Source organism: Hyposmocoma kahamanoa, unplaced genomic scaffold, assembly GCF_003589595.1.
Source record: "Hyposmocoma kahamanoa isolate Upper Pololo Valley unplaced genomic scaffold, ASM358959v1 78, whole genome shotgun sequence".
Taxonomy (NCBI): domain Eukaryota; kingdom Metazoa; phylum Arthropoda; class Insecta; order Lepidoptera; family Cosmopterigidae; genus Hyposmocoma; species Hyposmocoma kahamanoa.
In genome coordinates, this window is record NW_020653945.1 from 23,251,192 (window position 1) to 23,395,370 (window position 144,179).

At 36.1% G+C, this 144,179-nt stretch overlaps 6 protein-coding genes across 7 annotated transcripts in view; 3 read left to right on the forward strand and 3 right to left on the reverse strand.

Moving 5' to 3' along the window:
* The first annotated feature begins 19,018 nt into the window (after window positions 1-19,018).
* On the forward strand, window positions 19,019-83,472 carry LOC113232753 (diacylglycerol kinase eta). The gene is made up of 19 exons (XM_026467530.1): window positions 19,019-19,128; window positions 24,527-24,725; window positions 45,574-45,665; window positions 64,013-64,218; window positions 73,864-74,060; window positions 76,266-76,411; window positions 76,536-76,647; window positions 76,742-76,917; window positions 77,023-77,110; window positions 77,227-77,334; window positions 77,543-77,724; window positions 77,965-79,410; window positions 79,769-80,182; window positions 80,321-80,495; window positions 80,572-80,801; window positions 81,064-81,208; window positions 81,537-81,692; window positions 81,955-82,086; window positions 82,766-83,472. Exons 1-19 carry the CDS (start codon window positions 19,034-19,036, stop codon window positions 83,048-83,050), a joined length of 4,584 nt encoding a protein of 1,527 aa, XP_026323315.1. The 5' UTR covers window positions 19,019-19,033; the 3' UTR covers window positions 83,051-83,472.
* Window positions 83,473-99,084: 15,612 nt separating this feature from the next.
* Window positions 99,085-101,064, forward strand: LOC113232931 (tubulin beta chain). The gene is made up of 2 exons (XM_026467838.1): window positions 99,085-99,222; window positions 99,658-101,064. Exons 1-2 carry the CDS (start codon window positions 99,166-99,168, stop codon window positions 100,954-100,956), a joined length of 1,356 nt encoding a protein of 451 aa, XP_026323623.1. The 5' UTR covers window positions 99,085-99,165; the 3' UTR covers window positions 100,957-101,064.
* Window positions 101,065-102,880: 1,816 nt separating this feature from the next.
* On the reverse strand, window positions 102,881-105,210 carry LOC113232932 (tubulin beta chain-like). The gene is made up of 2 exons (XM_026467839.1): window positions 105,000-105,210; window positions 102,881-104,275 (listed from the first exon to the last, which is right to left on the reverse strand). The coding sequence occupies exons 1-2, from the start codon at window positions 105,054-105,056 to the stop codon at window positions 102,980-102,982; spliced, it is 1,353 nt and encodes a 450-aa protein (XP_026323624.1). The 5' UTR covers window positions 105,057-105,210; the 3' UTR covers window positions 102,881-102,979.
* Window positions 105,211-118,384: 13,174 nt separating this feature from the next.
* LOC113233112 (alpha-1,2-mannosyltransferase ALG9) lies at window positions 118,385-131,974 on the reverse strand. The gene is made up of 9 exons (XM_026468099.1): window positions 131,877-131,974; window positions 130,288-130,454; window positions 129,545-129,731; window positions 127,985-128,184; window positions 127,035-127,312; window positions 125,986-126,143; window positions 123,947-124,131; window positions 121,541-121,756; window positions 118,385-118,799 (listed from the first exon to the last, which is right to left on the reverse strand). Exons 1-9 carry the CDS (start codon window positions 131,972-131,974, stop codon window positions 118,510-118,512), a joined length of 1,779 nt encoding a protein of 592 aa, XP_026323884.1. The 3' UTR covers window positions 118,385-118,509.
* A 2,269-nt stretch (window positions 131,975-134,243) lies between these two features.
* On the forward strand, window positions 134,244-139,495 carry LOC113232974 (WASH complex subunit 3-like). 2 transcript variants are annotated; one of them, XM_026467899.1, is made up of 4 exons: window positions 134,244-134,264; window positions 134,417-134,510; window positions 136,269-137,411; window positions 137,490-139,495. In XM_026467899.1, the coding sequence occupies exons 2-4, from the start codon at window positions 134,439-134,441 to the stop codon at window positions 137,703-137,705; spliced, it is 1,431 nt and encodes a 476-aa protein (XP_026323684.1). In that variant the 5' UTR covers window positions 134,244-134,264; window positions 134,417-134,438; the 3' UTR covers window positions 137,706-139,495. The 2 variants fall into 2 exon arrangements, with proteins under 2 accessions (XP_026323684.1, XP_026323683.1); XM_026467898.1 differs by having other exon boundaries at window positions 136,269-139,495.
* Window positions 139,496-140,516: 1,021 nt separating this feature from the next.
* The window catches only part of LOC113232920, a 7,167-nt gene continuing 3,504 nt past the window's right edge, over window positions 140,517-144,179 (reverse strand). Inside the window, exons 2-4 of the mRNA XM_026467821.1 lie at window positions 142,275-142,410; window positions 141,554-141,690; window positions 140,517-141,317 (exon numbers count right to left, since the gene is read on the reverse strand). Coding sequence (XP_026323606.1) covers window positions 141,096-141,317; window positions 141,554-141,690; window positions 142,275-142,410 — 495 coding nt within the window. The 3' untranslated portion in view covers window positions 140,517-141,095. The remainder of the gene's footprint in view (window positions 141,318-141,553; window positions 141,691-142,274; window positions 142,411-144,179) is intronic.

The window sequence follows — 144,179 nt, forward strand, 5'->3', positions numbered from 1 at the left end:
TCTACTATCCAAATGTTTGTATATTACGTCTGTAAAAGAAGAGAGTAGCTGTGTAGTGCTTTTACCTCTTTGAAAACCGTATTGCTTGTTCGAAAGTATTTGATTATCATTATAAAATTTATGAATCTGGTTACTAATGAATTTTTCTATTATTTTATCAAGTGTAGGTAAGATCGTTATAGGTCTATAATTGTCGTAATCTTTTTTAGCACCTGTTTTATGTATTGGTCGTACAATTCCTGTTTTGAGCTCTGCCGGGTATTGTCCCCTTTCTATAGAAGCGTTTATTAATTTTGAGATCGCCAAAGTCATTTTTTTTTTCCATTATTTTCCATTACTTGGAAACACTTCTCCTCTGACGTCACAGGCGTCAAGAATTTTGAGAGGCAGAGCTGTTGGCCTTGAAGCGGGAACGTCGCAAACATGACTGGGGAAATTCAAAGGGGTGTTTATATTAAAATCTTGTTAATTGTCTCATATTACTAGGGCTGTACCGTGGGTTCCATGAGCCAGGATTACCCTGGACACCGCTCGTACGCTTCTCTCTTATTTCTTGCAGTCTTCTATAACTTCTATAATTTTCATTGTAATCTTCTATAATCTTTCTTCCATAATTTTTCTTTTACACTTTTTCTTCTTCAATTATCTTCTGTGCTATTCTCTTCTTTAATTTAGTTTGTCTTCTTTTTTCTTTCTTGGTATTAAATTTTCCTGTCGCATTCTTCATTTTTATAGTTGTCCAAGTTTCAATTTCTTCAGCTATCAAATTGCTTCACAAAAGATAAGCTCGACATCTCATATTATTAGGGTGATAGATTGAAATACGTTGATTTAAAAAAATATGTTTATTGTTCGATCTCCAGAATATAAATGAGAAAATAATACAATTTAAAATAAACATAAGTTTAATTGCTAACCAAGCAATTCGCACCACATGTTGCAGTTAGACTACAAATATAGTCTAACTATACTACAATTGCTATAGTCAACATTTTGTGAGTAGGTTAAAGGACATAATAGGACAAATTAATAATTGTTATCTTATGTCAGTTAGAATGATGGAAGAATGGTTGCTTTTCAATGGAGAGGTCGACGGTTCTATTCCCTTGTGGCGGCACGTACCAATGGCTTTATTTTTCTTATTTTTTTATTTGTACTCAGGTCACATTGACCCATAAATACATACCATTGATAACATGCGTAATAATATAATAGAAATAGAAACCATTTATTGTAACGCCGCATTATAAAAACAACACAAAAACAAAGACCAATATGACTAGAACAGAAATAACACAAAAAACGGCGTAAAAACATTTAAACATCAAGTTACATAATACTATACTGACATGTGTGCGGCTGTGGCGTGTACAAAAGGAGTGAGAATGACGGACGTATGTGTCCTGAAACAGAAAATAAAATAAACTACGTAAATACTTATGTCATAAAAGTGTGTCGTGTTATTGCAGTATGTACTCTTATATCGAATAAATACTTACATAATCTTTGCAATGTATACATACAGTTTTGTAAGTGTGTGTAGAGTGAAAACAAATTAATAAAATATTTAATACATATTTAAAATACATTACTCCAAATATATTAAACGAGATTATATATTTTTAGTATTTTAATAGTTGTTTAATGTTGAAGTCAAAGAACTTTCTTTGACTTCAACATTAAACAACTATTGTTCTGACGCAGTTACTATTTCGAATGTGAATTTACATGTAAATGTTTATGATTATTAAGTTAAATAAAAATATGCAATTAAAATAACGTATCACTGTTATAAATATAATTTCATTATCATATTTTATTAGAAGTAATTCAATTTACTATAAAAAAAAAATATAGGAGCGCACTCGCAAGATCCGCCATATTCGATCCTAGTAATAAGATGTTGTGAACTTGTGATCAAGAGGGAAATATTAAATGTTTTTATTGTGCTTTGAAGTGTAATTTCCTAATTTATTAACAAAACAACGAGTCATACAAGATTGTTTATTTATTTACACGTATGGACCGCGACATGTGACGCAACGTGGGTGTCCGGTAACCGGCTTCGGAAACGTCGGTACACGACACCCTTCGGCCAAACCTACTCTTTCATGAAGGTCGACAGATGTTGTGTTGGTACTCTAACCACAGGTGAATTAAAATTCACATTTTTGGCCTCTCCAACCGCTCGTCCCCCAGGTTAGCACCGGCTTTCACCCGCATATACTCCACAACCTCCACAATATCCGCAGACTTTGTGGAGTCATTTTTGACATAAACAACTTTTTTATTATGAGGGTTGTTTATAAAATACTAACCACTTTACTGGACTGTATTGCTGACATAGACATATATTACCGTATTCTAAGACTTTAGCAAGCAACAGTGGAAAGATGTTCCTTGAAATTAAGGTACTACTTATAAGGAATTAATCCTTATAATTGACCTTTTCGATCGGACATTGTAAAAGTACTACAGTATGTTTTTTTTAACGGACTTGAAAAAAGGAGGAGGTTTTCAACTGTATGTTTTTTTTATATGTATGTTACGCGATAATTTCGGAATTTGTGAACCAATTTTGATGATTCTTTTTTTGTTAGAAAAAGGGTACCTCAGTAGTTGTCTCATTTAAATTTGATGAAAATATTCCACCTCAATGTATTCCGATAACCGGTTTCAATAAAACTTGACAAATAGATGATATTCCACGCACTTTTGAGGTCGGTTTTTTTAGTACTCTGTACTGAGATTATTTGATATTTTGTTTGGTTCGATTCCCAGGTGAAACAAGCAACTTTTTAATAGCTTTAAATGCAGTATTACTTACATTTACAAATAATATGTCCATTGAGGGGAGGCGCGTCAAAGACAAAATTTATAGAGCTTGAGACAGCACAACGAGCTTTGATTAAAGTCATGTATTTTAAAAAAAATGGACTATTCAACAGAAAATATTTATATCTTAAGTAATATACTATCCGTTACAAAACTATATATATTGCAGATTGTTCTTAAAATGCATAAGACATTACCATATGACAGTAAAATAGAAAATAAAAGAAGGAGGGATTATGTAGTACAGGTTCCTACAACTAAGACAACGTTTGCCGCTATGCAGTTCAATAGACGCTCACCATATCTATATAATAAAATTAACAAAGAATTAAATATATTTAATAAAAACTATTATGAATGCAAAAACCGATTATATAAGTGGTTGAAATTACTTAATTACGAGGAAACAGAGAATCTTTTGAGATCCATACAATAGTTATTTCCTAAAATACATCTATATACATTAACACACATACATGTCCTATACACATACATACATACACATTTGATCACTTTTACTTTTAACTATATTTTATATATTATTCACACATCAAACATTAATTACACCCATACAACTCAAAATATCTATACTAATTAAATTGGCACTGTATCCCTTGACACATAATAAATATTAAACTACATAAATATTAAATTTTTGTTTACTTTAGCTTAGCTTAGTTAAAAATCAATAGTCAAATTAATTTGAGTTTTTGTAATATTTAAATATTTTACGTACATTTTAGATTAATTTATACATTAGAAAGCTATGGTTATAGAAGAGCGGAGTCTCCTATCACAGGCATTGCTTTGCTTAAAAGGAGACTCCTGATACTGTGATTGTAAAATGTAAACTTTTAATGAAATAAATTATTATTATTATTATTATTATTATTGAGCAAAATATCTTATCTGCAATATTTAAAGTTTTTTCTCTCTATGTCCTACAACTGTAAGACACCCTGTAATATGTTTGTTGTCTTTACCATGTCCCAATATAAACTTGTAAAGGGAAGTCATCGGAAGACAACGTCTTGAGAAGCTCCGAGGCCCTTTATCAGCGATGACAACTGAAGGAAATTTCCTGTGACACTGTACTTTGATAAGAATCGTTTGTTCTCGTTGATGAGGCGACATATGTGTGTCAGGATCATAACAAGTGGTAGAATGTGGTTTCTGCTTAATAATAAATTAGTAATAAATAATTATAAAGTTTGTGGAATTTTATCATCATTGGTAAAGTTTTATTGTAGTCGGTTACAGGAAAGTGCACGACACCCGATTCATTCCCTAGTTTACCATCCTTAGAGATGGAATATTTTCTTTAAATTTAAATGGGACCAATAACCCTCTTTGCAATAAAAAAGAATCATCAAAATCGGTTCACTGGAGTAATCGCGTAAAATATACACAAAAAAAAATTATTTCCAATTTCTCTGAGTTTTGAAGTCGGTTAAAAAGATAAGTATTTATCGATAAAACACATACTAATTCAATATTAGACAATCTCCTTGCGAAAAAGGTCGTCCAGGAAAGTACTGCCACCTAATCTATTTCTGTCGCCAAGTAGGAATGTGAGCGCTACTGCGTTTCGGTTTTGAAGGGTGCTTTTCAACTTATGTTTCAGGGTGACAAGTGCAGTGCAATGTCCCTCAGAACTTTGCAATTTAAAGCTCTGATCGGCACTACAACGGTATCACTCACCACCAGGCTCACAACAAGTCGTGCTTGTTCGTCCCGCCTCTTGGTATAATAAAACTAAACCATAATATAAACGAACCATTAAACAATAAAACATTAATGTGAACAAAGAGGATAAAGACAGCATTGCTGATTTTCTATCTTCATCAAATATGCAATGCTAATAAGATATTCGCACAAGATAGATAGAGATATACTAAACACCGAGTAATTATACAGGCTGTCTATTACACTTTATGTAATACTTGTATAAATTCTAAAATTCTGTTTCAAAATTTCTAATATAAAATAAAATATTTAGTGTTGCTAAGAGTTTTAATCAAGGTTCAATTGCTTTTCAATTTCTGCTCAGACTGGAGCTATTGTTTACACATTTTTTTAGAAAGAATGTGGCATTTTGTCATTTTTTACTGAGGCGAGAATTAGAATAGTAACTAGGTTGAGAGATAAGAGCCTGCGCACATGGCGTCGTGTGGATCGCCTGTAATGGTTACTATTCTAGATTCTAGCCTCTCCAAGAGAAATATTTATGTTTTAATAGGGCAGTATTCCCCGGTAACGACACAATCGGCCGGGGTCAGAGACTCATGTTAATGAACCGACATGCGATTAGAACGGCACCATTCTCTACATTTATGCTGCAAGGTACACGTCACAGAAATCCCACCGCCTCGAGTTGCTAGCGAGTCTGATTGAAATTAACCCATTTACATATTAAACAGTTGGGACTATGTTTCAGCTGGATTGAGATACTTCCGTTCCTCGGTTTCTGCATTAACGTAACAAGGAATACCCCCGACTTCGACCGGTCCAATTATACTCGATGCCACGCTGGAACGACAAGTATGACCAGTTTTATCATGAAAAAGGCTAAAATTGCCATCAATTACTCTCATTCCATTCGAGATGCTCTCACAAAGGTTACTACGTTTATTTGTTTCCTATTTATTTAGCTAGTTGTGAAATTGCTGCGTTTAGAAGCTTTGTGGCGCCAACGACTGGTTCCCCTCGACCTAGTTCAGAGACTCTCATTGACTGCTGACAATAAAAATCAGATAATACTCTATTAGGGCTAGAGTTGAACCCAAATTATCAGTAGGTACCAAAATTCATCAAAATTGGTTCAGCGGTTTAGGCTTAAAAACGTAACAGACAAGCAGAGTCACTTTCGCATTTATAGTATTAGTTTAATTTATATCTTATGAGATTGATAGACCGAGTTCCGAACGTTGAGATCCGACGACAGACGAAAGTACAGGATGCTGGAACTCGGATCATAGAACTCAAATGGGGTTGAGCGGGACACATAGCAACGTGATGTCAGGTGGAGAAAGACGTCGACTGACGAGTGGCCGGGGGTGGGCAAAAGAAGTATCGAACGCTCTGTTGCAAGGTGGATCGACGACATAGTACGCGTCGCGTGACGTCGTCGATGGATGCGGCTAGCACTGGACACCGTGGTGGATGACACAAACTTCGGCAGGCCTACGTCCAGCAGTGGATGAAATCAGGCCACGGCTAGATCCACAATTGTCGATGATTATTATATCTACATGTTTTGTTGTCTTTACAACAAAACTTTGCTACAATCTTTTGGATGGTTTCATTCTAAAGTTCACCTGTTAAGTGCCTCAAGAATATTAAATTGGACCAGTCCCGTTTTGATTAACCGCGAACGACTTAATTTTCCGAATGTCCAACTGACCAAACATAAATGGTATTCGAAGAAAACGCAAATTGGAATGGCTTTTAATAAATTAGAAAATAAGGTATTTAAATTAATAACTTTGTAACTTCAAAATGGGGTGAATTGCATTAATATTAAATATAAATGGTTGATAATTTTACCATCTCAGTCAGCCGTGATCATGGAACCTGTAAAGGGCCCGAAACCTTGATTTGTTCGAAACAAAAATCAAATATATAAGAAATACTCACATTACAGGTCAGCAAGAAGGCTTAAAGATATGCAATACAATCTCAACAATGCTGCTACCGTTAAATAAAACGCTAAGAGACTTTGAAACAATATTTTGAATTAAATTGATAAAATGGTCGTTACACAAATATTAATTTTGGAAGAGAGACTGAAATTTCCACCGGTGTTGGCCACAACAAAAAATTACCGGTGTTACTTAATAAACATTTAAAATTTTTTGTATTTATGCAAAACATTATTAATACATAACTATTGTTATGAAATTTTATGTTCCGTATTGAACATACGTTGGGGCGGACAAATATACAAAGAGTGATTCGTTATTTTCTACGCGGGCAGGCCTTTACTAACACTGGATTTTTTAAATTTGAAATTAAGTTTTATTATTTTATAACACCTCACCCTACCTTTTCTACACGAACACACGCATTTTTTAACTTTCCATTTGGGCTTAGTTAATTATATTTCATATTTCGCTACTTTTTTATTTAACGAAGCGACATCGTTTTTGTCCTTTATCCGGCTTTAGCGGAAATCAACGTAACAAAAACTTAAGTGGAGCCCATTTGGGTAGAATTTTAAATGTCAACATCAACCCATACATACGTCCCGCTGCTGGAAACGTGGCGAGGGTTAAGACCATAGTCTGCCCAATGTGGATTGGGGACATTTTATATTTAGACGTTTTCCAAGGGTTTTGAACATCCTTCGACTTGCAGGTTTCTTCACGATGTTTTTGTTCACCTTTTCGGAATGGCTCATGGAAAACTTTAAAACAAACAAATTCCGAAACTCAGAGGTACGAACCCGGATTCGAACCCACGGTCTCTGCTTGAGAAGCTGTAGTTCAAACCATTAGGTTACCACGGCATATTAAATGTGATTTTTTTTTTTTTGTTTTCACAATCAACATATCCCCGCACTAGGGAAACTCTGTGTCGCGGGTGCCATGGACACACACATAGACAACCACAAATTACACCCAAACTCACGAGAGAAATAAATGTAGGCCATACAAGTATTTCTCCCGGCCCGGGAATCGAACCTGGGACCTCTGCGTGGCAGTCCGGCATGGTAACCGTTCGGCCACGGAGGTAGTTTATTTTTAGATTTTTTTTATTTTGTGTTTTATTTAACCGTCTTCAAAAAAAGAGGAAGTTGTCCCATTAGGTTACCACAGCATATTAAATGTGATTGTTTTTATTTTGTGTTTTATTTAACCGTCTTCAAAAAAAAGAGGTAGTTGTCAATTCGACTATATTTTTTTATGTATATACGTTACTCGGTTACTCCGATATTTGTGACCCGATTTCCACGATTATTTTTTTGTTGAATTGGAGGTAAAAAAATATTCCGACTTTAAGGTTGCCTTTAAGATGAATCCGGTTTATTTTTATAATATCAATTGACGGGTTGGAAAAGTGCGCCTGATGGTAAGCTACACGTCTGTACATGACTGTCGCGGTGCCACTCAGAGCTTTAAAATGCAAAGATCTGAGGGTCACCCTGCCTGTTACCCTGAGACATAAGTTGACAAGTCCCATGTGCCTGTAATTTCACCAGCACCCTTACCCTTCAAATCCGGAACACACTAATGCTGACATTACTGCTTGGCGGCAGAAATAGTTAAGGTGACAGTACTTGCCTGGACAAACTCGTTCTAATATATACATATATATGCATATACGTAAATCCAATGAAAATAAAATGCTACGGTGATTTACAACTGATATGATGTTAAAAATGGCAGACAAATGAACGGAATTGCTCAAAAGTGTACCTTATGTTTAGGTCAACAAAATTCGTTTTTCCAAGCTTATTATGCTTTTGTTATCACATTGTTTTAACAGTCTCGGCACAAGCGTCTGTATAGCCCCAGGATTACAAGTATTATGAAATGATTAATGAGTATCAAGATATAAACAAATAAATAGCGATTATTAAAAGACGCACATAAGAAAAACATTTATTTATAATACGAGTAGAGACATGATAATAAATATATATGTTATAATAGATAATAAAATGAAATTACATGCGCATGGGACTTGTCAACTTATGCCTCAGGGTGACGGGCGTAGTGGCAGTGCCCCTGAGGTCTTTGCGTTTTAAAACTCTGAGTCGCACTACAATTGTTATGTGCAGGTGTGTTACCTAGCACCGCGTGCATGATTTCCTATTCCTGTCACTTGATATTATAAAAAAAAATTGTATACATTTATCATTCGCAATATTTATTTTAAATATTGTGCATTATAAACTCATCAACATTATGTACAGCGTCCCAAAAATGAAACAGTCCGTATGTTCCAATGGCACGTTTTTTTTTTGACAATGATATTTTGCAGTTGGCCGCTAATGACCTTGATTGCGCCACCGAATGGGCGAGCTGAAGGCGCATAACCCGTAAAGTAAACCTTGTTAATCACTCCACAGTTATACAACATAGCGCGTTTTAGAAAATTGCATTAAAGTTTCAACGCCATCTAGCGGCGTCTTACGTAAACTAAATATATATATATAATGTTAATAGAAGTCTTAACAACCTGCAAGAGATAAACGGGTCACTACTATGGATGTTTGTCATCCTAATAAGCAGAAGCTATATAATAAACAAGCTTTAATGTAAAGCTTTTGTTTCATTATATTTTTAAACCTCTTAAATGGCAAATTTCGAATATCAAACGGAATCTTATTACAGAAAACGTATTAATGACTGCCCCTTAAATGAATTTATGACATTGTGAAGATAACAACAAATTTATTTTTATTTCAAAACTAACATACTCCCGGCCACATAATTCGAGACACGTCGCATTTTTGTCGTAAAGGGCTAGAATACAAAAATTGTGTTATCAACGAAGAAAAAGGTTTCCCCCGGTTTTGCAAATCCAAATTCCCAACAAGGACTTATGGAGAAGACGTTTAGTATACTAGTTTACAAAAAATTGCATAATAGTTTTTGATCATTCAAACATTGTTTAAGTTTAGGGCACTTAATACTGCAATTGCGTGGTGGCTTTTATAAGTGTATTATGTCACTTTTTCATAAAAATTACTATATTCTTCTTATCATAAATTACATTTTCATAAATGTGCTGTGATGCTAGTGTAAGAAAGTTTCTTAAACTTTTGACGGCTCTGGAGCCTAGATTGTAAATTGCCCTAACCACACATAAAGATTTTATCCTGGCGACATTACCCCAAAAGAAAATGCCGTATGTCATTAAACTGTGAAAGTAACTAAAGTAAACACATCTAGCGATTCTGCATCTGAAAGTTTTCGTATTTTTTTGATCGCATATATTGCAGAGCTGTGCCGTTTTGATAACTTAGTTATTTGTGGACCCCATTGTAATTTAGCATCTAAAGTCATACCTGAATTCCTGAATATACAACTGTATCTACGGTACATGTTTTCGTTTGTAACCGTGACATTTGTGCCCGTCTGTCTACAACTGGACACTGTAAAGGTATAATTAAAATTCCAGTATATTATTGTACTCATGAATCAAAACAACTGAAATTAAAGGCATAAGAGTCTAGGTCTAGGCTAGTCTAGATTAGTCTAATGAAGTTGTTGACACCGAGTTACATTATCTTAACCAACAACAGAGACCAACCACACGTCTGTCACTCCGCGTACTCTGTCACTCGCGCCATAAACATCGAGCAGTCGTTAAAAAAAGTCGCAAAACATTCCATTTGTGAAATCGTCCAATTTTTTTCGGCGTCTAGTTATTTGTCAAGCTCATGCTTGATGTAACGTATGTTTGGTTGCCGGCTATTATAAACAGAGGAGAAAAATTGCTTAATTTGAAACTTTTTAAACAGTTTTTAAGAGTTCGTCCAGGGAAGTACTGCCACCTTACCTATTTCTGCCGCCAAGCAGTAATGTCAGCATTACTATGCTCCGGTTTTGAAGGATAAGGGTGCTGGTGAAATTACAGGCACATTGGACTTGTCAACTTATCATCATCACCAACTTATTTATAAATCACATTCTTGCGATCGGGTCTACTTTTAGGCGAAGGTTTTTACATAAAACAAGAGCAAGTAGGGCAACTTTCGCTTGTTTGGCGCATCCGTATCTACACTCACTGGAAGCTTAGGGTTGTCACATTATTATTTTAGTTGTATCTACAAGTTGTAAACATAATTTTAAAAAACATAAAGTGTTTATCGAGAATGTTTTCGTGCTATACTGAAGTAACCTTTGTCAAATGCAATACTTTTTTTATCATCTTAAGTGACAGGACGAGCAAGTCGTGCGCCTGATGGTAAGCTACACGCCTGTCCATAACAGTTGCAGTGCTACACAGAGCTTTTAATCGCAAAGATAGGAGAATTACTGCCACTGATTTAAAACTCTGAGTTACACTGCAACTGTTATGGATAGGCATGTAGCTTTGCCATCAGGCGCACGACTTGTTCATCCCGTCACTGGATAATATAAAAAAAACTGGTTACGGACTATCGTTACAATGAAGGGAAAGATGTTTGAATTTACAAAAGTCGTAAAACAAAAAGCTGTTTGTATTTCTGAATACAGTCAGCCCCGCATTGCATCATACAAATCCAGAGTTGTTAACAAAATTTAGTTACTTATTTTTTTCTTTTGTTCTGACCCAACTTCCTCTTTATTTTTATTATGCCAGTTCATAGTTTTATATGTTGTATCATTACATTAGATCAAAGAAGTCTATGCGTGTCCCAAATGTAATTGTTTTGTTTGATTCACAAATAAAATTATGACTCCGCATTCAATTTTTGTTTATAAAAATCTGTTTTATTAGGTCGAGTATTTGTATTGTTTGCTTTATTATTGTTTAAAAAACTTTGAAGCGTTTCTCCACTACTGCGACTTCACATTCTAATATTACTGATACGATATAGCACCCATCAAAATCTATATCTCTAGTTTTAGTTTCTTTATTTTATACCTTTGTAACAATTAGGTCCTTCGTATTTGTCTTCAGTATGTTAATAATCTTGTATAGGTGCTACTTGGTAATTCTAATAACAGTTAAATGTGTGATAAATTTTCCATGTCAGTCAAAATAGAAGCAGTTATGCGATGCAAATTTTCTTAGAAAGCCACGACATAATGTTCCCAAGTCTTTCTATTGAAGTATTCTATTTGAAAGCAGATATTACATCAATCTAGAATTAAAAGGAGAATTAAGAAAACAATCAGTGCTATTAATCACGATTTTATATCGACCGATACATACGTGTTAATGTTAGGTTTCTTCGAATAATGGTGGTATGTACGTCATTCGTTTGCATGTACAATTCATATAAAGCAAACGAATCAATAATTCATACTTAGTTAATGGCGTGCCTATTAGTTCATACGTTTCAAATATAACGCTTCCATTAAATGAATTGGTTTTCAACTGGCACTATGAACGCGGTTTCACCTATTCAAATTTTTTTACCAACGAATTCAATACCAGAATCAAAAATAAAATTTTATTTTGGCTTTTATTTGTTTCATAGCTAAGTACTAAACCTGTGCTAATCAACTTTTCAATTTAATTAAAATAACCCATTTTTTCGTCGGATATAATTACTGTAAAAAAATTTGAATTAAAAAGTGCTTTTGACAGTGTATAACAATAACAAATATCCTAGCAACAATGTTCCTTCAAAGAGAAAAATCATCGGAATAAGTCACAACAATTTCACAATTTATATGTGCATTAGAAAAAATTATAATTCAAGTAACGTTTTATTGTAATAAATATAATAGATTGTAGGCGTACCCCAGTGAAGCACGCTTAGGCCTCTTTTCTTTATGCCGGTCATTAGACGTTATTGGAGATTGAGCAAAGACAGAGTGTGCTAATCTGCATATAAATGTGTTGTAAGAAAGCCAAATGTATGTTATATTAATGCTTAAGACTGTATATCTACTGTTCTCATTTTAGGGTTGAAAATATTACTTTTTGTATTACTCTTTTATTGTAATTTTGTAGTACGAGCGAAAACAGATTCCGCTCGACTATTGAAAAAATCTTCATAACTAAAAACCTACTACTAGTTTTACTAAAAATAATTAAGACAATAGATACTACAAATATAAAAACCATTATCACAAAATAATAATATTTTCTCACATTATTTTCGTTTATTGGGGTATGGTTGTTTAAACAAGTTTTGTTCCCGTCGTCGTTTAAATTGAGTAAATTCTCATTGAGTTACAACACGTTCTGATTCAAGTCAATATCCGCCTGTCAAAGAGGATCTTCTAAATTACGAATCGACTCATGCTTATCATGAACGATCGGTTTTTAGGAAATGAATTCCCTCTTACATCATTTACGACAAAGATATTGTAATTATTAGGATATAAGGGATTAGTAATCCACTAGGTACTGTTACTTTTTTGTTTATATTATTTGGAAAGAGTGTGCTGAATTATGCCCAAGATGGAACGTGTAATGGGCCATTGATGATGATGGAAGTTGTATGTATTGTTTCGACTACTAATCAAACCACGACTAAACATGTAAGTTTTTACATTGTGAAAATACGAATAAATTCAAATTCAAATTCAAATACTTTAATTCAGATTTCATCCATATTGGTTAGTATAACAAACAAAAACTTACATACTAGTGTTAGAAGATACAAATTCATAAATACGTGCTGGGTTTAGGACATACATGTAATTTAGTCCAGTGTTCAAAAAATGAACCCTGGACCCTGCCAGCAACAATACCCATAATGCTATTACCGCTGCCACGAACTCTGCGCATCAAGGATGCCGCTCTTTTTCTCATTATGGCGGCAAATCCGTCTACATGAGCATCGGCGAACATTCCTGACGCGCTACAGAATCGCGGCAGCCGCAACAACATCCGGAATATATTGTTATATATAACTCTTAGAGAGTTGATAGCTTTCTGAGTGTAGTTGACCCATAGGCTGCAGGTATAAAAGTTCTGGCAGTAAGCTTTAAAAAGAGATACCTTTATAATAATGCAACAAATAATTAAATGAAAGGTTTTTTTTACATAAACGACACTCAACTTATAGACATCAGCAGACCTGTTTTTTAACTATTGCCTCATATAGCAACAAGAGTGAGGTCATTTTTCAATTTGATTTGTTTACATCTATTTCTAGAATTCTTTCCTCAATATAAAAATGTATTTCAGTTTGCAATTTGCTATATTGGTTTGTTACTAATGCACGGGACAGGTATGTTTGTTGAAGGACAAATGTTTCGGAGAAATTGCAGAATTTCACGATTTGTCTCTCCAAATCTTTCGATGTTATTGTGTCAGTGTTAACAAAACTGTTTCCAGTTGTTTATTTGGACGAATTGTGCATACTTTTCAGAAAAAAGTTTTGCAAAATAACGTTAACTCAAATTGGATCAATATAAATACTTTTTCATATGTTTAAAGAAATTAACGTTCTCACACTACGTCACAGTACATTTATGAGAATAACGCATACACTCAACATAGAGAAACCCTGTGTCGCGGCTGCCATGGACACACAAATAGTTAACTACAAATTACACCCAAACTCACGAGAGAAATAAATGTAGGCCATACCAATATTTCTCCCGGCCCGGGAATCGAACCTGGGACATCTGCATGGCAGTCCGGCATGGTAACCGTTCGGCCACAGAGGCAGTTACGAAGAATAGTGATTATTTTTTATGAAAAATAGTGATTAAAAATAAATTACCTGTTCTTGACTGTCGTCTTCACAAAGGTACAAATTCTTCAATAACAAAATTCAGTGGATATTCAAAATATGCTATTCAAAAGTTGTAAAATTATAGTGAAACAAAAACTTTATATTAGAGGTGATTATTGTACAGCTTCTGCATACTTGAATAGCAAAAATCTATGTATGATGTTTAAAATACATATTGTAAATGATAAATGTGTACAATTGATTATTTACACAAATGAACACCTAGAGCTTTTTTATTTTGATTTTATTTTTTTTATAATACCAAGTGACGAGACGGACAAGTCATGCGCCTGATGATAAGCGACACGCCTGTCCATAGCAGTTGCATTGCCACTCAGAGCTTTAAATCGTAAAGATCTTAGGGGCACTGCCTCTGCGCCCGTCACCCTGAAACATAAGTTAACAAGTCCCATGTGCCTGTAATTTCACCAGCACCCTTTCACTTCGAAACCGGCTTGCCGGCAGAAATAGGTAAGGTGACTGTACTTCCCTGGACGAACTCTTTCACAAGGAGCTCTAAAAAGTTTCTTACTTGTTATTCTTAAGAATCTTAATCAATATGACGATTTCAAATGTAATGTGCTCACCAATGAAATAATAGTAGTTTATGTGACCGTCACATAATGAAAGGCATTAAAATACGAATGTGGGTTTATGAAACGAGCCGACTCAACAGGCGAGTTTCATAAAAACATCTCACGAGTGTTTTAATGCCTAATTATGTACAGTTACATACACGGCTTTATCTACACACATATTATAAGCTCTCTGTGAAGTGTTCAGGAACCGCATGTTACGACTGGCGAAATGGCGGCATATAAAAACTTTTTTCACGCATGTCACACAACCATGGTTTTTATTTTTAAATCATAGACATACTAGAATCGGCTCCAACTATCATATCGTTCGATATCAAGTAACGTTTGAAATTGTCAAAATTGTTTGCTATTCACATCGAGTATATAACCAGAAATAGAGACGAAATGTAATTTAATTTGTTTGAAAACTATTCTGCCATATCATTACTGTGACAACTGCGCTCGGCAGGCTTATTACCGAACTTTAGCAACTGGTTGTTAATTGTACAATAGCAACGCGATTGCTACCAGTTGCGATTGCTAAGTTGGTATTACGGATGTAAATCGCAAACTGATCGCTCGCTTGGTGCATTTGCGACTAAATTGTATGGAAACCAGCGCCACTCGCAACTGAACGGCAATCAATTTCAAACACAAACGTCAAAAAACAACAAGAAAGAATTATATTTACGTTTTCGTAATCTTAAATTGATCTGTAACAACAAAAATATATTTTTAGATTGTAGACAGACAATGTATTTTAAGTGTTTCAAACAAGAAATGTGTTGTTTCGTGTTTTTTATTTACCCAAGAAAGTTTGAATTGCAGTGACGATTCACTAACACTTGAAAGTTAAATGTTCAACGAAAAAGTATAAATCACTATAATAAAAATGCCAACTATGTCTACGTTATTGAGTTCTGCTTCTATGGATTCATTTCGTTCAGATTACCACTGTTTTGGTGTCGTGATATTCAGACTGTGTGAAGATGGAAAGTCGCGTCTCAAATGATCAGTTAGAAATGTTATTTGACCATCTTCTAAGGCACCCAGCATTTGATAAAGGCTTTAGTCTATGTGGAAGGTCACAAGAGACATCTGAAAGGCTGTGGAACGAATTAGCCACCAAATAAATGCTCTTGGCAGTGGAACAAATAAAAGTGATGCACAATGGACACTTAAGAGTGAAGAAAATTTAAGTAGAGCAATGAAAATAATTTCAAATGTATCTAAAACCAATGCCAAAGCTGCTATGTTTCAAGCTGAGGCCGCTCATATACAGTCCAAGCCCTAGTGGATATTGTACAATTACTCAAAAAATAATTAAGACAAACTAGTGGTTAATTGTTATTATTCTTAGTATAATTTTGTTGTGTTATTGTAGTAAAATTTTAATTAGGTATGAATAAAAAGTGGCAATTAATAAACACCTTTTAATTTTCAACTGGCATTGTAAAATTACATAAATTAACATTTTGTACAATTGCTTTCAGTCATCTCCTACCATCCCATCTGTCAACATTTTGCACTGGTCTTATTATGAGTGAAGGACCAATTGGAAGTTTTATGAAAGTAAACAATTCAATTTAAGGCTTTTATTTCATACATTCATTCATAAGGGTTAGTAACAGAACACTTTAAAATAGAGTTAGTATTAGAAACAATTATTTTTCCTCACAGTGATATGCATTCAAGTCCAGTGCTCATGAACCTAGCCCTGTACCCTAAATGCAATAACACTTGGGAGGCCATTACTGCTGCCACAAATTCAGCACATCAAGGAAGCCAATGTTTTTTGCAATAGTAATAATAGCTGCAAAGCCGTCTACATGAGAGTTAGCAAACATTCCTGATGCACTGTAGAAACATGGCAGTTGCAACAGCATCCTTAATATATTATTATACAAAACTCAGTTATAGATGTAGTTGGACCATAGACTGCATGAATCTTTAGCTCTTAATAATACAAGAAAATACTTTACTAACTACTTACTGTCTAGTACTTTTAACAAACAAGTCAAATATTGATATTATATGGAACAAGAAGAACACTGTCTAACTATCTAGTAATACAATATAAAATTGTGTGCATAGTGCTGTGTACATATACGTACATCATTTTTCTGAGGACCAATGGCTTAACATTCTTATCTGCTTCTCCATAACCTCAGTATTATAATTGCCTTTTGACTGTGGCCTCTTTCTAACTCGAACTGGGATGAATTCAGAGCTGTTATTGCAGGAATTTGTCTCGTAGAATGTTTGGTAGACTCTTCTTGGTGTAAGTCCATTGCCAATGTTATGCGATACCGAGCAGGCTTTCATAATTTCTGTAACAGTGTTATCATGATAATGCAAAAATCTTCACATCGCTTTCAATTCCCCAATGCCCCGTTCAATGGTGTTTCTGGCTCTACAGTGAAAATCAATATAATATTCTTCTGCACTGTCAGGAACAGCATTTGAGACTGGTGTTAATAGCCACAAACATAATGGATATTGCGAGTCCCCTGCAACATAAAGTAAAAATTTCATCATGTACACACTGCCACACAGTAATTGTAATTGTTAAGGTTGTTAATTGTTGTAATTTTTATGTCACATAACTTTTTCAAATGTTTAATATTTTGTGTGGTGAATAAATTGTTTGAATGTATTTTTGTAAATCTTTTATCAGGAACACTGTTACTTTTAGAGCATTTAAAGTGAAGTTTAACTTGGTTTCGTCAAAAATAAGTTAACTAACATAACTTTACTTCTATTTTTCGTCATTTGGTCACATTCTCCTGAGATTACTTACCTTACATTGCACGGAAATTTTATTTGTCCTTTGTCGACGAGCCAAAAGAGGAGTCAATTCATGGCCTTTTGAAGAATGCCTTGGATAACCTATGAGACCTGAACGCGGAAGTCCGAAATCTCAAAGGCCCTGCTGATGGCATTATTTCGGATTCTCCACCGAAGAATGGCAGCGTTCCTCCATGTAACACTCTTTTGTCCATTTAAATAGTCCAATAAAATGAGAACTCGCACCATCGCAGTTATACACACGCTACAAGCAGAAGATGACTGAATATTAACAACATTTCACTAAACAATCAATAAATAACTATTTTTAAGTAAAATCAGTTGTTACTTACGATTAAGGAGATGAAATAACAATGTAATTTGAAAAAGCGATCAATCAACAATCACCAAAAAACCACTGTGGCACTAGTTGTCAAAAGTCCGTCGCTAATTGCTCTTGCGTCGCTGTAAATGTCGTTCGGTAATACGAAAAAGCAACCGGTCGCTTTCTGTCAAATCATTTTCATGCAGTTTTAGTTTATTAGTTGCTCGCTAGAGGCGCTGTAGTCGACTGGTCGCAATTGTTCGTTCCGTAATACGAATTTATGTTTTGACAGCGATAATCGTGCAACTATTGCTAAAACGACTGGTCGCTAAAGATCGGTAATAAGCCTGCCGATTGGCTAGCCCGAGTTCCACTTCAAATCGACCAATTAACTTGAGCTTTACTATAAAAGACGAAAATTGCAAAATTTAATATTTAATTATCGGTGAAATGTGATTCCGTTTGTTTTGTAATTAGATGTTTTGTTGTTTTTCCCACACCACCGAAAAGAACGGCACGGCATTGTTACAGATATTATCTGTATTACAATAAATACAGAATATTTTTTGGAATATACGGAGACGTACACACAGGTCAGTAGTTGGCCTGTCTATATTTCAGTGCAAACGAGAGTTAATATTTATAAGAGCTGTATCGCTAATGTGTTACCAGTAATATATGGCTCTTCACACTCACTTCACTCGATGGCTATTCACATTTCATTTCGAATAAAACTTCATCTCGACTGATATTAGAATTGAGGTCCAATCAAATTGTTTTGTTTTTCAGAGATGTTCGAAATTTGAATGTAATAATAACATCGAATCGATGTTATTATGAAGCAATAATAACATTTTCACAGATAAGAAATTTATTGTAACAAAACAGTTTACCTTTATGCTGTTCGTAATTTGCGGTTTTTGAACACATCATAGAGGGTTTATGATATGTGTGTAGATAAAGATTATTTAAGTTTAATGGATTAGTGTTTCATTGAAGATCTGCCTTGCAAACACTACAACAATGTAAATGAATGAAAATGTCTTGGAAATCAGAAATAGAGGCCACACAGCTGAGACTAAATTGAATGTGTCTTTCCAGGTGATAACAGCAAGTCGTTGCCTAGTTCTGTGCGCGGATAGTCGTGCCGAAATGGAGGGCTGGGCTGGAGCGTTACGTGGCGCCTTACATCGCGGCGCTGACGTTGCTGACTTGGTTGCGCGACTGTCTTCTGGTGACCATCAATGGTGAGTCGTATTTGTATGCCAGTTTAGTTACCGCGACCCACATTTACAACAGTTACAACCACTTGTAATATTAGTATGTATGTATGTAAACACACACAAAAACTCGAAAATGAATTACTTACGAACAAAATAATACACCGCTGTTTTTCTATTTCTTCAAGTTTAAAAATTAAAATAACGTGGATACACGTACAAGGACATCTTGTTTTTTTTTGTAAAAATTCTTTATACTTTGCCCGTTTATTCTGGTGTTATATTTTTTCTTACTTTTTAGTGTTGGTTCGTGCAGTAAGCACGCAATAGTATTTATTTTTTCTAATCGCCTATATACTTTACTATTAGAAACTTGTTCCTTTTGTATTTCCCTGGACGAATTCTTTCACAAGGAACTCCACTGCTGCTAAAAATAATACATAATAAATGCATTGTAACTTGATTAAAAAGTTGTGTAAAGCTTTTGTGCTTTTATACCATCAGCCCATTGTACGTCTCACTACTGGACTTGGCTCTCCTCTAAGAAGAGGGTTTAGGCGGTTTACAATATTACTTATTGTATCTTATCATAACCCTTACACGCGATCTAACTGCCACAAACACTTAGAGGTAAACGCAACATGCTCTAAAATGTAACAAAGCTTAGCTAAAATATTAAAAAAAGCTAACAATTACAATTTTGACAAATAACTATACGATTGGAAATTGATGCGTGCACTACTTTTACGACATGAATTTTTTAGAAAATTTTGACTGAATATAATAACTTATTACCCGTAGCGCCATCTATGAGAAATCTTAAGTATTTCGACACCCAGTTAGATACCTTTACAGCTACCAGCCCTGGCTAGAGATGTCGCTATTCATTGTATTACATTTTTATTGAATTGATATTCAATTATTTTTTATGTAAAATTTTACTGAATAATATTTTTTTGCGTGTCAATAGTCAAGGTGATTATCAATAAAGTCACTGTAATTTACTGTCCTACACAACCTTGCAATTAGGCGAATTCGAGCCAGATAAGGTTTTGCAATATGGAACAGTAAATGGAGTAATTTTGTTACGACGACACCTTACGGGTACGGTTTGGAGACTTCACATGTTTATCCAAGGATTGTGTACTTTATTCGATGAGCACATTTCATCGCGTTTCATTAGTGAGATGTATTGTTACTAAACAATCACAAATATACATACGTAACTTGAAAATTAAAATCACAATTACATCCACGAAAGAAAAAAATCAATAGAAGTCAGACATTCATAATTCGAAACACTATGATACCTTGATAACGATTGTTATAGTTTCTAACTTAAAAATAAGTTACAAAGTACACTTTGCCATGTTAGCATATCATTGAAACTCGATACCTATTATTTCAAGTTACGTTTTGATTTTATATTGAAATTTCAATCAATGTGCTGCCATCTAGTGGTCACTAGATGAACGACAACGAATTCGAGATGTTTACTTAGTTCTCCAAAACAATAGCGACCATATTGCAGCAGTGTATATATTTATTTATTTATTTATTTATTTATTTATTTAATAGTGTAATATATTATTATTAATACAAAGATCGAACACTCAGAAAAAAATCCTTCGATCCAGCCGGATTCGAACCGACGTCTTCTAGCTTACCGTGCCAAATATATTTAAATATTTACTAGTGTCATGCCATTGCTCAATATATGTATGTGTTTTCGCAATGTTCAGCCTAAGTCACTGAAATGTTACAATTGTTGAAGACGACGATCACGTAGTATTTAAATCGGGTGGAGCCGCAAGCCGTGCGGAAGTAATCCCTTGTTCCACATTCAAATACCCTACGTGACCCGACCTGAAGGAAAAAAATTAAAATGAGAAAATGCGTCGGTCAAATAAACGAAATCAGTGATGTAGAATACCCGGCGTTGTATTTAACGTTGGAAATTCTATTTGAGCGAGGGACGACTCGACAGGATGGTGTTGGAACACTCATAAATGTTTATTACAATGAATTGAGTGTATCTCTTTTACTCAAAACATCCGTTAATATTCAAAGACCTGAGGTGTATGAAACTTGCCTAGGTGGGATAGTGTGTCCAATCAAAGTACTTTCAACCGTAACGCATAAATTTCCGTAGCTAGATTCTACGATCACAATACCTTGGGACTTACAAAGGGTCTGGACCGTTACTATGTTTTGAAAAACAAACATATGCGATTTAGATCTAAAAAAAACCAATGATGGCTACATTATTACACGAAATATTTTGAGCTATGTTGACCTTCTAGAACTTAAAATCTAATGACGTACACAAGTCAAATAGTCAAGCACATATTGAAATCTTTTAGCATGACTACATTTCCAGTACAGTATAAACTTAAAATTTGTCAATGACGTAACATTGGGTACCTATATTCAAAAGCTACAATCGAACAATAGTGAAACAATAATTGATAACAGTCGTTCTGTGACCAATCCGCTAAATAGTCTTAATTGTATCCTGAGATACGCAATCGATTCGTAACTTATATGTTGTCTTGACCGGGATATATAAACTAATGTTAGTCTTTTTTACTACAAACAACCCGTTCAGTCGTAAAGTACAAAGTGTCACCTTTATCTCCATATTTCGTCGACAAATCAATCAATCAATCAATCAATCAATCAATCAATTTATTTATTTGTCAGAATAAGGTACATTGTGTTCTTAATTCTAGGTAAGTCCAGCTTATTCTACCATAGTTGGCATGCAAATAATTATATAGGTACAATTAAATTCAAATTCTAATAAATGTCAAATACAATACTAAATTAATTATAACTACAATAACAAATTAATAAAAAAATATATCAAATCACATTACAATAATAAAAATAAAATGTTTATATGTTACTCACATGTCTAATTAAATAATTTAGGTAAAATATGTCAGTAAATTATATGTCAAAAAATTCGGCCACGGAGTAAAAGGTATTATTTAATAAGAAATATAAAAGTTTCTTTTTAAATTCATTAAAATTACTGATTAATCGAATATCCTTAGGTAGATTATTATAAATTTTAGGCGCCATGACAAATGCACTTTTACTAAATAAAGTAGTTCTATGCGATGCTATACATAATTTGTCACAATTACGTGCTCGTGCAACTTTCTTAAACATTTCTGGGTGCTTTCTGATGAAAATAGAACATTCATAAATAAATAATCCTGGTAATGTTAATAAATTAAGTTCTTTAAAGTAAGGCTTGCAGCTGTCTGTTCGCCTTAATTTGCAAATAGCTCTCACACACTTCTTTTGAGCACGGAGTACGGAATCAATTCCTGAAGCATTTCCCCAAAACATTATCCCATATCTTAAACTAGAAGCTACGTACGCATGGTAAGCTTGTAGAACTACTTCTCTCTCAACAACTTTGTTCAGCTTAAACAGAAAATACGACTGTTTGCTCAGTGTTGAACAAACCTTTTCAATTTGAGAACTCCACTTTAATTTGTTATCAACATGTAATCCCAGAAACTTCGTAACATTCGTTTCATCGATATTTTTACCGAGGAAATCAATGTTCTTTATTTTATATTGATTTCTTTGTCTAAAACTCATTAACTTGGTTTTATCAAAATTGATTTTAAGATTATTTAATTTTAGCCAATTTAATATACACGTCAAACTGTCTTTAACTTCATTCTCACTATTACAAATTACTGTGCAGTCATCTGCAAATAATACCATAGGATGCATAATTGACCTTGGAAAGTCATTGATATATATTAAAAATAATAGTGGTCCCAGAATACTGCCTTGGGGCACTCCACATTTGACATTATTAGTGTTAGAGTAATATTCAGTTTCGGTCTTGGTGTTAAAGCAAAATTTAGTTATCACAGTGGACTGTAATCTGTCAGTTAGGTATGACTTTAAAAGATTATGAACATTACCCCTTACCCCATATGCATTTAGTTTATTTAATAGTATCTTATGGTCAACATGATCGAAAGCTTTTGTTAGATCAATGTACAAGGCTAGTACAGGCAATTTGGTGTCAACTCGTTTGTAAATTTGCTGCAAAAAGTCATAGATAGCCAAGTTAATAGATTTGTTTTTTCGAAATCCTTTTTGTTCTGAACAGAATATATTATTGCCTTCAAAGTAATTGCTTAAACTATTATATATGACTTTTTCGAATATTTTGGAAAACACCGGTATCAATGCAATAGGTCTATACGAGCTGAGACAAAATTTGTCACCTTTTTTGAAAAGTGGTTTTATGATTGATAACTTCAGCTTGTCAGGAAATATCCCATCTTCTATACATTTATTAAAAATATGACTCAGCAAATCCTTGGGGAAGTACGATCAAATACCTTGGAATTTACACTTGACAAGAAGCTATCTTGAAATCGTGTTCAGACCGTCCACGACCACGCCCACTTTGGCATGAGCCCATTGACCTCATGAGCCGCTTTCTTTTCCACAATAAGCAGTGTGTTCTCTCCCTTAGGAATAAGTAGACTACGCAACTTACATTCATCAATCGCGACTTTGGTTATTGTCGTTTTTGCTCAGGGCAACCCTGTTTATATTCACCGTCCTGAGTTTATTATGAATGACCTCATTCATAATAAACTCGTGATGCCTGCACATCAACTATCCATATAGGTTTACAGCTCCCCACAATCGTCCAATTCATGAAAACTTACATTGACTCCGCCCCTCACGACCCGAACCACTCGATTGATGTTGCTACCAATTACATGTCCCTCAAGGACCATTATCTGAGCACATGTAAGAGCTATCGACCCAGGGCAGTTCTTACGACCTTGTCGATCCTTGTCAAATAGTTCATCCAGGAAAATGCTGCTACGTTACCTTTTTCTGCCGCCAAGCAGTAATGTGAGCATTACTGTGTGCCGATTTTGAAGGTAAGGGTGCTGGTGAAATTACAGGCACGTGGGACTGTCAACTCATATCGCAGTGGCAATGTCTCTCAAATCTTACTACTACTCGGCACTAACTGTTATGGACAGGCTTGTCACTTACCACCAGGTGCACGACTTGTTCGTCCCGCCACTTGATATCATAAAAAAATACCCCGTCACTTTCGACATGCAGGCCAACCAGATCGCTATACACAGATACTCTGCACCGAATAACCATCGCCGCCAGGAAGGTTGAAGAGTCCCCAGAATGTTCGAGTACTTGATCATCAGCACATTCTTGGATTGAATACCCACCAAGATATACGAAAAAGGGAACAAGTGCATTCGTCAGCTTCGCTCAAATAAGACTTGAAACTTATATTTTCTGTATTTATACACCAATCTCTTCACTTAGAATTGTTTGGTGGAGTTCGTTATATTTTATTGTTACTTGTGTTGTACAACATTTAATAGCTTTTTGTTTTGCTCAGGTACGCAGCAACACACGCGCGACCAACATTCTGCAACGTGTGCCGCGAACCGCTGGGCGCATTAGGTACTGCGCACGCGCTAGCCTGTGAGTTGTGCAAATTCAAGGCCCACAAACGCTGCGCCTCGCGCGCCCCGCCCTCTTGCAAATGGACCACGCTCGCCTCGCTTGGACCACATCTTGTCGAGGATGCTGAAGGGGTGAGTATAGTTGAAGTCAATGCTTATACGCATTTTATGCGTTTAACTTGATGACGTTTTCAGCATTGCTGGTAGCCCTGCGTAAATTCGCACGTCATTATCCTATTTACGAGTAAGATTCTTGTTGGTGTATCCTCCTCCTTGGTCTATTTATAGCTGCACAAGAACCAATACTCTTATTTGTTTCTTCCGTTTTACTATATTATATTCGCATGTAATCATCTCACAAATTCCAAAAATATTTAACCAATGATCTTTTCGCTTACCATGTTTAACCCTTAATCGGTGCGTTACCTCCTCGGACCTCGAGAACTAATAAGAGCGACTCACACACTTTTCAAAGTCTGAAGTGTTAAAGGGTTCAGTATATGGGATGAGAAGGGATAAAACATGCAGTCACCAGGACCCTTGATGCTAATTCGACAGCCGAACAAAGTGCCCACTCTCATCGCCTTAGCACCCTTCAGACACTCTCAAGAGGAAACGGGCCTTACACAATCATTATTGCCTGAATATCGTCTGTGTAAATTGAATTATATACATCACAACAAAGAACGTGAAATTCTGAATCGAATAATTGAATTAACTTTTTTCCATCTAAATTGTAAATTACGTTCATTCATGGCGGAAGGTGGCTGAATTTAGCTTGCTATGCCATTACGAAGTCAAAGTCAATTAATCATTTATTCCGAGTAGGTAAAATTTTTACACTCAAAAACGTCAATTTTTAAGCTACTGCACGTTCACTGTGCCGACTTCCTTGAGAAGATCAGGCAAGAAACTTTAGAGATTGCTCTTTTCAAATAAACTTAAATGCTATAGAGGACACTTTGAATCATATTTGTCTGGAATCTAGACTCCACACCCGGTCTACAATTTTGTAATATGAATTTTCAATTAAAATACTTTTAATGTAAGTTTTAAACTTAGGAAATTGTAATCTTAATATATGCTCCGAAATCTTATTGTAAGAACGTATACAGTTCCCCATAAAAGAATCGTTTACCACAGTTAAACGAAACCGTGGTACCATGAGTTTGAACTTAGCTCTAAGGTTAATATTATGGATATCTTCTTTCTTTTTAGGAGTTGGGATGTAGGTCGTTAGGCTATTAATTTTTTTTGTTCGAGAGCCTTATGATACACAACTATCGTCACCAGGACATTTTTTTATTTCTATGATATCCATTGAGGGGACGAACAAGCCGTGTACCTGGTAGTAAATGACACATCTACCCATAACAGTTGTAGTGTCACTCAGAGCTAGTTTTAATCTGAGAGGCACTCAGAGATGGGCAAGCGCCCGGGTTTTAACCCGGCGCTTTGTTAACACCGGGTTTAAATCGGGTTAAAACCATTAACATTTAACTTTTAATTACCATTTGTTAACATTCAAGACAATGAAATAAGGAATGAAAGTTTCTATGGAGAACCAATAATTTCTCAAATTTTTATAAAAATTTTTATTTTATTTTATTCGTTCGTTGTACAGTACAGTAGATTACTCGAAGTACTTATTCTACGCAAACGAAGTCGCAGACACCAGCTAGTCCTTTATAAGTTGAGGCTGTATAGTCTAGAGTAATTTTCAAGTTCCTTTTTTGTACCTAATTTCGGTGGTGGCAAAGTCTATTGTAGGATATAATCATGAAGTATTATTTAATATTCGTCTATTGTAACCTGGAATATTATTTAATATTGGGATAATATAATTTGATTCTCAAAGACAATTTATCTGTTGTAAATGTGCACTTTTTTAAGTAAACGATATTTTTTTATGATTGACATATACATATATTAACTGTTCAGTCTGTATTAGTTGATCTACGGGTACATTATAAATGAACTGTATTCAAGGTAACACTATCATTATGTTTAAGCATACTAAATTAATATTTGATACTCAAAAATAATATTGTATTATCTTTTTTCATGTAGGTAAAATCTTGGTTGCGCCCTTCATTCAGTAGTTAGGTTAGTATATGAAAAAGGAGCACGAGCTGAGCGAACGAAGCGAGCGTGTCGCGGCAGCGGCCGGCAAGTGCCTGAAGCAAGTTTGCTTGCGTTTCCGGAAATGGTTTCAGGTTTTTTTAATGCTCTTATGTTTTAGTTTTGAGACTCAACATAAAACTATCAAAGTTCATTTATACAAGTCAAATATTAGCTCAGAATATAATAAAATATGCATTGATTTAATTTATTTTAAGTTACAGAAAAAAATAATAAAAATTAGTAGAGACAACTAACCTAAAAAATTATCTTATCAATAGCTACCTCAATCTAGGGATTTCTACAGATTCAGAATAATGAAATTAAATAAAACATCAAAATGACTTTATTTTACATGCAATACAATAAATTTCATAACAATTAAAAACCCCGGTCAATGAGGCCATCATCCGTAAATTAATGGCTCGTCGAGACACCCACTGGTGTTGAAATTTTTTTATCTTGCGTAAGTGGGCGGTGAGCAAAAAAGTTTTGAACCTATGATCTAAGGGATATGATGAAAAGTCTACCTTGCTACATACTCCAACGAAATTTTGGTTAAAACTACATAAAAATTGTATGAAAATTGTTGGACACGTGACGGGTACATGATATAATAGACAGGCGTTGTGGTATAGTTTCTATAATATGTATATGTATAATATATTTTTACAGCTACTGAACCGTGTTTCCTCAATATTTGTAACACATTTTTACTTTTATTCTCCGAGAAGGAAAGAGGGCACTAAATAAACACAAATGTGTACCAACTGCTAAGGTTCTAACAATATTTGGGCTCCATTAACGAGTCAGATAGTGATGTGTATTACGTTATATAGATACTACAATACGGTACTTTCGACAATAGTAGTCTCGTAGTCATTTATTATACATGTCGGAATATAACCGTAAGGGAAACATTATTTTCCACTCTCATTATTGATTTAGTCAGAAATTAATATAAAACGTTCGTTATTGATTGATCTATTCACTCTTCGTTAACAATTCGTTCAGTCGACAGTGGACTAATAATGTCAGTTGATTGCAATTAAGAATATAAATAATTTTCACAGTAGTAGTTCAAAAGATGGATGAGGTTAAAACTAGTTTTCAATATCACGCGACGAGTTCACAGGGAGTGGCCGCGCCTAATTGTTTACTTTCTTATACTCACACAAATAGCCCATTTTGTCAACGCGCACTTATTTATAAAGCCTAGACCACCAACTTCACTCCTTATTTTTATATGGCAACCCTGCCAACAATCTTAATATTTTGGTATAGAGATAGATGGGACCTAGGAGAAGGACATAGGGTACTTTTTGACACAAAAATAAGTATTAGAAGAGGTGACATAGGGGATGAAAGTTTGCATGGAATACCAATAAAACTACGAAAATTAGTAGTACATTAGGTTATGGAGTTCTTAGGTTTTCGCGATTATTACATATAGGAAATGAAACTATTTTTCCGGAATTAAATTGCGTATTACAGGTCCTATGGTCACGGTTGACTGAGGTGGTACAGTCATCAACCAGTTATGTCTAATATTAATGAAAATCACCCTATTTTTTCACTATTGTTACAAAAGTTGGCAATGAAATACCTTATTTTTAATTTTACAAAGATACATTCCAATTTACGCTACATTATGTTTTACATATTATTTTATATGAATTTTTATGAAGAGAAATTTATTATTAATAAATAATGAAAATTAGAATAAATTAAAACATATTAGTAGTGATATACGCTATTTAAATCCGGAAAAAATAGTTTAATTTCCTACATTAGGTTACTTGAAGTACTTATTCTACGCAGACGAAGTTGCTGGCACCAACTAGTTATTTATAAATGTTTGGCTTCGTATATAACTTTAAATTGTATCAAATTATGAATATAATACATATAGATGAACCCATTTTTCGATAAATCGAGTATATTTGTTATTCAAACATTTGTTTTTATAAAATGTATTTTTTTTTAATGAAATGTATAATAAGCACTTAGCCCTTGACCTCCTACTCACCTGGTGGAAAGTGACGTTGAGGTCGACGATGGAGCATGTACACCTGCGAGTAAATAATGCCTATTCACTCTCGCCTGAAAGGCCCAAGTTATAGCATTCAGGGTATAAGTCTGCAGGCAAGATATTCCACCTCGTGGCCGTTAGCTATACACATGTGGAATCGTAACGCTTCACGCGAATCTTTGGAATATCCACAACTTACGGACGGAAACCAAGCCTACGTCTAATCGCTCGGTGATGGAAAGGTGAAGGCGGAATTAAATCGTGTAATTCCATCGCACACTCTCCGTGATATTTCCTGTATTATACCGATAAGCAAGCAACTTTACGGCGGTGTTCAAGACTTTGCAGCTTCGCCTCTACTAATTCCGAGTCACCTATAAGCCTCTTGGCACGCTTGTCGATTGAATCCAAGGAGGCCAGTACAGGTCCCATGGTCAACCACGGCTGACTAAGATGGTAGAGTCATCAACCAGTATATATCTACATTAATGCGAACCATCCTATTTTTCTTTATAGTCACATAAGTTATTAATTTAAAACCTTATTTTAATTTACCAACATTCCAATTTACTCTACATACGTTTTACGAAATACTTTATATTAACAATATGATTTTTTTCTAAATTAAAAGAGAAATTGGAAATAAATTAATCGATATACTTATTTATATTTGTTATGTTTATGGTAATGTATATTATTTTCATTTACCCTTAATACTCACTGCCTTCATCTTTTCATCTTAATCATTTTTTCTTCCTTCCTTCCCCTAAATATCCTAAAATATATAATTTTGCCAATTTGCATTGGCACAAACGCCAGGAACAAAAAAAACAATGAATTTTAAACCATCAATCATATTACCTTTGTCTCGTTGTCAGTCATTATTTCCCGTCCACATTAAGAACATAGGCAATAACATAAAAATAAAATATCAAGTTCAAATATTTTTATGACGTAACAAGAAACATTAACTCAAACTCCCATTATTTATTTAGATTTGACATGAACACAGTCTTTATTTCTTTTGCGCTACAATGTAAAAACATTACATATCCAAAGCTCGATAATAAAAAACCTAATATCATTTATAAAAAGAATGAACGTAAGTGATAAAAATTGTAACGTCGCTATGTATAAATATAACATCTATCCTTTATAGAACGTAGTGTCGACACTATTTTAAGGACTAACATTTCATCTAGTGTATGTCTAATATTGAATGATGTCGATAATTTTATCGAAAGGACCTAAATGCCAAACTACAGTTTATTCGTATTACGATTACATAATAAAGTTTTATAGAATAAAAAAACCGCAAACAGTAATGTCAGCATTAGTGTATTCCGGTTTTGAAGGGTATGGGTGCTGATGAAATTACAGGCACCTGGGACTTGTCAACTTATGTATCAGGGTGACAGGCGCAGTGGCAGTGCCCCTCAGATCTTTGCGATTTAAAGCTCTGAGTGGCACTGCAACTGTTATGGACAGCCATGTAGCTTACCATCAGGGACACGACTTGCTCGTTCCGTCACTTGATAATATAAGAAAAAACTGGATTTTCTACTATCTAATTAGTAGCAGTAGAGGTTCTTGTGAAAGAGTTTGTCCAGAGAAGTACTGCCATCTTAACTATTTCTGCCGCCAAGCAAGTAATGTGGTTAGGTACTGCATTCCGGTTTTGAAGGGTGGCGGCATGAATAGGTAAGGTGGCAGTACTTTCCTGGACGAACTCATTCACAAGGAGCTCAACTGCTGCTAAAACAATCATGAGCGACTTGTGCTGCTCAGTGAAAATGATCTTTATATTCTTGTATTACGCATTTAATGTGTGTGGAAATAAATGATTTTAATATCTTCGTTTCTTAAACTTAGAGTTCTCAAACATGCTCGGAAATATTTGTATTACTTTCAAAAAGCGAACACGGAAAGTTCGACATTTATGGACCGTGCAACTCCCGGCCAAGGCCTGCAAAGTAATTATGAAAATTCATTACTGTCCACTTTTGTAAAATTTGAAATCTATTTAGTACTACTAACAATTAAACTACGTAAACAGGCAAAAGAAAAATTCTTACAGCCGAGTGTTCGTGATGGCGAGAATTAAAAATACCTATCTGCACTGCTCACTTTAAAAAAAATAAAAGGCGTAATAAATTGAAGTACTTTGGTATTATTTTTTGCTTTTTCGTCTTTTTTTATAATTTCGTGGAAAAAATAGTTATAGTGTAGTGTAGTAATTAAAAACAAGAGGTAATATTAGCCATGGAAAACTTGTTGCTGGCTATGAGCAAAGTAAAATACATGAAAACTTATGAAACTTTCATGCACTGTAAAATCACGTGAATGACGTCATCAGACGTTCAGCAAACTACTACAGACTACTAATATATGCGCCTGGAAAATTGACAATATATGCTTTTAGCAAATTGTCCTAACTTGATTGATTTATTCAATAACAAAAAAATGTAACATAACAGTATTTACCATGGCATTACATCAATTTAAAAACAGCAACAAAATAAAAACAAAATCAGCCATAATTAAAAATAAAAATTTAAAACGTGACATATTGTTACTAATGTAAATTTAAATTATTAATATCACTAGAATCCATCCTGTTTTTTCTCTAGCATTCTCTTCCATTCAATCATTAGTCTCGCTATCCCAGTCACAAACAGATCACACTGCGGTGATGCTGCGAGTACGGAGATGAGGAGTGTAGTCGCACGGGGAAGGGGCGAGTGACGGTACTGGTCAGTGCGTGTAAGCACAGTTGCTAACAAGGGCACATCACGCCGCCTGGTACAGTAGTCATTTGGTACTTTGAATTTAGGGATAATTTCCACGAGGTACAAACTGTCCATATTATTCCTTGTAACATTTAAGACAAAAAAGAGTAAAGACAAATTTCTACGTAATTCTAATAACGAAACGTGTTGAAACTAAAGAAGCGTGTTGGGTACATGTACGGGTAATAACCTTGATTCTTTTTGTATAGGCATCTTAAAAAGTTTTTCTTTACTTGCTCCAACATAAGAATATATTTATTCTCGTGAGGAGACCAGACCACTGCATTCGTCTCGAGGATGTTGCGAAACAGTGCCGTGCATAACGTGCGCGTTGCTGCGGCAATAAGTGGCCCAGCGTTAAACATCATAAACCCTAGCCTCTGGTACGCACATTTTGTCACATTCCTAATATGAGTCCGAAAAGTTAGAATGGTGTGAAAAGTAACTCCGAGATCATGGACCTCGTTAACGCGAACCATCATCTGACCGTCAATTAGATAGTTATATTGAAGGGGCAACGGGGAGCGCAAAAAGGACATAATCTCGCATTTACGAGTACCACTATTAAAAAACAATTTATTATCCCTACTCCATGTATGAGCGCCGTACCGGGCGTGCCGGCGGCGGTACAACTGAATTGCTTAAATCCGTATCATGACCTACACAAAGTTGAACGGGAATGGCATAGCTGGATGATGAGTTTTACTTTTTAAACGTTAATTATTGTCTCTGGCTGGCTAGTTGACATCTAACAAGAGCGAGATGGAACTACATACTAAATCATATGAAAGAAATAGACAGATGTACAATCCTGGGAGCGTTCAAGCACTATTAACCGATTGTGTTCAAAATGAGAATATATTTTTTTAATTAATTTTATTATTGATTATACTTATTACGTTGTTTTGCAATATCGGCAACTTTTCAATCATACTTTACAAGCCGTACGACAAAATTAAATATCATGTCTAGTCATTATCACTGAAATTAATTAGGTGACTTTGTAATTTGATAACATAATTCGAACGTAACGTGTATTCGCACATTTTCATTGATTTCATTGAAGTCAAATTTAGCACAATTTAAAAGTTATTTTGCGATTTTCGGTCAATAAAATTATTAAAATAATTAAAATTCCATTTAAAAATTGCAACAACATTCATGCCAATATTTATCAACAATACTTTAAAGATTGGGAACTCGAACTAAAATTTTCAAAAATCGCTCAATGGTAATTTGACAGGCAATCCAACTTACAGGCTTAAATAGGATTGCTCTAAAAGCTCATAGTAGGCCTGCAGTTCGATCAGGCGCTCCGATCGTACGCACGCGCACGCTTCCGTATTGTGTATGTGAAAATGGCGACGACGCCAGAAAATGACTTTTCTAAGATAAAATTTTTTGTTTTATAAAATGTAAGTTCACATTTGACCTCCATCTCACCTGATGGAAAGTGACTATGAGGTCGACGATGGACGAATGCTTATTCACTTTTGCCATAAAAAGGCCCAAGTTATAATTTTCAGAGAACAAGTCTGCAGGCAGGGAATTCCACTCCATAGCCGTTCGCCATATAAATGTGGAAGCTTAACGCTTCGTGCGAATCTTTGGACTATCCACAACATAGGGGTGGAAGCCAAGCCTACGCCTAGTCCCCCGGTGATGTAAAGGGGAAAGCGGAATTAAATCGTGTAATTCCATCGCACACTCTCTATGATATATCCTGTAAAATACCGATAAGCTGGCAACTTTACGGCGGTGTTCAAGGTTCTGCAGATTTGCCTCCACTAATTCCGAGCCACCTACAAGCTTCTTAGCACGGTTGTCAATTGAATCAAAGGTGGCCAGTTGGAATGTAACAGAGCCACCCTAAGGGTGGCAACAGTACTCCATGCACGACCGGACTTGTGCTTAGTACAGCTGAAGCAACTGTCCCTATCTACCGACCCGAGATGCCCCTATATACCGACTCAAAAGAGATAAAGTTTTCCGGAGAGACTAAGGGGGTCGACGGCAAGACCAGGGTACAACGGGCGTCCGGGCCAAGCCCTCCGCCAGTGATATGCCATTGCAGGCATTTCTGGCGGACCCGGACTTGGGTATGGACTCGCTGGGGTTTGTGGTTAGCTGCAGAGACATGTTTGTCTGTCCCGGTTTTGCATGTGTCCGGGGCGTCTGTCTCGAGAGCAGCTAGCGCGTCTTAGTAGCGGTCTAGTTGAAGGCCTGTATGAGAGGAAACGCGCGGGACACGTGAGTTGCCCTTTAAATTGGAAGCTATATCCGAATATTTTGTAGGACACTGCGACTGGCATCTCCGGCACTAGGCCGGAGAGCTAGTAGAGGATAAGCTAGATATTCTCCGGTCCCTCTAGCCGCTTAGGTTATTGGGAACTGGAGAGAAGTCGTTTTTCGGCGTCGGGAAGTGAGCGTGCCTTACAGCTCCGCCACCTCCGCGGACTCAGAGTCGATAGAGGTGGCAACTGCTAGTTGTGCAATGCGCAACGGGAAGTGAGCGTGTCTACAGCTCCGGTGCCTATCTGAAAAATAGGGAGGGTACTGTACGTGCTCCCGGGGCGGCTCACCCGAGGCACTAGTTTCTCGAAGAACCGGATGAAATCAAGTAACAGAGGTCTGTGAGAACCTTGTACACTGACTGATCTGGGGTCAGAACCTGAACTTGTAAGGTTCCTGTGCGCGCACGGGTTATAGTGTCCTTCTCGTGTGCCCTAAGGGTATTTTTTTTCTATTTGCATAGATCTCCTCTAAGAAGAAGGTTTCTGCTATGACCTCCATTAATTTCACATGTTGTGCAAGAATTGTGAACCTTCTTGGAAGAACAGGTTTCATGATATTGTTATCTTTCACCTTTGGTGATAGTTTTTTTTATAACATCAAGTGACTGAACAATTAAGTCATGTGTCTGGTGGTAAGCTACACGCCTGTTCATAACAGTTGCGGTGCCACTCAGAGCTTTAAACCGGAAAGATCTGAAGGGCACTGCCACTGCGCTGCCAGGGTAGATATGAGCGCCGGATCGGCGCGCCGCGCCAAATGCAATCGGCGCGCCATTGAATTCAGTTCGGTCAGGCGCTCCGATATTACCCAGTCGCCATTTTCACTACGCATACACAATATGGAAGCGTGCGCGTGCGTACTATCGGAGCGCCCGATCGAACTGATAAAAATTTGATTACTATAGAAATACATTACTTTATTTTTTCCTTTGAAAATACATTTGTATCTAAATTCGTTTCATGGTCGTGCTCGATCCGCTAAAAAGCTGCCGCCGCAGACACTTTTTCGTCGGCGCGCCGCCGCCAGTTGGTCTACTAACGGCGCTCATATCTATGCCAAGTTGACAACCTGGCACAAGACCCTTGTGCCTGTAATTTCACCAGCGCCCTTACCCTTCAAAACCGGAACGCAGTAACACTCAGAGTACTTTTTGGTATTGCTACTGAACAGTCACAGATATACTTGACTTCGAACTTAAAGTCATAGGTACTACAGTCGTTACAGGGAGTCGAACTCTAGTTCGATCTCTCCAATTTGTTAATTGGAGCAACTGTTCTCCCACTCGCTGGACTACGAAATTGTATAATCAAACGTCTTAAGATTTTTAATAATGAAAATGTCAATCTCTCTTGGAATACGTGCGAAATCCCCAACCGCTACTGGGCTATAGTGGCGGACTATGACCTAATATAACCTTATTTAGAAACTTTTAAGATAAAATTTTAATTGCAATAGCCCAATGATAACCGAGAAAATTACAATGTCAAATAATACATTAGTATAAAATATGAATGTAGCTTACCCACGACCTTAGACTATGGAAACGTCAACTTTGATAGCTTCGAAACTTTGTATTTCATGAAATAACGCACAGAATACATATTGCTGTACGTAATAAGTTTCTTGCTTTTTAATCTTTGTCTTAATATGTCAAATAAATGTTATATAAACATGACAAATGTCAGTGTGAAAAAATTAAATTTGTGTTACATATCCATGGGACTTATTTTCACAGTGTGAAATATTGTGTACGATTTTTGTGGTACAATATATAAATAAAGTCGTGAAAGTATCATGCAATCGTGAGTTCAAAGAGACGGTCATCTAGTATGCAGTTGGCACGCTCCATGACCTATGCAACGTTATTGACGACGCAATTCGCGCGTCCCAATTCCGAGCTGATAATAGAGAGAAGAGAAGCATTATTATTAGACTAAATATGGAACGAGAGGCTCTCTGCGGTTTAATGTCAGGTGCATTAGTTGCCCCATTAGTTTCCATCGTAGACAAGGCAATATTCTCTAACGCAAGTGGCCGAGCCTCAATAACAGAATCCTTTAAACAATCGTTTGGTTTTGCCTTCAAATCACCTATCAGCTTCATTCGAAGCCCTTCCGTGCTCTGGATCTTTGCTGTCTACGGTGCAACTTATGTGTCATCGAATTGCACAGACAGATATGCAAGAACCCACAATATGGACGTCTCCTCAACAGTTCTAATAGTAACAAGCTCTACCAATATAACAATGAGTGTTTTGAAAGACAGAGCATTCTCGAGAATGTACGGCGTTGTTGCTCCAAAACCCATACCTTTGATATCGTTAGCTTGTTACGCAATTAGAGACTTTATAACTTGTGCCGCATCGTTTACTTTAGTGAAGCCCTTGGCGTTGAATTTGGAGGACAAATTAAAAGTCAAGCCTGATACTGCTGTTACAATGAGTCAATTGTTTTGTCCTATATTTGCACAACTGTTTAATACGCCGATATTTCTATATGGGATGGATAAGTATAATAGACCTACGGCCTCTACGCCGCAAAGGGTTCAATTTATGAGCCAGCAATATGTGAAGACGTATTTGTCTCGCGTGGCCAGGATTGGACCAGCTTTTTCGTTTGGCGGTGTAGCCAATCGATGGTTAAGACACAATTTAACACCACCTATTAATATGTAAAGTAATAAATAGTTATCATATTCTTAGGTTTTCGCGATTGTTACACAATCAAGGAACACCTTAGACCCGAAAAATAATGTACTTTAATTTCCTATGATAAAAAGTATTTTGAAGTGATACATAATGATCATGTAATGAAGTGTGTATATTTTAATAGTTAGCAATTTCAGCTTCAGAAATCCGAGGACTGAATTAGGCGTGTCAGCGCATGAGAATGTGAACACAAAATACATAACTATAAGTTAGAATTTACAATATATCGATAAATGTTGATTCTGGGAAACCAAAAACCACCACTTGGTTTTTGTAAATTCTATCGTATTGCGCATGCATTTTCGGTTGAGTTTGGCATGAGCTGAAATTACCATATTGACTGTCTATTTCGGTCAGCGTGTCGTATTTTGTCTTATAGTAGTCGCCTTTGATTGTTCCGTAGTTGTTAAGCTTTTTATTGTGTGAATTATTTTGATTTAGTTTAATTATATGACTTATTATTAAAATTATTGTTGTTATTTCGGAACCTACAAAGGGTTATAGTCAACATCACATGAGGTTTTTACGGTTCATCGTTTTGACTTTATTGTAAGTGACATTGAGTTTATTTAAATTTTAAGTACAACTGGCAGACAAGTCGTTAACAATTAAGCCATTCGCTAATTAGTTATGACAGATCTAATTATAGAGTGCAAAAGATAGCAGTGGCAAGAAATGTGGTCAATGATTGAAAAAGATAAGCCTGTGTAGAAGACGTTACATTAATACCGCTTGTTATTTTCGAGGTCAAGAACAAACAGAATTAAAGTACTTAATGATTTTCTTAGCTTTGATTTGATTCTGTTAGTAACAGAAGCGCTCCTTGTAAAAAAAGAGTTCGTCCAGGGAAAAATTCCTTCGATCGGGCTGGATTCAAAAGCTCCTTGTGATAGAGTTTGTCCAGGGAAGTACTGCCACCTTACCTATTTCTGCCGCCAAGCAGTAACGTAAGCGTTACTGCGTTCCGGCTCGGAAGGGTAAACGTCCAGTTACACGACGCGAAAGTATTCGACGGACAGCGGTGCGGCGCGTGGCGTGAGCGCGATGATATTCGTGTCAAATAAACGCACCCTAAAGGTGCTGGTGAAATTATGGGCACGTGGTACTTGTCAACTCATGTCTCAGGGTGTCTGCCGCAGTGTCAGGGCCCCTAAGATCTTTGCGATTTAATGTTCTGAGTGGCACTGCAACTGTTAGGCACAGGCGTGTCGCCTACCGTCAGACGCACGACTTGTTCGTCCCGTCACTTAGTATTACAAAAAAAAGAACCTCCTTTTTAAATACAAAAATATTGCATCCTTCATTTTTCCATAGAGGGCTCAATCCTTATTCAAATCGTATACACCTATAAAACACTCTTCTTATATTACTGAGCTTATTTGAAGAGCTCTGAAAAATAATAAACAAAACTTTTAACTCCTTTTTGTAAATTTAAAGTTAAAATTAAAAAATTTCGGAATTCCGAAGAGATCGCTATGTCGGCCATTCTCGGACTAGTGTTCACTACCTAATTTTCGTGGCAATTTTTATTATTTAAGTATTCGTTTTTTTATCGTGCATATTATTTAATGTTCGAGTATTGTATTGTATTATTGTATTTAATAACTACACGATAATATACTTGATATATAAATAGTACAAATTGCCACGGACATTAGGTAGTGAACATTAATCCGAGAATGGCCGATGTATGAAACAATTTTTCGCATCTAAATCGCATATATTTAATTTTGTTTGTTACAAACAGACCAACGTTTTCGTTCTCTTTTTACACGTCTCGTGGTCACGGTCACGACTTGCTGAGATGGTACAGTCATTAACCAGTTTTGTCTAATATTAGTGCAAGTCACCCTATTCTAAGCTATAATTTAAAAAAATATTAAATTAAAACGCCTTACTATTATATTATTATATAATCAGTAATGTAACAGCGTAAATTCGAGGCAACAACCATAATGTCGTAAATGTTTATAATCTACGAATATAATCACATACCGCTCTCTTAGGAAAGCACGGGCATTGTAGCAGGTTCACCCCTTGGGCACAGATTACTAAATAGTTACTACGTCACAGATACATCACTCTCATACAAAATCGAAAGTACCTACGCATTAATATCTGACTAATGACACCTGGCACTCACTACGAGGAAAAGGTGACCTTAGCACGCGCTCAGAGAGGTGAAAATAACGTAGCCCGGCTTGTGCAGTCGTGCGGAGCCGAATGCTCATAAATGAAAGACTTGTATAAGCGCTTGTACCGACGTCAGTACACTCAACGGTAGGCACTTATCGCATAACCTTGAGCGGGTGATGGAGTTCTGCTTTGAGGTAGTGCAAACACAGCGAATGTTTTTTTTTTTTCTGAAGGACATTTGATCACTGATGGCCTTGATTGTGTCACACTTGATTGAGAGGGTTAACCAGTATAAAAAATTAAGATGGCAGTTAAGCATGCACCTTGGTCAGGATTATTAGATACTTCCGCCAGAAGGGCGTTCTATGATAGAAAGTTTTCGCAAAAACACGCTGAATTATAGGAGAACTTACGCCGACGCATGTGCTATTATTTATGAATGAGGCATAAGAATAAGGTAGGTAGTTCATGTTTTTAATATTACAAAATTTTAAGGTTACATATTTATCGCTCTTTGTAATCAGGTACTTAGGTAGATTATTGTATTTACGATGAATCACTGACACCTAAGACGCAAGTTTTCTTAGAATCGCTTAATTGTTACGAAAAACTATAACTACGCAGTAATTATTATTATTATTATTATCATTAATATTATTATTATCAGTTTCCGTTGCCGTTATCATTATTATTATTATTATTAGAGTCACCACACTTACAACGAAAAATAATGCAAATCGCACGTCTCCGTCGCTCTTATTACATAAACATAAAGCTGTCAGCTAGTTAACCGGCTGAATGCGATAACATGTCGAGAAGTGTGTTGACTTCCTTAGCTACACTTTCTATGTATGAACATTAATAGATCTGCAATAGTAACAGCTGTTATAACCAGTGTACTTTGGTTTAGATCCCAACACTATTTGCTGGAGAAATGTTGAAAAGGTACAACGGGATGTTCACGAATATTTGAGCCGACGCTCAAAAAGGAGTGGGTTAAATATTTAAGTAAATGCTCGAAAGAGCTGCCAAGTTCAGCCACTGGGCGTAATTCGACACAAACGTGATGCTTCTTCCTGGAGCTATGAATAATTTTGACTGGTAATATATACGTCCCCGAGTAATGCTTGAAAAGCAATTATTTAAGACTCTATACTACCTCAAATGGCTTTGGTTGATTACGCATAACAGTGAAACCATTGAATCATTCACTTTGGAAGAAATATATAGTAAAATTGTGAATATACACTGATTACTATATGGTGTGAAAACACGGTTCCTAAAAATGTTCATGATACAAAAATCGAAATTTTACAAGAACACCGAGGTATTCAATAGGTACTTTAGATATACCAATTACTTTTTTTATATCAACTGAACTAAATAGAACACGTATACATGTTTCGATCACTATGTATATTGTATCACTATACGATATACATTTATGAAATGGCCTTAATTTCGTTTGTAAAAAATAAATTATGAAATAAAACGAATGGCCCCGCCGCTCGACCTAAGGAGATGACCTAATGAGAGAAGTATGGTAACTCCGTACAAAGTAACAGCGCAGCTTGTATGTGTGCGCGACCGCTGCGCGCCGTTTACAGACGCACACATTCGCATACATAATGAAAGGCGTGTTGGGACGACCAGTGTTATGCAACCACAGAAAAATAAATACAGTACATTGTTTGCATGACACGTGAGCCAACAGTTGGCGAAGTTCCGCAAATTTGAACTCAGTTCGCCATTTTCGCTTTGTACGTTAAGATTGTGTCAATTATCTCGCGCAAAACCACGAAAATCGTAGAAAAATGCCTTGTTTCACTACTTTGGAGTGCAAAAAAAGTCGCACTTGTTATATTATCAATGACAGTGTTGCGTATCATCATTAAGTCTTATTTTATTTAATTAAAATAAATTTTCAATTTTCTGTTTATCGTAATCATTTTTTTGTTACAAGAAACGAAATTAAACCGTGTACCGCTGCAATATGTTCGCTTCTTTTCTGGAGAGCTAGTAAGCATCTTGAATTCGTCGTCGTTCAGCTATTAAGCGCTAGATGGCAACACTTTGATACAAACAAATAAAAACGTCGTAACTTGCAATAATAAGTATTGATGGTATTGAACTTTCAACGATATGCCAACAAGGTAAAATTTTAAATAATATTAACAGTACCCAGTAACCAGAATTTGTTATATTTTTAAATTAGAAACTACGACCAATCGTTATCAAGATTTCATAGTGTTTCAAATTACGAATGTGTGAGTTTTGACGATAGTAATTTTCTTCTGATAGTAATTTAAATCGCAAGGATCTTAGGGGCACTGCCACTACGCCCCTCATCTTGAGACACATGTTGACAAATTCCACGTGCCTTCACCAGCACCTTTGTCCTTCAAAACTTACGTACTTCCCTGAACGAATTTTCAGAAGGAGCTCTACTGCTACTAAATACACATACTACTACATCTACCATTGTATATACATCTAGTTTTTCGTGAAATTATTCCACTAGTTTGTTGAAAAATATTATTGAAAAATTCCATCGACCCGACTGGACTCGAAGCAGTCTCAATTGCCTGAGAGCTGTATCCACGTTAAGGCTCTGAACCTTTATTTAATTTATTATACGGGTTAAGACCTTTCATCGCGCCCTTTTCATCCGATGGCCGAGGCCATAAGCGGCCGGTTGCTAAATGTCCTTCGGCCAATTGATAAAAATGTGACAGCAATTCGTAACGTAATAAAATCGATCTTGTGGCCCACAGTTTGTTCTATGGGTATTGGAAGGGCGAGGTCCCGGCTTCGATCAGTTCCGGGAATAGACTTTTTAAATTCTGATCTGAGTGTTTTGGGTGTTGTCCCAGAGTAAATTTCGTACTTCTGTCACTGATAGTATAGAAATTACAGGCACGTGGAACTTGTCAACTTATGTCTCAGGGCGACGGATGCAGTCACAGTGCCCCTTTATCCTTGCGATTTCTAGCTCTGCAACTGCTATGGACAGGCGTGTCGCTTATCACCAGGCGCACGACTTTTTTTCCCGTCACCTGGTAACGTAAAAATATATACATTATCAATAATAATTACATGTATATATTATATACATGTAATTATTATTGATACAATAATCGAACAAATACAAAAAACCCCTTCGATCCAACTGGATTTTGTTTTACAATATCAAGTGACGGGACGAACAAGTTATGCGCCTGATGGTAAGCTACACGCCTATCCATAACAGGTGCAGCGCCACTCAGAGCTTTAAATCGTAAAGAAGTTTTTAGGCACTGCCACTGCGCCCGTCACCCTGAGAGAATAAATATTGTATATTCGCAAATAATAAAACGGAAAGGTGACTTCTCTTCGACGCTTTTTGAGCACTCCGGTATTTATCACGAGAGAATAATGACATTCTTAACATTGCTTAACAAATAATGAAACGGAAAGGTGCCTTCTCTTCGATGCTTTCGGCTTTCTGGTATATATCACGAAAGAACTGTGGCATTCTTAGAGTTACTTAAACTATAGATATATTAACAAGGCTTTGAACTCAAGTTGAGACAAGAATGTAAATAAAGGCACGTTTCCATCGAGAATATTCGTTGGCGAGCGCTCAATGAGCGAGCGAGTTGTTTCTGAGCAAGTTTGACAATGATGGATGGGGAAAGGCTACACATTTAAGTGGAAAGTGACAAGTCTTGTATATCGGAGAACCGACAACTGACGGAGAAGTAAACGATGTGGACAACTACCGAAGCACATCGTCGACCTTATGAAATTTTTAAGATAAGGACTGTAATGGGAGAAACCAACAGTTTCCATTCTCATGCTTTTTAACCGACTTCAAAAAACGAGGAGGTTCTCAATTCGACTGTATGTCTTTTGTTTTTTTTTTTGTTTGTATGTTACGCTATAACTCCGATATTTGTGAACCGATTTCCATGATTCTTTTTTTTTTTGGAAAGGGGGTACTTCCATAGTGGTTCCATTTCATTTGAAAATCATCCACGTCTAAGGGTGGCTGTTCACACTCGAAGATTCATATTTATAAATAGCGCCATAAGTCAATGAATAGCGCCTAAATTTTCTTAAGGAGCAATTATTTTAATGGTTTATTTTGCTATTTCTCCAATTCAAGGCGTTTTTCTCTCGATGTTCTTTGAGTAGTGAGAACCAATTTTGATTATCTCCAGTGTCAACTCCTGTGTAGTGGCGACTTTAAGGATATGTCAATAAAACTTAGCAAATAGATGTAATTCCACGTACTTTTGAGGTCGGTTTTTTTAGTACTCTATACTGAGATTATGTGTTATTGGAGACTAAATGGACGAAGGATCAATTTACATTCCCACGGAATGGAATGGAACGAAAGTAACAAAATTATACATAGCAAAATGAACTTTATGTTCTTTGTTTATGTAATTGTGTAACAAATAAACTAGATACGATATACGGGAATTCTCGATAACTCTCCGGAAGATGCGCGACCAATTTTTTGGCTAAAAACCGGCTTCCATAGCGTTCCGCGGCTATGCAAATAAAGCCTAAGAGCGGTTACACAAGCCGCTTTTATCAACGTTGCAAACGCGATGCAATCGCTAATCGTTACCTTTACAAACACGCGCGATTTTAAGCATGCAAACGCGATGCAAGCGCACGACTGCATCGATACAAACACACGATTGCATCGCTACACCTAGGGTCGTATTTTAGAACTCTACTCAAAGCTCAAGTCAGGATTGCACTGGAAACACAAGCACTGGAAATACGACCCTAATGGCAGTGACTTGAGTATGATTTCGAGTGCTTTAAACCATACTCAAATCCTGACTTGAGCATTGAATAGAGTTCTAGAATACGACCCTTAGGATTCATGAGATTTCATCGATGCAATCTCGCGTTTATATTGATGCAGTCGCGCGTTTGCAATCGCCTGTAAACCGCAAGTGCAACGATGCAACGCGCGTTTTACGAACGCCACTTATGCCTTGATATGTAACACAAAATTTAAAAAATACATTGGGAACAAATTTTAGATTAATGAATGATTTAAGATTTACTACATAATTATTTATTAGTTCAATACTAAGAATGTCGCAAGTATTATCGCCTATCACCAAATAAGAAACAGAATGAGGTATTTAAAATCTTTCTTTAATTTCAAAGTATAAATGAAAAACATGAAATTGAAACAAAAAAATTGAACTTTAATAAATTATGTGTCGGCCATATTAATCTACGATCTTTTGCCATTTTTCGGGTAATTTTAGAATTTCCCTTTCATAAAACATCCTATCTCTTCGTTGTCAGTGTGTCCGTTCAACGAGGTTTGTAAAGACCGAAATAAGTGAAAATCTCAAGGGGCTACGCTACTTCGCCCGGAATATACGATGAATGAGATAACACACCCCAACAATGGCTTTTGACGGCTCTGTAAAGATGTGTGTGGTTTGGCATTATCGTGATGCAATACATCTTTACTATTCACGAGTTCTGAAATTACAAATTACACGCCTATTCCTAAAATGTGCGGGAAAATGATTATTATTTTTAAAATAACCATAGACAAAACAGCATTTTAAAAGAAAAATGTTATTTTACTATTTTTTAAGTTTTTATTGACTGTCACGATATTTGACCACCATGATATTGAATTATTTTTGTGAAATTACTCCACTAGTTTGTTGTAAATATTAATACAAAGAGCAACGCACCTCAAAGCGGGCTGAATGTTCCGCTCCGAAATTTGTCAAAATATTGCCTCTGTAAAAAAACTATTGAGATATTTGTAGAAATGACTATAATATTACAAAAAGCGATAAACATTTATTCAATATTTCCACATGTTGAAAATCAAACCCTTCATTTTTAGTATGAAACTTCAAGTTATTTCAAAATCGGAACGTTCAGCCCCGCTCTCCCCTACATCTTTATCTAAGACTCTTCAATTTTGTAATATGACTTTTCAATTAAAATACTTTTAATGTAAGTTTTAAACTTAGGAAATGATAATCTTAATATAATATGCTCCGAAATGTTATTGTAAAAACGTATACAGTTCCCCATAAAAGAGTCGTTTACCTTAAACTAAATCGTGGGACCATGAGTTTGGACTTAGTTCTAAGGTTAATACTATGGATATCTTCTCAGCTGTTTAAGGGTCTACAGCTCTTTTCCTAGTTAGTGCAATGATCTCAGTCATAAATAAATATTTATTTTACTTCCATTTGTCCGATCAATTTGAAATTTGGTGTACCTACTAGATAAATCCGATGTCATTACAATAACACGGTTGATACTGCAACCAAGACAGTTTGCAGGCTACCCAACTCTTCAATTACCTACAGTAGAAATGTCGTGTTTCAAATCCTTAAATTAGTCTCGCTAGTTGTAGTATTAGTTAGATGGTGACATTGTTGAGTTTTTGGAATACACTTCATCTAGGATTTCCTTAATTTTTAAGTGTTATTAAGAATTTCTTTAATTGGTTGAGTCGAGCCAAGGTCGAACTTTTCTGACATCCACCACCAGGCAGGGCTCCGACACCCGTTCAAGGTTACGCCGTAAGTGCCTACCGCTGAATGTACCGACGTCGTCACAAGCGCTCATACAAGTCTTTCATTTATGAGCATTGGAGCCCAATGCTGCACGACTGCATTCGGCGCCCCACGACTTCACACGGCGGGCAACGTTATTTTCACCTCTCTGAGCGCTTGCTTAGGTTCCTTTTTTCTCGTAGTGAGCGCCTGGTGTCATTAGTCAAATTTAGTAGGCTATTATACCGTAGGTATTTTCGATTTTGTAGTACATAGTACATAGTAAATATAAAGTAATCTGTGCTCCAAGTTTAATTTAATGTTCTAATAATAATGAATGACATTTTTGTTGCAGAATATCACAATGCCTCACCAGTGGCTAGAGGGAAACCTGCCTGTTGCAGCCAAGTGCGACGTTTGCGACAAAACTTGCGGCTCTGTTCTCAGGTAATTAGATTTATTTTAAATTTCGCTTGCTTAATCAATTTCGTTTAACACTGTTGATTATTGGGAAACAGTTGCAATCCCTTTTGTCCTTCTGCTAAGAATCCCATCACTTTTAGCCGAGTGTGCACACTCCTTGTTCACCGTCATTGTACACATTGTCACTTTTTGTCAGGTATGATTGTGAGCGGACGTATAAGCCCCCATATACAGACGATTTCTCGTTTCGATCGTTACGATGATCGAAACTATCTGTCGCTACTCCCTTGGCGCTCCAATTAATCGTTAACAACACAAACGTACACTATCGATTCGTCGTTTCGATCAGTCTGAAACGACAGATTGTGAAGACAAATCGTCCCATCCTGTGTTTATATTCATTGTTTTTTACACACTCTGCACCGCACTAGGGAAACCCTGTATTGCTGGTGCCGTAGATACACACATAGGTAGACTGCGACAAATTACACCCAAACTCACGAGAGAAATAAATGTAGGCTCACAAATATTTCTTAAGGCCCGGGAATCGAACCAGAGACCTCGTGCGTGGCAGTCCAGCATGGTAACCGTTCGGCCACGGAGGCAATCAAATTTTTTTATCTTAGTGACGAACTTATTATTGTCCCTTTATATTTGTAACATTTGACACTAAAAAGTACTACCTTTCTACCTTTGTTCCGCCTTCTGATAGTTATCCTCCTGGACACGAATTCCCATAGATGATCTGGAAGTCTTTAGATTTCGGACTCAGGTTGGTCGGAATAAGGACAAATTGTTCAGGTGAGGATTTTCGGATGGTTCTAACCTTACATAGTACTTTGTACGCCTTAACACCTGCACGCTTGAAGATTGCGGCTACTGTTGACGAGGTCAGCGTGGCAGAGTTTTGGGTCAAAATAGACAGTGTATCGATAGAATAAAAAGGGATTTTGAGGTGATGAATAGTAACATACCTTAAGATTGCAATTTCAATTATAATGATCGTAGCTGCAAAATAAAGCACCAATGTGCTTAGTGATGCCGAGCCGGCAGCCTCCGGGATGCCTAGGTAGTCTTGGGGATGCCCGGCAGCCTTTGAGATGTTTCGGCAGCCTTTGGGATGCTTCGGCAGGCATAGTGTGACTATGCGGGGCGAGGGGAGGCACGCACGGCAAGACAAGAACACGAAATGCTTCGGCATGACTAAGGACGCTTAGACATGCTTACAGATGCCGCGTCGTAATTGCCATCAGTATGCGCTTGCATGTACGGATGGTTAAGGATCCCCTGCCGAGTCATCCCGTCTGTGGGCGCCGGATCTTATATTTAACTGTATAGTTTACATATTATACATAGGTATATTTCGCGAATCTCTTCCCGTCAGCCTTCCACTTGCTGCGATCCTGACACACATTTTTCACCTCATCAACAGGCATCAGTGCTTTCAGACATGCAAGTCGGCGAAGGGTACAAAAACGTAACATCTATTGTGTGTTTTGTTTTAATAAATATTAGGGCGCCTTCTAATTAGAGGCGCTGCAGTTACACAACTCTAGCGTTGTAGCCGCGACGTTACTAATTTTCATACAATATTTAGAAGCGCAGGTGCAGCGCCATGGTCGTAATGGACTTCAAAACGGAAGAGGTTCTTAATTCGACTGTTTTTTTTTTTTTTGCGCGCTTACTCCGGTATTTATGAAACGATTTTGATGATTCTTTTTTGTTGGAAGAAGGGTGGATACCTCAGTTTTGGTCCCATTTAAATTTGAAGAAAATATTCCACCTCTAATCGTGGCAAACTAGGGGATGAATCTGGTTTCGTGAACTTTTTAGTTTATTATGTTTTGTGAAAGTCATGGAACAAAAGTTATTTATCCACTCACGCGATACATGCAGCCGTAGACGCATACCACACCTAGAGGTGCCGGTGATGATTTTATACCGATTTATCGGATATCGAAGTTATAACAGGTAAAATAACTTATATTAATTGCTATTTCGGTAACTACTCTAGCAAACCATAAAGTCTTTAATGCCTGGGTCTGTCATTTAAAAAATAAACAACTTCAAAAATACGTCACGACAATAGTGTGTGTTATTGTTTGGGCTGGTGATTTCGGTGATTATTTATTGAAAACATACCGTAAGTAGCGTTTTTCAAGTTTACCCTGAGTATAAATGTTTATAAACTATACTTTAAGGAGTAATTTCATGGTAAACGTTAGAACCACTCAAATGGAATATTATCATATTTATCCAAGTACACCAAAAATTTCATTAGTGCTTTTTAAGTGCAGGATTGGCGGTGTATTACTGCATTTTATTTGAGATCTTTTTTGTTGGTAGTACGGAGGGTATTCATTTAGCAATGCAGAATAATAATTTTTATTTATAAAAACTTGTATTTAAACTGAATCTTTTTCTATTTTGCGAAACCAAATAGCCGACATTTTGCGGTAGGAGAAGCGCATCGCGTGAGCGGTTATGATGTTAGTCCTGTGAGGTTGTTACTATTTTAAAAATAACCCTGTAAAGTACCAGATTAGGTAACAAAAAGGTCGCCAATTAGCATTTGTATTAAACGCAATGCGGTCCCATCACTAATTTCCAGTCAATTCGAATTCCACTACAAACATTTACACAATCTTATGGAAAAGTGCAAACGTAAAGGGACAAATCGTTTTGGGAATGCCTTCGTCTTAACGTTTACGAGGCTGTTACTCCCTTCGTAATACGTTCGTGGAGTGTTATAGGCACATTTACACATCCACTGACTGAACTTGAGAATTCTGGTAGATTCTCAACGAAAAGGAATTTTTTTATGACACGACGAACAGGACAGGAAAAAGTGACAGGACGAACGAGTCGTGCGTCTGGTGTTAAGGCGAGTTACCGGAGAAGAAGCGGCAAAAATCTTTTACTAGATGAAATGGTTGAGGTATTTACTATTGAATACAGTCTTACAAAAATATACGATACACCGAAGGATGTTTTCTAAATTGTGTGTTAATTTGTTACATGATTTTTTATATTTTTTATAATAGGATTTTATATAATCAGACAAAGTACATCCTGTACTTTGTCTGATTATATAAAATCCTGAAAACAAGCTAAAATATAAGCCTAAAACGAATTATTTAAGAATAACATATCTTACTTTGTACATCATTTTTGTATTGAGATATTTCTCTGTAACTACTACAGAGAACCTACAAAATTTTGTTTTTCAACTAAAGCTCTACAGAAAATGAAACTATTTTTCTAGTATATAGTATAGTTGTATATAGTTTATAACATTTGTAACTATAGTGAAAAGATAGGGTGATTTGCATTAATATTAGACGTAACTGGTGGTGATGACTATACCACCTCAGTTAACCGTGACCATGAGACCTGTAAAGGGCCCGAAACGTTGGTTTGTTTGAAAAAACAAATATACGCGGATAAAATCCGGAAAAATAGTTGCATTAGATGTTCTTATTAGTTGTATTAATAATTATGATATTAAGCTGTTACAATTTTTCTATTTTCAATTGTTTCTGCTTTATCATAAATCTTTACAGCTATCAGCCCCGGCTAGAGATGTCGCTGTTCACTGTATTTAATTTTTATTGAATTGATATTCAATTATTTTTTATGTGAAATTACGCAACTAGTTTGTTATAATTGTTAATATAAAGATCGAACACTTAAAAAAAATCCTTCGATCTGTCTGGATTCAAACCAGCGTCTTCTAGCAAACCGTGCTATGCCAACTAAGCCACGGAACGTTACCGAATCTTTAAAAAAATAATAATAACAATGTGGCGAAACAGTCTGACATTCAATAAACTTATCTTCTTATCTACTCGACCAAAATGTCACAGCTTTTGTTTTCGCAATTTGAAAGGGGTTCCCTTTGCAAAGGTTGTTTGTTTTTGTGATTAAAATCAGGTAGGCATTGGGTTGAAAATCAATGAATTGAAATCACACTGTATTATATAAAGAAAGTATACTATATATATATATATATAGCAGTAGAGCTCCTTGTGAAAGAGTTCGTCCAGGGAAGTACCTTACCTATTTCTGCCGCCAAGCAGTAATATCAGCAATACTACGTTTTGGTTTTGAAGGATAAGGGTGCTGGTGAAATTACAGTCACGTGGGACTTCTCAACTTATGCCTCAGGGTGACAGGCGCAGTGGCAGTGCCCCTCAGATCTTTGCGATTTAAAGCTCTGAGTGGCATTGCAACTGTTATGGACAGACGTGTCGCTTACCACCAGGCGCATGATTTATACGTCCCGCCACTTGGTATCATAAAAGAAAACATCGGGCTAACGGAATTCACTCCCGGATACTACGCAGAACACCTACACCAGAACCAATTTAGAAAAGATCATCTCCCAAATTGTTTCTCCTGGGAATCGGACCCGGAATTTCCTCATCCTGCGCCCACAGAACCAATCGTTAGGCCACCGAGGTCGTCGCACAATGTGCCTTCAACATGTATGTATACTTAATGTGTGGCCGGAAACAGTGAAACTGCTTTTTTTGCTAATGCCAACTTATGTACAATTGGATTAATTATGAATATCCTTCAGCATAGCATTACTGCGTTCCAGTTAAGGAGGGTAATGGTGCGCGTGAAATTACAGGCACAAGAGACTTGTCGACTTATGCCTCAGGGCGCTGTTGCAATGCCTCACAGATCTTTGCGTTTCAAAGCTCTGAGTGGAACTGCAACTGCTATGGACAGTCGTGTCGCTTACCACCAGGCGCATGATTTATTCGTCCCTCCACTTGGTATCATAAAAAAATAAGAAAAGTGTTATCTAAATCATAGTTTCCGAAAGTGGCCCCTACCGCACCGCAGTGGATGCTGAATAGTCGTAGGGGATAGAGGCTTCGGAAGCTATGGGGGGCATTGATCCTGTCCAGGGGGTGCTACAGCATTTAAAAAAACAAGCATGAATTATCTATATAAACTATACTACATATATATATGTATTTATGTGGATATCGTCTCTGGAAAGGCGAAATTACTAAAGCACCATTTTGGACCTTTTGGATGTTAGTAATTTTGCCTTTCCAGTGACGATATGTATATATGTAGTGTAGTTTATATAGATAATTCAGGTTTGTTTTTTCAAATGCTGTAGTGCCCCCTGAACAGGATCAAGCCCCCCCTTTAAATTTTTTTTATCTGGCCTAAGCGGGCGATGAGTCAACAGTTAGGGAACCTATAATCTAAATCATTCTTTATTTATTAGAAATCACTCGAGTTATTATAACTTCCACTTCTCATACATACGAATATGTACTGGAGTGTACACTTTGAACTTTAAAGTAACTTATCGTAATAAAGATAGAATTTAATTTAAACGGTAAAGGAAAACGTGCCATTGTACGTATAAAGAGTGCTTTCTTTGCAGAATCACGAGCACAATTTCACAAAGCTTCAAAGTTGAGAAAAGCGATTATAGTTGGTGTATACTGGAAAACACCTCAATTTACATCTTACAATACAACACAATACAATACAACACAATACAATACAAATATTCTTTATTGCACGCGGACAAATACATAATAACAATACACCAAAAAGTAAAAATTACAGGTACAACAGGCGGTCTTATTGCTAAATAGCAATCTCTTCCAGGCAACCTTCGGGTTATAGGAAAAACAGTAAGATAAAATTATTTGAGGGCGCAACAGAATACACATATTGCACATATACAAATGAAGAAGAAAATGGTAATAATAAAAATACTAAATAAATAACGAAATAATAATATTAATAATAAATTAATATATATATATATATATATATATATAATTATATACCTACATACAAGATAATGAGCTTTGAGTAAAGTTTTGAAAGAATCAACAGACTTAGCGCGTCCGATCGATTCAGGCAGGGAATTCCACAGTTTGATGCTTCTAACCTTGAAGGAGTTAGAACAAAAGTAAGAAGAGTGGATAGGACAGTTTAAAGAAAGAAATTCCCCAGACGTCGAAGTGACATGTAAGCACCAAACATCCTCTTACTAACCTCAGTGATTTGAGGTTTCTAAGTTAAGCTCTTATCAAAAGTAAGGGATTTGAATACCATCGAATAAGATGGTAGGCAATGAGCCATGATCGATGCGCGATTTGAACCGGGGGCTGCCAATAATTATACTCTGGGTCTTGATAGGATTCCTGTTAGTATTACTAATGGCATTGGGTAATTCAATTAGCCTGTGAATAAATTTGAAGATCATCTTCATAGAGATGGTATGAAGAAGTGAGTGAAGAGGTGATGGTATTGATGAACATAGCAAACAGAAGAGGGAATAAAACGCTACCCTGCGACACACTGGCAGTAACATTATACCACGAAGAAAGTGAATCATCATAGCGAATGCGCTGCCGACGCCCATACAGGTAACTTCGAAACCAGTCAATTACTGTCAATGAAATGCCAAGAGACCCGAGTAGCGAAGTAATAATAGCGGTTAAAGTATGAAATTGCCGATTTGTACTGAAAATCTAAATTGTTTATTTTTTAAATTTTTAACAAATTTATTTAATCAAAATAGTTGCCATTATTGTCTATACATTGCTGCCATCTAATGGGAAGGTTATTAATGCCTTTGCGATAGAACTCCGACGATCTAGACTGCACAAACTGTGTGAAAGCATTTTGTACTGCCTCCTGGGAAGAAAACTTCTTGTCACGTAGATAATTGTCCAAATCACGAAAAAAATGGTAGTCCGTTGGAGCAAGGTCTGGTGAATACGGAGGATGACGAATGGTTTCTAACTGCAGTTCCTGAAGGGTCAAAATGGTTTCTCGTGCTGTGTGAGGTCTCGCGTTGTCGTGGAGCAATAATGGTGAAGATCGATTCATGAGTCGGGGCTGTTTTACTGCTAGTTTTGTCAACATGGTTCGGAGTTCGGCACAATAGACATCTGCCGTTATTGCTTGACCAGATCGGAGAAAACTATAGTGAATAACACCATGCTGAGACCACCAAACAGTTACCATTACACTTTTCATCACATGTTACAATTCGATCCAATATTCCTTCATTTCTGTACCGGTTCAACAAGGCAACACAAGTTTCAACACGCGTTTCTTTCTGCAGATCAGTCAAATCATGAGGCACCCATTTTTCGTATTTTTTTATTTTATTGATTTGACGCAAGTGAGTCAATATTGTGGGTAAGGTAACGTTAAACCATGCCGCTAATTCCTGGGTAGTTTGACTAGGATCGGCTTCCACTATCTCTCTTAATTCATCGTTATTCACCTGTGTGGGCGGTCTTCCTCGTGGCTCGTTCTTTAAGTCGAAATTTCCATCACGAAAGCGTTTAAACCAAAATCGCACGGTGCGTTCATTAGTAGACCCCTCTCCAAACGCAGCATTGATATTGCGGGCTGTTTCTGCCGCGTTAGTTCCGCGTCGGAACTCGTATTCAAAAATCACTCGAATTTTCGCAGTATCCATCTTTCTTGTCTAAATTGAATAACAAAAACAATTGAAAGTCGATATTCAAATGTTTCAAATTTAAAAAAAAAAATTACAGAAACCATTTGAAAAAAGTTTCATACGAAAACCTCAAACCATGAAGATTCTATGAAAATTCAAAGAACCCATTGCAATAAAACGGCAATTTCATACTTTAACCCCTAATATTTCAAAATGGACAGTATTGAAAGCATTACTGAAGTCCAACAATGTGAGGACAGTAAGCTGCTGATTGTCCATCCCTAATCGAATGTCGTTCTGACGACATTCGACGACTACTGTCGTACTATGACTTGGGCGGAAACCGGATTGAAATGTGTTCAAAAGGTTGTTACGGGCAAGGAAAAGAGTGAGTTGGTGATGAACTAACTTTTCAAGGACCTTGGAGAGAAAAAGAAGAATAGATATCAGGCGATACTCGGAAAAGGAAGAAGGATCTGGTTTTTTTCGAAGAGGAATCATTTGGGCATCTTTTCACGCCGTAGGAAAAGTACCAGATGAGATAGAGGTGTTGAGGATTTTAGTTATGACTGGAGTAAGGATATCAATGAGAGGGATGATCATGTTACGACTTATGCTGTCACATCCAACGGCAATCGACGAGATGGCAAGGATGTTCTTCTTAACTTCACAATTAGTTTCTTTACTAAAATGAAACGGGGGAATATTAGGTGTTGGCAATGAAGAGAAAAGTCGCAAAGTAGTTGATTTTACCTTATCATCAAGGATAGAGGAAGAAGAGAAGTGACTGTTTAGCAGATTTAGGTCCAAGTTATTAGGGATTTTGTTTTCTTGAGCTTTACCAACACCTAAACATTTTAAAAACTTCCAGACTTTAGCAGGGTCTCCATTTTCGACGGACTTATGGATATGACGACGTTGAGCATCCCTAACCAAAGTGTAGCAGCGGTTATGGTGGTATTTATTCCGATTCATATCAGATGGATCGGCTGCAAACACTGACTTTGCTCGATTTCTAATACCCATATGTTTTCGGATAACATCATCAAGCGAAGGAGCAGGAAGATGTTTGATGCGTACAGGACGAACAGGGGCGTGAATATCTAATAATTGCACAAGCAGAGAGTTAGAAAGCTGCACCTGTTCATCAACGGAACTGGCCTGATCAATGACTGACCAGTTTATACAAATTAATATTAGCAAAATGTCTTTGCATTAGAATTCTAGGCTTTGGTTTAGATGGACGGATTTTATACGAAAGGTATACTAAATCATGGTAGGAAAAAGCCTCTGCAGTTAGCTGACCATGTTTATTGACGTGATCAAGGAAGAGACAATTATGAAGTCTAAAAGAGAGGGCAAACACTTACTTGGCACTCATCACATTTTACGTTAAAAATTAATTTCAAAAACGCCTGCGGGCTTCTCTGGGGAGCTTTTTGAACTGGTGTATAGAATATTTATGTTAGAGAAAGTTACTAAAAGCCTTCAAAATCGCTCTTTAAAATGTGTGACAAAAATTTCCGAACAAATTTCCAGGACAAAGAATATTTAATTATAAATTCTTAAAAACTTGTTGATTTCTCCATTGTAATCATACGTAGTCAATAATTTATAATAATAATGTTTATTGTTGCAGCACAGTAATGAAGCCCCGAGTCCTGAACCTGTATCTTGTGTCGGATACAAGCAACTGGCAACTAGAAGCGATTATATTCTATTTTCATTTAATTCATATGAAATGGACACAGTCACCGATTGCGGCAACCGCAAATGTATGAAATTAAAATATTCGCTTCTAGTTGCATGTTGCTTGTATCCGATACAAGACACGTTTGCGCAGCGGTTTACAAGAGCCAGTATCCATTCTTAATATTTGTCAATTTGTATTTGTCAAGTTGTCTATTTCTTAACAAACAAAAAAAATGCCTAGGCCATACAAAGGTCGGCGCGTGAATTTTTGTAATGTACAAGTTTATAAGCGCATTTCAGCGTGTCAGGGTTCATATAAACTCGTACATTGCAACCTCCTTAGAGCCTCTGTGTGATCAGGGCATGATTATATTATTCGTTTTATGCGGGCGTGCGTGTGTGGGAGAGAATAAGGGCAAGCGCATATTAAATTTATCAATACATATTTTATGCTTTTCCTCTTGAATGGAGTTGTAAATTGCAATGCTCTAAGTCTGACCTCGGAGCATCGTGGCGCATTTCTCTCTGCATCTCAGAGCATTGATATTTAACCTTATTTCAAGTGCAATAGCATAAAATATGCATTGCTTAATTTAACATCCTCTGCCTTGCCGTCCGCCGGCTTGTGCTGGTCCTAAGGGGGTAGCGTATAGAGCATATGAAATTATGAATTTAAGCACACTGTACTTTAGCTAGAAATTTTCAATGAACTTGAAGGAAGTTTTTTAAACTCTTCTAAATTAGTGCTGGTTTAGGTATTCCGGGCACTGCCGCGGTGTTAACTTCAATGCTCTGATTCTATAATACAGATAATTTCCTAGTCAGAGACCAAGTGACGTAAAAAGGCCGCACTAACAGAATCATAATATATTCCTAATAAGACTCATATTTACAATCGTAAAAAGATCACTTGATTGACAATTATTCATATTATGAATTGCTAACAATTCATATAACGCAATTCATCTATTTGACACTGTTGTATGGAAGTGCGTAAAATGGTCTATAAAATAGGAAATGCTTAGTCAAACATTTGTTTTGACACATATTCTCTTTTTTTTTGTTTTCCTTCGTTCCGCGTGGAACAGGTGAAGGTCAAAGACCATACTGCCTAGTCATTAGTTTCTCATTTTCTTCAGTACAAAATGTCTCGATTTATGTCTTCAGTGTAAGATTCTTCAGTTTAAGTCTTCAATATTTCAGTAAGAGCCGTGTAAAGTATTTAGTTTAAAATATTAATTATCCAGATTACGAAGAAATCTCAATAATATTAATTAAATATAAACGTTAATTCCTTAATCATTTGTCAATTTTGTTTGTTTTGGTCATCATAATATAATGTCATCGTCGATTGTATCGACAGAGCTCTTTGAAAAAAAAATACAATAAACAAAACTAAATATGTCCAATTCTGTGCTATTTATATAACTAAACAAGGGTATGATACTGCTGTTGACGTTGACAACTTGTAACTTGTTGCCAGCCAAATCATAGAAAATTTATGAAATTCTTGGTTTTTTGGTAAATTAATCTTCTTATGTGGTTGTTTTATCGATGAACATACTTATGTACACTAAATTCTCGTAATAAGTCATTTATGAATATTATAAAATCAAATTTAAAAGAATCGTCGAATTTAAAACAAGTTACGGTTTTCCTTTTTTTGATGTGGCAATTATAACACCTAAGCAGAATCTGCTGGTCAATTGAAGTGAAATTGGATACAATTCATCGAAATGTGGGACCGTTTTACGAAAATAAGAGGAATTGCTACAGAACGGCGAACAGTTCTGTAAATGAATAGCTTTTAGCAGAATTGCACAATTTGGCCTTTTTAGGCCTCCAGGTAAGTGGTGTGGTGGTGCACGAGTACTAATTAATATATTTAAATAAGGAACAATAAAATTGCAGTAAGTACCTAAATGTCAACAAATGACTGCCGAAATTACCGCGTTTGGTTGGAGACAAAACAAGCAAAGTGGTTTCCTAAATCAAGCCGTTTATTTAAATGAATGTAATCCCCGAGGTAACTTAAGTGGCTGTGTTACACGTGAATGGCGCTAATGCGTACAGCCATTACGAGGTTAACTACCTTGAACTCAACCGTGAAAAATGTAATACCGTAATGCTTTATGCTTATTGTCATTTCACGTGTTTCAAACTACATCAATTTCAAAATTACAACTCACTGTCTACGTGATTTAAACCCATGGGATTCGTCAATTCAATTTGCTTTCCACGATATTAGAGCTTTGTGATTGGTTGGTTTTAATTCACAGCTGCCTGTCACGTGAGTTTAAACCTATGTGATTTGTCGTTTATTTCCTATTGTCTTCACATTTCGTATCCTTTAATAAGGCCACATGTGAATGTCATAAAAATACGAAACTTAATGACACAAGTTATCTATGTATATGTGAAATTTTATAACTATTACATTCAAGAGTCTACACAACCTCAAATGGCTTTAGTAGATTCCGCATTTATTTAGTACTATAGACCACATATACGCATACGCTGCGGCAGGTTATACAGAAGACCGAGGAGTATAACCGGCCACTTTGCTTAGCGTTTGTGGACTATGAGAAGGCCTTTGATTCGATCGAGACCTGTGCGGTACTGCAGTCTCACCAATGCATGCAATGATGCCAAGTAGACTGTAGGTATATTGAGGTGTTCAGGTACTTATACCAAATTGCCACTATGTCAGTCTGATTACAGGATCAGAGCTCTAATCCTATCTAACTGCAACGAGGCGTGAGACAGGGAGATATGATATCTCCGAAATTGTTCACAGCTGCGGTGAAGAATATTTTTTAAGCTTCTGGACTGGAAAGGACTTGGCATCAACATCAACGGCGAGTATCTAACACACCTTCGATTTGCCGATGATATAGTTCTTATGGCTGAGACCTTGGGAGACCTGAACACAATACTCGAAGATCTCAGTAGTGTTTCCCAAAGAGTGGTTCTTAAGATGAGCATGGATAAGACGAAGGTCATGTCAAATGCCCATGTTGTACCCGCTCCAGTTAAAATTGGGAGCACTACACTCGAAGTTGTTGACCATTACGTATACCTGGGAGAGACAGTCCAGTTAGGTAAGTCCAACTTTGAGAAAGAGATCTCTCGTCGAATCCAGCTCGGATGGGAAGCGTTCGGGAAACCTAATTACCTCAATGTCTCAAGACGATGTCTTTGACCAGTGTGTGTTGCCAGTGATCACATATGGATCAGAAACGTGGTCTCTCACTATGGACCTCACAAGAAGGCTCAAGGTCACTCAGCCGGCAATGGAGAGAGCTATGCTCGATATTTCCTACGTGATAGAATCAGAAATGAGGAAATCCGTAGGAGAACTAAGGTAACCGACATAGCTCGAAGAATTGCTCAGCCGAAGTGGCAGTGGGCGGGGCACATAGCTAGGAGAACCGAAGGCCATTGGGGCGGAAAGGTTCTTCAATTACGACCGCGCACCGGACAACACTCAGTAGGTAGGCCCCCCACCAGGTGGACCGACGATCTGGTAAAGGTCGCGGGTAGCCGTTGGATGCGGACAGCGCAGGACCGATCGTCGTGGAGATCATTGGGGAGGCCTATGCCCAGCAGTGGGCATCGTATGGCTAAATGATGATGATGTTCCGCATAACAGTGAAAGTGTCCAATCAATCACTTTGGTTTTCCAAGGCATTTTTAAAAAACAAGTAAATTAAGTACAGCTTAAGACTATTGTGTGCATAATTGTAATTAGGGGATAATGTAATAAGTTAGAATGTGCGTGTAAGTATTTGCTGCCACGGGGATAGAAACCGTCGACCTTCTTTCACTGGGCTATCACTACTTTTTGCACGATATTGATTAAGTGCAAAAAGCACTTTTCTCCGATAAATGGATAGCTCTAGGGAAATTGAAAGAACCGCTTAAGTGCTAAGCCGGTCTAAGCCCGTCACGAGGCATTCTACTTCAATGCAATATAATATATAAAGGTTTTAATATGAAGGAAATTTCTTTGTATTATTATACATAGACTTTTCATTAAACATTGAATTTGAACTCAGTAACGTTAAGATTGCATTAAATACTACATTTGTTTCTACTCCTATACGTTAATCTGTCAATTGTAATTTCATAAACCATATCGCGCTACTGTTCCAATAGTGTCGTCACTCAAAATACGTGTAATTCTACCATTGCTCAATGTAAAATTTCATTCTCTACACATCAATATAACGTCGGTAGATTATTGTAAGAAACAATTAAAAGATATCTAGGTACTTAATGAACTCAAACTGAGACAAACATTATGTGAGTTAGTTGTGGACAAAACTGTCCTTATTTAAAAAAAGAAGTATTTTTTCCTTTTATTTTTAAAAATATTTGGCAAGTAGGAAATTTTTTAGATGTCTGTAATTAACCTATATGTACCTTTTAATAATCTTTCACGGGAAGTGAGTATTTCGTATTGTATCGATTCTGAAAATAATATTTCACTTCTTGAGTTAATACACTATTGTATTAACAATACAATATCACAAAGGCGCCCTTCTTAGAGCGGTTACACACTCGCGCGATTTTAAGCAACGATGCAAACACGCGATTGCATCGCTACATTTGGGATTTATAGGCGATTGCATCGATGCAAACCCGCGACTACATCGACAAAATCGCAAAAGTAACGTTTCACGGACGCGCGTTTGCATCGCTGCTAAAAGTGTACTATGTACTCGCTATTAAACCGAAAAATTCTTATTTTCTATTCTTTCTTTACTATTCATTCTATATTTCTTATTATATTAAAAATTCTTAATTAAAATATCAATTACGACGCTACTCAAACGCTCTACTGCCTTCTGATTGGTGAAATTAGCCTAAAGGTCTTGCGGCACTTGGCCAATCACGAACACTTCTATCTCTTTGATTTGTTGTTTTGTAGCTGTAAAACCTCGTTGCTACTACCGGAACGTAGGTTCCGGTTTTGAAGGGTAAGGGCGCTGGTGAATTTTCAGGCATATGGGATTTGTCTACTTATATCTCACGGTGACGTGGGCAGCGGCAGTGCCCCTCAGATCTATTTAAAGCTCTGGGGGCCTACTATGAGCTCTTAGAGCAATGCTATATAAGCCTGTAAGTTGGATTGCCGGTCAAATTCGTACTATAACCTCACAAAAACAATTCACTGTCTATGCAGTTTACGTTCCCCTTTCGAAATCCGTTCACCTTTTCTTATATAGCAAAATCGTATCATGACGTGCCATTTGCCATGCCAATGGCGATCTCATCTGTAAAAATACCACCTGGCGCACGACTTGTTCGTCTCGTCACTTGATATTATAAAAAGAAATCTATTATAAACCTATATTTATATTGTAAACCTATATTTTCATAACACTCTGTGAAAGAAGTATACAGTATTGTCAAGTTTATCTTTACGTACGTTCATTCGTACATAATATCATCAAAAGACACATTACGAAATTATTAAGTATTCTCAAATTTCTATCGTCTTATCTTTTATTTATACTTGTACGATAGACCGGGAAAATTTGTTACCACCTCTCGTAAAGTCGATTTCTCGGAACCGTTGACCATCAGCGAACACATTTACCGCTTTATCAGCGCTCCATTTGACGCAATTTACTCAAGCGTGTGAATTCAGACTAACCGAAAAATTTGCCAATAATAAGCTTTTGACCTATAGTTAGTGCTATTGTGACATAAATTCTAATATTCAAACTTTTCAAGTTTAGGACGTTGGAAACAATTTGTAGTTGTATAATTTTGTAGTTGTGTAATTTTGAAAAAGATATGTTAGTAAAAGGAAAGGAAAGACTGGAGTTGTAACAATTTGTAACCATTAGAATTCTCCTTGGTCTCCCCTGCAATTACAAGCACAAAATCTTCTAAGACTTACACAAGTTGCGAAGAATTCCTTTGTAAAGCATTTTTCGTAAAACAAGTTTTGTTCAAGTTAAACAACGATCCTTGTCAAGAACAGTACAATAAAGGCAATTCTTTATCGCGAGCATTCACCTGTAATGTAATCGGATATTCGATCGTAAAACACTGTTAAGAACTTTGAAACAAGCGAACCATTTATTGGGGCGTTTTGTGAGCGTACGATGCTAGTAGAGCTTGCAAAACCGGTCCGGTTTCTAATTTTTTTTTTCTTAATAAGTGCGTATTTGATGAGATCGACGATGTACCATGTACACCTGTAAATAATGCCCATTATTCACTGCCTCGGTTGCCTAACGGTTACCATGCCGGACTGCCACGCAGAGGTCCCAAGTTCGATTCCCGGGCCGGGAGAAATATTTGTATGGCCTACATTAATTCTCTCGTGAGTTTGGGTGTAACTTGTGGTTGTCTATGTGTGTGTCCAAGGCACCCACGACACAGGGTTTCCCTAGTGCAGGGCTACGTTGAGTGTGTGCGTTATTATTATTATTATTGAAAGGGAAAGGCGGAATTAAATCATGCAATTCCTGAATATCCTGTAGTGTAGAGTACCGAGCCACCTGTAAGGCTCTAGGCACACTTTCAACTGAATCCAAGGTCAGTTTGTATTTAGCAAAATCATCCCATAGGTGGCAGCGGTACTCCATACATGATCCGACTTGAACTTGATACAGCTGAAGTAACTATTCTGGTGTGAAACTGAAGCAACTCACCCAAAGCACTAGCCTGAGAAAGTTCCTATGTGGGCTTGCTTGCACAGGCTGTAGTGCCCTTCCCGCATAACCAAGAGGTTGATATGGAGGGTCACTATAAACAAAACTTGTGTAGAAAGACATGGGGCTGTCCCGGTGTGATGTAACGCATCACCTTGAAAAGAATGCGAAGCTTCCTAGCTGCAACTTTGGCCATAAATTCAATGTATCTGCCGAAGTTCAAATTGGACGACAGGTCTATTGCTAGTAGTTGCAAACTGTCGGCTATCGAAATGTTTTTATTCCCGGTACGGCTCAACTCGGCACAGATACTCCCGGTATTCTCAGTACTTCCTAAATCATTTCGAAGCACATTCGATGCCCTGACCACCTAACAGGTTTATACCTAAATATTTGTAAATCTAGTTTTGTTCATATATAATGACATTATTACAACATGTTTATAGCTTGCTTGCATATTTTGCCTTTCTATTGAATCGATTCGCTTGATAATGGCATTGAAATTTATCGATAGAATAACTGTTGATCGTGCTTGGGTGCACTTAAGTCCATTTTCATAACAATCGAATCATAATGTGGGGTGCACATTATGATTCGATAGCAGTAAATGAGAATCCACAGTAGGTATTGCAAGGTGCATACTGTGTGACGTTACCTCTTTTTCGTCTGAAAAAAAATTTTTTACATCGAAATTGGTATAGAATTACATCAAACCCCATATTCGCCGTTTTTGCCCACGATTTTAGACAAAAATAGGTTAGAATCTTTATGTAACAACCCGGTTAAAACCCAAACGAGTTAATTGGGTTTTAAAATACTGCCCATCTCTGTTCACAACTGGTTAATGGAACAAATAAAGCAATTTTTACGTTCACCACGAAGCCGTAATCTTCATATTGGTACTTATTTTGTTTATTATTTGTAGCTTCATATAATTCGAGACTTGCAATCCAACTCAATTGGTAAACGATCATAAAACATTAATCGAACGATGCGTGGAACGTTATCTGCTCGCTCGTGTGGACACTCGATTATTACTCGCAACTGAGTAAGTTTCTTGCTATAACCGGAGTACCGGGAATCTATAAACGTGATACCGGGACTGGCTGCACGTCGCCAGTACCGGGATTTCCCGGGTATTTCCGGAATCGGCAAGCGGTGTAATGAATGAAGCAATCGATAGGGAAGGATAGGATACGACTAATGTTGTCTATTTATTCACATGACTTTTATCATCAAAAATTCGAACATTACGTATAAAACACGCTTTCAAAAATAGTTAATCTCAATGTAATTGATTGTTACTGTATGGTTATTATATACGTGTAAGTTCTTCGTTTAACATTCGCGCGGTTTGCAACGTCAAATACATCATTCACAAAGGAGCCTCCTATAGGAGGGCGCGTAAACACTAGAAGCCATTATTTCGACGCGCGCTCCACCTCAACAAGTCAGAAATGCCTGGTGTTCTCTAAAAAAATTTCATGAGACCGCCAAACCTGGTGCTAAACATACATATTTTGAATTTGTTCATAACCCAAAACCGCGCCCCGCGAACTATCCTCACATCTTGACGTCACGCGGTGCCGGCTAGCTAGCCGCTGTGATCCAGCAGCTTCTGTATTCGGTAACCAAATCAAGGTACGTGGTTTTGTTTTTGGCTCAGTGTTTGGTATTGACGGTGCAAACCTGTAGGTAGGAACGGTTCTCATCTCCCAAAAGGAATCGCGAGACGGCTCCTTGTGGAGCTACATCTATCCTGATCCTTTCCATTTTGTTAACTTCATTCCCATACACTTATTACTGTACGTAATCTAAGTAAAAAAAACGTGATCACAGGACCTATAAAGAACCCGAAACAATGTTACGATGATGATGATATGCCAGACAACTACACCAATTGCATGGTCCTCAAACTAGAGTACAGGACCCTGTACTATAAGTATCCGAGCAACGGAATTGAACAGAACACCCAGACCAGAACCAATTTAGAAAGTTCTTTTCCCCAATTTTGTCCTACCGGGAATCGAACCCGCGACCTCATCATCCAGCGCCCATAGTATATACCGTTGGGCCACGGAGGTCGTCGTCGTCGAAACGTTACTTTGTTTGGGAAAAAATAAAAAACACATACACCTACACTATTTAGATACAAAAAAAATCATTATAAGATAACAACGGAAACCACACCGCGTGCAAAACTAAGCGAAGTTTGCTTAAGAGGGAGTATGCCAAAAAAGTTTTGACGTTGGCTCCGCCCAAATTTGTGAAACAAATATATGCCTGAAGTTCGCGTGACATGCGACAGGAGATGTTGAATTTTGCGCATTAAAAGTACCAAATTCGTTTTAGCGGAATAACTCTAAAACCAAAGGGATTAAAAAAATCCGTAGTGACAGTTGTCGATCATGCATAAATATAATTAATTATCTACTTTTTGTCCTAATAACCTGTAGCATTTCGAGGATCAATTGAAAAAATGTGAAAATTAGAGGTCATTTCGTGATTTTTATCTAACAGTTTCTAAAATTTATTTAATTCCTCAGGCTGCAAGACTTCAGATGCGTGTGGTGTCGCAAATGCGTACACGCCGCATGCAAACCAGGCTGGCGCGCTTCATGTCAACTCGGCCCTGCGCGTGCTTCTATCGTGCCCCCGACCCGATTGCACTCCGTGGGTCCCGACGACGCCTGGGTTCCAGATAGACCTCCTAATGCTTCTCCGCTTATTGTGTTCGTTAATTCTAGATCAGGTAAACATCTATGCTAACTACCTCTGCGTTATACGTTTGAAACCCTATCGGTAAAAATGCAAGTAGTATAAACTGTAGGAACAAAATACAACAGCTAAAAAACCAACACGTTCGTAATTATTTTACATATTAACTATAAGTAAACATCGATAGCACAGAAAACCATACGGTGATAAGAAACTTCTAGGTGGTTATAAATGTTCATCCATAAAAACCATTGCAAATATTTTTAGGAACAACATAAAACAACCAAAAAACCCACTAGTGCGTAATTATTTCACTAATCAGCTATCACTAAATGTCGATAGCACAAAATAAAAACCTTACCGTGATGAGGAACCTCTAGGTAATTAGAAATGTTCATCAATAAAAACCATTGCAAGCAAGTGGCTAAAGAAACTCATTTCGCAACGTCGTCATCGTTGTATTCTGACAATGAAGTTTCTTTCTTTTTATATGAAGCCTATGTCTGTTGCATTTATATCTGTCTGTGGCATCGTAGCTCTTAAACGGCTGAACCGATCTTGACAGTGTTTTTTTTTTATTTGGACGGACAAATGTATGTATTATTGTCTACTACTCTAAACTTTTAAATCTATATATTAGGTAATAATTGCTCCCGAAGAGGAAAAAAAGGGAAAGAAAAGAATTAGTATCAAGTATTTTAGTATTCTCAGTAAACACTTTACTCCCAATACACTCGCATGTAATTCACCAACACTATCCATACTGTTAAAGACATAATGTAAGCCAACAACTGCCCAGTGTTCATAACTGCGAGAATTAAAAATACGTACCTGTACTACTTAAAAAAAAATTAAAATGGCGGTAACATTTAAACTAAAGCAGAGAATAAAAAGTAAAGAGAATGGACACTCTCCGCCCCTCCCTGGCTATAGATACCGCACCACGTCTCGCACATTGCCTGTCACATTGACGGAACGACAACAAGGTTGCCGCCGAACCGTTTTCACGCGAAGACGGCTTTGATATTTGAATATAGTTTTCATTTATTCATTACGAAACTTGTACGTTAATATAAAACATCATTTTACGTTACTATTTATAATCGTTGTGAATTGTGCTGTGTACAGCTGTTTATCATCATTTTCCGAAACGTGGAACGAAGTAGCTAAGTAAAAAAACTTATGTCTGAGACTCATTCAGTTATTGTTTTCTTCATTTATTTACTGCAGAGTAATATATGTATGTATAAAAAATACTGATTTATTATATCAATATAATGAGGCGTCATTACTTCGTGAGCTAGTAGACAAGGGTTCTCGAATTTTCTATTTATATTGCCGATAAATATTATGTAAGTAGCGAATATAACTAATTATTAACTAAGTTGTAAGGATGGGAGCTGGTGGCGATGAGTGAAACGAGTAAAGCCTGGTATAACACTGATTCATTGAGAATAATATGAGTATACATATAGTACGTATAGATCTACACTACACCTTCCTTGGAGAGAAAAAAAATAAAATAAACATGGTTGTCTTATTTTATTTCTACTCCGATATTTTCCTCTAAATTAAACGTATAAGCCTATAAGAATATTAAAATAGTAAAAATATAAACCTATTTTAAATTACATAGTTATCATAAGATTGTACATAGTAAAATATAGGAATTGGCTCATTATTACACAATGACTTACGAGTAAATGGTTACAATTACTAAATTTACAATTATTAAAACAATTATTAAAAATACTATAAAATTGATTTCAATTAAATTAAGGTATTACATATTATATATGTTACATATTATATGGTTTGGTGCGGTTCTTATGCACGATATCTTCTTTTCCGTTTCTCATTATCTTTACATTACTACCTAAATCTTGCAAGATTAAAAATGGACCTAAAGAAACACTATCTAATTTACCTCCAGTTTTGTTTTTTAGTAACAGATACTTACCTTTCGTATACTGAACTGGATTTATTTTACAGTCGTAGGCTAGTTTTCTCTTCACCTTGCTCCCTATTAAGTTACTTCTATCATCGTTTTGTGCTACCTGGAGTCTGTATTTGAACTCGACATACATGTCGAGTTCAAATACAGACTCGACGGGTAGCTGTCGTAGTTATACATAGGGTCTATTACGCCACCTGTGAAATTATTTGGTAATATGCATGACTTACCAAATACCAGCTCATGTGTTGTGTATTTTGTTTCGCCGTGAACCGTATTATTGTGCGCAAACACCAGTAAGGAAGCCAGCTGCTCCACGATGATGGTTGTTTTTCGCAATTAAGGCGCAAATACGCGCCCATTGTCTTATGCGTATTTTCTAGGGGTCCCATCGACTCGTGGTGATACGCAGTCGATGTGAGTTGGCTAATTTTCAGTTCGCATACCTGCTTCATAGTACTTGAGATAAATTATGTGCCACGATCTGTTGCTATTTCCCGCGGTATCCCGAATCGTAGTACAAAGTTTTCCACGAATGTCCTAGATACGGTGACTGCATCTTTTGACTGTATTGAGTTTACTTCTACAAACTTAGACAGTTCGCACTGTAAAGTGAGAATGTAAACATGACCGCTTGCGTCCTTAGTTAGTGGACCCACTTTATCTAGGTATACTTTTTCGAACGCATAATTTGATATCGTAGTTATTTCTAAAGGCTGTTTAATTTTTACACAATATTTCTCTTTCTGACATTGCTCACAGTTTGACACAAATTCCCTCACATCCTTCTCAATATTCTGCCAACAATAATACTTTTTGATATTGTTTGACATTCGCCTGATGCCCGTGTTAGCGGAGAATTTTCTTTACTAAATTCTAAGCTTCAAATGTTATATATCTAATATTTAATTCCTGTTCAAAAACATCTAATTATTAAATAAAAGGGGGTATACTTTAAATAAATTTACTTTATCTACTTTATCGATTCCTAAACCTAAACTACGTGAAGCTAATTGCGATATAAAAATATAATTTATCTACTGATTGTAGGAATGTTGTAAATACAAACAAACAAAGCACAGGTCAAATCGTATTTATTGGACATATAAGCCCAGAAAGTCAATATCTATTAGTTTTAACGGTCTAAAACAAGTATAATATTCACATTAGAATAGGTACAGAAGTAAGGCATAGCAATAATTTATTACACATTTGTAAGGAAATTGCAGGGTACTAAACCCTGAATTTCGATGGAACAATGTATACACAAATTCACAAAGAAATACAATGACAATAAAAGTGAAATAGTGATTACTTAACTTACTTACTGCTCAGCAACCGGACCCAACAATAGTTTTTTGAAATACCATGAGCAAGCCCTTTTATACAGTACAAATACCACTCCTGTGGTTGGTTTATCCAATCAGGAAACGAGAATGCTTTGCAGTGTGGCGCCACTGGTGGCGCCATTGGTTTTATATCATAATTTTATTTCCATTAAAAACAGTAATGATAGGATTCCGTATATATATATCTATATAAATATCAGGACATTTAAGTAACATTTTTAAACAACATGACTTAAGCCAAACTTATGAAATGTGTATAAAAGAATGAAAACAATGATAAAATATTTATCAATAAGTTGAAATGCATTCACATGACAAGTCGTTTTTGTACTTTAATTATGAAAATTACATTTTAGACACGCTTAATATTCCTATAAATAAAGTTTATTATAATGAATATTATTTTTAGTCATTACAATTTGATAATTTACGTATAAATTTAATATTTGTCTCACACCCGCGTGGCCACTTGTGGGCAAAAGCTGAAAGTTATTCAATATGACGCGCCTGTCGTCTGCATTATCTATTCTCTGTACGCCCTTTAGTATACATATGCGTAGATCTGACCAATCTGTACTTGCCTTTATTTCACTTATGAGTCCGGTTAAAACCTCTTCATTATTTTTATTCTTTATTATGCATATCTCTTTTATGCTTAATTGCTTACATAGATTAGCTAAATCCCTCGCCAGTACGTCTCGCGTTACTGGGTGATCGAGAAAAACTATTTAAATAAATGCAGTTTTAGCTTTTTTACGTAAGTAAAATATTTTGAACAATTCGTCACTAGGTCTTTTCTCTTTAACTCATTAATTTTTCTATTATCAACTAACCTCAATTCAGTTAAATTTCTCGGTTGCTTAATTATCTCCACAACTCTCGGTTGTACGGGCCTCGAGTTTAGGGGATGACTAATTTCCGGTGAATTTAACTTTTTATTATTTTCTACATTATCTGCCATTCTTCTCGCTTGCGCTGTGGTCACACAACATTCAAAACATTTTAATTCAATTGTTTTAATTCTTTGGATGTGATACTAATTCTAGACAACGTGTCAGCGGCGGCATTCTTCGATCCTTTTATGTATTCAATTGTGAAGCTGTACTCATCTAGTTGCAACCTGAACTTTAGTAACTTACTGGAAGGGTCACGCATGCTAAATAAATATACTAAAGGTCGATGATCCGTTTGAATTTTAAATTTTCGTCCGTAAATATATATATATACATATATATATATATAATAATAATAAATAAGGTCGAAAATGTTTGACGCTCCACACTATTGCCAAAAGCTCCTTTTCTATAGTGGGGTAATTCTTTTCGGCCTTATTTAAACCTGTACTTGCGTACGCTACTGGCCTGCCATCACTGTTACATAGTACAGCCTCTATTGCGTTACGCGATGCATCCGTCTGTAGTAAAAATTCGTTTTCCTCTGTAAAATTATGGTACTGTACGACTGGTGGACTTATAAGCGCGGTTTTTAATGATTGGAATGAATGCTCACATTCATCTGTCCATTGGAACGGTACATTTTTGGAACATAATTTATTTAGAGGACAAGCTCTCTCTGCAAAATTCTTTATAAATTTTCTATAATAATTAGCGAAGGCTACGAAGCGCTTCACGTCGTCTGTACTTTGTGACCTTGGGAATTCTTCAAGTACTTTAGATTTTTCCGGATCTGGTAGTATGCCTGCTTCGGATACTAAGTGGCCTAAATAAAGAATTTCTTTTTGAAGCAATTGACATTTGGAGGGATTTAATTTTAAGTTAGTCTTTCTTAACCCAGCTAAAACATTTAGTAAGTGTTTATTATGTTCGGCCAAATTTCTACCATAAATTACCAAATCGGCTGGGTAAACAAGGCATTGCTCGTAGTTTAAACCTGACATAGCCACCGTTATCATTCGGGAAAAAGCACTGGGGCTAATCTTTAGTCTTTAACCCCATAGGTAGTCTGGTCATCTGACACTAATTTTTGCTTGTAGCAAACGCTGTGTATTGTCTGCTATTTTCATGCAGGTTTATCTGATAAAAACCCTGGTACAAGTCCAGGTGCGAAAAATAGACGGCGCCCGATAGCGAGTCCAGTATGTCTGTTATATTTGGCAGAGGGAACTTGTCATCCTGAATTTGGTTATTTAATTTCCTATAATCTATGACCACGCGCCATTTCTTCACGCCGCTATCTACTTTTTTAGGTACTAGTAACAGTGGACTAGACCACGCACTTCTACATTCTTCTATTATGCCGTCATCTAGCATACCTTGAATTTGTCTATCGATCTCGACCTTTTGTGAGTGGGGTAAAATATATGATTTTACATAAACTGGGGTACTATTAGGTTTTAATTCGATTGCCTGGTGATATAGTGATGTTGTTGACAACTTATCCCCGGGTAGATGGAAAACATCAGGAAATTTGGCGCAAATATTTTCTATGGACTTTGGTTCCTCATTTAAATAATCTAGTTTTAGCTGAGAGAGTAATTATTTAACTCTATCCGAGTTTACTTCAGTTTGAGTATATGACATATAAAATACTCATTTAATTTTGTTGTATGCAAATTGAAATAATTTAATTTAACGACTTCATTTCTAGTATTTAATAGTTTTAATGGTATTAATCCATTTACGGGACGAATTATTGTGTTCGCTAGATAAACCCCGTCACATAATTCCTGACTACTTATGACGTAGTCCCCTTTTAAATTGGTTTTAACATAATGTATTCATTCGCAGCGTGCTGGTACAGTAAGATATGTTTCCCTATTTTGTTTCGAATGTTCAATTCTCAACACAACACTTTTTTCCGTGTTTGTCTGTAATTTCATAGTATTTAATTGGAAATCTAACGTGGCTCTATGCTTTTAAAAAAATCTTGGCCCATAATTCCTTCAGTTTTACATGGTAACTTTTTGAAAATGTAGAATTTATGTTTGAAAACATCAGTGCCGTGATTCAGTTTTAGATAAACATAGCCTTCCGAAGTTACAGTTCCACCAACTCCATTGATACATAGTCGCTCTTTATGAAATGGTATTCGTCAACTATGTATTTGATCATACTTGACGACAGAGAGCGATGCCCCGGTGTCGGTTAACCACTTACATTCATATTTATTTAAAATGAATGACACTTTGTTTAAAGAATTACACGCGCAGATACAAATAGGCTCGAAAAAAATAATTGAGCGGCTCTGTGTCCGTTTTTGGTGGCTCTGTATTGTCGGGCTCTTGGGTCACGAAATGCATACTTTCATTTGAAGAAATGCGGCAATTTCCACTGTATCGACCTCGAGATGCGTTTCCGTTATAGAAATTCCTACTCTTCCTCTGGTACTTACCCTGCGGAGGTCTGTAAGATCGTGACGGTCTAGATTTAGCATAACTTTGACCTCGCTGACCTTGTGTGCTCCCCATGTGACCTCGTGTAAGGTCTTTTATTAAAATTATTTTTATATGGTGATTTTGGTTGGTACGTACCCATAATCTCTGCTACTCCCGAAGAGGTACTTGCGGCTGTTGAAATCTCTTCGTCTTGGGCGGTCTGTATAGCATCCTTTAGCGTGCTCAAATTACGAGCTGTTATAATGGTACCGACCCTTCCATTTCGCAACCCGTCGGCAAATCTTCTAATTGCATTTTTCTCATTTATTGGGCGTAGAACGTCATAATTTTTCGAGTTTCCCTCGTATTGCGAGATCGTAAGGTCCACAAACAATTCCGTTATTTCTTTACCGAAGTCGTCAATCGACTTTTCGTATTGTCTAGCCTGTTGCAATTTTGTTTGTAAGGCAGTTGCCGATTTTTGTGGCAATAGCTACCTTTTCATGTCCCTAAGAAGTTCGTCTATTGACTGGTAAGCGGATGAAAATCTCAATCTTGCCGACTGCAATAGTCTGGTTTTCAAGACAAATTGTGTCTCACTATCCTTGTCTAAAATAGAAGTGTAATATTATGTGGCAGATATTAGGTCTTTAGTGTTTTGTTCCGCATCCGTCGTTGCGGTTAAAAGGTTTAAAGCGAGCTTTAAATCGAATTTCGCCATATTTATTTTTTCTACTTCTTCACTACTTTCTTCACTTATGGTTCCTTCACGAGTTTGTAACAAGGTGTGAATGTTATGGTTTATAGCCTTAAAATCATTACTGTACCTTTGTATTAATTTTTTCTCATTCTCGTCTTTGAATTGTAGCACTTTATTAATCCTATCTATATATGTATCATATTGCGTTACTATTTCCTCAACTTTTTGTATATACTGCTGAACTCTTTCTCCTTTCCTATTCCTACAAATATTGCCGAACTGCTACCAAATCATTGCATAGTTTCTCTATACGTAGGGCACTGCGTTATTATTCTAAGGGGCACTCAATAAGTTTTGAGATGCTCGAAATTTAAAAATGGAACGCACCCGTATTTAATCTTTTTAAAAAGCAAATTTATTTAAAAATTGATCACCAAAAACAATTTAGCTAAATTTAAAAAGAAAATGACATTGTTAGTCATTTTACTACAACGCTTCCCGCGCTTTTTCTTTACAATAATGGATCTTAACCGTGAACATTTGCGTGCTATGATCTTCTATGATTTTAAATGTGGTTTAACTGAACCATTGAGTTTGGAACGTTTGCAGTCAGCATTAGAGGACTCTGCTCCTTCTCGTGCAACAGTTTTTAGGTGGTTTAAGGAATTTAAAAGAGGCAAAAGTAACCTTGAAGATGACCTTTTTTTTTTTACGGGAGGGAAATCTTTATGGATACCCCTGAGCCCAGGGAGACTCAGGGGTTATGTGGGGACTCCCTCCAGACTGGAGGGCCTACCCCACTAAAACCCCCCCGGATTTCCCTCTCGCCGGTTGAGTCGGCGCCGTGGGATCAGTGAACATTCACCACGACGCCGCCCGGCCGCCCTAGCTTACGCCAGGGCTCCCGCGCCAACGGAGGGGCGAGTCGGTTGTCCTCCGACCCGCCCCCCAGACGAGTGAGGCCGTGCAATGCAGGCTCCGGAGTCCCTGTCCAGAGCCCGCTGGTCTCACTAGGGGATCATTGTTCCGACAATTATAACAATTAGAATAAACGCCAGCATGTACCAAGAAATCATCCCGATGTGTGTTTCTACCTGGGTGCTGGTTACTGTGTTGTGGTAACCGATTTGGGATGTAATTTGTGAAATTTGTGGCTCCGGTTTAGAAGCTTGGGAGTAAAAATTAAAAATTTTAACTGATGCACACAATGTCAGTAAACGCGTATTTCATTCACTTATTGTCCGATATCATTTTTATTTAATTTGTAATATAAGTCGCGGCGCGAGCGGCAGAGCCCAAATAGGGCAGGGTCGCCATGTAAGGATGGGAGCTGGTGGCAATGAGTGAAACGAGCGAAGGCTGGTATAACACTGATTTATTGAGAATAATATGAGTATACATATAGTACGCATAGATCTACACTATAAAGTAATGATGATCAACTTGGACACACCATTTCAAATACCTTTGTTACCTTATTTATAAGTACATGTCCAAAATACAACATTTTAATTGCTTTTAATATATTTTTTGATATAAATACATCATAGACATGTGTAATTATTAGGATTCTGTATTCTATTAATAGAATCATAGATAATAGATTCGCGTTAGCATTTTCGCTATGTTGCCGCTCTGATCACGTAACGTAATAATCCAAGAAAGTGATGGGTAACCCTGCCACATCACACACATTTGCGCGTGTGCAGATAGCGCCTTGCTGTATGTAGTAGTAGTAGGTAAATAATTTTCGACCATTGTATGGAGTGTCCGGAGTGTGACAAAAGTGTACTTACGTGTTTGTTTGATGAACATCAGCTATGCAGCTGTTTTTAGATCATCAGCTTTTTTCCCAGTTAGTAGAGATCACAATCATAAAATGGGTATTTATTTTACTTCCACCTGTCCGTACAATTTGCTATATCTAAGTAAATTCGTTGACATTATAGTAATATGGTAATATTAAGAGAGTCAAGACAGTCTGCATGGCAGAATAATTGTGCCAAAGCAACGGAAATTGGTTTTTACGAGGAAGTTGACTTATAGATGGCAACTTTTGGGGTACACTGTTTGTTATCTGGGGTTCTTTTTATTAATTTTATTTGCGTAGATTCATTCATTCATGATTTCATTAACTTTATACTTCTTAATATGCTAATTTATTTGGTCTCATACTCTCTTTGTGTTGTGTACTGCCAAAATAACAAAACCAAATTTATATTCACTACTTTCACAGAAGTACTTACGTGTACTTATAAAGTTTTCCTTCAACGAGCATAAAAAAACTGATCACTAAAAATATTACTCCAACGATACTTATATACACGACGAATCTATCCCAGGTGACAATCAAGGCGTAAAGTTCCTGCGAAGATTCAAGCAGCTACTGAATCCAGCGCAAGTGTTCGAGCTGAGTGGGGCTGGACCGAGGCTGGGGCTGCGGTTGTTCAGGCATTTTGCGCCGCTGCGGGTGCTCGTCTGCTCGGGAGATGGATCTGTTGGTTGGGTCCTGCAGGAGGTCGATAAGCTTGATATGCACGTTAGTACATTAACGCAATATAATTCGCCAACAGTCATTATTTTTGCGTTGGTCAAGTTTTACGGCCATCGAGTATATAACCAGAAATAGAGACGAAATGTCATTTCATTTGTTTGAAAACTATTCTGCCATATCATTACTTGGCTAGCCCGACTTCGAAACAAGTGACGGGTGTCGTCAATAGGTGTCGTCAACTGTTTCGCTTCAAATCGACCAGTTAACTTGATTTTTTGCTATAATGGTCGAAAATTGCAAAATAACATATTTAATATTTAATTACTGATGAAATGTGATTCCATTTGTTTTGAAATTAGATATTTTGATGTTTTTCCCACACCACCGAATAGAACTGCACGGCATTGTTAAAGATATTGTCTTTATTACAATAAATACAGAATATTTTTTGGAATCAGTCAGTCAGTCAGTCAGTAGTTGGCCTGTCTATATTTCGGTGCAAACGAGAGTCGATATTTATGAGAGCTGTATCGCTAATGTGTTACCAGAAATATATGGCCCTTATTTCATCTCTATTTCTGGCTATATACTTGATGTTTACGGCGCTTATTCATAACACTTTTAAAAATTATCATTCGATTTTTGAAATATTATAAAAAATAATTTTAATGCAGTTATAAGACAGTTTAGTCACGACATCTGGCGGATCATGTCTGTACTACTTACAGTACAGCGTGCCGTATCGTATTGACATTAGTCTAGGGCCTCCATAGGTCGATTCCATCGATTGTCACGATAAATGTATCCATTCTTCCTTCACGAAATAAATAAAATAGTGTACGTTTATGTCGTAAACGTACACTATTTTATTTATTTTTTATTCATGGCACTATAACAGACATTACACTCAAACAGTGTAGAAAAAAGAACGCATAAAAATTAATACAGTACATTATATCTGTGCCCAATTATAACTGTGCTCAATGTTCAAAAGTAGATACGTTATTCACCTTACAACAATACCATACCTACCATATCATATCACCTTTTAAAGACAGGGACACCGCAGTGAAAGATATCACAATTAGCAGGCACATATATCGTTGTAATACCCACACATCCTGTGTAGAGGATTGTTTTATGATCCATTATTTTTGTAAGGTGTATACTGAATAATCGTTGATTACGTACAGTTCGAGTCGGAACTCTGAACAACATCTCTAATTAGACAGTTCATTAGCAATTGTATGCGTTGTGCGTAAATCATTCATCGATTCGTTGTTTCGATCAGTGTGAAACGACGAATCGTGAAGACAAATCGTCTCGTTTAAGGGGACCGTTACTGTCGTGGTCCATGCCACTTATGTTAGATGGCGCTATTTAATTGTTTGTTTTATTGTCTTACTTTTATGGTAAAATGGGCTGTACGTACCATGTCATTTCTCTTTTTTCTCTGGAATATGCCTGCCTGACAGCAAAGTGTTTAATTACAACTCTCGTCCAGACATACAGTAAACAATGAAGTTGCGAATAAGTGTAATTAAATCATACTTTCGTAAACTAGTCTGCAGTCTGCGAGCATGTCATGGATAAACCTACACATTCAATGAAGTTTGACAAACCCCAGGTCCTTGCAAAAGAAGTCCGTTATCTACCCAGGATGCTGCGAGAGGCCATTGAAATTAAAAAACATCCTAATTTCAACAGGGAAGATGGTTTCTCCGTACCACCAGTTTGGGATCCAGTATTTCCTCTAATGAAAAATCCCAAACAGACATAAGACTGCAGTACTAATTAATATGTTTTAGTTTATTCTAATTTCTATTAATAATTAATAATAAATTAAACCTAATAAAAATTCATTCAATAAAATAATTTGTAAAACTTAATGTAGCGTAAATTGGAATGTTTTCTTTGTAAAATTAAAAATAAGGTATTTAATTAATAACTATTATAACTATTATAACTATAGTGAAAAAATAGGGTGGTTTGCATTAATATTAGACATAACTGGTTGAAGACTGTACCACCTCAGTCAACCGTGACCATGGGACCTGTAAAGGGCCCGAAACGTCGGTTTGTTTGAAAAAACAAATATACGCGATTTAAATCCGGAAAAATAGTTTCATTTCCTATAAATCATAATTTCTTCTGCGATTTTCGAATTATCATTTTGAATTTACTTATTCCTAACTTTTCTTGAACCTTTTTTTCGAAGATCCTATTTTCAATTTTCTTTTCACTGTACAGCGTCAAGTCCAAACAGCTGTGCTACCACTGGGTACAGGCAATGACCTGGCTCGGGTACTGGGCTGGGGAGCCTCCTGTGACGATGCTGCAAACCTTCAGCTTCTGTTAGAGCGATATGAGCGGGCTTCCACCAAGATGCTTGACAGGTGAAGAGCACCTCTTGCTTTTATTTTTCGCTGATACTTCGGTTCAAAATATATTCATTTTATATGAAGAAGACTGCAGCGTAGAGTTAACTTAATATATTACCTAGTTGTTTTCTTGGTACAGGTGGTCCATCATGACATTCGAACGGTCTTTGTCAGCGCCGCCACCTCCACCCGCGCCGCCTGACATGCTTGAAGAAAATACATTGCTCAAACACCTACAAGATATTATGCAGGTCCTTATATTGTGTGCATAGAGCCTATTTTTTAACGAATATCCTTCATTTCCTCGAAGTAAATACTGTATGATGTTGAATTCTATCTTGTCAGGCCGGGGAAGTTAGCTCCGTAGCCCATGCGTCGCTTCGCGCAGGTTGTGCGCGACTTACTGCGGTGGGCGAGAAGGCCGGAGGCAGCGCTGCTAGGGCGGCCCATCGGTTACGCCGCGCTCTTTCATTGCTATTGCACGCCAGAGCTCACCTTGCACACGACCATGCTAGATGCAAGTGGGTTCATAATTTTAATGAATAAAAACACTTAATATTTGAGAAAAACAGTGGCAATATATAGTTGATTAGTAGAAGACCTATAAATAAAGACATGATTAATAGGTCTTGGGAGCCACTGGAGACAACGAGTGATAGCGAACCCGAAGCACAACCTGTTGCTGAGAAAGGCAGTATTGAAAAGACTGAAAAGGTGAGTTCATAAGTAATAACGCATAAACTCTAAGAAATCTCAGTGACTGCGGTACAGTAGACGCGGTTCGCCTCAACGGGCGTTATGTCAGCATGAAGACACGTGACAATTTGCAGGAGCAGCTGAACTGGGCAGCGCGCAGCTGCGCGCTAGCCGGTCGCGCAGACAGCGTGCGCAAGGCACTGTCCTCGCTCATCCGCACACTCACCACCATCTACCCGCAGGTACATCAACCACTAGCATACTTATTAATCAACGGCGCTTAAAATCGATCCTGAGCAGCAAATACTTCTGCTTCAATACTTTCTTTATTAATAAGCAATTAAATATGTACTTGATATTCTCTTCAGTCGAGTTTGAAGTACTGGCTTGAGAGCTGTATTCAATATTACCAAAAATTAACACTAGATTACGTTGTGCGATTTTTTATAGCCAGAACCAGGGTCATGCGACACATGCACGACCAGCGGAGCAGAGGGTGGTGCGGAAGCGATAGAAGATACGGCTCCGAGCGCAGTGGAACTTGACGCTTTGCCCGTACCACGAGCATTTGCTGATAGCCGTCGATCGTCCGCCGCCAGTGCTGTATCCGCTACTCCTTTGCAACCTGATGAGTACGTATTTATGACAAAAAAGTTTATTGTGTTTTTGTCCGACATAATTAAGTTTAGCAAATATAAATATATTTTTCAGATTTTGGAATTGACCTTTTGAAGTCAGATGTAATGATTGTTAGAACATCCTGCTATATTTCTTTAACAATATTTTTGTTGTCTCTGTAAAGTAGGCATGTTGTAAACATTATACTATACTTAATTAAAAGTTAACTTTATGGCAAATACTTTTCTTTACAGCATTCCAGACATAGATGAAGACATAGTCAAATTAATAAGCTCGAATCCATCGGAACAAAATAATTTAGAAGTAGATTTGAAGATGGAACGTAAAGGCAGTTCCGCTTCGCCGCAGGACCGACTCTCGCTTTCCAATCTCTCTTCCTGTGATACCAGCTCTTGCCGAAACCTCTTCAGGCCTGATATGGAGCGCGGCACTAATAATAGTAGTAGTCTTACCATACCTAACCTAGTTGTTTCGGACGATAGCGATAAGCGAGATTCGATAATACAGGGAGATACTTATGAATCGGACCAATTGACTATAATAGACATCGACAAACCGTATACAGACGACGTTCACTTCGAATTAAGTGCACGAGTCTCGCCGGTTAGCGGAGAATGCACGCCCGAAAGGAAACTTTCTAGTGTAGATTTGGAGATAGACGCTACTAGTTCAGAAGGGTCCAACATTAGCGATGATTTTAGTTTAATTTCGGAAATTATTGACGTGAAGCCTGGAGACGGTGATGATGAAGGACGAATCACGCACATTGACTCGCCTGAAGTGTCTGAGGCAACATTCATGAATTCGGAAACTTTACATGGAGAATCTATCATGGATGACATTAGTTCAATGCTGGGACAAGACGCCCTATTGGCTATGATGGGCAAAAATGGAGAAAACGAAACTTATACTGATGACACCACATTGTTCACGTCCGACACAGTTTCAGACATAGCCATGGATAGTAGAAACCCTAGCCTTGAAAAAAATGCTGAAGCAAAATTTAAGTACATTTCAAAAGGAAAACACCCAAAGGATGAAGAAATCGAAAAATTTGGTTTTGAAAATAGAGTATTTTACATAGAAAATGCAAAGAAACCTGAAGAACAAATCAAATATTGTAGCCTAGCGCATTTTGAAGAAGGCAATGATATAGCCAGAAAATCATTTCGGAAACAACTACGAAAGAGTTTAAAAAATCGAGTAGGTGAGGACACGAGTATTAAACATTTGTTGCCAAAAACGGCTGAAGAACAATATAGAGGCGATTTCTCAAGACCTCCCAGTCGAGGGTCACCAAAGAATTTTCAAGAATCTCCAAAACGAATATTCCAAAAAGATGATGTAAACAATTCGGACAAACCTGAGGCTAGAGACACATCATTTCCTCAAGTGTGTGTTGTGGTACAACCACCTTCACCTTCACACAGTGAAGACAAAAAAAGCATAAAAACTTGTGCTAGCCGCATGGCTTCAGTACTTAGTGACCTTTTTGACCACGGAACAGATACACTGAGCATAAATTCACCAGAACCGAATCTTACTAGAGAGAGGAGACAATCAGATAATCCAAAACTGCTAGGATCTGATCCTGAATATGGAAAATTTCTAAGCTGTTCTCCTGCGGCAACTAGGAGAATATCATGTGGAAGTCTTTTCAAACCCGGTGAACCTGACAAGTATGTTCAAATATCATAAAATTTATGAAAAGTAATTACAATGAGTGCTAAAATTTATTTTAAACATTATATTTTTATGTACAACAAAATACAATTTTGCGAAAAATATAATATGATATAACATTGGAAGTGAATCCATTTTTTCTGATAAAAATCGCATATGTTTGTTTATTTTTTCTATCAAACCAACGATTTGACCTCTTTACACGCCCCATGGTCACGGCTGAGTCAGTAGCTGTTAGTTCATTTCCAATGATATAAACACCTACGCAAAATTCTAAACGTAAAATAAAATTGGATATTTCTTAGGTATAAGTTCTACAATTTCACTAAGTTTTATTTTCATGTTTCCAAACAGGCTTTCTACCTCAGTGTCATCTATTTGGGGTGATGGAGGTGCTATGGGCAAAATTGAGCAAAATAAATCGGATGCTAACGAAAAAGCTAGAAAGCTTCCCATTATCAATCCATTAGTTCAATTGCCAGCTTGGCCTCATGTAACACAGGGATTTATCAGCCAATGTCTTTTGGCCAATGCTGATGCGCTATGTGCTGCAGTAAGCCCTCTAATGGACCCTGATGATACATTACTTGAAGGATTTTACGAAAGAGCTGTGATGAATAATTATTTTGGGATTGGTATTGATGCAAAGATCACATTAGACTTTCATAACAAGAGGGAAGAACATCCTGAAAAATGCAGATCTCGAGCCAGAAATTATATGTGGTATGGAGTGCTTGGATCCAAGGAGTGGGTGAATAGAACGTATAGGTAAGACTAGAAACAACATGAACCAATACAAAAACGATATTATTAACAATTATATGAAATAATTGGAAAGATGGGATGAATGCATAATAATTTAGGTCTTGTAATTAGAAAAAAAGTGAACGTAAATATATTTTACAGGCACCTAGGTCAACGAGTTCAACTTGAATGTGATGGACAAAGAATACCATTACCGGAGTTACAAGGTATTGTTGTGTTAAACATACCATCATTTATGGGCGGCACAAATTTTTGGGGAGGAACTAGAGCTGATGACATCTTTCTCGCTCCATCTTTTGATGATAGGATATTGGAGGTACGATGCAACCATCAGTATTAAACTTTCGTTGTTATTCACATATCAAAGTCACTTAAAATTTATATTTCAACAGGTTGTAGCAGTGTTTGGTTCGGCCCAAATGGCAGCATCTCGGCTCATTAATTTGCAAAAACACCGCATTGCTCAATGTAGGGCAGTACAAATTAATATTCTTGGAGATGAGTGCGTTCCAGTTCAAGTGGACGGAGAAGCGTGGCTGCAACCACCAGGATGTGTGAGAATCATACACAAAAATAGAGCGCAGATGTTGTGCAGGTCGCGCGCTCTAGAAACTAGCTTACGGTAAGATTGTGTTAGGCTTTAGACAGGGTTAACAACGACTATCGAATATCTAACAACATAATTATTAAAAACTAATATAACCTACACATTTTCATGTGTTACATAAATATTAATCACAATAAGCAAGTTCATTGTTAACAACACCTGTTGTCATTACCATTTTATTCATAGTAAGGTGTTTCTCAGGGGTCAGTACTAGGTCCAGCTCAATTCTATGTATCTCAAACCGTAATAATATATTAATACACGTTACTTTGCACAGAGCTTGGGATGAGAAGCAGCAGATGAAGGCACATGCACTAACGGGGTCGACGCCAGTGACTCAATGCGCCCGCACACAACTGTCGATGCTCGAAAACGCACAATTGCTTGCTTTGCTGGATGATGTTAATTCGGTGGTTAAACATGTCAGTATTTACTGTCTGTATTTTCTTTATAGTAGCGGGAATTATAAAGAAATTGAATGTTAATTTTAAAACAAATTTAATTCATGAAAGTATTCTAACATAGTATTTGTTTAGGAATTGTGTATGACCTCATTTTAAACGTTTTTTAAACCTTATAAATAGAGCTAGCCGGTAATGAGTAGTAGTACCTACTCGAGTAAATTGGAATTTTATCAACGCCACAGTTATTCGTTCCAGTAAATGGTACCTCTGTATTTTCTGAACCCTTAGCGAGTTTCTTCACTCTACTACTGTATTTAGTGTCGTGAAATAAATTTCTTGTCTTCAGGTAAAGTTATCATGTATAAGCGAGAGCGGTGTGTCGAGCGGGGTATCAAGCGCCGTGGCGACTGCCAGGCGTGTTTCAGCTCAAGCGGATGCTCTGCAAGATGCCGATGGCAAACTGGTGCCTGCTCCGCAGCTGAGGCGACTGTTGGCTACTTTGGTACGTTTTGATACATTTATATACTTATTGTTACGGTTGGGTTGGAGACAGTAAATCGTGCAATAAGCTCCCCGTACATGAACCGGGCGATTCGATGTCTGCTTCTCCAGGATTTATGCCGCTCTCGTATAGTTTCATCATTGTCATCAACATCATTTCAGCCAACAGACGTGCCCTGCCGAACACAGACCCAGCGTCGCCTCGCTTTTCGGCCCCATTGGGCACAGGCGCGCCTGTCGCTAAGAATCCCCGTCGCTTTCAGGTGGAGAGCTGCCAAGAGCTGCTGGAGAGCGGCGCCATCGCCGGCGCGGGCGCCGCGACGTCGAGCTCGCTGCGCGCGCACCTCGCTCGCGTCGACGTGCGCGACGGCCACGCCTTCCTGCACGCCGATGAGGTACGGGCGACGGAATCGCTTCTTTTAATAATCAAGTAAATAGCAATAAAGCAAGCGACCATAACCTGCCTACTGGCGAATGTGAAACATCTGTTATGTTAGTTCGTTCATTGATCTGTATTCGGTTTAAGAATAATGCGATCTACCGCTTTGTTGTACAGTCGATTAATCTGAATGTTTCATATTTCTAACCAACCTAATAGATGGTTCATATTTCTTTCAATTACAGCTCACGAGTTACATATTGTAGAAATGAAAAGAAAAAGAATTTAAATTTTCAGAATTTTGCACATTTTTTTATATTATTTTGATATGATAATTTATCCACTACTAACCATGCGTTGTTGTTATCGTTTTCCCACCTGCACCTGTAGAATCTTCTTCGTCGATCGCGTAGAGCCTATCGTAGACTTTCATTAGACGGCATTAAGCTTTATTTTTAAGTATTATAGATACTTTTGTTTCCCTTCTACACATTTCTTCAATTTTATTGTAATGAAAGAAAGTTGTAATGCAGACTTGTAGCTGTAGCATATAGCTGCCCCAAATTGATCTAAATGTTTTCTATGCCAAAAATTTGTAACGTATCTTCACCTGATAGTAATAAAATTTCTACCATTATGGTAATTAGTAGACCTCCTACAGTAGAAAGACCAAAATCTATCCCTCAATCCCGTAGATTCCCAAGAAAGGCGGTGCCGGGCGCTGGCTGCGCAGTCGACGAAGCGTCTCAGAAGGTCCCGGATCGACGTTCACCGCCGCGCAAGTCCGAAATTGGGGACTAAAGGAAATCCAAACATGGCTCGAGTCTCTACAACTAGGCGAATACGCCGATGCCTTTATAAGCCATGACGTAACAGGTCGGGAGCTGCTGTCTCTAGCTAGACGCGACTTGAGAGATTTAGGAGTAACAAAGGTGGGGCATGTGAAGAGGATCTTGCAAGCTGTGAAGGAATTGCAATGACGCCGGCGAGGCCGCTCCGAAGGGGATGGCCACTGTTAGACGTCAAGGCAATCGCAAAATGGTTCGGTTGAAAGGAAGAACACTTTAGTATTTGGTTCGAGGATATTGGTCTAACCGATAGACTCTCCTTAAATCCAGGTAGCGTAGCATAAATTGTTCGCGGCAAAAGTCGAAGGAGAAAAAACGGTGACATGGCAGCGCTCCCGCCAAGTCTCTCAAAAACGTTTTTCTCCAATCAACGTCACGTGATGACTAGACTGAAAATTGGAAACTGAAACATGTCGTTAGTTTCAAATATAAAGCCTCGTGAAATAAAGCAATTGTTGATGTTAGGTATGTACATATGTTAAGGGCTTTGTACGTTGAAACTAAGGCAAGTATGTTTGATGCAAGTAATAATTAAATACTAAAGCGTTTACTCCGTAGTGGTTATGGTATCTATAGTTATAATAATCTTTCCAATGTGATTTATGGGGCTCTGTGAGTGCCATTCCTATGTGTTTTTTTAGAATGTCGTGATTGTCATTTTAATTCGGTGTAAAAAGGGCCAAGTTCCCTTGGGGGGTTATAAAGAAGTTTAAAAGGAAGAAACATTAGATTAACTTATTCATTACCTAATGGATTTGATATATTATAATAAGTGTTAAAACGTTCAAAACGTGACGGTTTCTTAGAAACTTGAGAAGGGAACTCTCGGACAACTTTTTTACGCCTTTAAGTATCACTTGATACTAAATTCTATTGATCTCTTTAACGTTAGTGTTTTGATTGACCATGGGCAGAGAGAGGTAGTTATAAGAGATAATAAAAACGTGGATAAACGTAAGTTTACGTGAACGTTGCTCTGTAGGTTGTAATTAACCAAACTAAATAATATACCAAGTCTACAGTTTCCTTGTTAATTTAGTTTAATGTGTACATCGAAATGTTTACCTCTTCTGAACTCTTTTTCTTTACACTTTACAACATAAGGTTAAAACAAGCAAAGCACACAGGCAGGTTGCTAAAACAAGTTCTGAATAAATTCCAGACATCGCCCGTCATTGTGCGTATATTCAAACGACACATGGATACTATAAAAATGTTGGACAATTAAAAAAAGTCCATTTTCCAGATTTGCATCCAAATTTAATCTCGGTTAACTACACAGCTTAACTTACACTACTCAAAATTGGCAAAAAAACACTTGTTACAGTTTTTGGGATCAGATAGCCGAATTTACTAACCGTATATCTGTCACGTAATGTATTTTTATTATATTAGAACAACAGTACTTACTTATGAAATATGTGTAATTCCTTATCATAATGTTGGAAATAACCAAATAAATTAACGAAATAATCCTATGAGAATGGTGTAAATATTCAATTACGTACTATAAAAAAATAATTGAAAATTATAAAGAAACTTCTAAAACAATCTCAGAAATTGAGCGCTGCCAAACATGCCTTCCAAATTAACCTTAAAATTATAAAGTTTTTAGTTACCGTAGTTTTACAACTTGTTTTTGAACAACGAAACTTTGACACTTTTGTTTTGGCACGTAGTAGCACAAAGACAAGGGTTTTGGGTTTTTATTCACCTACACTTACTTATAATCACTTACGTATACACAACGGTAACAGTTGAAGATAAGTATAACTGAAAAATGATATCACCAAAAATAAGATACCCTCTAATTCCCTTTACAAGTAAATGAAGACAGAGGTGAATTTGGTACCGCATTTTGGTGAATCTATACTTGAAGTTGTAACATAAATACATCTTATTTTTAGATCATAATTTTCTGTACAAAAAAATCAGATTGAAGGACTGTTGTAATTAAAACTGTAGACATAGAAAAAAAACGAGTAATCTATAAAATATTACCTAGCTTTAGTTTTCTCATAGATACGCATAATCAAACTCATTTGTAATGGCACAATAGAAAATAATATTAAAATCCAAATGCACTGTTGTAAATAATAAAAAAAATCTATGCTTTATTATTAGATTAAAATATTTAAAGTGCACAAGTTATTATTTTCTGCAAAACCAACGTTGCGAGAAAACAGAAAACATCATCGTCTATTTATCTTTTTATTTTATTTATTTTATTCATCTTATGTTTCGTAACAGGAGTTCTAAAAATCCAGGTTAACAATTCCAATGGTTACTACTAACAGTAGATAAATAGTAAACAATTAACGGCCGTGGATTAAATAGGGTAAATACAATCTGAATCTTCATATTTATGAACTCTTTGGAATAGAGTTCAAGGGACAGTTATTAAGATTATTTCTACCTGATTAAGACTATTTACTTTTTTTGTGATACAATGCAAGATTAAGTATAGCTTATGAATTTATTATTTACTTGTTTTCCTTTTAATAAAATCGTAGAGAAAATAGACTAAGTTTCATAAACAATGTACGGACAACGGTACATCAGACTACACATTTTTGTTCGTAAATCGCCTCCAATGCAACGGAACAAGATACGTCAATGTGTAGCTTGATGTGCTGGCGTGTGTACAACTTGGCGCAACCACTGCCGCAATCCCAAAGATACCATTCATTTGATTACAAAATATAGGCGTTATTTTACCCAAAATATGATATTATATTATAATGTAAACAGGGATAAATGAAACAATGAAAAAGAAAATGTAAAACATTTCCTTAAAACTTTTCCAATTTCGAGGCTTTCGGTTTTCTCGCAATTCTATTTTATAAAAACCTATATATCTTAGATTGGAAAATGTTTGATTAGTTTGAAAGTATTTTTATTTAATTTTATAAGTATCTTTTACTTCCAGATATCTATTTAACTCAAGGAACGAAATTAAACATAAAACGACACCTCTGAGAAAAAAAATAATACGACAAAATTTTTTTTAAAGTTATCTTAATAAACAACATATGAGGCAAACTACCTCCGTGACCGAACGGTTACCGTGCCGGACTGCCACGCTGAGGTCCTAGGTTTGATTCCCGGGCCGGGAGAAATATTTGTATGGCCTACATTTATTTCTCTCGTGAGTTTGTGTGTAATTTCTGGTTGTCTATATGTGTGTGTCCATGGCACCCGCGACACAGGGTCTCCCTAGTGCGGGGCTATGTTGAGTGTGTGCGTTACTGATTTTGTGACTGATTTTAAAAGACAAATTATATGAAATCAGAATCACAGGATTGCTTATCGAATAACCATTGTGAACCTTTTTGTCTGATTAAGACAGTACCCCTCGTACGGGAAGAGCCACGTTATACGTTGAAAGCTGAGTGCTACCGTATTACAAGCCACCTTTCTTATAGGACTCAGTTCTAAATTTGAAATACTTACAAACTGTTCGAACATTCTATAATCGAATTTTTAAATATATATAATAAAGTGACGTTTAATGAGTTGCTACATTAAGGTGAAATAAAAATAGTAGATCATAATTTACAGGTATAAAAAAAAACAAGAGATTGCTAAAAGAAAATTGATGAGTTCATTGAGAACTAAACGAAAGACATCACTAAACATTAAAAATGGCAACATTAATTTTCAAAACGGCATTAGTAACTGTCAGTTTGTTATATCTAATTAAAAATCCGACTAAATATATTATGCTTATTAATTCAATCAGAATCTTACGGTAAACAATTTATGGGACGTTTAAAAAAATAGAGATGCTTCAATTAAAGGCTAACATTTTTTTTATCGGACAGACGATTGAGATTGATTTGGATTTTAGACCTTGTACCGACAATATAAACATTGTTATGAAACAAAGAATATTTTAAGGAAAAGTCACACCGATTCTGCGACTAATTTTTTTTTAACAGTGACATGTACGTTCCTATGACTTTGTTTTCTAAGTAATATACATTTGTGATAGTAGCAATTTCTCTAGATCTCAGTGGAAGAAAACATCGTGAACCTTGCAAGTCGGAGAAGTTCACAGCTTTACGAAAAAGTCCCTAACATGCGTTGCGTAGTCGGCTACAGCCTCAAGCTCAACCCTGAGACGTATTAATTGATGATGTCTGATATTTTTTAAATCTTCTGTTTATACAAGGCTTGCCTTAGCCATAATGCCAGCCTCATATTTGATGATAATAATGATGAAATATATTTAAAGTAAGTAAAAACAAAGTGAAAGTTTATTAACTTGTATATGAATTAAAATATCTATTGATAAAATTAAAAATTCGTACGTAATCAACGTTACGAGTGTGATATGTTGCAAGAAATTATCCAAATGTCGATTCTAACATCACTATTTCATGGTCTAAAACTCAATTACCAATCATCGGATTCTGAGCTATTAACACGCAATTACTGTCCTTCACCGTAATCACCTTTGTTTGTCTGTACTCACCTGTGTTTCACCGTACTCATCTCTAGATGAACAAATTACAATAACCAGTAGTATATAAGGTGTAAAATAAAAGCACAATAGACAAAAAAGTGAAATGTTAGTAGAGAATAGCCGTTAATAGACGATTTAACGAGTTGTCGTCGTGATTACATTGTGATGTCACTTACAAAATTTATAATTTTTTTTTATATATATTTTTGTATATTATTCACACGATGATGAAAATTAATTTAACATGATCCCACTTCGATTGTAATAAAAGTGAGTGAATATTATTAAAGACCATTTTAAAATGGCGCGTCAAATTTAGCAGTTAGTATGTTTTCATACATGAACTCCTTCACACACATTTATTTATAATACCAAGTGACGAGACGAACCGTGTGCCTGGTGTTGAGCGACACGCCTGTCCACATTTGTTACAGTACCACTTGAAAGTTTTAAAAGATGTGATACTGCCATTGCGCCTGTCACACTGGGACACAAGTTTCACCAGCGCATGATCCGTCGTCCCGCGCACTCTACTGCGTGGTGCTGCTTTGCGTCAGAGCTCTACTACTACTACATTTGAACACATTTGTCTGTAATTCATAGTGGTAGCTAATGTTTAGAGGTTCACGCACAAATATTAGAGTCAAACAAGTTTCTCATTAATTGTTTCCATGAACAACAGACTTTTGGTCTGAATAAGAGCTGGGCAAAGGCCCAAAGAGTGAAAGAATTCTAGAAAACCAAAGTTAGTAAGTGACATCGCGTGTAATCAGTTCATAAAGTTAACGAAATTTAATTTATAAGTCAAATCTCTTAGCCTTCCATCTATCATTTCTGAATTTCAGTCTAACTGCAATATTATTCGCTAGTTAATATAAATTAACTTTTTGACTATTTCTAACTCTTGATTAGACCGTTTGAATGGAGTGATATTAATCTATAGAACTAAGAATAATATACTTAATCGAAATTCTAAATTAACGAAGCAATTGAGGGCTATCATTGTTTAATTAGAAGGTAAGGTACTGTAACATAAACTTCACTTGTTACAATTGACAAATAATGAACCAACGCTGCCACGTTGCAAACGTGAAATGCACTATATGTTTCGAACAATGCCGTTTAAACCACGTAGACTAATTCAGCGCAGTTGGGGTCAAGTCACACTGAAAGAGCAGCGGCCAGAGGAGCACTTTTGGTGCAAAATGTTACTTAGCATTTTGGATTTTACCTTCTAAAGAAAAAAGTTCAAATTGATTTGAAGCTATAGAATGTATAGGCACTGTGTTAGCTCCTCCGGCCCCTGCGCGCCTCTGCTCTTTCAGTGTGAATGTAGTGACTATGCATTGGCATATTGTTATACATAATTATATATAAGTAAAAGTGATGCTAATGTATAATTGGACAGTATACTATAGACAAATAAGAATTGGTAACTTATCTTGAGCGCATACATCACACTGTCTGCGGAGTGGGGGCACTTGTAATTATATTATTTTTCACGCAGACTATCTGCAAAGTGGGTGTGTGTAATTATAAATTGCTTTAGGGGAATTTTCTTTTAATTAAATTCAGTGGTAATGCGAACAATCGGATATGACTAGAGATGTGTACCGCGCCGCTCGCCGCCGCCATTGAGTTTGATCGGCGTAAAATCGGCGTGGCGAAAATTTGTTTACTTTTTGTTTTATTAAAATTTAATTCAATACAATAATTCCATGCAACCCAAATTATCCGTTCTACGTACATCCTATTCATACTAGACTGAAATGAAGAGGCACGCTAATTATTTCTCCCGCTAGTTGGCGTATGAAGTTAGTGTTGTTGGGGTTTGAAACTCTCTAGTATATTACTGCCTAACTTTCAAGTTTAATTATAAAAAGCGTTGAAATATATGCCCTGCCGATTTCACGCCGACCAAGCCGCCGTCACTGGTCGAAAAACCATTCGACGATTTTACTGCCCTGTTTACGATAAGAACAGTAGTAAGTCTATGTAATTCAAACATACTAATGGCGGCCATACACGTAACTGTCTACCAGTGAGGTCTACCTGTGCAGTTTAGTGTACCTCTAAACTGCACAGGTGTGTTCTATATATATTGGAAGCACATCGAAGTGTGGATTAATCTCTTTTGAATCCAAAAACCCCTTTAGACCTGAAAAATCCGAGTATACAAAGGTATATTTAAAATGTGCACTTAACTGAAGCGTGATAATGGTAGCCTCTCGTTAAACTGAACATTCCTTGGTGTTATGAATGTTGTATACTTTTTCGAATGTGATTTCATGTTAATAGAAGTTATTACGACCACGTTGGCTGTGATAAAATAACAAGCGTGCTCGTCCTGTACCTATGTGATTGGTTATAAAAATGAACGCATTTTCCCTTTATACAATTCTAGATATAGTCATATCGTCCTTGTCCTAACTAATTGGCATTAGACAAATTTTCCAGGACGACGTATATACGAAATACGTTGTCCTGGCTCGTGTCAAACTCGTTCTATCAACGCAAACATGTAATATGGTCAATGATTTAAGACGAGTCTCGTCCGTGGTAATGCAGACGCGTCCGTAGCCGTGCATTGATCAAAGCAAATCGAAAAATTGGTGAGGCCAGGGCGCAGGGATTTATTGTCATTCTGTTATTCAATTCAGTGTTAATGCAAATAAGTGGGTATGACTGTAGTGGGTATGGCTTTTATTACTATAATAAAACCGGTCGGTGTGTTGCTATTGCCTTGGCCGTCGGCTGTGCAAGGAAACGTTTAAATCACAGACCATGGGAACTCGAGTTTGCTTAATAACGACATAAATGGCAGAAGTGACAGTTTGGCTATGAGAGGGACAATAGGTTCTATATCTTTTCTATAAATTATCTAGTTATCCAAAATTTTTAAATACCTAAAAAATTTTTTTAATAAACTAAATTTTCTGTGTACATACTTTATTATGTTCAGCTTTACTGCTTTTCTCGTTATATAAATTATTAAAATTGTTTGAAGGCACTTCTTATTACGGTATACCTATTATTTTACTTTTGACCGTCATTAATTTCAACATGGTCAGTTAACGTGGTCGCACTCCTTGAAAATCTGCCTTATAGGTGTTTTTATATAATATGTTTCTACGGACTTACTTTTACAGGATGTTAGAAGATTGGCAAGAATAATTCAGAAGCTTACTTAAAAGTTGTCTAAGCCGATTTCAGATTTCACTGGAACAAAAAATTTTAAAACTTTTCCTTACGTTTAGCTCTGTTGAGACTTCAGATTAAATTGTACAAGTAGCTTATATTTGCTTAGTACAAACACTGGCGCAAAAACAAGCTTAGCAGCTTAAAAGAAATATTGTCAATCAACTTGTACGTAAATGTGAAGCAATTATAAAGTACAGGCTTTCAACTTCTAAGTAGATAGATTCTGTTTAAGCAAAAAAGCAGTGAATGAGCATTGTTTACTGTTTCACAATGTATTATCTCATTAATTTATATTCTTACTGAGTGTCCATGGAGCTAGACGACCTTGGTGGTTCTACGGGTAGCACTGGACGTTAGATGAGGAAGTCCCGAGTTCAATTCCCTGTATGCGTTCTAGTTTGAGGCCCCGTAGAACAAAGAAAAAGTATTCCTGGGTGTAATAAGCCTGTAGGAACACACTCCACATTTTCTAACAGCCTGTATTACGTAATTTAGTATACATTAAGGACGTGGGATCTATGTTTATATTAAAAAAAACTATTTACTTAGTCTTACTAACTCGTGATTGACTCGAACTAAATAATGATATTATTATATACATATACTTATAATTATATACTTATAGATGTAATATTTTCGCCGTTTATAACGGCAAAGTTAATGCCTTAGAAGATCTAGTAATCTAGACAAATATACTTCTTATTGTATGGTACAATGTAGCCTACTGGTGCACCAAGATATTGGTGTAATGGTGTTATTATGATAATTATTTTAAGGCGTACCTCATACAAATGACTCATTTTTAATGCAATGGAGTGCTTGGGCAAATCGTGCTGAAAAATGGCGCTAGAAGTACGAATAACCTGCTCAGTTCTGACAACACTCACAGCGTTTTTAGTTATAGATAAAATCCTTACAAATGCAATTTTTAGGCCTCTACATTTGCAATTTTAACGCAATAAATACCTAAAAAAACAAGCTGTGATTGAGCAGTCGCGATTTGGCTATCACAGATGCTTCATCCTCTTAAGTTCGATTAATAAATCCATCTTAAGTGCAGGACCGTGAAATTTATTTATTATCGAGATGGATCTTTATTATACGTTCTCGTCGCGAAAGTGTAAGCTGCAGTTTCTGAAATATTCCTTTTGTGAACGGCCTTAGAGAGATTAGAAGAAAAATATTCAGTATGTGGTACGCCTATATACTATGTTACTTCTTCGAAATTAGTATTGGTAGCGTCAGACTATTATATGCCACTTAATTATCGTGTTCTATTATACTTTCCCTAAATGTAAAATTTCTTCGAAATGTGACATTTCGTTAAATATTAAAAAAATAGACTCGTAATGTTATTTCGTAATGTTAAGACGATTTTTAATGTTAATTAAATATTACATACCTACATAATATAACAGTAAGAAATACTTTCGTATTTGTGTTGATTTCACAAATAGTGTGTGGTTTTAAGAATGATTTTTTAATTATAAAATATATTTCTATTATTATTACATCTTTGATATATTTCGCTTTATAAAACGACTGTATATTGTTTAAAAATGTGTACCTAGTAAAGATTTATTAACATTCCGAAACTGTGTATCAGTGAGGTAATTAATACAATCAATTTTACTGTGTAAAATTTGCACACGCTTGGCCACAATTTCACCTGATGTTAAGAAAAAGATATGACGATGACTGTACTTACGCGTTTGTCTAAAAAATGCCGATTCACTTTAGCCTTGAATAGTCCCTAATTGTGGTTTACGGGAAACTCAGATAGTGTATTCCATTGCCGTTGACACGCTAGGAATAAGTAATTCACAAGTCATAACAAATCCTGTATACAAAAGGTATTCAGAATGACAAAATAGTAGTTTATGTGACTGTTACATAATGAAAAGCATCAAAATACGATAGCATCGGTTTATTATATTCATAAAAACATCTCACGATTATTTTAATGTACAGTTACATACACTGCTTTATGTACACACGTATTTTAAGCTCTCTGTGATGTGTTCAGGAACAGCGCGTTACGACTGGCGAAATGGCGGCAAATAAAAACTTTACTCACGCACGTCACACAACCGCACTTTTTATTTTTAATTCATAGACAAACTAGAATCGGCCCCAACTATCATATCGTTCGATATCCAGTAATGTGTGTAATTATCAAAATTGTTTGCTATTGACATTTCATTTCGAATAAAACTTCATCTCGACTGATATTAGAATTGAGGTCCAACAAATTGTTTTGTTTTTCAGAGATGTTCGAAATTTGAATGTATAACATCGAATTCGATGTTGTTAGAGAAGCAATAATAACATTTTCACAAATAAGAAATTTGTTCTAACAAATAGTTTGCTTTTACGCTCGTCCTAATTTACAATTTTTGAACACATTATAGAGAGTTTATTTTATGTGTGTAGATAAACTTCATTAAGGTGTCTGCCACCGTGTTGATGAGCATACACAACTATTTTAAATTTTAACAATGCAGTTACCAGTATTCCAATTCATTGGTGCAACATACACAACAACATCTGTAGGTGGGGCTTTTCAAGGCGAGAAACAATAGACACTTTCTGTGCAAGCATGCTCCAATCTCGACCACTTACAATCAGGTGATTTAGTGGTGGAATGCTTGCCTGGCAATGTTATAAATATAGCATTATTATATTAACATTTACTAGATTATGAAACATCAAAATTGTTGTGTTCTTGTAACTGTATTTCAGGTCACTGTATTTAATTCAGTACCTACTGGTATTTTTCACACAGTTTTAACAATGATGATGGACCTTATGTTTTACTGAAATAATTATTGTTATATTTCTAATGTTTTTTCTGCTAATTATAATCATATCAATATGTTTAAGTGTTCTTTAGTGTATGTTTATCTAATAAAGTTTTTTAACTTTCGACTAAGCAATAATCAACGATGTTTTGCTTCTATTTTGTATTGTAGATGTCGTGTTTGAAATTTGTTCTTGTTAAGTATTATATGCCTTTATTCGATTTGATGACAAATACACTATGCTGAGGGCTCTTAGATACAAGAGTTGCACTGAACTCATTTATTGATAGCACTAAAACTGAAAACTAAACTTCTAGGTTATTCTCAGCATCTCTTGAACCGCTTAAAAAGAACTTAAGATATTGATCCCAAAATCACCTAACCCAATTAAAGATTTCCTCTCAAAAGATGATTTACAAAATCCATTTAGAATGAGACAACTTTTTTCTTGGATCAGTGAGAAAATAATGGAAGCCGCGCTCTTTTATCCATAAAAATTATTAGTAGCTCCATATTTTGCAAACCAGAAAATACTGCAATTTTCTTTTTTTGATATACACTCCAAAATACAAAAATATCTTTATTTCCTACCAGTAGCCAAACTTAAAAGTAAAGCACGTTTTTAACATCAAATTGATGATACTAGTCATTCATAAGTCATATTTCCCTGAGAAGAATGAGTAAGAAAGTAGAGGCTGCTCTTTGTTAATAAACATTTATTCATTATTTTGTCCTTTATATATTAGAAAGAAACTAAAAGAGCTGAACAGATCACTATCATGAATTTTGTGAATACACACACAAAATCCACGGTAGTGAATTACAACTGTAGTGGCCGCAACTTACAGTATGGAAGGGAAAATCTATAGAATTCGTTTCACTGGAAAGAGACCCGTCGGTCGTAACACAGACGCGTCCGTAGCGGTGCATGGATCAATGCATAGGGAAAAATGGGCGGAGCCGGTGCGCGGCGATGGGTAGTCATCCTATATGTATGGTTGTCATTCATGTTTTGCTTATTGGAGAATGGGGGCTAATTTAAAATTAAATAAAAATGTCCTAATGATGCATTAAACTAGCGTAGTAAAGCCCAAAATCTCTTTAGAGAAGTACTGTACTAGCAGTATTGTACTTGCCATCAAATTGAAATAAAACAGTGATATTCTAAGTTCTCTAGTCACTGTTGCAATCCTGATAATATGTTCCTTGTGAAAGTTGTGAATTTTAAGTACATTTTATTCTTTAGCGTATATTATTACTTAATTATAATAAGTTTTAGTGTCTACTTGCACAACAGTTATGTATACGAATGAATCAATTACAAAATTGAACAAGACCAAATCAAATATTTAGAAATTAATTTTCTTTGCATTTCCAAGAAACATTAATCCTGTATTAAGAATGGACGAGATGATTAATTGCAGAGGATCAATTTGACATGGTTTTACTTATTTTGGGCTTACGGCTTTTCTTTCGAGTAGAACCGTGCTCAGTAAAAGGACGAATATTATTATTAGCAATCGCCTTACGCACACTTTAGGAAAAGGCACCCTTGTCGTATATATTTAAGTTATACTTTATTTTGAACTGTTCATTGGGGTAAATGCAACTGTCGGGCGACTGCGTCGTTTCAAAAATATCCGCATAAATTAAATAGTGTATGGTGAATAATACAACACATGGCAATTTGTAAGATCTGCTAACTTGACCTGCAGCTTAGCTGACAGGGAGATATCGCCCTGGTTTGACGTGGTCACAAGTTCCAGTCCTGCCAGGTCGAACGAATTTTTCTTTGTGTTCGATTTTTGTATTAATAATTATAACAAAATGGTGAAGTTACTTCACAAAAATACATATATATCACAGTGATAAAACATCTTCACATTAAATTAAATCAATATTATAAATATAAAAAAATACTTGAAAGTTTCTTTTCGGTAAACATTGTTTGCTGAGACCTGACAGTGTTTATGTGTTTAGGTTTTGGTGTTTAAGTCCCATAACAAAGTCTTTATTGTCATGAAAATACAACATTATTTCCTATAGCAAAGTTTTATTGCCATGGAACTATTTTGGTTTGGATCTTGTACCTAGCTCTATGGCAATAAAAACGTTGTTAAAACTAAACACTTCCGTCGGCTCTCAACCAAAAAGTTTTTTCTCAGTGAAAAAAATCGCAATTTCCTCAGACGCTATCGTCCCAATTATTTTTACCCCATTTGATCAAAAGTCAGATAGTATTAAATATTGCATTTATTAATAAATTAATTTCCTTCAAATTCCTACTTTTACTTGATTAAAATTTTAAATATTTTAAATTACGTTTTGCTCAAATTGAGAATAAGTGTAAATTAATTTTCATCGTCGTTTCTGATTAAAGACATGGTATGTGATGTAATTTGAGTAATGAATTGTAATAAATATTACATTATTTATGAATATTCGTTTACTTATATTAAATTATAATAATCTTACATTTAGGCCAGACTTGTGTGTTACGATCATAAGCTTATAGTATACGGGTATATAATATTCTAAAATAGAATATATCGAAGGAATTTTTTCTGAGTGTTCGATATTTATATTAATAATTATAACAAACTAGTGGAGTAATTTCACATAAAAATAATTTCAAATCAATTCAATACAAATTTAAATACAATGAATAGCTACACCTCTAGCCGGGGCTGGTTGCTGTAAAGGTATCTAACTAGGTGACGACATATCATAGATTTCACATAGATGGCGCTACGGCTAAAAAGTCGTTGAAAAACCAAATACGACGCAAGCACATAGAAAAATTCGTGAGGTCCGCTGGTTCGTTCCGTGGCTTAGTTGGTATAGCTTCTGGCATGGTATGCTAGAAGACGTCAGTTCGAATCCGGCGGATCGAAGGATTTTTTTTTGAGTGTTCGATCTTTGTATTAATAATTATAACAAAGTAGTGGAATAATTTCACAAAAATAATTGAATGCCAATACAATACAAATTTTAATATAATATTCACTTCTAGTTGCCGGTTGCTTGTGTCCAACACATTACATCCTTTAGCGCGGCGGCGCCTAAGAGTAGACACAGTGTCATTTGTTCGCATGGCAAAAAGCGTCCGAATTTGTGTTTTTGTCATGCATATGTCTACTCTCGTGCTCCATCTCACATCGGTCCGAAGCAATTAATGTCAAATAAATAATACTCGACCAAATCATGACAATGTCAAGTATTAAGCTTCATTCGCATCATGTGTCATTTATTTAGAGGATGGAAAAAAAATACTTTGATCGAAGTATTATTTATTTGACAATAATTGTTTATTCATTGTCCGTCCAACGTCCATCGTTGGACGGAGAATGGGAGAAGGCCCCTGTTACGGTCATAGGATCTCGGTGCGTTGAAATGTCTAGTACCTGCTAGAAAGAGAATTAATATAATACAACCGCCAGTACCGTTCATTCCAGGCCTTTAATCCTCTTCAAGTAGACTAGGGTTGGCTTATTGTGTAAAAAAATTCAAATTATGGAAATTTTTGAAAATAGTTGGAAAATATAGAAAAAGATTGGATTTTTTTAATATGTTTTTTTCTTCTATACTATGAATTATTTTTCTATAACCCAAGACACCAACTTTTACTATAAGCTTTTTGATCGACACCCTCTTATGTTGTTTACTTGACTCTGATAATTTAATATATTAAATTTACAGTAAAATTGTTTGTTAATTAAATACAGTTTTGAAACTATATATCACTATGTGTTAAACAACTATTGTTAAAAATATTTACGAATCTTTCTCTTTTTCATTTGGAAAGTTTTGTAATGTCACACACAAACCAGACCGTCAGGGTTCTGAGTAAAATTGACACTACTCTAAAATTTATGTATGAACATCTTTCAAAGATCTCTAACCACTTGACTGGTAAGGTAATACTGAAAAATATTTTTCTCTCAGTATTTATTATATATTTTGAAATTTAATAAACTAAACTGTTACTAAAACTGTTGTTTACTTTTATGACATCCTTTTTTATATTCTACAAAAATATATAGTATGGCTTACTTTGAAATTTTCAACCAGCTTCTGTTGAAGCCGCAGTACCCTTGTTTTCAAGGAAACTTACATTGTGCACCCCTCATGTCATGTCAAAAACGATTATTACTTCATTAGATACAGAAAAATATAACCCACATCCTCTCCAATTCTTGTAACTGTATCGACTAATATTGTAGATACAGTTACAAGAATTAGAGAGGATGTGGGATATACTTTTCTGTACCTAATGGGACAATAAACATGTTTGACGTAACTCCACTTTGCCATTCTTCCATGAGGGATGCGTGGATATTGCAATTTGCAACATATAGTTTACTCAGTGAGATTTACTCGTAAATCAAGTGGTATTATTCAAAAAACTATAATAGTATTTCATGTAATCGTTGCATAATAAGTTCCTAAAGTCGAGGACAGTCTTTTGGCCTAAGTAATAAATTCGAAATTTTAAGACCTAATTATGTAATGATTAGATACAATACTTTTTCTACAAGTAAATTAAAATAATGAGACACAACATGGACACAACCAGTAGGTATTTAATGTATATATTGTTAACAATCCACGACAACATACTCGAAAGCCAGACAAACGCTACGAAACATAAAAACAAAGAGATAGAATAGAAGGCGATAGTATTGCCCGTGATTACCTATGTATCGCTTATGTTTTAACCATCGAGTATATAATCAGAAATAGAGACGAAATAAGGGCCATCCATAACTGACAACTCATAAGGCAAATGGGCCTTATATCACTTTTAAATATCAAGTCTCGTTTGCACTGAAATAACAAATTAGAAAGCTGAAATAGTACAGCGAACAATTAACCTGTGTGTACGTTTCCGTATATTCCAAAAATATTCTGTATTTATTGTAATAAAGATAATATCTCTAACAATGAGGGGCTGTTCCATTCGATGGTGTGGGAAAAACACAAAACATCTATTCACAAAACAAACGGAATCACATTTCATCCGTCATTATATACTAAATATGTCATTTTTCAATTAACGTCCGTTATAGCAAAGCTCAAGTTAAACTGGATTTGAAATGAAACAATTGAAGACACCCGTCAATTGTCTCGAGTTCGGGCTGGCCAATCGGAGCGCAGTTGTCACCGTAATGATTTGGCAAAATAGTTTTCATACAAATTTTAATAGGCATTTCGTCTCTATTTCTGGTTATATACTTGATGATTTTCACCAATCAGTAGGCAGTAAGGCATTAGAGTAGCTTCATATTTGATGTTATTTATGTATATTGTTTTTAAATAGTTCTTTTTTGGGAAAATGATACCTTATCAGTTAATTTGTAGACTCTGTTAACAAAAACTTTATTTTTATTCCTCGTATTAATGTTATGTCTATCATAATTTCTCGATATTGTATACACGTATGAAGGTTTGGGTAATACGAAAATAAACATGAATTTGCGAACTAGGTAACAATCTCCTTTGTTTAAATCCTAACCTATACCGATAGGTACTCCATGGCGGAAGAAACTGGTTACTAATAAAATTCGCGATAGACATTTAAAATTAGAACCAAATTTCTGAGAGTCATTGACAAAAGAAAGTAGCTGTTCATTCTTCATGAAATTTTCGTGTGCTACGCACATGCAGAAGTCTGCATAATTTTTTTTTACTTTTTTTTACTATTTATTTATGAATTTACGGCTGTGAAATTCTAACTACCTAAATTTAAGGCGCAAAATTTTTGTGAATCGAAGAAAATGAGGGAAATCGTCCACATCCAAGCCGGGCAATGCGGTAATCAGATCGGAGCTAAGGTACGGTATTTTCAACTGTTAGAAAGGCTCCAGAGAGTTATCACACATCACAAAAAATCATTACAATATGGTAGATTGTCATCCTAAGTATTGCAAACTTGCTTACCAGGACTTGCCCCAAACAAATTTTTAGGTTTATTGAATGTCACGATGTTTGAACGGTCGTTTCCTCATGCTCCTACTGGGCGCTCCAGGTAGGAGCACGAGGACTAATATGTGCCTTGTACTTTGCCAACTCCGGCCGGATTGAAGGAATTTTATCTTAGTGATTGATCTTTATGTTAATAATCATTACCCCAAATGATTTACGCAAATTGACACGTGCGTTCACGGGAAATTAGGTTTCACACAGTTCAGTTTTCTCGTCTACATAGCAGTATTAGAACGTTACTGACAACGGGTTCGGTTTATTATAATTTCGTGGATTTGTTGCAGTTCTGGGAGGTGATCTCGGACGAGCATGGCATCGACCCCACCGGCGCCTACCAAGGAGACTCCGACCTGCAACTGGAACGCATCAATGTCTACTACAATGAGGCATCAGGAGGGAAATACGTACCTCGCGCTGTCCTAGTAGACCTTGAGCCCGGCACCATGGACTCGGTCCGCTCCGGACCTTTCGGCCAGATCTTCCGCCCGGACAATTTCGTGTTTGGCCAGTCGGGAGCTGGCAACAACTGGGCTAAAGGACACTACACCGAAGGAGCAGAACTCGTAGACTCTGTCCTCGATGTCGTCAGAAAGGAAGCGGAGGGCTGTGATTGCCTTCAAGGCTTCCAACTAACTCATTCCCTTGGAGGTGGTACCGGTTCCGGAATGGGAACCCTACTTATCTCTAAAATTAGAGAGGAATATCCTGACCGCATTATGAATACCTTTTCTGTCGTCCCAAGCCCTAAAGTGTCCGACACTGTAGTGGAACCGTACAACGCAACGCTGTCCGTCCATCAGCTAGTAGAACATACTGATGAGACTTATTGTATTGACAACGAAGCACTGTATGATATTTGCTTCCGCACACTGAAACTCACCACTCCAACTTACGGAGATCTAAACCACCTGGTGTCGGCAACTATGTCTGGAGTGACTACTTGTCTGCGGTTCCCAGGGCAGCTGAACGCTGATTTGAGGAAGTTGGCAGTAAATATGGTGCCTTTCCCACGTCTGCACTTCTTTATGCCCGGATTTGCGCCATTAACATCTCGCGGCAGCCAGCAGTACAGGGCGCTCACCGTGCCCGAGCTAACGCAGCAGATGTTCGACGCCAAGAACATGATGGCGGCATGCGACCCGCGCCACGGCCGCTACCTTACCGTCGCTGCAGTATTCCGCGGACGCATGTCCATGAAGGAGGTGGACGAACAAATGCTTAACATCCAAAACAAGAACAGCAGCTATTTTGTCGAATGGATTCCGAATAACGTCAAGACAGCCGTGTGTGACATTCCGCCTCGTGGACTGAAGATGTCTGCAACATTCATCGGGAACACTACCGCTATCCAAGAATTGTTTAAGCGGATATCGGAGCAGTTCACGGCAATGTTTAGACGAAAGGCCTTCCTGCACTGGTACACCGGTGAAGGAATGGACGAGATGGAGTTCACCGAAGCGGAGAGCAACATGAACGACCTGGTATCAGAATATCAACAATACCAGGATGCAACGGCTGACGACGAAGGAGAATTTGACGAAGAAGTAGAAGAGGAGGAGGAAGAGGAGGAGGAGGAAGAGTAATTGTGTGTCCAATGTTTTGTGTATGTCTTTGTTTGTACTTGTCCGTTGTTTAGTGTAGGCGTACCTTTTTGAGTGTTTATTTTTATCGCATCTTTTTATTTGTATGCATGCATGTGACAAATAAAACTAATTCAAAAAGAGTTTTTTCTTTCATCAGGAAAGCTAAACGCGATGTATAAATGCAAACTGAGTATGGCTAATCTATTCATACTAGTATGTGGCTTAGTCATGATAGGCACCTTTAGGAAGCCGTAAATAGGCCACATACTCTCTAGCGAGCTTAAGTAACCGCTCAATGATAATCACTAGCTGATCTGGTGAATCAGAATGGCGGGTGTACCTTAACGGATCCTGACAAATTTGGTATCAAAAAATGTACCTAAGTTGTACTATTTAGTGCCTTTGTTTAAAAAATTTATACTTCCATCAGAACGAAGTTATAGCAATATCAAAGGTACACCCGCCGTATTGACTGTCAATATGGCGGGTGTACCTCGGATTACCAGTATTTATTTAATAACTATAAAAACTTCTTATTCCAAAAATTGTACCTTAATAGTACTCTGAAATAAAGGAAACTTCAGTCGATCTGCTGGATAGTTTCTGAGAAATAACACAAAATGTGTTGAGATTTTTGGTACCAAAAAAATGTACCCAAAATTATACTATTTAGTACTTATTCTTAAAAAATTTGTACCTCTATCACAACGAAGATAAAGCGAAATCAAAATTGTAAATATTTTCGTAATTTTTTTGTTCATGTTCCACCATACAGCCTCTTCATATGTCAGGATCTTTCCTTGTTTTGATTGAAAAGGTTACAAGCGCGTGTCCTTAATATTATTTATTATGATATTTGTCAGGATCCGTTAAGGTACACTCGCCATTCTGACTCTCATGCTGATCTGGACTGAGAGGAACTGTCTGATAGTACTACGGTAAAGAAAGGCCTTAATCCCATTGGCCAGACCGGTCTGACCATCAATCTGGCCAACGGGATACATTGACCATTGCATGTTATGTTAGGTACTGGACATGGCGTGTACGTGGTTCGCGAGCGGATCGTCGTGAAGACTGTTTCAAAACTAGTTACTGTATCAGTAGAGGTACATTTGATTTAATAATAATAATAATAATAAATCTTTATTGTTTCTCTCACAAAGTCTTAGTATAAATACAAAAACAGTGCTTAATTATCTAAATAGTACAATATTTAAGTCTGTGTGAGAGACTGGCATCCGTACTAGGAGACCTGTATTACAGATCACCAGCCCCTCCACACTCCGGACCAAAGACAAGTACAGCTTACTTATACTTAGATAGTTACATCAAGAAATGACTTATTAATAGACTTAAGGCGCGAGGGTGTGTGTATGTGTGTGAAGGTGTGTGCGTGCGTGCGTGTGTGTATGTGTATGTGTATTTGCGTGTGCGTGTGTGTGTTCTGTGTGTGACAGAGAGTGTGATTGACTATGCAAGGTGTATACAAAACCCAACTTACCAAAATAATGAAATAACGATATTAATTTAGTATTACTCATTTTAAGTTGAGATAATTCACAGATTTTAAGATTAATCATAATTTAGATTTTATTTTAAGTTGGAACAATTAAGAGATTTTCAGTTTCATCATAACTTAGATTTTTAAGCCAACTAGTGACAACTGTTTTACAGTTGAATTTAGTGAGCGAGTATATTTTAGTTGTTTTATTTATTTTATATTATTTGATAGGTAGCTTGAATCAGATTCTTTTGTATAGGTATTGCATCTACACGTCTATTTCACGATGAGTCTATTAGCAAGGCAAACCATTATCATAACAACCTCTACAACTGACCTATTCTTAAATCTGATAACTGCCTGAGAACTGCCTACTCTTATTATTGAAACAAAGAAACCCTCGTTGAAGCCAAATCAATGAAATAACGTCTGATTTATTAAAATATATAAATAAATTAATTAACAACAAACAAACACAAGGTAAATATGAACAGGAGAACACAAATCCGTGCCAAGAAAAAACTATTCCTCATCACTGTCGTCACGTCGCTGATTTTCTTCACCTTCCTCGCCTTCGCATTCGTCTCCAGCCGTCGCATCTTGGTACTGCTGGTACTCAGATATAAGGTCACTCATGTTGTTGTCAGCTTCCGTGAAGTCACTCTCATCCATTCCTTCCCCGGTATACCAGTGAAGGAACGCTTTCCTCCTGAACATGCAAGCGAACTGTTCCGATATTCGCTTGAACAACTCTTGAATAGCCGTCGTGTTCCCAACAAACGTAGCGGACATCTTCAAGCCCCGCGGAGGAATGTCGCACACAGCCGTTTTTACGTTGTTAGGGACCCATTCTACGAAATAATGCTTGTTTTTGGTTTGAACGTTTAGCATTTGCTCGTCGACTTCTTTCATGGACATGCGGCCACGAAAAATTGCAGCGACGGTCAAGTATCTGCCGTTACGCGGGTCGCACGCTGCCATCATGTTCTTTGCGTCGAACATTTGTTGCGTCAACTCCGGCACGGTCAACGCTCTGTATTGCTGGTTGCCTCTGGATGTCAAAGGCGCAAATCCAGGCATGAAGAAATGTAGCCTCGGGAATGGCACCATATTGACTGCCAATTTCCGTAAATCTGCATTAAGTTGTCCAGGGAATCTCAAACAGGTTGTCACACCTGACATCGTCGCTGATACGAGATGATTCAAATCTCCGTAAGTCGGTGTTGTCAACTTTAATGTTCTGTAGCATATATCATACAAAGCCTCATTATCTATGCAGTACGTCTGATCGGTATTCTCTATCAGTTGGTGTACGGACAGCGTTGCGTTGTATGGTTCGACAACAGTATCTGATACTTTTGGGCTGGGTACAACAGAGTAGCTAACGATGATTCTGTCTGGGTATTCTTCTCTGAGATTGGCGAGGATTAAAGTTCCTAATCCGGAACCAGTTCCGCCTCCAATAGAGTGGACGAGTTGATAACCTTGAAGGCAATCACATCCTTCGGCTTCTTTTCTGACAACGTCAAGTACTGACTCGAGAATGTCGGCACCTTCAGTGAAGTATCCTTTCGCCCAATTGTTGCCAGCTCCGGAAATACCGCAGACGATGTTGTCTGGTCGGAAGATACAGCCATAGGGCCCGCCGCGGATGGAATCCAACGTACTAGCTTCAAGGTCGACTAGTACAGCACGCGGTACGTACTTGTCGTTAGCTTCATTGTAATAGACGTTGATGCGCTCAAGTTGAAGGTCAGAGTCTCCAGAGTAACAGCCGCTCGGATCGATCCCGTGCTCGTCAGATATCACCTCCCAGAACTGCAACAGATTATTGTTTTAAAGGTTTGAAATATTGAAATAATCTTATGGTTTATCGTGGATATGGACATACATGTCTTGTATTTTTTGTGTAGTCTACCAATTTGTCACCTAAATGTATAACTAATTTAGCCTCAATACCGGATGTTTGTAGAAAGCGACTTAAATAATAAAAATCCCTTCTCTTTTTATAAGTAAATCAAAAATTGCTAATTAATGTTCCTTTATTTAGATAGAACTTTCTATCGCTACCTCGCCTCGCCATCCAAGGCGAATGCGCGATTAGGTGAAAATTTGCTCCAGCAAAAATGAGGTCTACGGTAGAACGGACTCGCCCAAAAGATGCCATTATTACGACGACAAATTTTCTTTTTACTTCAGTTGATATAAAAAAAAATCATTGGTATATGTAAAGTTCTTACTGAATACACCGTTTTTCTTGTAAAATTTCAATGTAAGTTCGTTTTTGTCTACCGTGAAAATTTTCAGAAACGTGTTTTCACATCGTGTACTAAGTCTAGTGTATATTAAGTCTAATATGTCACAGTGTATATTTTCTAAAGTGATTGACTCAACACTTTCACTGTTATGCGGTACCAACCAAAGCCATTTGAGGTTATATCAATTCTTAACACCTGTGCACAATAGTTTCTTGGGACATCCCAAGAAACTGTTTACATGCCCATTGTTTTACGGGGCTGATATGATATTTTTATGGACTTACCTTAGACCCCAATTGATTGCCGCATCTCCCAACTTGAATACTAACGATTTCCCTCATTGCAAATGAACACAACGAATTTATCAAACAAATAAAACAACAAAATTTACAATATGAACAAAATAAAATAATGCACAAGAATAAAAATTGTGCCTACATCTACTTATATTAAAGAATTAACATAAAGTGAAAAAAAATTGTTTCATGGCCTGTGGGATTCAAATTGTTTTGTATCAAGTTGGTTTTGATATTCTAATGTATATATTTTATATGACACAATGATGTCCGTTTTGTATAGTTCTAAAAGTTTGTCTTCAATCTCGTACTAGTTTAAAAGAGACAAAAGATGCCAATTCCCGCGAACGCAAACATAGTTTTAATTTAACGGCCGTCTCTTTCATTACAAGTAAGCAAAGTACCTACAGATGATTTCATGTAATTAAAACTTTCGTTAGAATGAAATTTAATTTATAACGTTTTAGCTATTACTATTGTTATTCTTTTGATAAAAAAGCATTCACCGTTCGTAATTTAAAATAAAGGATGTCCGGTAATGAATGGATAAGCCAGCTTATGCTTAGCAGCTTAAAACAAATATTTAAAAAAATATATCCGAAGTGGTACCTAAGGCATGTTTTTCTTTTTGTTTAAAGTGAATTATTTTTATTTTATTTTAGGTTTTCGTACACCTCGACCACAAATGAATGAATTTCTTCGGTTTTTTGGTGTCAAAACATTCTACGTTAGCTGTGCTAATAGATAGGCAACAATATAGCACTGTTTTTTTTTATATTTTTTAATTTATTTCCAGTGCAAAATATTTTGTTTTTCATTTATAAGCATCTTGGATATAAAAAAAAGCCTAATAACCTGAGTGGCCAACTATTCTAAAGTAATGTGCTTTTAGAGTAAATTTCAAAACGGCATAATTCATTATTGTATCTAATGTAAATAGAAAATTCTAGTGTCGACGGACTAAAGCACGTAAGTCGAAACCCAAAATCATTCATTGAAATTAATACATCTATCTACTAAATTCATTTGTTACTTCATAAATTTGTAACTTTATTCTAGAGGCATCTTTATCAAATGCATTCTCTTCAAGAGAATGATTTGTTGCTGTTTCTTTGTTTTACAAAAAATGTGTAATTATATATTAACAAATTAAGCACTGCTTTAGTCCGCCGACGTTAAACCTCGGTTAATTTTTAATGCCTCACGACTAGTCTAGTTTTTTAACCCTTAAAAAGACTTATAGCTTATACTTATAGCTAGCTTAAAAGACTTATAGGGCGCCTTATAGCCTGGGGAGTCGCGAGTCATGAGCCGTATGGCATGATTTTATTTCTACCTACAAGATATTTATTTTACGATTGATGGATAACATTATCGTAGCCTTAGAATAATAACGCATAGAATGATAGTTTCATATCAAACGAACTGTCACAAGTGAGGCAAAAATCAAATTCATGTAGGCATTTTCGTCTCTGTTGCAACGAAATTAATTTTCGGTTTTAGTGAATATTTATATAAAAATACACGTTGAAACGCGTTACTTCCTCGTGGAATGCGATGTTAGTATCTATTTTATGTTTGTCTGACGTATTTTTACACTCATTTACCGCACATTTCGTCATTTTTAGCTAAAATTCTGGAGACCTTGAGCACTGAAGGCCCGCCCGCTCGTGTAGGCCCTTTGGGAGCGCTTCAATTTGCCTCACTTAGCGTGTGCGGGCTAGGTTTCTATGCGTTATTATTCTAAGATCGTAGCTTTGTTCACAGAAGTCAGTTAATTAGATAGAACCAATTCAAGAATTTGTTTTTTGGGAATTATTTGTTTCTTTAATATAAAAATGAATGGATACAGAACCCAACAGTCAAAATTGATAATTGATAAAATCAAATTTTAGTGTCTGATACTATCGCTTGATCATATACTCGATGTTCTATGTATTACAGATAAATTGTATCTCACTACTGTACACGGGTTTCTAAAGAAGTTTAAATAAAAGTACCAGGTCTCCATAACAAGAAAAGTGGTTACATACCAATATTACACAAAATAAATAAAGAGCACTTTAGAACTGGATTTCCATAGACTTAAATATTGATTGTATTTCATTATTTTAATTTACTCGCAGAAAAAGTATTGTATGCAATCATTATATAATTAGGTCTTAAAATCTCGTACCTATCGCTTAAACTACTCTTTGAATCCTAATTATTATTATAAGTAAATAAACGTGATTATTTACTACATATTACGTCATTTTTATTTATAAACTTCGGGTTTAATACATAAAATAGGTATAAGTCCATTGCAAACAAGTCGAGTCGTATGAGATCCCTTCCAAGCCTGAAAATGCATTTAAAGAGGAATATGCTGGTAGATCAAAAAGTGAGTACATGAAACGCAATAATAGTAAAAACTTACAGTCAGTGCGATGTCTATATGTAGAATATATCGTGTAGAATAATTGTATAGAATAAATTTATTTTTTGTTAATATTATTATTTACAACTCATTGTTATTACTATTATTTTAATTTGATTAATATCATTATTATTATTATTAATATTGTTTGCGATTTGTGTGTGTGACCATGTAGAGCTGCCATAACCGGGTCGGGCTGAAAATCAGGGTTGAAATCATAACAAACTGATTTCAACATTTTCCTGAGCCCGTGTCCGTCACACACATATGTACTTATTCTTATTTAATTTTGATTTAATTCTTTTTATTTTGATTTATTATAATTATTTCTATTAATTAATTTTGTAAATTGTATAAAAAACTTTATTTTCTCATTTCTGGAAATATTTTTTTTTTGTAATGTGTGTGGAAATAAATGGTTTAAATAAGCCGTTTAAGTCTTTTAGTATAACGCCTGAGTCTTATTAATAAAAACTTGAACCTCCAGTCTTAATTTTAGAGTCCTGTAAAATGGAGTCGAGTCGTTATAAAATGCCATAAAAGACTAAGGGTCGTATTCCAGAACTCTACTCAATGCTCTAGTCAGGAATTGAGTATGATTTAAGGCACTGAAAATCATACTCAAGTCCTTACCATTAGAGTCTTATTTCCAGTGCTTGAAATCATACTCAAGTTTGCTCAAGTCCTGACTTGAGCATTGAGTAGAGTTTTGGAATACGACTCTGAGGGTCGTATTCTAGAACTCTACTCAATGCTCAAGTCAGGTTTGCAATTAAAACACAAGCACTGGAAATACGACTCTAATGGCAGGGACTTGAGTATGATTTTGAATGCTTTAAACCATACTCAAATCCTGACTTGAGCATTGAGTAAAGTTCTGGAATACGACCATCAGTCTCTTTCATCGCTAAGATAGACGCCGCAAGTACAGCAATTTGTATAAAAACAGAGAGTGCCACATTTTTTGTATCAAGTATTCGTTGATTACAAGTAGTCGTGGTATATTAATAAAGTAGAAAAAAAACTTAAAACTTGTTTTTAAAAATTTGATTACCTTATTTAAACTTTAATTTTTAATCGACTTCAAATAATAAAATCATTGTCCTTGAAATACAATAAGCATGATAAATAACTGTCTTTTTGTAATAGAAGATCTTATCGATTGACTTAAATAATGAAAACGCACGTTAATGTATAAACTTGCAACTGCTTAATTAAATTTACTAGATGGTTTTCCGTTGGTGATTGGTGAATGGCAAGACAACTGAATGTCACTGCTGACAAAATATCGTAAAATGTTACTAATCAGAAGAGGTTTGCTTAATGACGGCCTCGTGTAAACTTTTGATTTGACCATGATTTCTCGGATTTCTAACTCTGCTACTCTGCATATTTGGATAGCATCTTTGGTGGGATAAACTAGACCACCTTCGTCCTTGAAAGCAACGAACTCATACCTACGTATGACCAACTCCGTACTTTTGTAAAGACAACGCACTGTTACATTCTTCGCATTTTATATTTTTTTGAATTACTCGTACAATTATCCGGCGATGTACGTAATTATTTGCTCACAGTATTCCGAAATTACAGATACTGCTTATATTAACTTCAATACAATCTGCTTTGTCGTCGTAGTGTACTTCGTGATGTGGTGGTATTAATTATTTGTATCGCCGAGGAGCAATTCAGTATATTACAGCAGAAGTCTTCAGCTAACACTCAACGTCATCAATCGCGCCACAAGTTGTAATTTTGACATTTATTATAGATTCGCTCTGGAACTTTTGGAGGGAAAAGTGTCGTTTTTATTTTGACTTTCAATTTTTTTGTGAAATCTAGTTTAAAGTGGAATAGGATAGTGCTATTGTGCCTTAATCGAAGATTAAAACGCGAAATTATACGAATCTCGAACTAAAATACCCGTATCGGCCTGTTTTAAGGAATCCCGAGTCAATCCAAGCACGCCGCCTCAAATTGCTTATCCTCTTTGTGGCGGCCATATTTACAGAAACATAATTAAACTTCATGTTTAGGTTAATGGCTTTGCCAAAGCCTTAATAAATTAAAAAAAAAACATTTATTATATGTATGTTTTTTTTATAATATGTATGTTACGCGATGACTCCGGTATTTGTGAACCGATTTTCCGATGAGATGAATCGGGTTTGCGCACTTTTGAGGTCGGTTTTTTTAGTACTCTGTACGGAAATTACTTTTTTTTTTAATTAATAGTTTTGGCTTGGATACAAGTCCTTTGAGACATGTCTTCGTTTAATTATCGGGATCCTCAGTAATATTTGCCATTGTAGTTCTAAATTCTAAAACATTATGTTTAAATTTGTCTTAAATAACTTAGTTCACTTATTTGAGGTTAATTAAATAGTCTTTTAAACGGCGGGAGTCGATATTTATGTTTTACTTTCACTTAAATCACATTATCTTCTATCACTTTGAACAATAACTTTGAATTCGTAATTAGTGGAGTTTTGAGGATAAAGTCTTGCAATGTGGTTTAAAATACGGAATATAGTTCTGAATTTATTCATCGCTATTTCTTTCTTTTCTTCATAATATACTTAAAATAAAAATAATCTTTGTAAAAACTGTACTCACAACTTCAAAATCCAGCATTTTTTTCTGAGATTATCTATTTTCTTAGACATCCTCCAAGTCTATTTTATCGTTGCTTGGTAGGGAAGTCCGTTAATTTCAAGTGATTTGCCAATAACGTTTGAGTAAGCCTCTTGCCACTTCTCGAGGTACCAGGCTGTCAGAAGTTAAAGGCGGTTGTTATTGAGCGATTGACGTAGGGGTCAGAAATTCTGGTCACCAATTGACGTTTCTCGTAAGAGCTTCCTTTCCGTCAATTATAAGTTGACACCTCTTCTCTCATTGACAATTTACCGGACTACGCAAAATCTATATTGAGGAGGGCTATTGTTTGTCTGTTGGTGTGTCTATCAATGTAGTGAATGCAAAAAAATGTATATTTTTTACCTTTCAAACACGGACACAGAATGCGAATGGTACGTGCGTGTCCATGTTTGAAAGGTATTTTGTTAGTTATCATATCACACACTGGCACTGACACACACGTAAGCAGGTTTGTGAGTTAAAATCCAAAAAAAAAATTATAAAATAAAAAGAATCGTATACATGACTTAGCGCTTTCGCAGCCCAGAAGGGAGGAATTAATTAATTATTTCATTATAAAGAGTGATTTATTCAGGAGATGGCAATACTTTTTATTTATTTTAAATTTCTTATCAGGGGAGTTAATTTGGACGCATTATTTTAAGAATATGTAAAAGCCAGCGTGTATATAAAGGAAATGTGTTACGAAATCAGCCTGCAACATTTGTATATACAATCCATTTTTTGCATTTCAGTAACTTTGGGTGTTAAGGCGACGATAGCTCTAGGTCTTACATATTGAAGAAAAAGATATAAATAATTATAAATGTATTTTATTCCAAAAGAAACTTACACTAAGTTACTTACATCTAATACATCTAAATGTAATGTGCAAAACTTACCTAGTTTTCTTTAAAATCGGTAAATTCCTTTGATTAATTTATTACAATTACAAATGTATTCTTCCTTATTGACTTTGTGACCAAAGCCCGAACCTTTCGGCTTATCGCCGAAAGTGGACTGGAGAAAAACTGGGTTCAGTGAAGAACAACAAATTATTTAGATTAAATGGCAAGGGAAGCTGGGTTTTATTCACATAAACGTGTTACAAAAATGATGAGTCCGGTCCCTTACCACGAGATTACGGTGACAATTATCGCTAGCAACAATTAAAATGTTGTTTCTTCTTGTGACCGCTAGGGGCGCTGTATAATTTGTCATACAAAATTGTGAAGCAATTAGGACGTTTCACGGCTATGTCACACGGAGGGAAAGTACCTTAAATGGGCAATTTTCAGTTTTCTTTACATAATTTTGGTGGCAATTTTTAATTATTTCAGTATTCGAGTAAATACTCGTGAAATATTAAATAATATTTCAGGTTACTACACTCAATACAATAATTTAAATATTATATTTCGATAATAGAAATTGCCACCGAAATAGTTGCGAAAACTAACTTGAAAATTACCCAAATACCGTAGCTCTCAGATTACAAAACAATTTGTAATCTGAGCCGTAGATAGAAAATTTTACTTAAATTAGACTTCAAATTCGATTTTAAAATCAATTCGAACAGCATTCAAAAATCTTCCTTTTATTTAAGATGCTGTTATTTAAAAGAAAACAATCTTTATTATTGAGTATTACGAGCAGTATAGTAAATTTACAGGTGTTTTTTTTTTCACATTTGGCGGGTTCGATTCCCGGTTCACTCAGCCAAGTGATTATTTAAAATCTTTGAATGATGATGATAAACGACGTCTATTTTCAGTAAAAATTTCTATCTACGGTATTTAAGGTACTCACTTTGGCTCCATGTGGCACGTGTGACGCTCTGTATAGTCACAAATTCATTTAAGAGCGAATGCTGCTCTCCTTGTCATAAGTCATACCCATCGAGTATATAACCAGCTTAGACTATTATTATTTTCCATCCTCTTAAGATAACCAGAAATAGAGACGAAATGTCATTTAATTTGTTTGAAAGCTATTCTGCCATTACTGTGACAACTGCGCTCCGATTGGCCAGCCCGAGTTCGAAACAATTGACGGGTGTTGTCAATTATTTCACTTCAAATCAACCAGTTAACTTGAGCTTTGCTATAATGAACGAAAATTGCAAAATTACATATTTAATATTTTATTTATTTATTTCCACACGCAAAATAGGCGCCTTGACGTCGAGTTGCGGACACCAGCCCGTTACACCAAGTACCAAGTATTTAATTTACCGATGAAATTTGATTCAGTTTATTTTTAACCGACTTCAAAAAAGGAGGAGGTTCTCAATTCGACTGTTTTTTTTTTTTGTTTGTATGTTACGCGATAACTCCGGTATTTGTGAACCGATTTTCATGATTCTTTTGTTTGTTGGAAAGGGGGTATTTCCATAGTGGTCCCATTTCATTTTGAAGAAAATCATCCACCTCAAAGGATGGCTGTTCACGCATGAAGATTCATTTTTATAAATAGCGCCTAACTTTAATTTAGGAGCAATTACTTTTAGCAATTATTTAGTTGATTTTGCTATTTCTCCAATTCAAGGCGTTTTTCTCTCGATATACTTTGAGTAGTGTCGTAGTGAGAACCTGTTTTTATTATCTCCAGTATCAAGTCCTGTATAGTGGCGAACTAGGGGATATTTCAATGAAACTTAGCAAATAGACGTAATTCCACGTACTTTTGAGGTCGGTTTTTTTTTGTACTCTGTACTGAGATTATGTAATTAGACGTTTTGCTGTTTTTCCCCACACCACCGAATGGAACAGCACGCCATTGTTAGAGATATTATCTTTAATATAATAAATACACAGTATTTTTGGAATATACGGAGATATACACACAGGTTGTTGTTGGCGCTGTACAACTGATAAATAATACGTCACGAAACATTGTGACGACAGATAATCGCAGCTTCAAACAATTCTGCCGTGCTAATGACAAGGCGGCTGATAGTCGCGTTATAGGAACAGGCTAGACGCGACAGTCGTCCAACGACAAACAAAACTTTACGACATAATAGAAACGCGCTCTTACGCTGATTTTGCTTTAGCAATAAAACCGAAACTAAATAAAATATCAAAAAATCACTTATAGGGGATCATATTTCGCTGATTCCAGATTATGTTAATAACTTAATTTCACTAAAAAACGATAACGTTAGTTAAGGAAGGTAGAATGTGTAAGTTTCTATAATAAGATTCCGGTTGATATTTAAAATATGCCATTTACGTGTCCATCAGGATGGCTGGTCCAACGAGATATATAAATCACTGTGCTCATTATTTACTACCATATTCTAAGCGCCTGCAAAGGTATTGTTAGCAATTACACGGAGAAGATAAACTGTCTTTTTAGAAGACACCTTTACAAAGGCGTTTTATTAACTTTTTATTGAAGCTTCCTAAAACAGTGAAAAAAAAGTAGGTTTAGATGAAAATTAGGTAGTAATTAGAAAAAGTAAATTGTATACTGCTAGAATCATGAAAAACGCAAAGTGATTCAGCCAACCTGACGTCAAAATGGCTGGCCACTTTATTTCTTTAATATTTCCGTTAGCACAAAGGTATAAAATATATCAATAAAGGTACTAAATAGTAGTAAATAATGAGCACAGTTTGATTTGCCAGCAGCCATCCTGACGGACACCCCCATTTACGAGGTTTAAAAGTATAGTGAAAAAAAAAAACTAAACTTTACATTAAAGCGTCTGGGTATTGGGATGATAAAAAGGAGTGACCCTAGTGAGTCCGGATCTTATATTAGAAATAAATATTGTAAATATATACAAATGTTTATTTACAAAGAGCAACCCCTAGTCTCTAACTCATTATTCTCAAAGCAATATGCCTTACGAATGAGTAGTACAGTATGAATAGAATAGAATCATTTACTTCATATTATCAATGTCACAATGTTACAATTAAATACCAGCCCTTTGGTAACTGTAAAGATATCTAACTGGGTGATAAAACTTTCTTAGATTTCTCATAGATGGAGCTACGACTAAAAAATCGTTGAAAAAACTCAAGATACGACGCAACCACATAGAAAAATTCGTGAGGTCCGTTGGTTCGTTCCGTGGCTTAGTTGGTATAGCGTATGGCACGGTAAGCTAGAAGACGTCGGTTCGAATCCGGCCGAATCGAATGATTTGTTTCGGAGTGTTTGATCTTTGTATTAATAATTATAAAAATAGGATGTCAAGGGAAAATGTCGCTAGCGCGAGCAATATTCACGAATATAAAATAAACTAGTTTAACCACTGCTTGTCTATATACAACGAAGTCAAGTAAAACAAAAATACAATTGTTTTAAAAGAAACTCACGACACTGTAAAATTCATTATCCAATAAAAGGAGTTTTATTTAGTCGTGTATAAAACCGCGAATTTCTCCTTGCGAGTTCGGGACGGTGTGCAACGGATTTTAGTTTTCCCGCGTTTCGCAACACTCGACCTCCGCCAGTGCGTCGCTCTTAAGTGCTCCAGTTTTGACGCGCATAAACTATTATATCATAGATGTATTGTACGACGTACGTCGTCATCTTATAGTGTTTTTTTATGTTTCTGCAGATCTGATCGTTTTTTATACCTAACAAGTTCTTAGTGCACGTTTCTGAAGAATAAAGTCCCTATCCGACTCAGTATACGTATACCGTAGATAGAAAATTATACTGAAAGAATATAGTATATAGACTAAACCTTTCACAGATTTCACATTTTCCTGAACAAAATTTAAAATTAATCGTAAAAAAAAATGTTATTTAGAAGACAACAATCCGTATGATTGAGGCTTTCGATCAGTATAGTAAAATTGCAGTTCGAATTGTTTTTAAAATGAAAATAAAACTTCTTTCAGTAAAACTTTCTATCTACGGTATTTAAGGTACTTTCCCTCCGTGTGGCGTGGCAGTAGGACGTCCTGTATATCTATGTATGTATGTAAACACTTTATTGTACCAAAAAACAAATTACATTTTTAACAAACACTTCAATATTAGTGTACAAAGGCAAACTTATCCCATAAAGGTATTACTTCCAAATGACCTTTAAGTTTAACCTTTAGATTTTAATCAATAAGACGATTTCGAGTTTAATTTACTTACCTATGAAACAAAGATTATTTGAGTTTTCATAAGGCCTTTTTAAATAGACCAATCTGACCAAGTCGTTAATAACAAGTGGCATAATTTGCTAAATAAAATAACAAACATACATTCGGCCAACCATACATAAGCAAGCCGACGTCAAAAAAGATCACAACACATTAGGAACATAATAAAATGTATTTACTATACCTACGTTCAGACTGCACTTCTATTTTGCAGTTGAAATTCGAGCGACAGAACACTTTATAAGTGTTTATATAATAGTTGCTTTGGTATTAGCTAACAAAACAACACGAGTTCTGTTAGTTAAATAAATTATTTCTATATAAAATTCCCAAATATGACATTCTTCAAATGATCACTTTCGAGTGACCTCACTTCTCAAAAAGACCACATGGTATCTTATTATAATGACTTATAAAATTACCGCTTTTACAGATATGTAGCGTGTCAAATATAACCCAATTGCAATTATGCACCTTAATTCTAGTGTATAATTGATGTACTTTCCGTGGTACTATAAAAAACTATTATTGCACACGTATTGTTCCAACTTATTGGTCCAATTTAAATAGGGGATTAAAAAAGTGACAATATACTTCGATTATTGACTAGGTACGGTTTTTATACATTACATATCAAATTGGCAGTTTAACTCTGATGTTGTGTACGACACTTGTGGAATTTTCAATACAATAAGAGATAATAAACTAACATTCATTGGGGTGGTAGCTTTTGCTGAAATATAAATAGTGTCGTTTAGGATCGAGCTTTAAATTGCAAACATTTACAAACGTTACTGCGCCCGTCACCCTGAAACAAAGTTGACAAGTCCTATGTGCTTATGATTTCAGCAGAATCTTTACACTTCAAAACCAGAACGCCCTAAATTATGCGTTCTTGTAAATTTCGTAAACATTACTTTTAAAAGTTTTATTCAATTAACATTCGCTATACATTTTGCAGCTGTTTCTGCTTTGTCACAAAATCTGAAAAAATGCATTCGGTTTATTATCGATTATTTTTTTCAATAAACATTGATTAAGGGACCACACTTATTAACGCAGAATCGCATGTCCCTGATTCCTCTTTATATAACAAACTATAGTCCATTTGTTTAAATACTTAACTAAATGTAAACAATCTTGAGATGAATATACATTTATAAAATTATTTTTACTTACCTTCAAATACAAATACTTAGCTTCATATGAAATTTAATGCCTATTTTTATACATATTGATTTGTAAAGTACATGTTTCAATAAAAAGATGTATCAAGATTGTTTACATTTAGTTAAGTATCTAAGCAAATGCACTACAGTGGAGTATTTTCACAAAAAATAGTCGAATATCATGTTAATAAAAACGTCGCGATATTCAATAAAAGTAAAACCATGACGACATTATTGTTTCGAAGTGTGATTATTAACTGTCACTTTGATATTTCTAATTAAAAATCTGAATACAATTAAAAATCTTCGTACTATTTTACAATCCCGTAATTAGTCCGTGACTGAGAAGCATTACACTGTAAGCGCTATTTTTGTAATTTTACGGGGGAAGAAGGTAGCTCGAAATGTTATTGAAACTCAATTAGTTTTATTTCAAGCCATTCTAAATGTTGTACATGCTGCATTTCGATACAAAATCGCGTCCACTGTATAATTACAAAAATAACGCTTACAGTCTAATGCTTCTCAGGTACGGCAGTTTTTCTAAACACAAAGACCATTTTTTTCAAGGTTGACCTTTGTTTTCTACACGGACCAATAAACTCAATAGGACTGCTAATTTCTACAGATAGTAAGTCTGAAAACGATCAAAAACCCGTTTTACATCTAGATGGCGCTGATCGATAGCCTTGAAGTACTTTTATTGTGTAAGTGGCCGTGGCTGTCAATTAATTTCTCTACTCAGTTCTTTTCCTTAAAATTATTTTCTGAACTTTGACAAATATACGTTACAATAGTTGGCATTGTGTATTAAAAACTAGTTCATAAATTAACGTTAATATGGGTAGATGGCGTTAATCCTAAACAAAATAATATACTATCCATAAAAATCTATGCAGTAAGTGCCATTTAGTCCGACTTGTTTGTTATCACTAGAAGTTTAGTTAGTAGAGCTCGTTGTGAAAAAGTTTGTCCAGAGTAGTACTGCCACCTTACCTATTTCAGCCAAGCAGTGATGTGACCATTGCTGTATTCCAGTTTTGAAAGGTAAGGGTGCAGGTGAAATTACAGGCACATGGGACTTGTCAACTTATGTCTCAGAGTGACGGGCGCAGTGGTGGTGCCCCTCAGATTTTTGCCATTTAAAGCCAACACAAAGCAAGGACAGGCGTGTTGCTTACCATCAGGCGCACGACTTGTTCGTCCCTTCAGTTGATATTATAAAAAAAAAGAATAGCTAGCAATATCCATCAAAATCAATGCAATAAGCGCCATTTAGTTGTTTTGTTTGTTATTACTAGAAATTAAAGCAGCTTTGATAAATTATAACTTGTCAATGTAAAGCAAATTATTTAGAACTCGTACTATTTGGAACTCCTCGCGACGTCTGGTGTACCAAAAGGTACTAAATACCCGACTACGTCATCTTGTGTCGCGATTAGCAGTGATCTTTGGTTATTGGTCTATGGTTTTCTATAATTATGTTTACATAATCTGACTAGCTTCGTAGATTAAGTTAATATATTTTATACATTTAACAGCACGTAGTTTTACAGCTCGGATTCAAAAACAACGTTATGACACTAATAATAAAAAAACTACCAAAAGTGTGTGTAAATCTAAGCATGCTGTTGTGTACGTAAAAAGCTGATGGTAACTTTCTTTGGAGTTTGTCCACTAAAGGACGCACCACATAGCGCTAATGTGCTTTAGGCGCTTTATAACTTGACTAACATTTAAGTGCAAGAATATTAAGTACTTTGATTTTGAGTAACAGACATATTAGCGTAAATTCGGAAGAACACAAACTAAATTACCGTTCAATGCATCTGTGTCTATGTTATCAGTAAAAAAGGACCTATTTAGAGTATTTCAATTTTTTTAGGACGACCAGCTGCCAAATTAGAATTGTCCAATCAGACATTACAAAAATGACGAAACGTTCTGCCGGCAAATTTGATTAGTCCAATCAGAAATGGCTGCCACGATAGAAAGCGCCAGCTTTTGTGGCAACTGTGTCGCTATACTTGAGATAATATTTTGGCGTGCGAATTTTCACATCCAAATCGTTATACTCTTAAAGAGTGACATCTCACAGAAGCATCGTTAACTCGTAAGAACCAACCATGAAACAGCAAAGTGAACATGTTGCTTTTCTAGCCAAGTAAAATCTTATTCTTTAACAAATACAAGTTAGCGAACACACAATGTTTACTTGATACCATAGGAATATAAAACGCTCTAAATATACTATGTGATTTTTTCGCATCTATGAAAGGAACACTAGCAACGATTTCCCAGTTGTTGTCTTTATGGTACGCGGGTTGCAATATTGTGGGCTCGCCGATGTCGGAATCTACGAGATAGTGGCACTCTGACGGGTGTAAAAGTGTCCGACGATCCATTTTGTTTTGGTCGTTGAAATATGGATGGATTAGGCGTGTTGCTGAAAACAATTACAGGAAAATCTTACATAATAATTCTGATCATTATGCAATAACGAAAAAGGTTTGCAAGTAAGACTGAAAGATGGGAAGAATATTAAAGGTAATATGTAAAATACTAACAATCTCGCAGGACTATATCACAAACATCATAAACAACTTTTGTTCCATGACTTTTGACAAATCGCACTACTAATACAATAGTGTATTAACTCAAAATGTGAATTTATTCAATATAGCTGAAAAACGAATTACTCAGTTCCCGTGAAAGATTATTTTAATTAATAAAATAAATTGTAACCTATACATTTGTGTACATCTGAACAATTTCCTACTTGCTAAATAAAAGTATATTTAAAAATGAGTGAAAAATAATTTCATATTTTTGAGTTAGGACTGTTTTGTCCTGAACTAGCTCACAAAACGTTTGTCTCATTCTGGGTTAAGTAGATATATTTTAATTGTTTCTTATAATATTCTAATGAAAATTTTGTTGACATGTAGAGAAACAAATTTTACGTTCAGAAACGATATAATCTTGAATTTCTTTAAGTTACAACACTATTGTAATAGGAGTGCGAAATGATAATAAAGAAGGATGGCGAAAGCTGCCCCAATAACGACGAAGAGCCGTTCATGGACTTTGCTAGTATAATTTTAGCTTATATATATATAATATAATTTTGACCCATGGCTCAGATGGTTAGAGCAATGCTACGATGCAGCATGGACGTGGGTTCAAGTCCCACCGGCAGGCTGATTTTAATTCAAATGGGAATCTATCCGATCGGGTAGCCCATCCGAGTCTCGAAATTAGATGGGTTTCCGAGCGAGAAGATGAACCTGATTCCTGCTATATCTTTCTAATTTGTAAGTTAAATCAACTGTTGTTCCTACTTGAAACATCCAGCAAGTTGTGAACCGCAATTATGCGCCTCGAGTCGGAAGAGACGCAGTTTCCGATCGGGAGAGGCAATCAAAATCAAGCTGCTGGTAGACGAAGAAAAAACATTCTGTGTGTTCGACCTTTGCATTCATAATCGTAATAACCTTTTAAGTTTATCTTATACTTAAACTTTTGAAATCTCTGTTTGGCAGTAAGATAGTTCAAATGTGCAAGCATCATTTGCATCGGACTGGTTTTTACGCTAGCGCTTTCTTTTGTTATCACACAAAGTGAAATCTGACGAAGTCATGGAACAAAAGATGTTGTTTATGATGTTAGTACTATAGTACTGGGAGGCTTTTTGTTTACTAATAACCCGGTATGTATAGAGTACAACAAAATTATAATTAATTGTCTACATAGTTGAGATTTGAGGTGGAATCTCCACATAAAAAGGTAGTTTGGTTTCAATGTTAAACTTATCAAAACTGACATAAAAAATGGTTAAAAATTAGCGTGCTGCTTTATTGTGATCAGAGATGGACAGTTGGTTTAAAACCCTAATCAACACGCCCGGATTTTAACCCATTTCTCCCAACATTTTGGGCCGCACCGTCGAATCCGTATTCGATTGGTATAATTCCATACTCATTACAAATTATATAAAAAAAATCGTAAACAATTGTTTTAGACGAAACAGAGGCAACTCCACGCAATACTCATCTTGTAATTCTGTGGATTCTAACTACTAAGGATGCACATTACGCTTCGGTTTTTATAAAGATCGATTCGATGTAACGATTTTTTGTATTGATTTATTTCAATGCGATTTTCAAGCGAACCGATTCAATTGAAAGGCAAACCGACTCGTCTAGATCAGAAAGTAATAAACAATTATTTATAATAATTATTTATTTATTTATAACTTATTAAATTTGAACAAAACTCGATTCATAGCAAATATTTAGTTGTAAACAAAAAAAGTTTGTGTCCACGATTTCGGACATTCATGGTTTTAATCACAGAACAGAAAATACAGCAGAAGTGGTTAGTTAGCCTCAAACGCTTGCCAACTATAGGTCTGTTAGGACCTATGTGAGCGCAGTCCGCCATTGTCGCTTTGTACAGTATGTTGAGTCAATTCTTTCGCGAAAATTCTATAAAATCGTAGAAAAAGGCCTTATTGTTCTGTTTTGGAGTACAAAAATGATAGTCACACCAAAAATTGTACCCAATGTGGTATTTCATGTCATCGGCAACTCATTTTTTTTAAAAAAATTCAATTTCCTGTTTATCGAAATCATTTTTTCGTTACAAGAAACGAAAGTAAAGCTTACACCCTTGTAATAGGGTCGTTTTTTTTTTGGAGAACTAAATTAATAACTCCAACTCGTCGTGATTTAGCAATTAACCGCTAGATGGCAGGATATTGATTAAAATTTCAATTTAATATCGAAACGTCGTAACTTGCAATAGTAGATGTTGATGGCACTGAACTTTTAATGATATATTTTTTTTTTAACGCACACACTCAACATACAACAACAACAACACATGCCAAAAGGGTAAAGTTGAAATTATATTAAAAATCCAGAATTTGTTATTTCTTTTTAAATTTGAAATTACGACCAATCATTATCAAGATTTTGTAGTGTTTCAAATTAAGAAAAGTTTTAGCGACATCAGTTCCGATAGTAATCGAAGCTTACGGCACTTACATTGTTTGTTTTTCTCCCGTGGTTTTAACCGTTTAAATCCGGCGTTAATAGAGGTTAAAACCTGGGCGTTTGCCCATCTCTGATTGTCACAAAGTCATTGTATATTGACAAAACACGCGAGTGTTGTCGTTATACATACCATTTTTTTCACTGGAATACGGCGCCGGCAGTTGTCCCTTAAAATCGCTTCTTATGAACCGAATATTACTGCCTCGTGGTATGTGGAAGCTTGAAGGATATCTATACCAGTCTTTGCCGTAGCAGATGTTGAGTGGTTCACTCGTTGGTGGCAGATGGTTGAGAATCGTCATTGGACCATGGTAGTTGTTGTAGAGGGCTACCGTTCGAGATATTCCTGTAAAATTTGGAATTATAAGTATGTGACGATGAGACTTCTTTCATCGTCATCCCGCCTTTTTACCACCCTTTCTGAATCCTGGTGTATAATCCATATTCAACAAAATGTAAACAAACAAGTCACTGACCCGACCATAAGATGCTTTAGTGATGGCCAAATGCAATGCCATTCAATGAGTCGATTTATTCAATTGAGTCATACTAGCGGTTTTCCCTACATAACCTATTAAGGATATTTAAAATTTCCGAAATCTTAATTTTAAGTCGTCCTTCAAATTCTTAAACTTAGATACTCGTTCAATTGCGATTGAAATATTCGATTTATTAATCGATTACAAAAACTTTAATTGAATGAACTGAATGTTTTTTTTTCGTACAGCACTATGCAACTATAGATAAGTCATAAATGTATAGATGGAAAATAACCTCACTTTTGGACTACCATTTTCCAAATACAATTTTACGATGCTATTGAAATAAGTATTGTTGGAAAAAGTGACGAGATATCAAGTCGAAAACTTCGAAATATACGTGAAAGTGTTACTTATTTGATTTATTGAGTGATTGATTTACAATTTTAACCAAACAGTTTCGTTTACTATTTGTTGAAAATGGATTAGAACAGACTATACAAATCTCTTTTGTATATATATTTTATAGTGTATTTAAGTTTGTATTATATTTAAATTCTAAAGAACAATGGCAAAATAATAGTTAGAAGAATTCCTTAGCGTCTTCAAATGTCTTAATTACAAGTTTGAATAAAATAAATTCATTAGGTTTTTCAAATTATAATAGCAACTTATCTAAGTCTGGGAATAAAATCATATTTAAAAGAAACTCTAATGACTAATAATAATTAGTATGTAACAACTACCAGTTTCTTAACGTTGAGCGACATCTAGCCGCCAAAAAAGGAATTTCATTACCTACTTATGTGGTAACGCCACACATTATTTTTATTTTTAAATTTCCCATATAATTTTTATTGGCTATGTTTATTTTCACATTCAAACCAATATCCGCTTCTTTGGTGATACTTTAATTTCATTAGTAAGGCATAGCATCGAATCTTTCTGTCTCCCTTTTTTCACTGTGCCAAAATGCCTTTGAGTGAAGGGAAAGAAGATAAGAAGTCGCCACTAGAGTGCGCTGGCTTCGTATTTGCTGGCTCGCGTTACGGCAAGAGAACCTCGCCGCGACCACTTCGAGAAAAAGAAATAAAAGAAGATCGAGACGCTACGCTGTTCCACGTAGAAACGACCGCATTATTTTAAGTGATTTGTTTGCGTGTGGATATTCCCCTGGCGACGAACACCTCCAGCGTATACGGCCCTAACGAGGAGTTCAAGGTACGGCACAGTGTTTCTTCATAATATTTCTTTCTATTTTTTATTTTTCTCGACGCTAAAACCGTAAATCCGACTTTCCTTACCTTCTTCTAGAACCGCGCCTTACAGTCCGCACCACCATCAAATTTATTAGGTTGCAAAACCTCCCAACCGCTCCAGTATGGATATGGTCCACATTTAATTCACGTAATGTCAAATGTACCGAATCAAACGATTTGTCGAGCTAATAACAGATTAACTACTTTATTTCTTCTCCAAAATGCCACGCGATGCCTTGCGCAATGCGTTTTGACCATACCAGTATACAAAATAATTTCCTCAACAATTATGATAGCACCTTGCCTGTATGTAGTAGTATTAGGTAAATAAATTTCGACGCTTGTATGAAGTGTCCGGGGTGTGGTACAGGCTTGTCACAGACCTCTTTCACTTAAATATAATAAATAAATCTAAATAATAAAATAAATAGTAAATAATAAATAAATCTAAATCTTAACTTCGTCCGGTTCTCAAGACGCTAGTGCCTCGGGTGGACCACCACGGATGCACAAACAGTACCCTCCGTATTTTCCAGATAGGTGCCGGAGCTGTAGGCACGCTCATTTCCCGTTGCGCATTGCACAACTAGCGGTTGCCACCGCTAAGCCGTTGACTCTAAAGTCCACTACCAAATCTCCTCATTGGTGGCGGAGCTGTAAGGCACACTCACTTTCCCACTCCGAAAAACGTTAATCCAATTACCTAAGCAGCTGGAGGATATCTCGCTCCCTTAGAGGACGAAGATATTTAATACTAAAGTGTGTAGTGTGTTTATAATTCTAACTGAATATACTAACCTATAATACCAATGCCACAAGCAGCCAAAATCATAACCTGGCCAGCATATTCCGATGCCAAATAGTGCCTCCTGTCCTTTTGCCATCGGAAGACCTCCGTGCCTAGCCAGAACATCATCTTCTGCATGCAATCAAGTCCTATGGCGCCCCCCAGGACAATCATGCTGTAGACTGGATATAGGAACCTGGAAAATATGGATAATAATTTATAATAAATAAAAAGATTTCAATGCTTTCAAAAAGATTTCATGTTTTTTTTGTATACAAAATTTTAAATGGGATAGACAAATGACATAGTCTAAAATTACTTAGCTCCAAATTATTTATCGAACCACAAACAATTGTATAAAAAATAATCTCAGTACCTCAAAAGTTCGCGAAATTACATCTACTTCACAAGTTTTATTGAAATCGGTTACCGAAAAGTGCGCGAAACAGGCACATTGCAACCAAAACGCTACCGCTCATGCAAGCGAGGCCACACCAACATCGTACGATCTATGACGTTGGCGCCTGCACATCGTATGACCAGTGACGTCACATCATGCGCCTCACCGCTTGGATATCCAGCCCTGTGCGCCAGGCTCCTCGCGGCACTCTGCTTGCTTCTCGCTTTTGAGACAGACGCGCTCTTTGCTAGCTTTATCGCGATTCCGTATTTTTGTAAAATTGTATTTGCTCTTTTTTGTATTTAATTCTATTAGTAAAATTCATATTAGTAAACTTCATATTTATCCATCTAGTATATATACAAACAGAAATAGAGACGAAATGTCATTTAATTTATTTGAAAACTATTCTGCCTTATCTTTACTGTGACAACTGCGCTCCGATTGGTTAGCCCGAATTCGAAACAATTGACGGGTGTCGTCAATTGTTTCACTTCAAATGGATAAGTTAACTTGAGTTTTGCTATAATGGACGAAAATTGCAAAATCACATATTTAATATTTAATTACCGATGAAATTTGATTCCGTTTGTCTTGTAATTAGATGTTTTGCTGTTTTTCCCCACACCACCGAATGGAACAGCGCGCCATTGTAAGAGATATTATCTTTATTACAATAAATACAGAATATTTTTGGAATATACGGAGACGTACACACAGGTTAGTTGTTGGCGCTGTACTATTTCAGCTTTCTAATTTGTAATTAGAGTGCAAACGAGAGTTGATATTTATAAGTGATGTATCACTGATGTGTTACCAGGAATGTATGACGCTTATTTCGTCTCTTTCTGGTTATATACTCGATGTATTTATCCTATCAAATAATATGCTTCATTAGTTTTCGCGTACCTTTCCTTCTCATTGCTATTATTGATATAATCAGTTTTAACTAAAATAAGATCATTCAAATTTACGCATTCGGGTTCAAGTCCCGAATCGACAGTTGGGAGTTGACATACATCAACCACCTCACCGGTTTCATCCCCCAGTTTTCTGGGGCCAATGCTGAGGTACCCTCTTCCCAATAAAAAAAAATCATCAAAATTTTGAAATCGGTCAAAAATATTTTAAAGAATGAACATGGTCGTCGGTTCGCAAAAAAATTATGAGATTCAGTGACAGAACGAGCAAGTCATGCGCCTGGTGGTAAGCGACACGCCACAAAGCTCTAAATCGTAATATAAAGTTGACAAGTGCTTGTCATTTTACCAGCACCCTTACTTACCTTTCAAAACTAGTAATGCAGTGGTACTCAACAAAACTGCTTATCGACAGAATAGGTATGATATGGTAAAAATTCTTCAAAAACGTGAAAAATTAAGGACTTAAATTTGCATTGAATCGTTATTCAATTTTATTTTGTGAAGTTACTCCACTAATTTGTTATAATTATTAATACAAAGATCAAACACTTAGAAAAAATTCCTTCGATCCGACCGGGTTCGAACCAACGTCTTCTAGCAAACCGTACCAGACACTATGCCAGCTAAGCTTTGTATTAATAATTATAACAAATTAAGGACTTATTCAAATTAATACAAACCTATTTATAATATCTGTTTTTGGAGTGAAAGCTAAAGTAGAGGATACCTTTCTTCCTTATGCGGCTGCAGCATAAAGACGGCCAGCCACAGGTCCAGGGGCAGCAGCGTGAGCCAGTAGGGCTTGCAGAAGGTGGCGCGCAGGGTGGAGCGAGGGGCCAGCGCCCGGCACACCATCAGGTGCACAGGGCAGCACAGAGCCAGTACCTGAAAGAAATGTGAATATTTCTTAATACATTTTCTTCACGTCTAATATCATATTAAGCTTTAACCGTTTTTCGCGTCTCCTTGTAAAGTTGACTTTTTCGACTTGTATCCCTTTTCACTAGAGCCACAGAATTTTATAGCAAACTTGAAGATATGTTACATTTGATGGAATGTGACCATTATGTGGCTATAAGATGCCAATTTCAATTAGGGGATATTTGGCAGGTTGAGGAGTTAAACATTGTGTTGAGTGACACGTTAACGATGAGGGCTAAGACTTGTACTCATATGTGAGGTCTTGCGTCTCACTACGAGGCGACACGATAGAGTATAAACCACAGAGATTGACATCACAATGCCGACATCGACACCCAAGTGTTACAGGCCTTATTAAAAATAAGAAGAAACCTAAGCAAACGGTAACGACTATAATTATTTGAATGGCCCAAGGACACATTACTTCACCGGCCTTCCTGGCAAGATTAGGATAGGACACAATTCCATTTGTGAATGCGGACTCGGGGTGGGCACTTTAGATCATATATTTTTCCCCTGTCCAAATATACAACCCCACCTGTATGACTCGCTCCCTAAAAATATACCTCATCCCATTATATATATTTATAAACCCACTCTTTTATTCTAGTTTTTTATATTATATAGTGTAATTTGTATCTTTATGTTGTCCCGTTTTAGATTCTCATTATACCAACGGATCTCCGGCTATCCTATCGCACATAGTCACACCAACTTAGAAGAGTCTTTTTCAACCCTGACATTGGCAGAATCATCGTGAAAATCGATGGAGCCACTACAAAGAAATTGGAATTGAAAATAAGATTTAAAAAGGAGCTCTACTGCTACTAAAGCAATTCTACGTAAAACACTTACCCAAACAAAATTGAAGTTCAAGAATCCATTAATAAAATAATATGTCCACGGTTCAACTCCGTACAAGTCAGGTCCATGCTCGGTGAAAATATTATATGCAATAATATTCCATGGAGCTATGACCAGCCGTCCATAATGATACGAATCCACAGCTATGGTTGGCAGCAAGATGATAATTAGGGAAATGAGAGACCATTTGAAAAATTCCACAAATTGTCGCTTCAATATTAACATATCGACTGCAATTGGAAGGCCAATTAGTGCGGTAAACGGCCAACCTGGAAAAATTTATATATTTTTTTGCTGTAACAACCACTAATGTTTATTGTTATTGTTGATGGTATTCAATTATACACTAATGTGTTTAAAAATGAAGACAAAAGGCAAGGGAGTGAGTAATTTAATATGTTATAGATACAAGGTTATTTGCAACAACTGAAAAATTCAAAAATTCAGATAATTAATTTCAAATTTTTTTAAGTTTTTAAGTTTTTGCAAATGTATACTGTGATAATTCAAAATTAAATGAAACCTATTGTATGCCTAAAATAAGTAAATTTTCTCACATATCACTTTCTTTTTATGACTGTGTATTTCCTTTAATATAATATTAAGTGATGAGATTAAATTTCACAAGGAGCTCGACTGCTACTGCAGTGAAAATGCTACAATTATTTGCTAGTACTTTTACTTTTTTATATTACTTTGTATGTTCACTACCTCTAACATTTCGACTCAAGGACTTGAAACCGAGGTCATTAAATAAATTTAAAAAATAAGAATGCAACTGAAGAACGGAAATCCAATGTTATGAAATAAATTTAAAAAAATTTTGCCCTAGTGTTTTAAAGAAATATTTCGATTTATGAAATAAATTTAAAAAATGATTTCGGCACAAAAACACTTCGACAAATAATAACACATACAATTATCTTAATCAAAAGACTCACTGAGCAGAGCATTAGCTGCCGTAAATAAAACAGCGGCCGGGTATCGATTCCGCCACCAGCTGGCGAGCGCAGCAGACACAAGAGCTAAGCTCCACGAGGAAGGCAACATAGCAGAGCTCGCAACGAAGCTGCCTGCAGCTAGTAGAGTCAGGCCTAGCCATATTCTGCCTACATGGACCCCAAACTCGTGACACACTGCCCTGTAAATAGGTATTTAAACAATGAGATGTAACACTCACTGACTGTAATCTTCGCTAGTGGGTACACACAATTTTATACATACAAAGAAGGTGGTTGAAATCTATATACAAAATTGGAAAAAATATGGGGAATAAACAACCTAGAGTCAAAATAATAACGGACAATTAATTTGTCCATTGTATAAGCTTACATTCCCCAACATTGTACCCGTCAGGGTTATGTCACGGTTACATTCCACCAATACATGATACAGATCCTCTATTTTATTGCAAGTACTGCACAATGGGGATGGTTTAAAACCCATCATATGAAAGAATTTATTAGTTGCAATGTGACCAGAACGCAGGATAAAAGCCAATATAAGATATTTCCTTGCTATATTTACAGAACCAAACCATGGTAGCCACGGTGGAGATTAGTTTATTATAATTATTAATACAAAGATCGGACAGTAAGAAAAATTCCTTCAATCTGCCTGGATTCGATCGAGCGCCTTCGGCATACGGTATGCTGATGATGAAGTATGAAGAATAAATTTTCAGACAAAATCAGTCCACCGATGATTAGTTTTAACTTTAAACTAAATCTATGGTTTTAACTTAATAACTAAGTTACCGTTAAAACTTTATGGCCGCTCACAGCCCATGTTTGAAAACATGTAGTTCAATATGTTAGCTGAGAATGACAAGAGTCGAATTGGTTAGCTATTAATTCAGAATGTCATTGACACTCCCCCGTATACGATGAACACACTGATGCAGTCTTTTAAAATTTGTCTACAACCGTACCTGAAGCTCTAACCTTGTGACGGTGACCTCCTTATACCGTCATCCCACCTTTTTGTATCGCCTCTCTCCATTCGTATCGTATCGTTTTTTCTTCTTCTAGTCATATTTAAATTTCAAATGTTGAATTGTTCCATTTTACCTTGCATTCTGATTTTGTTTCTTTCCATCGTCACTCTGTACCCGATCGCGGCAGAGAACACATCGTCTTCCAATTTTTTGGACCGTTTACCACTTACTTAAATCTCTTGTACACCGTTTACATTTTAAGATACTGTTATTGTACTGAATAAATTCCTATAAACCGGACTTTCGTCTTTTCAACTGCTAAAACTTGCTAAGTAAAACGTATGGAGGCTGCGTGGGTTGCAGAGGCTATTACTACCCTTGGATCAAGCTGTATTACGCTACCCAGGCTATTTTACAGTCCACCGAAAGCCGCCAGCACCAGCAGCGCTATTACAACCTAGAAGCCTAAACAGGGCCCTGAAAGCGTTATAATATTAGACCCGCAAGAAATTGAAGGATCTACACTTAAAATTGGGCTTTAATATCATCATAATGATTGTCTTACTTGTAAAAAATGAGTTCAGCACACGCCGAAAGCACAGCAAGTAGAAATCGCAGAGAGTAGAACACAGTCACAGGTGAGAAAATGAATGACAGCATTTTGGCAGGTACAGCAAATAGCCACAGCGGCATGTATGACCGAATGGCATAGACAGGACTGTACTCCCATGTTTGTAGGCCAGTTCCATACACTACAACAATTCAATTTATTAAGTGTGTGAAATGATAGATAGAAACATGTAAGTATGTTGTGGAGTAAAAGATAATGTAGCAATATGAATAAAAAACAGAACGCTTCTAGAGAAATATTACAAAAATTTTATGCATTTGGTGTTAGTTACTAAATATGTCACAATAAGTAACAAGTCTCTCATGTAAGTGAATGCATAATTATTTACAGAAAATAAATTCTCAAACTACAAAGCTTTGACAGTTCAGTCATATAGAAAAAACCCATTCTTTAGTGGAATAAGGACACAAAAGGAAAGGTCAACTTCGGCAACCCTATCTACATTCGAAAGTGTCAAGTTGTGTATCAGTATGTTAAGTATAAATGAAGTTTTAAAATGTTGATTATCTTTATTCTTTTTAAATTGATGACTTCTTTAATGTTGCTGGGGTAATCACAGTCATTATTTACTTATAACATATTTTCCAAATTATGTGAACTTATGGTTATTTTTTCTTTTTCTAGGTTTTTGTTTTTCCTTCTATTAACTTTTTCATATAAATAAATTTATAACTTACCTAAATAGTGAAGAGGTTCCCAATAGTTGAATGTTTCATCGCAGTCTGAAATATGGCCCCAATAGGCAGATGCTAATCGTGCAACCAACAGCAGTGCCAATGCCACTGCTCCACCAGGATATGCCAAACTTTGTAGGTCTGTTGGTGCACTCGTAACTATGTATTCTCTAAAAATAAAAGACATGAAATATAAGAACTGGTTAATGAAAAAAGACAATCTAAATATTGAACATTATCATTCTCAACACACATAACAAGTGCCTTGCAAAAAACAGCTCGCTATACCACACTATTATTCTAAACCTTCTTTCCCATAAATCCCAATTATACTAAGCAGTGATACCAGGATGATATCAGGTGCACGGTCAAACAACATGCTGGACCATTCCCTTGATTTTCCCATGGAATGCTAGTAATATTATAACTACAAAACTTCATCAAGGTTTTCGCGATTGTTACACATAGGAAATGAAACAATTTTTTTGAAAAAATGGATTGAAACGAAGTACACATCAGAAAATATCAAGTTTTTAATTTAAAAATAAATAAATAAATGCTCTACTGTAATGAATATCACATTAAAAACTTGGCCTTTACTGCCTGTGTTATTTACCATAACCCAATTCTAATAAATGTATAGTGAGCTAAGTCACATTCACAAATTGTGCAAGGACTACGTACATTTTTAAACTCCTCCATTATGCTTGCTCTCTTATTATGCCATTCACAGGTAAAGGAACTCAAGCCTTTACATAAGTATGAAAAGACATAAATGGAAGCAAAACAAGTATATCACGAATGTAAAAAGTAGGGCTACACATTAAGAGACAAGTGTAAGACTAACCTCAAAAGTTTGCTTATTTGACTTTGGTGCATTTTTAAAAACTACATCTATATGCCAAGTTTTATTGACATTGGTTAATGGAAAATGGGTGAAATTCTATAAATCATACTCATTCATTATTTTGGAATCCATAGAGGTGGTATATTTTCTTTAAATTAGAATGGGACCATTACTGAGACACCCCCTTTCCAACAAAAAAAAAGGATTATCATAATCAGTTTACAAATATACAAAATAAAAATGTTGGAGCAATCACATACATACACCCAAAAAAGTGTACAGATAAATTGAGAACCTTCTACTTCTTTGAAGTTAAGAATGTGTTTTAATAAACAATTACCTATGGGACACTGATGTCTTTCTGAAAATGTATACTTTCACAGAAAAAAACTAAGATAAGCTCTATATTATGTATGAAAATGAACTGTGGCAGGTATCACAAAAACATTAAAGGTTAGTATGTATAAAGAGGGTGAGAAAAACAGAATATTCTTGTCAATGACGCCATGCTACGCATCATGCGTCATGGTTTACCTCTTCCGAAGCTTTCAGGCGTCTGGATGTGCGCCAAACACTTGTAACAGAAAATAATTAGCGATAGACCGACAGGAATGGAACCTTCCTACATCCATGTTACATTTACCCTTTTTACGTTAAATGTATAGCTTGTTATATAATAGGTTTTCAAAACAACAGAGAAGGCTGTTTAGTGCAATATATAATTGAAAATAAAAACATTTCTTACCCCTCGCTGCCTTTACGTAGACGCTTCCCTTTAAAGCTTGTTGTCCGTTTTGCTCCATTCTTATTATGAATACTTCTTTGCCTTGCTGTTAACGGCATTTTAAAGCATTATTTAATTACACATATATTAAATTTAATGAATTAATTTTAATGATTTTTCTATTGTACGCACGGACATGCGTTTTCCATTTCCCATTGATTAGTATTTTTGACTTTGACAGTTACTGAACCTGTTCGGTTTATAGTTAACAGGAACGTTGTTTACTAGCTTCACCCTTCAGATTTAAATTCAACTTGAGATAAAATTTCAAGCTTGATGAAATAAAATAATAAGAAATTTCAGGAAGAGGTCACTGCCGCTTGATGTAATGACCCTTAACACAAGTAGAAGAGTTCCTTTGCGCAAGTAGCTTGCATCTTGTTACTTTCCATGCACCTTGTTTATTTATTGGCAGGGTGGGATGGTAAGGGATCTTTCGGCATTCCCAACATGCCAGCGTAAACTAACGGCAATTGCATTTAAATAGTATACTGAGGCATTATGCCGCACTATCTTTAAACATACCGAAGCATACCGTCTGACGTCGTGGTCGCGCCTAGCCTCTCCTCAGATCAGTCGTAACGTTGAAAGTTTATTTATTACCAGTGGATATTTAAAATTGGTAGTGTAGCTGATGTAGAAAATCGATGAAGAAAATTCTGACAAAATTTTCACGCCAATGTTGTATATGTTCATTAAAATACATAAGTCCTTAATACTACCACAACACGACATTGACAGGGGTCCAAAATATACTCCCGGACACATAATTCGAACCACCTCGCGTTTTAGCCTTAAAGGGCTAGAATACAAAAATAGTGTAATCATCGAAGAAAAAGGTTTCCCTCGGTTTTGCAAGTCCAAATTTACAACAAGGACTTATGGAAAAGACTTTTAATATACTAGTTTCAAAATTGCGTAGGAGATAGTTCTTGATCAATCGAACATTGGTTAAGCTTAGGGCATTTAATACTGATGCGAGGTGGCTCGAATTATATGTCCGGGAGTATATAACTTGTTAAAATAGCGTTTACTCCACTGCCCGCAACTTGTTATGTGTCCTACAACCTGTCGGACTATCCGTGGACCCAAAGCCGCTCCCCACTCCACCACACATCTCTCTGCGGCTGCCTTATTTATTAGCATCAAGGCTATTAAAATTTGTGATGTAATAATCATAGGAGTAGACGATCACCGAGCTTTTAACTTTTGTATCTAAACTTTATTATGAATATCAACAGACACAAAATTGTATTGGTTAGTTAGGTACACACTGCATGTAATATAAAATTTTAAAAATTAAATTTGTAGCTTTATAAATAACCTACCTACCACGAAAAAAACATCAAAAAGAGTTCTCTTTTTATGTTTATTTTATACATATGAGGAAGGAAAAGAGTAAAACTACAAACAGCCACAGGTAAAAGATTTGTTGTATTAATAAGCAATGCCGCTTTGTATTAGGCCATAATCACAGCAACCTTCAAGGGATCGTGAACTTGACGTAAGTTATTATTTTGTATCATATCTAAAAAGAGCATCGTGCTATCACAGGTGCTATCCACAACGTCATACTCTCTCTCTCGCAACGACTTTAGGTCATACTTACAATATAGAGTTTCTGTGGCTAATGGATCTATTATAATAGACGACGTCTATTTAAAAGTATAACTGCATTCCTCAACTGATTGATGTCCACTACGCTGGGTCACCTTAGTGTGAAAATTATTTTTTATTCATTGAGACTTTTGTGAAATAACTAGTTTTGTTATGATTATGAGTATGTACGTATACATACAAAGATCGAATTATTTTTTAATATTTTTGTTTTCGAATAACACTAAAACATGCCAAATGGTAAAATATAACTAATTATCAAGTTTTTATTATTAATGGCTGCTGTAATTTCGTTTAATTTAATTTATTTAACACCTAATACTTTGACAAATTTAAAAGTGAAGCTTGTTTACCGATTTATTTAAATTTAGTGTTTACCGATTGACTAAAATTCGTAATATCACTGTCAATCCGGAGGTTGTAGTTGAATGTTGTATTTCATAGTGTTATATATTTTACAGAGCGAAGTTCGAGTGTAAATGGCAGCTAATTATTAGATCTCTTAAGACAAATAAAAAAATTTCGGTGCACTCTATCACCCCACGCGAACGCGAAACCGGTTGGCAGAAGCGAAAGAAGTTGATCGATTGTTCTTGTTTATTTTTTTAATGAAAAAATAAGTATGCATTGGACGTCCATCTCATCTGTTGGAAAGTGACGATGAGATCGACGATGGAGCATGCACACCTAAATAATGCCGATTTAAATTCGCCTCGTAAAGGCTCAACTTAGGTAACAGCGTTCAGTCTGGTAATTCCACTCCACAGCCATTTGTCATACCTAAATGTGGAAGCGTAGTCAACGCGTGTCAAATCAACTTATTACATATACCGACAGTTCTTGTTTTCAATGTTATGATCCTAATTTTGTCTATTTTGTCACAGATGAACTGAACTAGGTGCAACAATGGCTCAAATTGTATCCTTTACGATATTCCTTGCTCTAATTAGCGCCGCGACCAGTATGAGCATTTATGCGGTGAGTTATTTGTTTTTTATAGAAATTATTTGCAGAATCATAATTATGTTATTGAGTTATTAGTATATATTATTGCTTATTAAGAAACATGATTTCTCAGGGTCGTATTCCAGAATTCTACTCAATGAACAAGTCAGGACTTGAGTATGATTTAAAGCATTAAAAATCATACTCAAGTCCTTGCCATTAGGGTCGTATTTCCAGTGCTTGAAATCATACTCAAGTCTGCTCAAGTCCTGACTTGAGCATTGAGTAGAGTTCTGAAATACGACCCTCAGAGTTTGCAATGTTACACTTTGTACTTTGGTTTATAGTTTATACCATCGATATTTATACGTGATTGTATACATTTTCTAGAAACACGCCAATCATAATTGACCCTTAGAGGACATATTATGTTGACATTATATGAATCAGACGTTATATGATGCATTTCGACGTCGAAATTGGTAGGTTCATGTCGTAAACATAAACATGTTATTGTCTTTGTTTAACTATTGCGTGCTGTCTTAAGCCAAAAGAGATAGCATTACATTGGTATGTGTCAAACACGGGAATCGAAAATACGTAACGTCATCTTAAATGCCAACCGTGTCCATTTCGCAGTACATGAGGTACATGATACGGTTGTCAAAGAGAAGTACATCAAATGCCAAAACAAATGTTTTTCCAAGTGTTTTATTGAATTATTCGCATGTATTGTAATAAAATGGATAAAAATATTGACAGTGAGAACAATCAAGTATTAATAAAAATTCGTCGCTGCTGCATTACGGGATGTGGCATTTAAAAAAGCGAATATCGACCGAATGTAACATTGTACAGGCACGTGTTATTTTTCTGTCTATAAATCACACAAAAGCCCAAATATCTCATGTAATTAGACATATTTATGTAGTTTAATCATAAATAAATCTTGCCAAATTTTGCTTTGGTTTCTTCAGATTGCCTGTTTGTTTGTATATTGATGATTGTTGTTAATGATTATTTTGAGATACCTAGTGTTGTTCTTGGAAGCGTACATATTATCTATATTCTGTTATTAAAATAATTCACTACGAGGTTTTTATTGTTTTATTCTTATTATTTTTACTATTTCAAGTTTAAGTGAAATGAGTATGATTTCTAGTGCTATAAATCATACTCAAGACCTGACTTGAGCATTGAGTAGAGTTCTGGAATACGACTCTTAGATTTGACCTTAGACTTTTTTCCATCCTCTAAGTATTTGACAAAATAATATTGTTTCCTAAAAGATTACTTTTGGCAAATTTTTTTTACATACTAGAGAGGAAGTTAAAAAAAATGGGAGAATTAGATGTAAAAACGTTATTTATTTATACCTAGGTACAGTATCATACATTTACAAAATTTTAAATAGGTATCTGTTAAATTTATATGAAGAATTTTGAAAAAAAATTATTTGAATAATATTAAAAAAAATAATTTTTTTGGAGTCGTATCACCAGTTTGGCGCAAGGCGGCGTTATGGCCGAACCAGCAGTTTGTCCACGCTTTACCGTGCTGCAGGGAAGCGTAGAAATCGAAAAAAAACGTGCATTACCGGTATATGGCCTTATGATAAAGTACCGCCTAGTTTCCTTGCATGTAACGTAACTACTTATGAGCGGGTGTGATGAAAAAACTTTTAATGCTCAATATTTCTATTTTGTCGGTTAACATACAACATTTTCCGAGTAGCATATCGTAAAAAGATCTTAAGAAGATTCTGTATTAATGCACGTCAAATTTTTTTAGGTCAATGGTGAAACTTCATCAAGGATTACCATGCGTCGAGCATCTGATTATGACGATGCTAATAAAGGACCACTTTCGTCGTATAAAATAAGACGTCAAACATATGACCCTCCACCAAATAACTTCAGACGTCAAGCATCTGGTTTTGGTAATGAACCTCCACCAAATAACCTCGCACGTCAAGTACCTGGTTTAGATAATGAACCTCCACTAAATAATCTCGGACGTCAAGCATTTGGTTTAAACAATGAACCTCCACCAAATAACCTCGGACGTCAAGCATCTGGTTTTGATAAAGAACCTGCACCAAATAACCCCGGGCGTCAAGTATCTGGCTTTGATAATGAACCTCCACCAAATAACCTCGGACGTCACGCATCTGGTTTTGATAATGAACCTCCACCAAATAACCTCAGACGTCAAGCATCTGGTTTTGATAATGAACCTTCACCAAATAACCCCGGGCGTCAAGTATCTGGCTTTGATAATGAACCTTCATCAAACAACCTTAGACGTCAAGCATCTGGTTTTGATAATAAACCTCCACCAAATAACCTCGGATGTCAAGCATCTGGTTTTGATAATGAACCTCCACCAAATAATCCCGGACGTCAAGCTTGTGGTTTTGATAATGAACTTCCACCAAATAACCTTGGACGTCAAGCATCTGGCTTTGATAACGAATCTCCACCAAATAACCTCGGACGTCAAGCATCTAGTTTTAATAATGAACCTCCACCAAATAACCTCGGACGTCAAGCATCTGACAATGATAAAATGACTGCACAAAACAAACAACCTTTCACGCTACCGAATAATACCAAACATCGTGCATATGATGATAATAAATTACCTACACCACTTCCGAATAATATAAATCATCAAGCACGTGACGATGACAATGGTGAAGTACCACTAGCACCGAATAATATTAAACATCAAGCACTTGATGATGATGATAAATTACCTCCACCGGTACTGAATAATACTAAATATCAAGCATATGATAGTGACGATGATTATGAATTACCTCCACCATTTCCGAATAATATCAAATATCAAGCATATCATGATTATGATGATGATGACGTACCTTGGCCGCCACAGAATAATATCAAACAGCAAGCATCTGATGATGATGAAGTGCCTCCACCACCACCACTGAATAATATTAAACATCAAGTATCTGATGATGATGATGATGATGATTATGATGATGAAGTGCCTCCACCACCACCACTGAATAATATTAAACATCAAGTATCTGATGACGATGATGATGATGATGAAGTGCCTCCACCACCACCACTGAATAATATCAAACATCATGTATCTGATGACGATGCTGATGAAGTGCCTCCACCACCACCACTGAATAAAATCAAACATCAAGCATTTGATGATGATGATCATGAATTACCTTATATGAAGTTTTAAAATCAACTCTAACTCTACGTTAAGAACGAATGGATAAAGTTCAATGAATCAAGTTTCATGTGTTTTGGCTGTACATGTCGCCGCAAAGGATTAATGACAAAGTATCTCCATAGATTAACATCAAACTTCGAACATCTGATGATAATGAAGTACATATCTCCACCAAATAACATCACGTATACAAACAGCCACAGCGCCGTCATAACTTTGTAAAGAAACAGTATGGCTACTCGTAACATGCCTACTTTTAGTATTGCCTGTTACCAAAATCAATAGGTAAGTCGGCGTAAGGTGTCGTCTTAATTGAATGCGATTACAAGTTCGCGCGAACCTGCGATCATAGGTGTCCTAATTGTGACTATAATGTTTGAATATATTCACGCGAACTTAGCTCGTACGAACGCATAATCAAATATGTTGATGTCCTAATTGATAATTGCGTTGCGTTATTGCAAGCTGGCTCATGATCATGATAATGATCACGAGAACACGGACTCGCGCGATTATTTATTAGGACGCGTATTCGCGTTCAATAAGGACGACGACGCCTTAAATGTCCGAAACTATAGATCACTAAGCTACTTTCTCAAATATGATTGTTTATTTTAATATCATCTATCGATTTACTTATTTATATGTGACCGCCTTTACACCATTCAATGTACCTACACTTAAAACACGTGTTTAGAAAGAACGCGATGCTGACAGTGCAGTTGTATCTAATGAACCAGCACCTAACGATATCTATTACTTGCCAGCAGCACGTTTGAGGATTAAATTGGGGGGTGTCTTTTTATAATTTCGTATAGAACGTGGTGCTTTGTATATTCTCAACATCCACGAATACGTGAAATTTGAATATATTTTTAATTATTCGCACGAAGCGCTATCTGTTTTTTCGTTCCTAGAGGAGTCACTATACTTATTCAAGCTGTGATGGCGTGAGTCAGTCTGAAAATGCTTTATGTCTCGTAGTATGAACGGTAAAGATGTTGGACTTTGGACCGTTCTTATCGTAAGCGGCATAGAGTTGGATTTAAATCTCAAGTGTCAAGCTTGACGTGTTCTTGACTGTACTAAGTTAATTCAGGGTGAAATTAAATTTAGTCAACGAATTTTTGAGGATGTAATTTTTTTTAAATCGATGTTCCATAAACCAAAATAAGCAGACGGTATAAGGAGGTCTCAAATATCTTTCTTTCCTGACTTTTTTTCAAATATTAGTTCGCTCTTGGCTACAGACTATTGAATCATCAAGATGAGGTCGAAGTCGGAGCGCAGGTAAGCTTACCTCGGGTTACCATTTAAAAAAATAATTTATTAACTAAACTAACGGACCAATGTTCTTCTGTGCTTAGAACATAGTGTAATGTGCAATCCTGCCTATGACTATACTATAAATGAAGCAACCGAGGATAGTTGCTCGCCAACGCCGCCTGCGCCCGCAGCCGTTCAGAGTGATCGGGCTGCCAGGGCTTTAGCGCGCAGTTTTCGTCTAATCACCGCCGTTGAATCCCATGATTAAGGACCACGAACTGGTTTGAACACGTCGAGCAAAAATTCGACTTAACTGTGAGTTCTCCGTTAGTTTCGTTAATATTTAGTTAGTATGTCTGAGTCTCACGGTGGTTTTCTATTTAAAAAAAAACATTAATTTTTCTTGATTTCTAAAAATACACTTCTAAACCTGTTTTGACAATTAATCTCAAATATATTGTGTGAAGTTTTTTTTAAATTCACCTGTATATTGTAGTCATATTTGTAATCTAATGTCATTGGAATAATAAAATACATTTTTAAGTTATATTCGCCTAGCTGATACTTTTGTTTTATTTTTTTAAAATTCATATTTGCATACAAAGTTACGTTTTTAACATACATTTACCCTTTAATATGAACATTCAATTTTAACTTGTTAATATTCTTACCTACTATGATATAGAGTGACAATTTATGTGTTGTTAGAATTAATATATACTTACTAGTAAATAAAGTTAATAGTAGTACTAAATTTTTTAAGCGAGATGGCTGCTTCAAACGTAAAGAAGGAAATAAATATCTGATTATTTATTTTAAATTAACAATATGTAACAAACAAACAAAAATATGTCAAAAATCCTGACTAGCATTTATTGTAATCATGGTGCCGGTATTGACATCAATGTTCCCTGTTTATAGTACATTAAGTCCAAAAAAGTGCCACAACTTATAAGGTTCCAAATGTAAATTGTTAGCATTTACTCGGCTGTACATTTTGTACAACCTACCAGAAATCTGTGATCTCGAATCCTCTCTCCTCTTCACCGTACACGGCAAGCAAATGCCTTTTTAGTACAAAGGCTAATAATATTATTTTTTAACAAGAACATTCCATGCTAACTGGTTAATATTCAACACTTACTTACAATACAGGGTGACGTTTTATGTGTCGCTAGAATTAATAAACATGATAAAGTTAGTAGAATGTAACTACTGTACTGAATATTATTAGCGTCTTTAGAAATCTGTGCCTAACTGTGGGACTAATCATAATATACTTTCAATCGGCAACATAAATAATGATCAAGTTTATTTTCACATAGTAATACACATACCAACCTCGTCTTTATTACATGTCACAGAAGGTTAAAAATTTCTTAAATTGATATGACTGTCTATACAACAATGTAAATTGCTACATACAAGGTGCTTACTATGACGTTAAACCGAGGCATTCACTATCTGCATGTTGGACAATAAAAAGAGATAGCATTATGCCAAAGATGGTAACAACAGGTAGAAAAAGGAATATTATTTGAAAGGTGGGCATGAATCCATATCGAGTGATATTCTCCAGCATCGAGTTAGGCCTCATAGGTGGCGTGAAGATCTAGATAGCTTTGGCAAAAAAGTTAAAAACAGGGACCAGCTTTGTAGCTTTTGGCCAGAGCTGTAAGTACATTTAATTAAATAAAAACGTTTTGATTTTCATAGCATTCCAATAGTTTTGATATCTGTCACTGCAGAAACACTAAGCAAAGATAACGGTGAAATTGGAAGGTTTGGATCACAAATAGGTTATCTTTCGATTTTATATTAATCAGATCTCTCCTTTGTGACTTCTTATGTAATTCTAACCTTTAATAATGCACTGGCACCGCCTTAGTGATTAGTTTCTTTCGTATATATGTACATACTAATTGCCCTTTTCCAACAATAACTGAGGTTCCATCTTTCTTATTGGCCTCGTCCATTCCTCATAAAATTGACCACAACCCTATCATTACATAGTGTAGTCTCTTTGTGTTGACGGCTATGCAGAATACTGAATACACTGCTTAACAAGTACAGTGGCACAACTAACAACAAATATAAATATTAAAATTACATTATAAATAGTTTTAATATATTTTATTTCCTCCTCCGCGTTCGTACAACTGTCCATCCGGGTTCTAGTTCATCCTCGTCCATTGGCTCAGTTTGTGATGATGACGGTTGGCTGGTGTCAACACTTGGATGGTCAACGTTGCTCGAGGGAGCAGCATACATTGGAAGATCATCGTTCATCGGCTCTGAATCGTCATCTTCTTCGCTGCTGCTGCTCGTTGTATCATCATCGGGATTGCCATGGTACTAGAAGCAATAGAACGGTACTTAAATGCATTATCAAAAATGCAAGCGGCAATCCAATACTTTTCATATTGTTAAAGTTATTCAGTTATTACAACTGCAGATTTTGAATTCCATAAAATACTTGCTCCTAGTGCAGACTGCAGATAGATAATAATATTAACAGATATAGTAGTATTATCTGTCAGGAACTGTATTCTACAAGACAAGTTAGAATTGATGTTATAAAATAACCCTACCTGTGGTGGAACAGATTCATGTATGGGCTGACTAAGCCACTTCTGGCATTTGGGCATTGCTTCTATTCGGGCTCTAAGTTCGTCATGTCTACCTTCTTTGAGCAAGCTAAGGTACAGTAGTAACACCGATGCTATTTCTGAAATTGAAGATAGCATGGTCAATTAAAGTTTTAAAGATTTCCCCTGGAGCATTTGCATAAGTGAAAACTACGCAGAGGACATTTCACAATTTTGAAACTGTATCGTATAAATAACGCAAGACAGTAATTTTAGTGAGTAACTTTCTCTACCAATCAAGCAGTCACCACGCTTGTCGACACGGATTCGCATTAAGCAGGTCATAAATAGCTTTGTCTATGTAATAAGCGCGAAAAGGACGTTCTGTGTTTCACATCAGTTTGTATGTCGCGCTTTGACATAGGTCGGCATTGAATCTGCTCCTTGCAAATTTTCGATCGCGTCCGTACGCAGCCGATGACACAGCTGATCGGCGGCGTCGATGGCCGAATGGCCGCGTCGACGGATATTAGCTTAATACGACGAGTGTGCTAAAACATAATCGCCTCAAACCGCCGATATCGCGTCGATAAATGTGGTGAGTCCCTTACTCGCATAAACAGTTCCTCAAATGCCGGTCGGAAAACCATCAAACGCTATATTATATAATAGGTATTATTATTATATATAATTGTACAGTGTTACTTAAATATTTACATAATACCTTTAGGAGAATTGTCATGGCAAACAGTATCGAATTCTTCATCCATGAGATCTTCGAGCACCTCGGTCAGCTCGTCTCGGTCGACAATATTTTCCACGCAGTATCTTGCTATGTACACTGACATCAGTTGAGCTGTCTAAAAACCAAAATATTAATAAACATAATTATTACCTCTGTATACGATCATCTAAATGAGTAACAACAATGGTCATGGTTATGATATACGGGCTGTAAGAAAATGGGGCCACGTTAGTGTTGTGTAGTGACTTGATCATCACCAGAGATCGGAAGTCGGGTTAACCTAAACTTTAAGGAATGAAAATCCAAACAAAATAGTAATTTTTTTATTTACAACTACAAAACTTTCTATTTACCTAACGTATTAGAGCAATTGCCAGTTTACTCATCAAAAATTGTAGAACAACATCCAATGCAATAATTCCAGGATTTCAGAGGGAGGTATTATCTACTCTATGTACTATTTCCTCAAAGTTCAAGTAGATATACTCTGCCAACAACAACCAAAAGAAAAAGAGGCGACCATAGACTATGATCGCCGAAGATTCCTATCTCTGGCGACGATCTACTCAAATACTATGGTTGCCCCCTTTTCTTACATCCTGTATATCATAATCTACAAGACCATTGTTGTTACTTATGTAGATTATCGTATTCATACATTCATCATCAAGTGCTGGATACGGGTGTGTACTACAGAGTGTAAAATATATGTAAATCGGGAAGGATTTGAATTATGTTTGGCCACAATCTGACTTTTTTTATGACACCAAGTGGCGGGTCGAACAAGAATTGCCACTAGGCAGTAAGCTACACACCTGTCCATAGCAGTTGTAGTGTCATTTGAGTGACACTTTACATCGAAAATATCTGAGGGGCACTGCCATTGGACTGGTCACCTTGAGATGTAAGTTGACAAGTCCCACGTGCCTGTAACTTCACCAGAGCCCTTGCTTTTTAAAACCGGACTACAGCAATGCTCACATTACCGGTTGGTAGAGGAAATAGGGAAGATGGCAGTACATCCTTGGACTAACTTTTTTAACACAAGGAGCTCTACTGCTACTAAACACTACTACCACCTGATGCCAAACAACAACATGACTGATAGAATGTGTTTGTCTCAAAATGCCTTTTCACTTTATCTTTCGGACAGATGTTGAACTGAGAGCTGGCGTACAGGGCCAGGGGTCGATTCAGAACCTTATGATAACTCAGTTGTCGATAACACCGGAATCAAACTTCTATTCTATTTCCTTAATGGCGGCCACTAGGCTTGGGCCAGTGTCAGTTTCGATTAATGTTGTCAGTTAATATTGTTCAATAACGTCAACGTTTCGGTAGCAGCAAGGTATTTATTTTTAGATGAGTCTTTTCGACGGAATGCTGTTGTGGAAATCATACCTGGGGTAAAAAAAAACAATCATGGACAAACAACGGATTAAAGCATTATATTATAATTGTAAGTCAATGATTAGAGCGTATAAAATAACACAAAATGTTAATAAAGGGTAAGTACACATAAAGAAGGAGGGATTTAAGGTTAATAGGACGAGGAATGGAAGAAGGAAAGAGGTCATACAAGAAGGAAGTCAATTGAGGAGATTGAAAGAAAATGTGATCAAGGGTACCCTCGTCCAGACCACAATCACATAAAGAGTTGTCTCTGACACGGATTTTATAAAGGAACACAGGAGAACAAGTGTGGCCCAGGCTCAATCTACAGATCGTAGAAGTGGTTGCCTTACTAGCTTCGCGAAACTTAAAAAAACATAGTTTTACTGGGATGTTAGTTTGAACGTACGTAGTACGCGCCTTTCTCTTGGCTAGTTCGACCCCAGTGCGCATGCCAGTCCAAATCTCGACGATCCTTAGCTAACGATGTCA

What these genes read in the sequence shown, in the direction of transcription:
- LOC113232932 (XM_026467839.1), bottom strand. Translation starts at nt 105,056, where the DNA reads ATGAGGGAAATCGTTAGTATTCAAGTTGGGAGATGCGGCAATCAATTG. An exon ending in GCAATCAATTGGGGTCTAAG is followed by an intron (nt 104,276 to 104,999) that starts GTAAGTCCATAA and finishes AATCTGTTGCAG; the next exon opens with TTCTGGGAGGTGATATCTGA.
- LOC113232974 (XM_026467898.1), top strand. Translation starts at nt 134,439, where the DNA reads ATGGCTCAAATTGTATCCTTTACGATATTCCTTGCTCTAATTAGCGCC. An exon ending in CCAGTATGAGCATTTATGCG is followed by an intron (nt 134,511 to 136,268) that starts GTGAGTTATTTG and finishes AAATTTTTTTAG; the next exon opens with GTCAATGGTGAAACTTCATC.
- LOC113232753 (XM_026467530.1), top strand. Translation starts at nt 19,034, where the DNA reads ATGGAGGGCTGGGCTGGAGCGTTACGTGGCGCCTTACATCGCGGCGCT. An exon ending in TGGGTGAATAGAACGTATAG is followed by an intron (nt 80,183 to 80,320) that starts GTAAGACTAGAA and finishes TATATTTTACAG; the next exon opens with GCACCTAGGTCAACGAGTTC. An exon ending in GGCGACTGTTGGCTACTTTG is followed by an intron (nt 81,693 to 81,954) that starts GTACGTTTTGAT and finishes CGTCGCTTTCAG; the next exon opens with GTGGAGAGCTGCCAAGAGCT.
- LOC113232931 (XM_026467838.1), top strand. Translation starts at nt 99,166, where the DNA reads ATGAGGGAAATCGTCCACATCCAAGCCGGGCAATGCGGTAATCAGATC. An exon ending in GTAATCAGATCGGAGCTAAG is followed by an intron (nt 99,223 to 99,657) that starts GTACGGTATTTT and finishes GATTTGTTGCAG; the next exon opens with TTCTGGGAGGTGATCTCGGA.
- LOC113233112 (XM_026468099.1), bottom strand. Translation starts at nt 131,974, where the DNA reads ATGCCGTTAACAGCAAGGCAAAGAAGTATTCATAATAAGAATGGAGCA. An exon ending in TTGTGGCATTGGTATTATAG is followed by an intron (nt 121,757 to 123,946) that starts GTTAGTATATTC and finishes CAAATTTTACAG; the next exon opens with GAATATCTCGAACGGTAGCC. An exon ending in GTATTCCAGTGAAAAAAATG is followed by an intron (nt 118,800 to 121,540) that starts GTATGTATAACG and finishes AATTGTTTTCAG; the next exon opens with CAACACGCCTAATCCATCCA.